Genomic DNA, 121,896 nt, shown 5'->3' with positions numbered 1-121,896 from the left:
TTGCCTGGTGAAATTCTGGGAAGTTAAAAACTTGTTGCCTTATGACATTTTGGGCGGCCTTGAGAGTATTTGCTCAACTATGGATTATAAACCAAAGTGCAAGAGGTGGCACAGGAGAGATAGATGTATTATATTCTCTTCCGCGATTCCTCTCATATCTTTGGTTCTTTATGTATTTATCTTTTATCACTGAAAACATGTTAATACAGACCTGGTCTTTTTCAAGTTGCCTAAATAGAAATGTACTTTAAGTAACCTCTGAAGGAAGCGTGCACATGTAAATACAAAAATTATTACTACGCAAGAAAATAAATAAAACAACTTCCAATTAGTCAGCTTTCAAATAAATGCAGGCACCGTTGTATCATTCATTGCTACATGACGCTGTTTGCATCGTGGGGCGAGTCCATCAGTTCGTATCAGTTACGGCGTTGGCAGAAGCAGCATCTAGCCACGCCCCTCATTCGGAGCAAACCTCCTCCCCGCCGATCACGAGCGAATAAACAGCAAGAAAGCGCGAGTTCGGAAAGCGAATCAGGAGAAGGCTCCATTACCGTCGAGTGGGGAAGCATCGTGGACTGGAGTGACAGGCCCGGACAATAGAGCAATTGCGAAGGGCTTTGGGCTTTGGCCGCGGGTGTTCTTGTCGACCCTAGAAAATTGTGAGTAAAAAGAAAAAAGCGTAAAGGGATGTTGCAAATGCTATTCTAGATGAAACCCGCCTTTTCCTGCACTGGAGTAAACGATCCTTTCTTTTCCTATTTTCCTCCTGTAAAACCTAATGATGTTTTGTATCGTACCAAGTCTAGCTAGTGTCTCCGACTCGTTTGGCCTCCACCGGCTTGATGCTCCTGTCCTCTTCTAGTAGAGCGCATCCCTCTGCCTCTCTCAGCGACCGATGCAAGACTCACCCTCTTCAGCTCTCCCACCCTCTGAATCGTCGCTGTCTCGCTTTCTCCTTCCTCGTGAACAGAGGTCTTCAGACTTGGCAACTTTTAAGATTTGTGGACTTCAACTCCCAGAATTCTATAGCCATCATAGCTGTCTGGAGAATCCTGGGAATTGAAGTCCACAAGTCTTAAAGTTGCCAAGTTTGGGGATCCCTGCTCAAAAGATCTTCCTGTTCGGTACTGTATGGTTAGATGGAGGGGGACAGGAAGGTTGGGGTTGCTGCTGTTAAATTGCATCGATGATCCAAATTAGTACTAAAGGGGGATAGCACAAAGTACCCCCTTTTCTTTGTCTCCTATGCAATTCTTACAGTTTTACAATGTGAAAGTAAACTAAAACCACCAAAAGTTTTGGATTTAGTTGACTGTTTTTCAATCTCACCAGTTTTAAAGACTGCGGAAACTTCCAAAATTCCTCTGTCAGCACAGAGAAATGCTGCTTCAAAGCATTGTAGTTTGAATTAAAACAGAAAAAGGTTGCTTTGCTTTGGCTTCTTGCTGTCTTACAATTACAGCTCTTCATTTATTACACAAACATGTGTAACTATGGCTGCTTTATTTTTATTTCTGCCACTGTTGCACATATTATTGGAATAGTCTCTAATCTATAGAGCAGCGAATGGTGTTATTCTGTTAAATGCGGGGTGGGGAGGATCATCAGAGGCAAAAAAGAAGTGCATAATGGCATTTTTCACTGCCATGAACTGCATAAATATATTTGCCGACAGTCACCAACTCCCCACCTAAAATCAAATGTATGTTAAAATATTGTATTTTAAAAAATATTTGCCTTAATTTGGTTAAAATAAGTTATTCTTTTGTTTTCTTATAGTAATAGGGAACAGAGTTGCAAAGGATGGCTGGGTAGAAATCTTATAAGTACAAATCAATCTTATTTATATCGGTATACTTTAAATTATAGTCCTTGCCTTAACACAATTTTTAGCGACTTGAAAGTTGTAAGAGCACTGAAAAAAATAACTTATGACAGGTCCTTATGAATACTGCAGCATTCACATGACCAGAATTTAGACATTTGGCAACCAACATGTACTTATGATAATTGCAGCATACTAAGGTTCTGGATTATCATTTGTGACCTTCCCAATATGCTTTCTGATAAGCAAAGTCAATGGGGCACATTGGATTTGCCTAGATGATTGACTTAACAACTACAGTGATTCATTTAATAACTGCAAAAAGGATTGTAAAATTGAGTTGTTAACAACTGCCATGCTTAGCAACAGAAATATTTGTCCCACCTGAGGTAACAAGTCAAAGACTACCTTGTAAATGGATGTTTTTCCTCACACTATTTGTATTTCTCATATTTTGATTTTATTTCTCCAGATTTTTGTTGAATATCTCCCATCCTTACGATGTTTGCAAAAGCAACCAAGACTTTTGTGAAGGAGGTTGACTGTGGAGGAGACTTAATCTCTGTGTCATCCCTGAATAACTTAGATAAATTACAGTTCTTGAACTTAGTCACAAAGAAAAAGAAAACATGGTGCTGGCAAAATCCAAAGTATCATCTCTCATCAGTTTCATTGAATGATCTGCTTTCTGAAGACATGCATGAACCTATAAAGCCAGGTAGAGTCACAGTTAAACACTGTTATGGGAGATAAGAAAAGTGCAAAGTCCTATGCATTATTGTACAGATGACCTGATTTATTAGTGTTGAACTTTGAAATAGTTATCATTTTTTCCCCAAAAGTTAGATACAGCAATATTATTTTATATGTCATTTTGTTTTTTTATTCGTTTTCTAGAAGTGGTTGGTTGCTGGTTTTTTTGGAAGTTTTTCTTTAAGTTTTTAAAATCCATTTTCAGTCAAAATGGTTCAGATTGATCTATTAGATAATAGTTTCAATTGTGAAACTCTACAGTTTTGTAGTTAAAAATGATGCAATTTAAAGTTATGTCATTTTATGGGATATGTGCTATTAAATTCCTTGCCTGCAATACTTAATAAGATCACTTACACAAGAATAAGTGCTAAAGTCTGATCATTCAGTGGATGCCTAAGTTTGTACTCAGAAAGCACTTTGACCATTCAGAATAGCAGTAATTAGTGATAACATTTTGTCTAACATTACTAAATTAATATTTGTTGACAATTTAAGAAATTGCTGCTTTTAATCAGATGGAAATAGATTATCTCAGATTTAAATTGAATTCAGGCATAATATCCTGAAAAGCCATTTGGTAATTTAGTAAAAAAAAACTTCTACAATTAATATTACCCGAACTTGCACATTTTTTACATCTTTTAATACTTGCACAATTATTCTTGTTTGGGGAGTGCATGTGGTACGTATGTATTTGATTGAATGAGCCCACGCTTTTTAACTTTGTAATTTGTTTAATTCCTTTTTATATTATATTGCTGTATTTTAAATTTTTGTAGGGGTGTGAGTGAGTGAGTGTTTGGGTGTGTAAGCGAGATTGGGATGGGAACCAGGTTCCCCCACACTGAGTGCTTCGCAGAGGTGTTGGGGGGATCTGGGCCTACTCCAATCTCAGGATGACTGATTCGAAGGGCCTGTCGGGAAATGCGGGGGCTATGGGGGTGGATGGAGGGACTACAGACACGGGAGTGGGCCGGAGCATTACGGTCTTAACAGGGAGGGGCAGATATGGCGGAGACTTTAGGGCTGGCCATTACCGGGGAAGGAGGGCTCACTACGTCACAGAGATCCTTCCTTCCGGCCCTATGAGTCCCACTCCAAGGCCAGATGGCGTGAGTAATCAGGACCCTGGTCTCAGGCTGCTGTCGCTAAATGCCAGGTCTGTAGTTCACAAGGCTCCCCTCGTCCAGGACCTAATTTTAGACGAGAGGGCAGACCTGGCATGTATTACTGAAACCTGGCTGGGCGTCCCCTTCACTGAAATGTGCCCAGAGGGTTTTCAGGTGCTTCATCAGCCGCGACCCTAGGGAAGGGGTGGGGGTGTGGCTATTGTTATCCAAGAGTCTCTAGTACCTCGTAGGATCCCTGCTCCGGAGCTTGTCGGGTGTGAGTCCTTGCTGGTGAAGTTGGACCTCAAGGGTCAAGTGGGCTTGCTGTTAACGTACCTGCCTCCCAACAGCGTTGCAGCAGCCCTCCCCTCGCTCCTCGAGTCAGTAGCCGAGCTGGCAATTGAGTTCCCCAGGCTTATGGTTCTGGGGGATTTCAATTTGCCTTCGCTCGGGGAACACTCTGAGGGAACGCAGGAGTTCATGGCTTCCATGACAGCCATGGGCTTGACCCAAGTAATTTGGGGCCCGACTCATTCGGCGGGTCACATGCTCGACCTCGTATTCCTCTCGGAGCAGTGGAGTTGTGATCTTGGTTTGAGGGGTAGTGAGATCTTACCCCTGTCATGGTCGGACCACTACCTATTGAGGCTTGACTTTCGGAGACCAAACCCCCACTGTAGGGAGGAGGAACCGATTAGGTGGTTCCACCCCAGGCGCCTTATGGACCCTTTGGGCTTTCAGACGGAACTTGGGGTTGTTCCTGATACCCTCGCTCGCAGTCTGGCGGAGACTCTGGTTGCTGCTGGAATTCAGCAGCGGCAGAGGCTCTTAACCAGATTGTGCCTTTACGGCCGATCCGAGGCAGTGGATCCAGGAGGGCCCCTTGGTTTACTGAGGAACTCTGGGAGATGAAGCACCGTAAGAGACGCCTAGAGCAACGATGGAGATCCAGTAAGTCTGAGTCAGACCGAGCGCTTTTAACATCCAGCATCAGAGTCTACCTCTGGGCAATTAGGACGACCAAAAGAACACACATTGCCTCTCTGATTGCTTCCGCTGAGTCGTGCCCAGCCGCCTTGTTCAGGATAACCCGTTCCCTCCTAAACAGGAGGGATACGGGCGACCCTTTGCAAGGCAGAGCTGAGGACTACGTCCAATTCCTCGCGGATAAAGTTGCTCGGCTTCGGACGGACCTGGACTCCAATTGCGCAGAACCAGCCGAGGCACCAGGGGAGAATCTGGATGGACATCACTGGATTGATTTTCAAGCTGTTACCCCTGAGGACGTGGACAAGGCCATGGGAGCCGTAAGTGCCTCCACATGTGTGCTGGACCCGTGCCCCTCCTGGCTGGTTGCTAACAGCAGGGAGGTGACACGGGGCTGGATCCAGGCGGTTGTTACTGCCTCTCTTCGGGACGGGTTCTTTCCCCCCGCTTTAAAGGCGGCGGTGGTGAGACCCTCCTGAAGAAGCCATCTTTGCATCCAGCCGTTTTAAACTACTATCGTCCAGTCTCCAACCTCCCCTTCCTGGGGAAGGTTATTGAGAAAGTGGTGGCCTTTCAGCTCCGGCGGTCCTTGGAGGAAACCGATTATCTAGATCCCTTCCAGTCGGGATTTAGGCCTGGCTACAGCATGGAAACCGCTTTGGTCGCGCTGATCGATGATCTCTGGAGAGCCAGGGATGGAGGTCATGCCTCCATCCTAGTGCTCCTTGACCTCTCAGCGGCCTTTGATACCATCGACCATGGTATCCTTCTGCGACGACTGCGGGAGGTGGGGGTGGCAGGCACTTTTTTACGGTGGTTCTCGTCTTACCTCTCGGACAGGTCGCAGTCGGTGTTGGTTGGAGGGCAAAGATTGACCCCTAGGCCCCTGAACTATGGGGTGCCGCAGGGTTCGGTCCTCTCCCCCCCTCCTGTTTAATATCTACATGAAGCCGCTGGGTGAGATCATTCGACGGCACGGGATAAAATACCATCAATATGCGGACGATACACAGTTGTATCTGTCCGCCCCGTGCCAACTCAGTGAAGCGGTTGACGTGATGTGCCAGTGCCTCGAGGCTGTTAGGGTCTGGATGGGGGTTAACAAGCTTGTACTCAATCCGGATAAGACCCAGTGGCTGGTGTGTTTCCCTCCTACTAATTAGCCAAGTTTTCCATCTCTCAGGCTGGGGGGTCAAACAGTACGCCCCTCAGACAGGGTTCGCAATTTGGGAGTCCTGGACCCACAGCTGACTTTTGAACATCATTTGTCGGCTGTGACCAGGGGGGCATTTGCCCAGGTTCGCCTGGTGCGCCAGTTGCGTCCCTACCTGAACCGGGAGGCCCTCACAACAGTCACTCGTGCCCTTGTGACCTCTAGACTGGACTACTGCAACGTGCTCTACATGGGGCAGCCCTTGAAGAGCATTCGGAGACTTCAGCTTGTCCAGAATGCAGCCGCGCGAGTGATCGTGGGTGCACCTCGGTTCACCCACGTAACACCTATCCTCCGCGAGCTGCACTGGCTGCCTATTGGTCTTCGGATACGCTTCAAGGCGCTAGTTGTCACTTATAAAGCCCTTCATGGTATTGGACCTGGGTACTTGAGAGACCGCCTCCTGCCAATTACCTCCAATAGACCGATTAGATCCCACAGATTAGGCCTCCTCCGAATTCCATCCACCGGCCAATGCCGACTGGCGACTACCCGGAGGAGAGCCTTCTCTGTGGCTGCTCCAACCCTCTGGAACGAGCTCCCCGTGGAGATTCGAACCCTCACCACCCTCCAGGCCTTCCGCAAAGCCCTCAAAACCTGGCTATTCCAGCAGGCCTGGGGCTAAAGAGCTTCTGCCCCCCCTTCTCGAATGGTATGGTTGTTGTGTGCTTTTAAATTGTGTATTGTTTGTTTGTCTTTTATCCCCTGTTTGTACCTCCTTTCCCTTTACTGAGTTGTGAGCTGCCCTGAGTCCCCTTCGGGGAAAAGGGCGGCATATAAATGAAATAAATCCTAATCCTAATATAACTGAAGACAAATAATTTTTCTTTAAGAAAATTGCTTATACTTGGTATTTTAGGATAGCAAATTTGTGGCCTGACACGCCCCCAAACCAGTTCTCCGGTATCTTCAGCCATTGCCAGCATGGTTCTGCATATGCATAGAGCAATTTTTAGTCAAATGCGCATGCACATGCAACACACGCACACAGTAAACTAGTACTAACCAATTCAGGAAGCCACCCCTGGTTCCAGCACACTGGCCAGCTGGTCTTCACATGTGCAGCACCAGAAACCAAAAGACCAGGTAGCCAGTGCACATGCGCATGCTGGAAACAGAAGAGCAGCCACCTGGCGCACCAAAAACCAGAAGAGCAGCAGCTCGCATGTCCAGAGAGATGCCTCTATGTGCCACTTCCAGAACGCATGCCATAGGTTTGCCATCACGGTTGTACTGATTATATTGTAATTACAATATAATCAGCTTTGGAGATATTTTGAGCATGAAACATCTGGAACGTTAAGAAATAAGGAACTAAAAGTTGCAGATGGTAGGAGATATCAGATGAGCGCATTGAAATGTGCCAACCACAAGATGGCACTGGGAAATGAGGAACTAAATGTAACAAGTGTCTGAGAGCTTCAAATGTACACGGGTGTATGTGGAGACTGACTGTCAGTAAGACAGAACAAGGAAGTAAGTTGTGAAATGCGTGCAGAAAAGTATAAAAGAAGGTCTTGAGAAGAGTTCAGGGCCACTGGCCGTAGCTAATCCTTGCTGGACTCAGCTATGTCATTGGACCTTATTGCAATAAGTTGTTAATGTAAGTATTGGTATGTTGGCTATTCATGTTCCAAATTGCTCATGAAACAAAATACTTCTGGTCTTAAAGTAAGATTTATTGCTTGTGGTTCCCCTTTGTTTTTTTATTGGGATATTTTTATGACACCATGATCATGTAATCAAAATCTGGATGCTTGACAACTGGTTCATATTTAAGACAATTGCAGTGTCCTAGGGTCATTTCATCATCTTTTGTGACCTTCTGTCAAGCAAAGTCAATGAGGAAGCCAGTTTCACTTAACAAACGTGTTACTAACAACTTCAGTGATTCACTTAACTGCTACATATGTTATGGCCGGAAGTGGGGGCATTATTGGTTTTTGTTTTTTTTAGAATATTTATTTTATTTATACTGTGTTTTAATTGTTTGTAAGCTGGCTAGAGTCACTGAGCAAGTAGGCAGCTATATACATTTTCTAAATAAACAAATAAACTGTGGCAAGAAAGGTTATAAAATGGGCCAAAATTCATTTAGCAACTATCCGGTCTAGCAACAGAAATTTTGAGTTTAATTGTGATCATAAGTCAAGGACTATCTATAGTCTACAAATCATTTCCTATTCATATTCCAGAAGATGATGGATCATTCCTGCAATGATCAGTTAGATATATTCCAGGAGTAAATCTCAGAACACCGGAATCTTTTTTTATTTTCTATGTAGCCTGCCTTTTTGTTCTGGTGAACAAACAATGCAGCTAATAAGATTAAAAAATAAAAATAGGACATGGAAAGTTAAAATATACATATGTGCACCATCTATTTGCCAATAAGCATAGCTTTGATATGATGCCTCAAGATATGAATATATATCGCCTTGAGGAGCCACCAGTCTCTCTGCCCTGACTGACTTTTTATAGTAAAAACATAGGTATTTGGAATTACATCAAAGAAATGTCGCTTTTTAACATCATCTTAGTTTCCCTATTTTGTTCTTGTTGAGAAACAGGGTTTCTTCCCCCAAAAAAGGACAAAAGAATTCAAAGAGCAGGTATTGTTCCATGAGAGTGAAAAATTAAAGGAGGATAGAAAGTTGCATATGGTGAATCAGGGCTCTGTAAATGTATACATACAGTGTAGTAATTTTATAATTGGGCAACCCATTCTCAAAAACTGGTTTATTATGATGTATCAGTAACAGCAAAAGTAGAATTCAGAGAAGCCATGAATGATTTACTATAGCTTCTGCGACTCAGTCTATTTCAAACATGTCAGGACAACAGTTCTTGAAAGTTTGCTTTGTTTTATTGATTCTTAGGATTCAATTGATTAGCCTTTTAAGTTGTAGAAGAAAATGAATATGAAAGAAACCTCTTAGAATTAAGAATTAGCTTGAGAGTATAGGATTGCATATTATCCCAACACAACTGTGAGACCCCCAAGAAATTTAGAATAGGAAATGTCTGTTCCGTGCTAGTCTTTCAAATATATGATTGGTTCAATTTCGTCTTAAGTTTTTCATTGGCTAAAAGTTATTACTTCAGTGTGCTTTGGGGCATGATTGACTTTAATATCCAGCAAGATTTGTATCAAGTTGTTTTATTTCCTGTATCCTTAATTTTGTGCTTCATTCACTGTATTGTCCATAGTCCATCAGAACTAGGGGTCGACTGTGGGATGGTATAAATAAATAAATAGGCAGATAGACAAAGCATGGCAATACTTTTATTTTGTGACTATTTCATTTTCCCAGTGGATAGACAGAATAACTTCTGGTGGAATTCAGAGATTTGTTACTTAAAATGACTGCTATTTTTCTTTAAATGTCACATATGTATGCATGCATTTCTAAGACCCAAATCCTTTCAAATTATTGAAGACTTATAGCATTCAGATCCATATATTCTAAGGAGGGGAACTTTGGACACCCAAGCAGCATTGGTAAACTCTACTAACAAGGCCCACTGGTTCAAAGAAACTGCATTTATTTTAATATCATGTGAAGAACCATAGATTCTCCATCTTTATTCATTGGATTATAAACATTTTTAAATACAGGGAGCAGTATAAAACAATGACTAAGTAAGTCAATATGTTTTGTTATGAATAGTTTTTTATATTTTTAAAAATAATTTATGTTGTGCTCCAGTTTAATGTTCTGTAATTTGGATATTTTACTTTCCCCCTCAGTTATTGTAGAGTCTGACTTTGTGAAGTATGAAGGCAAGTTTGAAGACTGCATCAGAGGAAGCATTGATACGTCATTAGGAAGAATTAATTTAGGAACTGGAGCAAGGGATGTTGTAGAAAGTCTGTCCTCTTTTGGAAATCTTAAAAAGCAAGAACTTGACTTGCACAAGCTTATGAAAGATGTGAAGGGAAGGTACATATTTATTTATTTACTAAAGAGAGAATTATTTATCAATTTGTTATAGGAAAACAATATTAAGTCCATCTATTAAACAGAAACTTTTTTTCCATAGAAATTTTAATGTATTTTTTTCTCCTTTAGGACAATAAATCTACAGACTTCGTTGTTGGAACAAATGCTTGAAAGAAAGAATGATGTCCTTTGTATCCTTATAGAAAAAATATTGACGACTCAGAAATGTTTAATATCTGAACATATTCAAAAAGAGGAAAAACTTGCTGGAATGGTGGGAATAAGTACAAAAATTATAAAGGTATTAATGCATAAGGAAGAATAGTGATGGACTATTACAGCATTCTATCACATTTTTCCATATCACCCCCCCCTGCAAGATGTATATAGCCTTTGTGCCCTTTAAATTCCCCTTCTGAAAAAGTTAAAATTTCAACCCTGTCCACTTCAGCCTTGTATTACATTGCTGACCATATCCCCGTGTCTTTTGAAGCCTTTAAAAAAAAGAAAAAGAAAACAAGTGCATTTATTTGTCACAAGCACAAATAAACTTGTTTGCATTAAGTTGAAATATTAATGTTTCTGTTCAAAAATGAATGTTCTATGCAGTTTGAAGATTGTTTGCTACTAAATCTATTTGCTATTAAATGTTAGAATGAATAAAAAATTGTAGGATTTATAAGGTTTATAAGATTTATATTCAGATCAAAGTGTGATGCCCTTAACACATCCTCACTATAGTTTTAAATGAAAGTTACAAAGTGCTGGATAAAACTAAAGATAATTGAATCCTTTGCTCCAATTCTGTCAGCTGTAGAAAAGTTCACAAGAAGTTAATTATAGAAATACTCATTCCAGCTGAAAGTCACCATAAGTGTATTTGTAGAGATCCATTTGTATTAAGGAGAATCCCTTGTAGTAGACCTGTCTTTTGTGAATTAAAAACCCACCTAGTTCTCAAAGGCAAACTTAAGAAAACACATTTTAGAGCTGTCTAATTTTAAAACAACTTCTAAAATATTTAGTTATGCAGAGCTTGGTGCTCTCTGAGTTTGATGGTTTGCTTCCTGATGTTTCCTAATCAACTTTAACATTATCAGTACCTAGATTGGTAATGAAACATCTGCTCAGAGAAGACCAAGGACTCCAATATCAAGATATATATATATTCTCATTTATGTATGTTTAATTTTATCTAACAGGTAACTCTTGGTGCCATAACTCTCTCCACACACTTGTTGTTCTGTCTCCCCCCCTCCACCCCGCCACCTATTTTATCCTTGCAGCCATCCTGTTAAGGATTTGGGCTGAGAGATCTTAAATGTATCAACTCTGGGCATTTTTTGTTTCATTTTTTGGTTTTAACTCACTTAAAAGTAATTGAAAAATCATTTTTAAATTCTACAAAATGACTTCTTGTCATCCTTTCATGTTTAAATTAATGCATTTTGGAATTAATTTGCACAAATTAACCAACAATTAAATATCTCTCTAGGTATCAGTGAAGGAAAATGGAAATATGATCAAGAACTCTAATGTGGTATTAGAAATCCCTGCTCCAACAGCAATTGCTTATGGTGTAATAGAATTGTATATAAAACGTGACGGTCAATTTGGTAAGTAATATGGACACCTTCCTTTTCCTCAGGGCAGCATAAAAGTGCAATCTCATCCTGATGAGCATGCTTTTTATTAGACTTAGATCATCAGCAGAGGTTCTATTGTCCTAATATTTCATTTTAAATTCAGTTTTATGCATACCATAGATCAGTACGTAATTGGTGATCATTTAAAGGGAAGGCTTACGGATATTTTGAATCAGTATTACAGTCAGAAACTGAGTATAATACATGAGAAGATGTAGGTGAGGTTAAACCAAGGCATTCAAGCATTTTATTTGGTTGCAAATTAAAAGAAGGCCTACTTATGTGATCAACTTCCCCTAACAATGGAACAATGGAATGCTTTTGTTTGTTTGTTTGTGTGTGTTTGTCTGTCGGTCTATTTATTTATCATATAGCATACAATGTCAGGGAAATCTACACATGCTAAACATACAAGGCATGTCCTGAAAATCTAGATTGCTAGTTCACTGCATCCTTTTTTAGTATATACTCTTATCTCAGCACATAAAAAGTTTAAAATATGTATATCACATGATATTACTGAGAACAGGCAATGTTGTTAAAAAAAATTAAGTGAAGGCATACTGCCCAAAACTATGCCCACACCATATTTAAAGGTAAGGATGGTTGCACATTATTTTTCCCTTCTTTACAGTGCTGCTATTTCTTTTCTAATTTCTGTTTGTCGGATTTTAATATTGGGGCATCTTATCTTTGAAACCTTATATATCAACATCTCTGCTTTGCAGGACTAATCCTAATTTAGGCAGAGTAAGACAGGCATTTCAGATTAGGGAGAAGTTTATGAATAATATCTCTGGATCATCAGCATTTGTTCACAAAACCTTTGGCCATTCTTTTGCTTGTATAATAAATATCTGTGATTCTTGTAGCCTGTTTTGCATCTTCTAAAGTCAGGGATGGGAGTCTACCAGTTCAGACCAGTTCGGGGGTGCGATCACCGAACCAGTTGTTAAACTGGTAGGATCCCACCACTGCCTAAACTAGTCTGGAACTTCCATGTAGAATCAAGGACACTATTATTTCCAATGGAATGAGGCTACTTTTTATTTTTTGGGACATACACAAATATCTTGAAAATGTTTGCTATGTTTCCACTGCATGAAATGATCACTGTGTTCTACTCTGTAGTGGAAGGATTTTCTCATCTATGGAGATTCTAAACATTCTTACCCATTTCTCCAGTGAACATCCAAATAATTGTGCCTAAAATAGCAGGCTTACAATGTGCTAAGAGTTCTATTGAGATTCGGTGAAGTTAGGAGGCAGCCTTTTTTTTTCCAAATAATTTGTATACAACTGGAATAAAAGCTAACACAAACTATAAAAATATAAGAATAAAAAAAGAAAAAAGTATAAAAAAATAGGTTGTCCTTTCATTACAATAACTTTCGCAATGTATTACATCTATACAATACAATACAATAGCAGAGTTGGAAGGGACCAACCCCCGGCCTAGACAGGAAACCCTATACCGTTTCAGGCAGATGGCTATCCAACATCTTCTTAAAGACTTGCAGTGTTGGGGCATTCATAACTTCTGGAGGCAAGCTGTTCCACTGATTAATTGTTCTAACTGTCAGGAAATTTCTTCTCAGTTCTAAGTTGCTTCTCTCCTTGATTAGTTTCCATCCATTGCTTCTTGTTCTATCCTCACATGCCTTGGAGAATAGTTTGACTCCGTCTTCTTTGTGGCAACCCCTGAGATATTGGAACACTGCTATCATGTCTCCCCTAGTCCTTCTTTTCATTAAACTAGACATACCCAGTTCCTGCAACCGTTCTTCATATGTTTTAGTCTCCAATCCCCTAATCATCTTTGTTGCTCTTCTCTGCACTCTTTCTAGAGTCTCTTTTCTACATCGTGGCGACCAAAACTGAATGCAGTATTCCAAGTGTGGTCTTACCAAGGCATTATAAAGTGATATTAACACTTCACGTAATCTTGATTCTATCCCTCTGTTTATGTAACCTAGAACTGTGTTGGCTTTTTTGGCAGCTGTTGCACACTGCTGGCTCATATTTAAATGGTTGTCCACTAGGAATCCAAGATCCCTCTCACAGTTACTACTGTTGAGCAAGGTGCCACCTATACTGTACCTGTGCATTTCGTTTTTCTTGCCTAAATGTAGAACCTTACTCTTTTCACCATTGAATTTCATTTTATTAGATAGTGCCCAATTTTCAAGTTTGTCAAGATCCTTCTGTATCTTAAATCTGTTTTTTGGAGCGTTGGCTATTCCTGCCAGCTTGGTGTCATCTGCAAATTTGAAGAGCTCCCCATTTATTCCCTCATCCAAATCATTGATTAAGATGTTGTACCTAAGGTACAACAGTTACAGCCATTGATGGTACGATGACTCAGTAGGTTAATACGCTGCCTTATCAGTTAACAGCCTGGGTTCAAGACCCAAGTGCCAAGGTGAGCTTCCATTTTACTCACCTCAGCTCTTGCAAACCAAGCAGTTCAAAAGCATGCAAATATGAGTAGATAAATATGTACTGCTTCGGTGGAAAAGGTTATTGTATTCCATATTTTAGTATTGGCCACATGATGATGGAAGCGTTTCTCAGACAATTCAGCTCTCCCTTGGCTGAGAATCTGATATGAACACTTCCCCTTGAGTGAGATATGATAGGATATACCTTTAAATCCTTAGAGTACAACATATATTTTCTTCACTTCTTATCTCATCTCTTAAGTAAAAATAAAATCCAAAAGTCTCATCTTTCATTTCTTATCAGCAAAAATCCAGTTGCCATATCTCTGGTGCTCTCTGAGTTTGCTTGTTTTCTTGCAAATGTTTCATTACACTAAGTACTATCATGTTCCCCTGAAAATGACAGGGTCTTATTTTCTTTTCACCCCCGAAATAAGCACTTGGCCTTATTTTGGGGGAGGTCTTATTATTTTTGATGTGCAGGAGGCGGCGAGCATGGTCATCTCATGGCTGCTGCTGTGTTGCAAAATTTTTGGGGAGGGCTTACTTTAGCGCATGTGCTCAGAAGCCCAATTGGGCTTATTATCCAAGGAGGTCTTATTTTGGGGAAAACTGGGTACTTATAATGAAACATTTGCAAGAAAACAAGCATGCTCAGCACCAAGGACCTCTTGTTTCAACCTTGAGCTACAAATATTCTCCTTTATTGGTATCTCTATTTGTGCATTTCTTTTAAGTAATGAAACATCATTTTATTTGTGTGTCCAATACTTGTTTTTCAGCATTTTTCTCATTGCTTATCACAATTATCTCCAAATTAAGGTCAAACTTATCTAAATAGCTTGTTTTTCTTTTGCAACTTCCTTAATACTCCATTTATCTATCAGATAATTTTGAAGACCATTTTTAAAAAAAAAAAGAAAAACCCACTTTAAAAATCACTGTTAGAGTGTTTTGCCTCATTCTTTGTTTAATTATATAAGTTGTAATGAGTTACCAGTTACACTGTAATAAGTTTTTTTTTCCTTGTTCAGTTGTTGATTTTCTAATTTGATGTCCCTAATCTGATACCAGGGTAAATGCTGTCTCTAAATCTTTGATAAATACCTAAAGTAGCATGCTAGAATAATATTCTTGGCATATAGCTATATCATTGCTATTTACATTTTAAATTTCTTTTTACAGTTTGAGTAGTAAAACGTTTTCTCAACAATCATAGTTAAAACTCTCATGCTTTCCTGGATTGTCTTTTTACATTTGGAATTCATATATTTTTCAAATGTGTATCTTGGCTTACTTTTTATTGCTTCTTTGGAATATCAGTGTTCTCTCTTGTTTATTAGTCACACGGGCTATATTGTCCTTTGAATGCTTAAAATATTTCTGTAAATCAGAGACCATATAGCCTTTTGACTTAAAACTCAAAACATAGTGTGTTGTTGCCAGTTAATACTACAGATGTACAATAATATAAATAGGTTAAAGAGAGAGGTAAGGAAAGAAGATGATTTATTCTTGGGGAATGTCACACAGGGGTTAAAACATTTGTGACATCATCACAATTGTGATAAGTCATGCTAGGGTTTTTTTTTTTTTAATCTGCATTAATGTTTCTGGAAATGAAGATTTTGAATGAGGATGCTTTTACAGAGTTGAAAGTTACAAATTCAATTGCATTGTGTTGCTTCCTCTTAAAGCTACTTTACCAGTACATCTCCTTCACTGATGCAGTATTCAGGAGGAGGGTTCATGCATGTATTCATTGAGTACTTATGTTTATATTCTGATCATGAATTTGCAATGATACACTGATGACCTTAACATTTCTTTACTGAATACTTCTCTCATCCATTCTAAAGTAGCTGTTTGCATTTAATTCAAGCTTTGAAAGAGTCTTGAGAACATGGTGTAACGAAGGACAGAAACGTTTCTATTTCATTGTGAAGTACATTATGTGTATAAATAAATAACTTTGGAACTAATTTCCCAAACGTATGGTGGACTTTTCCTTATTGTGAACTCTAGACCAGTGATGGCGAACATTTTTTGGCTCACGTGCCAAAAGCGGGGGGAGCGGAGGGGGGCTGTGCGCGGGCGAGCCACATCCATAATACTTTGCGCATAACTCCAGTGTGCATGCGCACATGACCCCAGTGCGCATGACCAGCGCTCCCCCCCCCCGCATTTTTGGTGTGCTTTTTTCGCCCTCCCCAGGCTCCAGAGGCACGAAAAACCAGCCCTATGGGCAAATTGGAAGTTCAGGAACGGACTTCCGGTTTGTTCGTAGGGCCAGTTTTAGCCCTCCGGGCCTCAGGGAAGCCTCCTGAAAGCCCCTGAACTTTCCGGAGGGCTAAAACCGGCCCTATGAGCAAACCTCAAAAGAAGGCCGAAGTCAGCTGGCTTCACGTGCCCTGACAAATGTCTCCGCATGCCACTTGTGGCACACATGTCATAGGTTCGTCATCACAGCTCTAGACTCTTATCTACCAGTGAAAACAGACTGGTGGTAATCACAAAGAACATTGTTATTCTTAATAAATAGGTGGTTTCTGATTTGTTATGCCTAAACATTTTATGAATGGGCAAGATCTTAATACAAAATGGTTTAATGCTAATCAGAATACTAAGAAATAATTTATTTGCTGTTATTCATATTATGGGATGGAGTGGGAGCTTAAATCAAAAGTTACCTGAAAATAAGACAACCAAACTGTTCCTTTTGTAGAATTGTGCCTCCTTCATGACCAACAAGGTGGTTTTGAAAGGGGGGCTATAGAAGGGCCATCTTATCATTCTTCGGCCTTCAAAGAGGCTTGCTGCCCTCATCTTTTTGATGTTGTGGATAATGAGAAATTGTCTGGACCTGACAGCCCTATTCCAAGTAATACTTCACTTAACATTCTAAGCAAAGGTAGGTCTAGAAAATTGTTCACATTTCCTGTTCATTATATTAACTTAAACCAAAATTAATTTCAGCTCAATGTGTGGCTTCAAGGATCCCAGAAACATGGTTCTAAAATTGAATCCATGTGTGTAAAGACAATTCATGTCTTTATTATTATTGCATCATAAATAGTTGGGATTAATTCCTCCCAAAAGGCACTATATCACCAGTTGTAAACTGTAAAGAGGTACAATATTTACAAGTGATGGAAATTTTTTATTATTTAAACAACATTCTGAGTTTCCTCTCCTGTCTTCCCATGCTGTCTTTATTATCCCTCTTACTATGCATGTACATCTCTTTAAGTGTTTGAACTGATAGGTAGTAAAAATACCAATAATCTAACTTTCAGTTGCTGCTTTCCATACTTACTCCAGGCTGTCCCAGGCTGATCAGTAGCATGTTTTATCCTCATTTTAAAATTTATTAATTTTAAAACAAATTACATGTGGAATTAACTATAGATATAGATCATAGAAAACTAATGCAATGCTAATATATTTATAATATATATTTTACTTGTGAATGAACCTTGTTCTCTGCCTCCAGAACCAAAGATAGCTAATTTTATATGTAACAGTAATGGGAGGGAAGGATTTGGTTTGTGTTTGTGGGTTTGTGTTTGGTTTGTGTTTGGTTTGTGGGTTAGTATTCAGATTTATCTAAGGAACCTATACATGGAACATTTTGAAACCAACGCCTTAGATAAATCTGAGCACAAACCCAATCTCTGGCTTAGATATATAGATGACACTTTCGTAATTTGGCCATATCCCTCGATGTTCGATGTCATATCCCTCTTCACCCAAGTGCCTATTAAAGAAGCCTTGACAGCTATCCAAAACAAATACAAGCCCCCTCCCGAAGCACATCCTAAATCTGACCAACCATTGCCTAACCAACACATACTTAATCCACAATGGACAAAGATTCAAACAGATAGAAGGAGCACCTATGGGATCACCCCTTTCACCCGTCATCGCAAACCTATACATGGAATACTTTGAAACCAATGCCTTAGATAAATCTGAACACAAACCCAAACTTTGGCTTAGATATGCAGATGACACTTTTGTAATTTGGCTACACGGGAAAGAAAAACTGGACAACTTCCTCACACATCTCAACAGCCTACACCCCAAAATACAATTTACTATGGAAATAGAACAAACAACCAACTTCCCTTTCTGGACATCCTAATCTACAAAAAACTCAATGGCTCCCTAGGACACACCATCTACCAGAAAAAAACACACACCAACCACTACTTAAATACACAATCCCATCACCACCCTTTACAGATCAACTCCGTAGCCAAGACCCTCATCTCCAGAACCAAATGCCTAGCTGACAAAGACCACGTGAAAACTGAATTACACACAATCACAAACATATTAATTTCCAATGGATTCCAAAAAAACACAATTACCAACCTAATCCAAAGGGAAACACCCCCCAAGAACCGAGACACAGAACAGGACAACAGCATCGCCCCTTCTCCCTTACATCAAAGGCACCACAGATAAAATCAGCAAAATTCTCCACAAACACAATATCAAGACAGCCTTCAACACTGACCAAAAAATAGCCAACATCTTAAGAAACCCCAAAGACAAGATCCAACTAGAAAACCAAGGAGTCTATAAAATACCATGCAAAATCTGCTCAGCCACATACATTGGACAAACGAACAGGAGAATAAATGCACGCATTGCAGAACACAAGAACGCAGTAAGAAAAAAAGAAAAAACTTCCTCCCTTTTCCAGCACCTTAAAGCAACAGGACATGAAATTGATTTTGAAGGAACCAAATTAATTTCCAAAACTGGACACTTCAACAAGAGAATAATTATGAAAGCTATCGAAATAGAGAAATACCTCCACAACATGAATAAACGTGATGATACCTCCCGCCTACCAGACATCTAGAAACCAGGCCTAGTCAACAAACGTGTCCCAGCCACAAAAAACGACACAGGACCCAGAACAACACAGGACCCCATCACCAATCACCCTCACCAAACATCAATTCCATAAACCAATCAAGATGTGACAACACAGCCAACCAATCCGTTTAAAGCAAGAAAGCCAACATTCCACACACACACACACTTATATTTATAGAAAAACAGCAGCTCCAATCACGCTTTGGTCACACAAGCACGAAGCCAAAGACACCAGCCTGAAGATGACGAGCGTGACCTCGTCGAAAAGTCACCAAGATACTGTCAATCTTACACGGGAAAAGACCCAGACCTGCATACCTATATATATTAGATTTTTTTTTTATTTTTTTTTACAACCCCCGGTATGCCCAAATATGGGAGGAAGATCACTACTTCCATTCTCTGTCCTTCGGCTCGTCACAAGAGACCATCCAGGCAGAAACCCAATATTTTTACTGTTGTCTTTTTGTTTACAAATTTGCCCAAGATTTGTAAACAAAAAGACAAATTGTTTACAAATTTGTGCACAAATACAACTATATATATATAATATATAACCCTATGTTCGATTCCCAACATAGGGTATGGCTAGCTGATGAGAGCTAAATAGCTTGAAATAGATCTATACTAGTCTCCCTTTATTTATTTATCAGCATAAATATAACATATATATACATACATACATACATACATACATACATATATATACACACACACACACATATATACACACACACACACACACACACACATACATACATACATACATTCTCTCTTTTATCCTTCTGTAGCAAAAGATACATTCTTTATCCTAAAACAAGATAATAATTGTTTGTGAAGCCATTTTCAGCACTTAAATGATGTGACTAGTGCAATACACAAAAAAGGTGGTAAATTCAAAAACATTTGTTGGATTTTGTACTAAACAATAAACTTAATACAACAGGGTTTAATTTTAGATTTATATAATAAGGAATCATAAATTCTCTTTAAATTTATAGACATGAAAATATGTTGGCAGTGCAATTTTAAAGCACGATGCTTATTTCTAGAGCAGGGGTTCCCAACCTTTTTTGTACCCCGCAGCCCTAGAATGCTTCTGATATATTCTCTCACCCCTTACAAAAGTAAATAATTATATACCTATAATTATCCATATACACTGTAATTTTGAAACTTTGCATCCCCTGGAACATCGCCTCGTACCCCTAGTTGGGAACCTCTATTCTAGAGTATTATACTTTGCATACTTTCTCAAAATAACTTCTTTTCATATAGACCACTCTGCAGACTATTCCAAATAATAATGTTTACAACTGCATGAATGTGCAGTTTTTTTAATTAACTGCTTCAAGACGGACAAGTAGTACTGGCCTTATAATTGGGATCACAAACTTTGTTGAGTGAAGTCACCATTAAGTGAGATGTCATATGACATCTCAGCAACTCTCATTTAAGTACAATCCAAGTACTCCCTGTTGTAATAATTGAGTGGATAGAATCCAAGGCTAGGGAATGCAGGCATGCCTCAGGAGGGTGAGGGAGATGTAATGAAAATGTAAGGTAAGGTAAATTACAGCTGTTAACAATGGTTTACTAACTAAACCAAGATTGATTGGGTTCATGTGATATGCTGGTCAAACAAGCCATTTTATTTCTTTGCACATGGCAACATTCAAACTACTATAGAAATGTATTTCATTTGAATTCTGATTTTCTCTGTTAATACTATGTATATGCAAATTTCCTCTGATGAAATCATAGGATGTATTTTTGAAATTTGAGTCAGGATCAAAATGATCAGTTTTGATCATAAAAAAGCAAATGTGTATGATGTGTTACACTTCCAACATGCATGTTCACACAAACAGACACACACACAAACACACATCTTTTAAATGAAATTATATACGTTACATTCAGAATTGTTAGGATTAGCTTCCCTAACTTGATTCTACTTAATGATTAAATATGCATGTATAATACATTTTCAGATGTTCTCCAATTAAAGAGCCAGTTCCAACCGTTTATGAATTTATCAGAAGAAAAGCAGAGATCTTTATACCAAATGGTCTGTGACCTTTTGCTTCATGAAGAAAAAGTGATGCAACTAGAAAATGTGGTAATTTACATGCAATTTTCCTCTTTTTTAAAGCTTGTTCTTTATAAAGAAAGGGATGTAGTTTTGATTGCTCTAATAACATGTATGTTTCTAATTATATATTTCTAATTATTTTAGTAATTGTTACCATCAAATCAGTGTTATTTTGGTGATTAATAGATGCATAGTCTCTAGGATGATCTATCTTTAATCTGATCCAGTATTCCCAATATTGTTAGACCTGAATACATCCACATTACTGTTAGTCATCCTGTTTTTTCCCCCCCCTCCCCTGCACTTCTTAGCATTATAGAGTTAAAGTTTAAAAGAGTCAGGTTTTCACACGATATGAAATCAATAGAATTTTTATTAGTCTTGACTGATTTGTGCATCATTATTTTCTGGATCACAGCAAGTAGCATCACCTACCAATTTTGAATGATCTCATAACAAGCTAAGCAGAGTTGCTTAACATTGCTTAACATTTGGATAGGAAACAAAATAATGTCCAAGGTTTCAAGGTACATTGAGAAGTTTTTTTTTTTTTTAATGCAGTGAAAAACCATTTCCATATTGTTGTGAAAGAAACATAATAGAGCTGTCGACGCAATTGGAAGTCAAACTTGGTCTGATTAACTTTATTCTGAGTATGATTAAATTTGCCCACTGTGTCTGTTCCCTTTTTATTTTGTTTTTGCAGCTGGACAGTATATGTTCTGAGGGGAGTCCAGGAAACATAGCAATGGAGGAATTGAAGTCATTAGAGAAACCGTATATAGAAGAATTTCTACAGCTTGTGGGTATAGATTTACAGAGCAAACAACAGGTTCACAATAAGGAGCTTTTCCTAGCTGCTCATTTCCTCCTCAGTGCTCTGGCAGGTACAAAAGAATAAATAAGCGAGTGGTTTTCTTCTAAAAATGATTTTTTGTTCAGAGCAGGTAGGGTTTTCCGTTTCAGATTTAAACACTTTGTAAATTTAGTTTGTGAATATAGAGGAAATTCTTGGTGCATAAAGTATAAAGGAATGGAGAACTAAATGTATGGTACTTGGATGTCAACCCTTCAAGGTAGACCTGATTAATGGTAAAGGTTTCCCCGCACATATGTGCTAGTCGTTTCCGGCTCTAGGGACGTACTTGTCTCCGTTTCTAATCCGAACAGACAGTGCTGTTTGAAGACGTCTCCGTGGTCATGTGGCTGAAATGACTAAACGCCGAAGGCGCACAGAGTTCTGTTATCTTCCCACCAAAGTGGTCCCTATTTTCCTACTTGCATTTCTACGTGCTTTTGAACTGCTAGGTTATCAGACGCTGCTGTCAGGGTTCCAAATAACATCCAAAAGTAAATCATAGGCAAAGAATTCCTCAAAGTTCCAAATTATTAAGAGAGCCATGTGGGCACATCTGGGAAAACCCTAATCTGAAAGCTTCCAGGTTTTCCCACCCAGTTGAAAGTTCAAGATCCTGCCCCTACACTCACAAGTCCATCATATGGTCCAATCTTCCACTGCCACGCTAGCAGCTTCAACCCATGCAATTGCAGCCAGGTGCAGAGACAAAGGATGACCTTGGCTTTCTAGAAATAATTTTATTATGGCCACATATTACCCAACTCCATATAATCCCCCCTCCCATTTTTCCTCAAAGAAAAATGCAGAGTAAAATAATAGAAACTGTGGCAGGTTTGAAGTCCAAAAGAAAAGATGGCTGCAGGCCTGACAGCTGGGACAAGTAACAAGCTCACATCATTATGCGGCGCTAGAGATTCAAACTGCTGAACTGCCGGCCTTTCTGATCAACAAGCTCAGCATCTTAGCCACTGAGCCAACATGTCCCTCTTAGCTACCTGATTAGGAAATCAGAATTAAAGTTTATTGAGATAAGCTATAATAATAACTTGTAAATCTGACTGTTTCTCCCCTTCTTCTTATGCCTCTTGTGAATAAGGGAGAAGTCATTCTGTCTTTCTAATATTTCCACAGACTTAAGGAATGCTTCTGTCCTCTTCACAGTATTTACATAAGGGTTTCCAAAAATTTGCTTCAAGGTCACCTCCCTAGCTTTCAGCATAGAAATTATTTAACCTCAACTGCCTTTAAATGATGGCTTTTTCATTTGAATTCACATGGTGAATATTACTCATCTTGTGTGCTAAATTTATTTACTGCTACTAAGAAAGAAACAAGAAAGGTTCAAGCTTTTATGTCAGTGGTATAAATTACAGCGCTTTGGAGTCTGTCTTAAAAGTAATAATTTAGAAAGAAATTGAACTAAACAAAGGAAAAGAATGCTGACTAGAATTGTCTACCTATTAATTAAATATTTTAATAACCTCAGGTAATCAAGTCTTAGATCATTAATTTCCATTTGAAATTCAGTATCTCTAAACAAAAAGGCTGTTTTTAAACAAAATTAATCTTTTTTACATTTTACATTACATTTCCTAGATATCTTTGTCACTTATCCTAGTTTTACAGATACTTAGTATTTAATTTATGTTTTCTGATAACATACTAAGATCATATTTATCATTTCTTCACTCTGTGTTCAGATCACTGACTCCTGATTCAGTGATAAAATAAAGACTCTATGTTTGGATCTTTTTAGAGTCTTAGAACTAATCACCTTTCCACCATTACAGAAACCCTCACTTTTTCCAAGAATGACATTCATATATTTTCAAAGATTCTGTTATTATATTTGTCACCTATGTAAGATTTAACGCCACAGACTTTACATTGCAATGCTTTACTTTAAATCCTACTTAGAGCCCCAGTTTATTAGCACTGTTTGTGAATCATTGCTCTAATCAGTCTTCGATGTCATGGAGGTATTTTGGGAGAAACACTTTCTCAGTGTTGAAGTATTGATCTTCTTGTGGACCCATGAAGTTCTTTGAAATAAAACTGAATTTTTTATAATCTCAGATTATTTTTGTTGTTAAACAGGGATTTTTAATTTCATATTTTTCCCTTTGGTATGGTTAATTACATTGTTATCTTGATCCTATCATGCATTAAGTTTCTGTCACTTATTCTTTTGCCTATCTATCTTATTGCTCATCCAGTGGGTGCTCCTACAGAATCACTCAGTATTGGGTCGTGAAAAAATATTTCTCTAATTTTTCCTTAAAGCCATCTGAAGGTTCTTTTTTTGATCCTCTGTTATCCTCTTACCTGTTTTTGGAGTCTTCATCATTTATTTGTTTTTCATTAGTGTCTGTATCATCATTCAACCAAGTTCTATACATATCTCCAGCAAGCCTTTCACTTCATCTAAAAGCCTATATGCTGTTGAGCTTGAACACCTTGTATAATTCAATATATCCAGGCTCTTCTTCATACCATAAACACTCTGCACTGGTACATTTAACTTATGACTGGTTGCCTCATTTGAGGAACTTACCTGAGGGATACTAAAACCCAGATTCAAATTTCCTACAATTGTGTGACTGTAGTTCATGTATCAATGACCAACTGATATTGATGGCTGTTAGCAGCATCCTCCACTTAATCAGATTTTATTACTGTGATGTTGAAAATTGATATTTACTCTCAGTTTTCAGCAAAATTCGCTCATGCTGAACCACAGGTTTGCTTGACAACTGTGGGGTTTGCCTTCTTAACCCCACAAAATTAATAAAATCAGGTCAGTCACATCATCTTGCTTTTTAACCATCATGAGTTATGTCTTTATAGTCATACAGGTGAAACTCGAAAAATTAGAATATCGTGCAAAAGTTTATTTATTCCAGTAATGCAACTTAAAAGGTGAAACTAATATATGAGATAAAGACTCATTACATGCAAAGCAAGATAGTTCAAGCTGTGGTTTGTCTTAATTGTGATGATTATGATTTACAGCTCATGAAAATCCCAAATCCACAATCTCAGAAAATTAGAATATTGTGAAAAGGTGCAATATTCTAGGCTCAAAATGTCCCACACTAATCAGCTAATTAAGCCATAACACTTGCAAAGAGTTCCTGAGCCTTTAAATAGTCTCTCAGTCTGGTTCAGTAGGAATCACAATCATGGGAAAGACTGCTGACTAACAGTTGTGCAGAAAACCATCATTGACAACATAAGGAGGGAAAGCCTCAAAAGGTAATTGCAAAAGAAGTTGGATGTTTCCAAAGTGCTGTATCAAAGCATATTAATAGAAAGTTATGTAGAAGGGAAAAGTGTGGAAGGAAAAGGTGCACAACCAGCAGGGATGACCGCAGCCTGGAGAGGATTGTCAGGAAAAGTCCATTCAAAAGTGTTGGGGACTTTCACAAGGAGTGGACTGAGGCTGGAATCAGTGCATCAAGAGCCACCATACACAGATGGATCTTGGACATGGGCTTCAAATGTCGTATTCCTCTTGTCAAGCCGCTCCTGAACAACAAACAACATCAGAAGCGTCTTATCTGAGCTAAAGAAAAACAGACCTAGTCTGTTGCTCAGTGGTCCAAAGTCTTCATTTCTGATGAGAGCAACTTTTGCATCTCATTTGGAAACCAAGGACCCAGAGTATGGAGGAAGAATGGAGAGGCACCCACTGCAAGATGCTTGAAGTCCAGTATAAAGTTTCCACAGTCTGTATTGATTTGGAGAGCCACGTCATCTGCGGGGGATGGTCCACTGTGCTTCATTAAGTCCAGGGTCAACGCAGCTGTCTACCAGGGATTTTGGAGCACTTCATGCTTCCTTCCGCAGACGAGTTTTATGGGGATGCTGACTTCATTTTCCAGCAGGACTTTGCACTTGCCCACACTGCCAAAAGCACCAAAACCTGGTTCAATGACTGTGGGATTACTGTGCTTGATTGGCCAGCAAACTCGCCTGACCTGAACCCCATAGAGAATCTATGGGGCATTTCCAAGAGAAAGATGAGACATGAGATCGAACAATGCAGAAGAGCTGAAGGCTGCTATTGAAGCATCCTGGTCTTCCAAAACATCTCAGCAGTGCCACAGGCTGATAGCTTCCATGCTATGCCGCATTGAGGCAGTAATTGCTCAAGGGGCCCAAACTAAGTACTGAGTACATATGCATGCTTATACTTTTCAGAGGTCTGATATTGTTCTATGTCCAATTCTTGTTTTATTGATTGCATGTAATATTCTAATTTTCTAAGATTGTGGATTTGGGGTTTTCATGAGCTGCAAGCCATAATCATCACAATTATGACAAATCACAGTTTGAACTATCTTGTTTTGCCTGTAATGAGTCTATCATATATTAGTTTCATCTTTTAAGTTGCATTACTGAAATAAATGAACTTTTGCATGATATTCTAATTTTTCGAGTTTCACTTGTAACTCAAGAATACCTGTATTCTTTATCAGTAATGCTATCTATCCATTTAACAGATATGAAATCTTTATTTTTGAGAAAAAATAGAAAATCTTTTATTTTCTATTCTATTTATGTTTTTTGAATATATGCTGAAGTTGTCTCAGTTTTCATTTCTAACTGAATCATATCTTACAACGTGCTTAGAGATGCAATTTTGAAGTAGTCAGATTCCATTTGTCAAACCTTTTAAATGCAGGAATGAATTTTAGATTGTCTGAATAATAGTAATTTAAAGGCAAGATTCAATTGTGAAGTACACACAATGTTCTTTTCAGCATGGCAATATACATTCTCAAGACATTCTCTTTTAGGAACAACATAAATTGTTCTGTTTTGACTGATTCTAGATTCTATGTGGACTTGGAGAACATACTGCCCTACTTTTTGAGTTATTCAGAAAGATTTCAGAGGCCTATGACTCAGTGCTCAGCAGGAATGATTCTTTTATATTTTTAAAAGTTTTTGTTTTTCTTTTATTTCCTTTCTTCAGAACTGTCAAGTTATTCTCTATGTCTGCTGATAGCCTGCTGTGACCTCCAGCTTGTCCCTACCCTGTGTTTCTTGGTAAGTCCTGTAAATTTAAGTTGGAAATGTGTTAAAATAGCATAAGTTCTAGCAGCTGGTTCTCAGTAGTACTTATTCATGGCATATCTCTTCCAGCCCTTACAGAATATATATTCCATTCATTTTAAGAAATTAGCTAGCACTAAATGGAAATTGTATTTTAATGTCATACACATTATCCTTCAAGGCAATTCACAGCAGGAAAGATAAGAAAAATTAGAACAAAACTGAATAAAAAGCAATCACTGATTTTATAAGCATTTTGTCATAATTATGGTACTTGAAGTAATAATCTGATATCTGAAAAACACTGTCAACATTTGGTCTGTTTCTTATACTAAAAAAAAATACACATTTTTCCAAATCACAGGGTTTTTTTGAATTCAGATTGTTTATTACTACAGATTATCTCAGATTATCTAAATCTTAATAAAACCTACAGAATACAACTATAATAGAAAACTTAATAAATAATGCATAGAAACTTCAACATTCCATTAAATAAGTCAATAGGAATTAACAATTATTTAATAAAAGTATTTATTGTAACTAGATTTTTTGTTCATTTGTTGCTATCATCTGCACTTTTACTCCTCCATTCTAGTTTATCTTGTGGCCATAGTAATTCCATTCTCTTATCAGAAATAGATTGAGATCTTTTGTACACTATTTTGTACAATATTTGTAGTTTGTCCCCTTCAAATGTGCTCCTTTAGTTCCTACTTATCTACCACTCCCTTTTGAAATAGATGGGAAAACAATAAAGGGGAGGGGCAGATATAGTTCTGACCTGCTTAGATAAAACCAGTTTCGATTGCAAGAAGCGATGACAATATCTTGCATGCTGACTATTGGCAGGAATTTGTTCAGCAACATTTTGATGTAGATAAGGTTTTGTGTCAACTTTTGGAAGTGTGAATGGTTATTTCTGCTTTTGCTTGCCCATTTGTAATGCTTTATTGTTAATGGGTGGTATTGCTATAATTGTGGTCGTGAGCTGTGAACAGCAGAATCACAGGGCAAGAAGTGATAGTTTGATAGAATTACTCCTTTGAAACCAGAGGACCAGCTGAGTAATGATCTGATTCAAAGCGCTGTGTAATGTTTCAAAGTGCTGCACAGATAGAATGGCTTTTCTATTGCTTCTGGGAGACTACAGATAAAAAAAACAATGTGCTGAGATATGAGGTACAATGATATTACGATGGTCTCTCTGTCAGTAACCTAAGTAGCCAATTGTCTACAAGACTTCTTTTGGAGATCCAAGCCTTGTATTGTTTTCATTCATTTCTATTTGCTGTACAGGATCTTAACATTGATCTGCCTTGTGTTAATGGAATGTTCTATCCTACCTATCCAATTTTGAGGGTAACACAACTTTTAGGCAAAACTTAAAATTTATATAGTTGTGACAGAATTTGAGTTCTCAATAATGATTAAGGTGATGCTTTGCTTGCTAAAACATTAAGTGTTTTTAAGAACAGGATTTATAATACTGTTGTAATATACATCTTATAATATACAGTGGGGCAAAAAAGTATTTAGTCAGCCACCAATTGTGCAAGTTCTCCCACTTAAAAAGATGAGAGAGGCCTGTAATTGACATCATAGGTACACCTCAACTATGGGAGACAAAATGAGAAAACAAATCCAGACAATCACATTTGGAAAGAATTTTTTTGCAAATTATGGTGGAAAATAAGTACCGTATACACTCGAGTATAGGCCGACCCGAATATAAGCCGAGGCACCTAATTTTACCACAAAAAAACTGGAAAAGTTATTGACTCGAGTATAAGCCTAGGGTGGGAAATGCAGCAGCTACCGATAAATTTCAAAAATAAAAATAGATACCAATAATGCCATTGCCCATTGAATAACATATACAGCCTGCCTGTGCCCATTAAATATACAGTAGCCATTGTAAAAATTTGCTCTGCATAACAAATTATTATCACACAATACTGGTGTATTCAATGAAATACTTCACTCACCTCATGATGCTGATGTCCCGCTGTGATGATGATGTCCCGCCTCCTATGACACACGGCACAGTGATTCCTATCATTGGATCACTGTACCAGAGGAGGTGGGACATCGCTATGTGGCTGCTTGCCATAACAAGGAGGAGGTGGGACATCGTTGCAGAGCGGCAGGAGGGGGAGGAAGGGGAATCGTAAGATAGCCCTGCATTACATTAGAACGTGAGGAGGGGGGATGGTGCGGTGCACGCTGCACGGCAAACTGACACAGAGGGAGGGGAAACTCAGGGGCGCTGGGCCATTCACGAGCGTCACCCAGCAGCATGGCCCCGCCCCTTTTTCTCCTCCATTTCGGGCAAATTTTTCACTGACTCGAGTATAAGCCGAGGCGGCTTTTTTCAGCTCAAAAAGTGGGCTGAAAAACTAGGCTTATACTTGAGTATATACAGTATTTGGTCACCTACAAACAAGCAAGATTTCTGGCTCTCACAGACCTGTAACTTCTTCTTTAAGAGGCTCCTCTGTCCTCCACTCATTACCTGTATTAAGGGCACCTGTTTGAACTTGTTAGCAGTATAAAAGACACCTGTCCACAACCTCAAACAGTCACACTCCAAACTCCACTATGGTGAAGACCAAAGAGCTTTCGAAGGACACCAGAAACAAAATTATAGACCTTCACCAGGCTGGGACGACTGTATCTGCAATAGGCAAGCAGTTTGGTATGAAGAAATCAACTGCAGGAGCAATAATTAGAAAATGGAAGACATACAAGGCCACTGATAATCTCCCTTGATCTTGGGCTCCACGTAAGATCTCATCCCGTGGGGTCAAAATGATCACAAAAACGGTGAGCAAAAATCCCAGAACCACCTGAGGGGACCTAGTGAATGACCTGCAGAGAGCTGGGACCAACGTAACAAAGGCTATCATCACTACGCCACCAGGGAGTCAGATCCTGCAGTGTCAGACGTGTCCCCCTGCTTAAGCCAGTACATGTCCTGGCCCATCTGAAATTTGCTAGAGAGCACTTGGATGATCCAGAAGAGGATTGGGAGAATGTCATATGGTCAGATGAAACCAAAGTAGAACTGTTTGATAGAAACACAACTCGTCGTGTTTGGAGGAGAGAGAATGCTGAGGTGCATCCAAGGAACACCATACCTACTGTGAAGCACGGGGATGGCAACATCATGCTTTGGGGCTGTTTCTCTGCAAAGGGACCAGGATGACCGATCCGTGTACAGGAAAGAATGAATGGGGCCATGTATCGTGAGATTTGGAGTGCAAACCTCCTACCATCAACAAGGGCATTGAAGATGAAACATGGCTGGGTCTTTCAGCATGACAATGATCCCAAACACACCGCCTGGGCAATGAAGGAGTGACTTCGTAAGAAGCATTTCAAGGTCCTGGAGTGGCCTAGCCAGTCTCCAGATCTCAACCCCATAGAAAACCTTTGGAGGGAGTTGAAAGTCAGTGTTGCCCAGCGACAGCCCCAAAACATCACTGCTCTAGAGGAGATCTGCATGGAGGAATGGGCCAACATACCAGCAACAGTGTGTGCCAATCTTGTGAAGACTTACAGAAAACATTTGACCTCTGTCATTGCCAACAAAGGATATATAACAAAGTATTGAGATGAACTTTTGATATTGACCAAATACTTATTTTCCACCATAATTTGCAAAAAAATTCTTTCCAAATCAGACAATATGATTGTCTGGATTTGTTTTCTCATTTTGTCTCTCATAGTTGAGGTCTACCCATGAAGTCAATTACAGGCCTCTCTCATCTTTTTAAGTGGGAGAACTTGCACAATTGGTGGCTGACTAAATACTTTTTTGCCCCACTGTAAATACTGGTATATGTAGTATACTATTCTGTGGCATTGGGTCTTATTGTATTAGCCTCTATCAACATGCAGAATTCCCAGCTCAATCAGAGTGAATTGTAACACTGATAAAGGGGCCCTACTTGGAAGGAATCAAGCTTGTCAACTAGTAATGGCAATCTTACTCGCACCCCAGATAACTTGGCAATCAGATGCAGCAAACATCACAAAGATATGTCTATGGTCATTTCTCAATATCATTACCATACCAAGCCTGGACACTCACAGAAAGCAAGACAGAAAAATAAGTACTTGCTTCTTTAGCTGTTTATGAACTTTTTAAAGACCCTGGACATTTTTAGCATTGTTTCAATGCTTTACTAGAGATACTAGTTGAGACACCAGGCTTTTTGCTAGACAATTTGGAAACTAATGGACTGTTCCTCTATTTCAAAACCCTTAGAGATACCTAGCTGATCCATGGAAGGATTGTTCTCTAGTTCTGTATTCCATTTGATATCATGCTGCCGAAAATGAATCACCTTCAGGCATTTAGTTAACCTTGGGCATTTCCTCCTAAATAGAACCACAAAGCAGGTTCATTCTCAAATCATGCCACTTCAGATCTCAAATCTGAACAGAATCAGGATTTGTGCTGATTTGTGCAGCCCTCAAATATGCAGGTGCAACATACTTAACAATAGATATGCTGTTCCTTTTCACAATAAATTGGAAAAGGAACGTGAAATAGAAATCCAAAGACATTTAAAGCCTGAGATAAAGAAAAGGACAAAGGGTTAAATTAATTGAGAGTTTCGAGATCATTAGTAGTACTTTACATTTTCCCAATCTACCCTGAGAGATTGCTAGGAATTGTAATTTATGAAATGCTGCACAGATGGTGTCACTATTGAAGAGACTGTTGCACAGAGCTTTGGCTGGAATAACAGATGAGTATTTTTATTTATTTCATTTCATTTATATCCAGCATTTCTTCCAATGAACTACCCTCATTTTGATTCTGACAAAAACCTTTAGGTCATCAGCAAAGTTGCCCAAAATGGGTATTTGGATTTGGCCTTGCAATCTAATATAGCATACTTTGACCATCACATTGCATTGATCCCCTAATTTGTTGCATTATTAAGAATGTGCAAAAACTACGGTTCCTGAATCTCTGAAGATTAATTTCTGGAAAACTGTTAGGCACTTTCAATGACCAAATTGATTTAATTTGAAATAAAATTCCAGTGTTTTCCAGATGTTCCATTCCCAGATTAGTTAGCTTCACATATTAAAAAATTGTCTTTTTTGCCATTATTTAAAAATTGTACTATTGTGGAAATGCTTTTAATCAATGTCTTTCTGTCTTTGAGCAGCCTAATATGACCTCAGAAGATGGTACAGTGACACTTGCAGACCCTATACTGGCTTCACTTGCTGACCCAGGAAAGTTTCGGATAGCACAAAGGCTATTCACTTTATCAAACATTAACCTTGAAATGATGGAATCTTCTATCAAAGCTACAACCATGAAAAAATCCAGCTTTTCCCCAGTCGTTCTATATATAGCATTGAATGGCCTCCATGCATTAGGCTGTGAAAAAGACAAGAACTGATGAAGCTGTTTCAATAGTTTAATACTACAAGTATCTCTGTTTAATGCCTCTTAATTATGAACCCACTAGACTTGTCTCCATGCAATTGGAATAGCTGCCGATGGGCTATGTTATTGGAGCAAGGCAAATGCTGAAATTAATTATATGAATGAAAAGATGCAAAGATAAAAAAGAAACCCACGCAGGGATACTTGGCGAGATGTTTGATTCTCCTGTATTATTTTAAAGTTTAGAAAGATTACGTGTCCTCACTTTTCAGCCATTTATTCAGCAACCATTCAAAGTTACAACTGCAGAAAAAAGTAATTTTATGGTTCATTTACCACCATTCACAACCTTCACAGCATCCCTCAGCCATATGAATGCCATTACAGCTAGTATGTACTGTCTTGGACCAGACCTGTGATTTTTCTTCTTCTTTCATATATCCCTCACCCCTTGGAGAGAGAGATTTCAACAAAGCAAGTTGTTTGCTGTTCTACATATTATGGTCATATTGGCAGTAGGAAAGGAGAAATTGCCTGCAAAAATTGCTTGGTTTTTTTTCTTCCCATCCCACCCACATGTGAGTGGAGGGTTTGGAGAAACGGATTTCAAGAGAATGGCTCCAGTCCTAGTTTGTAACACAGTTGCATTGCTTTTGATGCATACAAGATAGCGAGGTCCATTTAGCAATGGCTTCATTTAGCACTGGACTTGCCAGTGAAGAATTCCTTGTACTAGTTATTGTGCTTCAGTACTAATCTTATTTTCCTTATAAACTAGAACAGCGGCTCTAATCTTTTGGGCACCAGGGATCTGTTCTATGGAGGGAGGTTTTTCCGCGAACTGGAGGGAGATGGTTTTGCATGTTGCCTGCATCCCAGGGCCCAGTGCTGGTCCACAGGTTGGGGACCCCTGAATTAGAGTGTACAACAGAGTGTATTCAAAACTGAGCAAAGACCATCATGTAGCAGGAGAATAATTGAAAGGACCATTTAAGCAATCAACATTAAAAAAAACAACAGCACAGGAATAAAGTTCAAGCATGATCTGAAATGTTGGGACTTTCCTTTGGAGCCATTATTAGATTAGAGCCAAATGTCACAAAAGATGTAGCACGTTTCCATGTGTTTTTCTTTATGGTGTGGTAGAGAAGCTGGGAATGGCAGCATCCATTTTGAGAATCATATTTTTAATCTTTCTAGTTATAAAGGAATTTTTATTTACCCTATTTGATTCATGTGAAGTGTACCAAAATTCCAGGTCTCAGAGCTTCTTGTTTTAGATTGAGGAGTAGCGGGGGGGATGTATGTTAAGGAGTGAAATGTAATCTTTGTGAATCTGTATTCACAAAAGTATATAAAACCCACTCAATTCCATATGGCTTCAACCAGTGGAAGTTAACAGATTTTGGATATTATCTTCACGACACTTATTAAATGCTATTATAAGGTATATGGAATGTTTTTTTCAGCATTTTAATTAGGATATGCAGTGTAAAAATAGGATGACTTGTTATTTCATATTGATAAGTTTTTATATATCATTCAATATAAAATTATAACATCTATTGCAAGGAAGGCCTACTGTATTGCCTCTTTCCTGCTTCCTTTTCTGATGCCTGTTCTGTGCAGTAAAAATGCAATTCATAAGAGATCACACTGAATTTTCAAATATTAGATTTTATTTCATATATACAAAAATAACTTTCTTAGTAGTTTTCAGGATTTCACAGTTTTATACATTTCAACAATGATAAACAACTTAAATGGGGAAACATTAGTTCATTAAAAAAAAGTTTAACTGAATAGCACACATTTGTCCTATGAAATTTCACCAAAATTTTTATGATTCTTTTTTAGAACTTCTTAATCTGATCTATGTGGCAATTTTGTTGTGATTTACAGCGTGGAAAGACATTAAAATTTCCTATCCCATTTAAATCTTCTATTGTTCTATGTGTGTTAATATTAGTACACATTTGAAAAAAGTTACCGTTTAATAGAAATGTTAAGAGTTGAAGCAATAAAAATTATACTGCATAAGTCTAACAGAAGTCATTTTTTAAAAATGTACCTAATGATTTTCTATCATCTAATCTTAGAAACACAAAATAGCTACATATAATAATTCACAAAGAAATGTAGATCTCGATACAATACACATTTGAAGAAATGATATGACAGTGCATCCAAGATATATTATTTTAATAGTTTCCAAGTTAAAACATCTTTCTCTAGCTAACACATTACATTTTTTAAAAAAAGAGTATAACTACCATATATGCACCTGAACCCCTAATCAGATGTTTTTCTTACCTCATGTTGGGGCACAACTAACATCAATTGTTGTAAGACTGGACATGATTTTCAGCTATCGTACTTGAACATTAGGAAAATATTCGATCTTATAAATGGACAATTCGTGTAATAGCAAGAAGCCTCAAAAAATTCAGTTATGTCGAGAAAGCCCGTATAAGGCATGGACATTGAAAGAAAAAAGATAAACAAGCAATCTGAGATAAAGGTATTCCTCAACTTACCACAATAATTGAACCTGAAATTACCATTATTAGTCATGATGGATTTTAAATACATCATCACTAGTCCATGCCCAGTTTTAGGACCTTTTACAATAGTTGTTAAGTAAACTCATTGTCCATAAATGAGTGCTTTTTTCTGGCAGTCAGAAGTAAACATCAGTTCCCCCAAAAATGTAAATTGCAGTCACATGACTGCAGGATACTGCAAATGCTTATTTATTGAACAATTATTCAGTATCCAGAGTATGATCATGTGACTGTCCAGGGGGTGGTCATCAGAACTTCAAATCCAGGTAATGTCCCTTTTTGTGGGGGGTGGGTTTTGTAACTTTCAACAGTTGCTAAGTGACTGGTTGTAAATTGAGGATTATCTATGTAATGAAATAGATACATAAGAGGCATTATAAGAGACTCATTAGTTTGTTGCCTGAGATTTTGGTTTTTTTCTCATGGAAGTTGCCGTTTTAATATTCTAGAAAAAGGATTATCCAGTACATATTTCTAGTCACGATGAACTTTAATGGAAAACCAATCCAAAGCAATTTGCATCATAAACAAAAATATTTCAATATGACATGATAAACGCAGCTCTTGAGATAGCTGCTTTGTTTTCTCTGAAAGTTTCCAAGGTTTATGATGGGAACTCCTGCCAAATGAACCAAGACAAGACAGCAAAATAGTAATAATGTGCAATTGATTTAAACTATATTTGATTCTCAGCAGATAAAAAAATACTCAAGAACATGAATTGAATGAATTTCAAATATTCCAAAAAAAAGTTCTACATTTTATATGTTTATTCAAAAAGTGCATACCTAACTAATATCCTTTCTATCAGTATCATATACAGATTTGAACAAGATAGTTTGCATTCAAAATTCTACATCTTTCTCAAAAACAGCAGTTGCTACTGATTCTACAAATTGCTGAAACAATACCTCATCGTTTTTAAGAACCCAAAGCTTGAGAACTTATTATTATTGATAGATTTACCAAATCTTGTGTAGATATCTTGCCGCCTCTTCTGCAACTCGGTTTGGAATGGGCTATGGCCCGGTAAGTGGACTGCAGCCTGGGGGTTGGGGACTCTTGGTTTAAAACATCCCTTAGCTTCTGTTATTCTCTTTCTTTAGCTCTTGCTCTAAAGTTTTTTTTATATAATTTTCCTTGATGATGACAACTGTCTTTCTGAAACTAGCAGCTTTTCGTTGAATATTCAGTTATTGGCTATATAATAGCATTTTTACATTAGAAACTAAAATTAGCTTTGATTTAGGTCTGATTCAGCATGATTCATATAATTCTGCATTTTATTATAAATTTAAAATAAATGAAAAGCTTATATAAACATATAACAACTATATATTCCTGGAACTTTGTAGTCCCCATGAATTCAGTATGACCAATTGCAGTTTAGGTATAATTTTAAAGTTATCATAATGTACAAACTATATAAATTTATGGAAAATTATTTTTTTTAAAAAAAAAAACTAAAATACAATTAAGGACTGCCGTAATGGGTAAGTAATGTTTTAATAACTGTCATGCACTTTTATTGATTTTTTTCATTCCATAATTTTTGGTAAAACTATAGCACAGAACAATGAATAGTATTTACTGATCCATGTTAGTTTAGGCCTTTGCATAAACTATTGTTTTCTACTATTATTACATAGGCATACCTATACACTTAGCATATATATTTCAATATATATTTACTTTGGTACAGATAATTATGTACCCTAATATCAGCAAGCAATATTGTCATACCATTTCACATACACATGTTAAGCAAAGACGCATTTTCCATTTTTATACTGAACTTATACATGGAATCGCCCTTACATGATTTCTCATTTACTCTATTAATGAAGGAAGGATAAATATACTTTATCCTTTGAGGAAAGTGGTATAACATTTCTGGTATATTCTAGATTTATTATCCACAGGAATTTGCAATCTATCAGTTCAGATCATTGACAGGAACTCTGCAGTTGCAGACAAAGAGGCCAAGAACTGAAATTAGACACTTAAAATGTTCTGCCTCCAATTTACACTTTCCCAATTAATCCATTCTGCACCTCATTTACTAAATTTAGCATCATAGTACTGTCCTTAGAAGCATTTTGCCTGTTACATACGTCTCCATTGCTGCCATTCAGTGGGAGGATAAATGCATGGGTCTCTATTCAAAGTTTTATTTATTCATACAGCCATTCAGCAAAATCAGTAAATGGCCTATATCACGTGCAGCAATATTCTGCCATTGAGATAGAGGTGTATTTTATATCAAATGCAGTAATTCTTATGCATGGCAGCAAACTAACTCTTCCTGTTACATTCAGGACCTGTGGTTTAAATTTCCACATTAATGCCAAGAGTGAATTTTGTGATGAGCAGTTCTTCCAAGATGATATAAGAGTACCAGAACAAAAAGTCTTGTCCAGAGAAAATATAAAATGTTTTTTGACCAATTCCCTACTGTTAACAATTTCTTTAGAAAGCCATTAAGGCAAATACTGATATTCTGTTCTTCCTCCTTCCTGCTTTTGACAGCACTGAGCTTCTGAGCCTTAAAACCAAAATCACTTGCATTCCTTTAATCACTTGCTAAACTCTCCTTGAACTAAGGCCAATTGGAAAAACCTTCTGCTTTCCAACAGGAGTGGATAATACAGATCAATGGCTAGAAACAAAATAAGACAGGAGTAGATTGAGTATTCTGCTTGAGAACATTTTATTTTTTTTTAAAAAAGATGGTTCAGGTAGAATCTGAACAGAATCACGGCTACTTAAAATGCAGCCCAAACTCTCATCTAGCAAAGAGCAGTAGCAACAAACCAACTGGAATGCTATATAATGTAATATTAGAAAACAAAGGAATGAGAAACAGTTATTTGACTTGAGGATTCAATAATGCCTTCTACTCAATCTCCAAACAGCATTATATTCAGTAAAAGTATAGTCATTTTTTCACTTTATCCCACCATAACCTTACAATGACGTTGAAATTACAGAGTAAAATGTCATTTTGGGTACTGGAATTTCCCTCCTCCCCCCAGACCTAGGTATACATATTTTTAAATATTTAACATCAGCCTATCTACAGAATTAATGCAACAGAAATAAATGTCTGTATAATATTTCATATTGTTAGAAGCTAATTTCTAAATACCAATAGCAATTAAGACACATATGCAATTATTTGCATAACATTTACAAAATATACTTAAGTCTTTAAAAAAATACCACAAAGGGTTTTTTAAATCTACAATACCTTTTTGGTATCAACATTTCTCTATATAAACTAAAAATTATTGAAACCCTGTTTCCTTGTGCATCTTAAAAGCCAAAATACTTAAAAGCTAGCTTGTACTGTCTTGGCCCTTTCCAATATTTTTTTCATTGTTGGCATCTTGTGTATGATACTTTGGTATTGAAAATAAGTTCTGTAATCCTAGTGACCAAACTCATATGCAAAATAAAATGGGGGGATGATAACTACCTCAGGTCCTCTGTGTGTTAGCAATGGATGGCTCTATTTATAACAGCAGGCATAATATAAAATATGATCATCAGATTATTTCCTCTTAGTAAAGCAATAGCACAGACTTATATACTGCTTCACAGTGCTTTAAAGCTTTCTCTAAACGGTTTACAGAGTTACCATATTGCCCCCAACAATCTGAGCCCTCATTTTATCCACCTTGGAAGGATGGAAGGCTGAATCAGCCTTGAGCCTGGTAAAATTTGATCTGCCAAACTGCTGGCAGCCGGTGAGCAGCAGAAGTAGCCTGGAGTACTGCACTCTAACCACTGCGCCAGTATGGCTCATCCATATCTACATCCCCTCAATAGAATATCAGAAATGTATTTATGAAATCAGTAAATATGACCCTAACATGATTAACTAACTAAGGGAAGAGTTATTGGCTAACACTATAAAACATGAGTGTGAAACAAAAATAAATTATTTGATAAATAACACTGAATTTTAGCATCTGACAATAATTTTAGTTTCACACTCTATTTGGTGAATAAAGCCATGTAACACAAAGGATCAGCTCAAAGCCCCATCACATCACGTTTTTATAACACACAAAATCACTCATAAATACTCTGATATAAACTAAAAGCCAGTCGTTATAGAACGATATACAAATACAGAGCGAGGTCATAATAAAAAAGCAGATTTTGTTCCTCTAAGCTATGAGTTTTCCACAACTAAGAACATACATTCTACATGCTGAGCTCTTCACTAAGACTGTAGCATGAGGTTCTTTCAGGATACTTCACCATTACCTCAAACACAATGAATTTACATTACGAGAATTATTTGAAAAATACTTACTGAATGGGTTGAAATGTTGGCTTTTTAAAAGGGTCTCTTAGGGAAAGTTCAAGATATTGCTTTTACATTTATGTAAAAAGAGAATCTACATAAAAGTCTACAGTACATCTGTCTAAGACAAAACAGCTGCAAAACATGAATAAACATTAAGCAAATATGCTTCAGTAACATGGCTCAGTGCTGGTTGCTTTATTAAAAGTTCTGCTTATGTCAAGATGATATGCTTATTAGAACAAGGATTATATCTAAATAATAAAAACTAATCAGATGAAACATTTGATTTAAAACAGAGTTTTACAAAAACCTTTTCAAGTATTTTTCTCCTTATCACAGTGAAAATGTAAGATCAAATGTATAAATGAATGACTGGAAAGTTCTTTAGATGAATAAAGGCAAAGTAGTAAATCAAAACATTTATAAAAATGCTTCAACGCATTTCCTTCATGTGATATGAATAAAAAGGTTATTTGTAAAAAGTTAGAAAAATTAAAATAAATTACATATTAAGTACACTTTCCCTTCAACATTTTGTATAAAATTTTTTGACTAGCATACTATTATTTTAATATACATAAAATAAAAACATATTGGGTCCTGCCAAGGATCTGGCACCACTGTACAATATTTTTTTAGTATAGTGTTTGTTTCAACATTACATGACGTTGTTTCATCTTTAAAAGAACTCAGTATACCCAGCTAATTGGGACCCACTGTGATTCCATTCTCAATTTCTCTGTAGCAGTTTGCAACTTCTCAAAAGCTTTGTCTAGGTTGTCATTCACAATAATCAGATCAAAGTAGTGACTATAAGCTCTCTGGATCCGTGCACTCTCATCAACAGTTTTCTTCAAATCGGTATCCTATTAAAATATTGACAAATATTAAAAATAAAACAATACTATAAAAAGCAAGTGACTAGAGTCAGATTTAAATCTGAGACTCTGCATTTAAAAAAATCTTTAGAGATCAACAAGACCAGTTTTTTAAATAGAAAAAAATATTTAAAATTAATTCCTAAAAATATGATGATACAGGAATCTGTGAAAGTGCAAACAGCTATTTAGATACAACAGATGTAGTTACGTTACAGTATAGCTTTAGGATTTTCATAGCTATGCACAACTCTTTAAACATGCACATAATTTGCATACTTTGAAATCTTACTTTAGATTTCTGTTTCAATATTATTTTATTACAATACTGGATTTCATCAGAAAAAATTCAAAGTATTTTAATTAATAACAAAACAGCTACATTTTGTGCTAGATCAAGCTGTATGGACCATATTAACCACTTACTTAAATGAACAGACTTGTCAATGAATATTTTCCTGGGCATTTTAATATGCAGGTGTTTATTTATAAAGCTGTATCAGCTGAGAATTAAGGTGTCATAAAGACCATCTTCTGTGACACTGATTTATCTAGCTATTTTGCCTGATAGTTTACGCATGAAATTATTTTTCACTTTCTTTCTTAGAGCTTCACACACGTTAGGCTAAATTTAGATTTAATTATATTCAGAATTATATTTGATATTTGAAATTATTCTTACTAGCTCTTTATCAATCCCATTGTCTTCCATATTCTAACACAATCTGAATCCAAACTATTATTTTAATGCATGCTATTCTGGCAATTTTAAATGGATAAATATAGCATCATATATTTAAATACAGGAGCTATGTCATAAGCAACAGATAACAACACATATTTACAGTATCTAGAAGTGTACCCCACTTTTCAATTAAGAAACTAGATTAGGAATGTTATTTGAATTAAAAGAACTTCTTGCTCATAATATATTTTAAAACTGTATTGAGAGACATCAAGTACATTCTTTGCCTCACATCAACAAACTACTTAGTTTACCAAGTTTTCTGGAACAGATGAGGCAGTTATAACAAAATGAAATAAAAATCTGCAATAATCTATGCCTAAACAGTTTAGTAAAAGTCCAAGAACTACAAATGGCCAATAGAAAGAGGGAACAGAGTCTGAAGATGACCTATACTATATTAAGTGTAGCTTTAATAATACTGATAAAATAAACTAGATTACTCACATATATTTTTTAAAAAATGATAATTTTCCTTACTGTTAGAAGCTTGGTTGTAATTCCTGCATCAACCACAGCTTTGTGCATTGCACGGAGTGTTTCAAGTTCTGGAGCAGCAATAAAAACTACATAGGGCATAAACTCTGATGTCCGCAACACTTTAAGTGCCTAGAAAGAAAATAATTAAGTTATGCATTCAATTTTTTGGATAATAGGTAGCGTCAGTGTAAACACAGAGGATAATATGAATTTTTCACTACTTAATAGACAACGTGCTTCAGTCCTTTCAAACGATGCCATCTATTAGGACACAGGAACTATGCTTTTTCTGTCACTGCATTCAGCCTCTTAAATTACATGCCACAGGAGATCCATGTGACTCTGCTGCCTTGACGATGTTCTGGAAGCCTTTACAAACATGGCAGTTCTCCCAGGATATTAGTGGTGGACTTAGTAATGGTGGTGAGATACAGAATATGGTTCTCAGGATGTGTCAGAAATTTTCTCTGGAATGTTTTCGTAAACCGTAAATTGCTCAAAATTATAGTTAAGTCTAAATCTATATTTCAATTCAGTTATATACTTCTCAAAATGATAGCACCTAATGACAACACATGGTGTATTTATCAGGTTACAGTTACCATATTCTAGTTACATTTCAAGTATTTCTGCACACATTTTAGTAGTGAAAATAGCATTAGAAATATTTCAGTGTTCATTTCATTTTTTTTAAAAAAGCAAAATAAATAAATGCAAATATAAATGACTTGCCACACCACATGCTGAAGAATTAAGTGAGTTCTAGTCTTGCCTTGGGTATAAAGGCAACTGGGTGACTTTGGGCCACTCACTTACTCTCCATCTTGGAAAGGAAGCAATGATAAGCCATTTCTGAAATCTTGCCAGAAAAAAAATGTAGGAACCTGTCCAGGAAGTCACCAGGAGTCAACACTCATTGATAGGCATCCATTCCCCTCCCCAACAAAGCCTCCTTTTGGAATGGAATTTACACTAAACCAATAATTTGCATAAACTAATTTGGGTTCAGAGCCATATCAAATTTTGTAGGATATTTAAAGTCAGACTGGGGGAAGGGAACAACTCCCAAAACTGAGTGAAGGCAGGGCAGGATTAAATTCATATTAATTCCCCTCCCTTCTCCAACCTTTTAATTATTGTATTGAGTTCTTTTCAAATTTTCTACTATAGGTATAAGCATACAGTTACCAAGCAAAGAAGCTTCCCTCCCACTGCCATTGACCTAATCTCCAGAGATTAAGAGAACTAGTTTGGTCTCATGATTAAAGTACTGGACTAAGAATGGGTGGGGGATTTCTTGTCCTGCCCTTGAGTCAACCTCCCTAAGCTGTAGATAAGAATGGTGAATCCCTTCTGAAAGGTTGCTAAGAAAATTACATGACTTCTTCATGTAGTAACCTGAAGTCAACCTCAAACAATAAAAGAAATAAGTGGCTTATTCTTTATCCATCTACTGCTTCTACAGCCACAATCTCCACCTTTTGGAGACAGTAGCAAATATTGGCTAAAAAAGAAGATGGAAAAAAGTGCAGTAATGGTAGGGAATGTAAGCTCAAGAACAAACATTATGAAGCTATAAATGCTATTCCAGATGGCCTTTGGCTCAACTTTATAAGCCACTTTGCAATTCTACACATACAGTGAGGTTATGGGAACATTCATTTCAAATATGTAAGTTCTAGCTCTCCTTTAGCGACAATTGGGAAATCCACAACTTGCAAATTTCTTCAGGTAGGCATGAGTGAATTTTTTTAAAGACTATTTCTTCACATGTAGAGACTTGGTGGGGGGGGTTTAAGAGTCAGAATGGCCACTTAAATCTTGTGAAAATGACTTTTAAAACATGCTAAAATAGGAAAAGGACCAATACTGCTTTTTCTGGCCATCATTTGCAACAACAAGGGCAGATGTGGTCCCCATGTCCTGTTGAAAGCCTAGCCCTCTTGTGAAATCTGCTCACTACTCAAATTAATGTAATTACAGAAAATCCAACTCTTACAAGAGTTTCTCCAACTTGATCAGATGCAAAATTTTCCCACTGATACTTGGCTATTAAAGTATTAAACTAGCATACCTGTGGATTCACATCCAAGATACATGTTCTTCCAGTCTGAACCACTTCAATAATAGAATCTATTTTTGTACCATAAAGATTTCCTTCATATTCCCCGTGTTCTAAATATCTTCCTGCTTTAATATCTGCCTCCATTTCATTTCGTGACACAAACCGGTATGCTTGTCCATCTTTCTCATCATCCCTCGATTTCCGTGATGTAACTAAATAAATTGACATACGAGCAAAACAACAATATACAAAAGATACAGCCAGGTGTGCTTTTATGTAAGAACTTTCTTACACAAAGATCTGAATACAATAGATTTCCTGTACTAGTAGAAAGGCTCTTCAACCCAAGAATAGTGTCCTATTATAGCTCACAAAATAATTCAGGTTCAGGAAATAGCAATAGCACTTACTTATGTATCACTTTACAGCCCTCTCTAATCAGTTAAGAGACGGCCTATTGCCCCCCAACAATCTGGGTCCTCATTTTACCAACCTCAGATGGAGGAAGGCTGAGTCAACCTTGAACTGGGGAGACTCAAGCTGCCAAACAACAGGCAGCCAGCAGGCAGCAGAAGTAGCCTGCACTACTGCATTCTAACCACTGTGCCACCATGGCTCATATAATATTTCAACCTTGAGGTATAAACCTGAGAGAAGGATTGGGGGCTGCAGGAGGTCACATAAAAGCTCCAGAAATTAGGCTTTTAGTCTGCAGAGCTATTTTAATTTGCATTTTTATTTTCATTGTGAGTTCACGCAGTTTCTGCCACTCTCCCATCTGCATCTGAAAAAAACAAGTATTTTACCAACTATTTATAATTAAAATGTTTAAATGAACTTGCATACAAATAATTTAAATTCCACTCTGTAGAATTCCTTATGTAATGCATCCCAAAGAGTGGTTGGAAGTACTTATAATAGGGCTTATTCCCAAGTGAATATGTTTTGAAGCACAACTGCCATGTTTGCTGATACTATTTTACTGTCAAATATGTAAAACATGCCAATATTAGAAAAAATGAACTAGTTACACAACTTCACATGCATTTATTCATATTTTAACTTGTACAGGTAATCCTCGAGTTACAGATGTAATGGAGCCTGGCAATTATATTTGAAAACCAAGGATTTGTTGGAGTAAATCACGTAAAGTGAACGTGAAAACTTCCTGCTTTCAGCCATGCATTCACTAATTGAATGTGCTGATCGTTAAGTGTGCATGGTAGATACCTCATCACTACACAATTGCTTCCTCACTATCCTACCATGCCAGACTGTTCCCTTGCAACCTCTCTGATTTTAGTTCAGCATCTGATTGGTTTGCAAATGCTTTTCACGCATCGAGAATGTAATGTTCTGGGGGTTGTGATCTCTCATGACTTCAAGCATCCATTCTCTACAAAAGCGGATGGGTGCCTGAAGTCGTGTGATATCATGGCCCCCAGAATCTTTCACTGTCAGTGTGAAAAGCATTTGCAAGCCAATTGATTGCTGGAAGCAAAATCGCCCTGCTCTCAAAGGAACAGTGAGGAGACAGATCTTTGCAAGGTAGGATGGGGGAAAAGTAATTGTGGGGAACTGTGAGGTGAAATAGGCAGGGTAAATGTTGCAGTATCTCTGTGATCGTTTGTAAGGGTGAACGCTGCTGTGATATTACAACATTCTTAGTTTCAGGACTGTGTTGTAAATACTTGGGAGGGTTGTTGTGTAACTTTGAACGGTCACTAAGTGAACTGTCATACCTCAAGGATTACCTGTAGTTTCCAACCAATACGATCCTGAGCTTTCTTTTGCCAATTGAGCCCCCAATATTTGTTGATGTTGTCACATATTGGTTAGAAACATGTGGAAGATAGTCTATCCTGCAATGGATAGACAATAGCTAAGATGATGATGATGATGAAGAAGAAGAAGAAGATTTTTTAATTTGTCATTACACTACCTCATTTCATAATGTCTGTCTGAGATTAAGGTTATCAGGAATCAAAATAGTTTAGTGAATCTATGTAAAATAAGCAAACAAACAAGAGTGTTATAAAAACTTACATGGGACTGTGGTTCCAAATTTTGTGGGATTCAGTACAATAAATCTGTTTTTCAGACTTCTTCGGCCAACTCCTTGGGCCCCTATTAAGACTAGTGTTTTTCTTTGAAATGGAGGCATTTTTGCTACTTCCTCATATATTTGAATTTCATGTCGATCAAATTCTAGATGCAACAGAACATGTTAAAATCAAGGCAATGCGAACAATATAAATTTCACAATTCTATGGATTTAATCCGCCAATCAGCCATGAAGCTCATTGGTTGACTTTGAGACAGTTATTCTTAACCCAATCAATTTGTGATTTCTTGAATCTCAGTTGGGAGGCTGTCCAAAGGGTTGGGTGAGCCACTAGGATTAGAGCCTCTGACACCCCTATTACGTGACATCATTTGAGAAGGCATCTACAATGCATTTACCCTATTTAATAGGATGGACAAATTACTTCAAGAAGAGGCAGGTAAGCTAACCAAGCAAGGTTTTCAAAGTGATATCCATTTTTATTATTTCCAGCATTGAAGGTAGTGTGTGTATGTATGTATGTATGTATGTATGTATGTATGTATTTTCAGGAGGGGGTCAGTATCCAATCTGGCCACTGAAAGCCATGGCAGAAAGCCCTCTGTAATAAGTGGATAGGACTTGGCCATTACAGTTGATTTAATGTAAATTTAAGTTTAATTAAAATTAATTACACATTACTAATATTAGAGACATTACAAATTATGATTTGATAATTTTGGGACACCACTGGGTGAAAGGTCTTATAGCCTGGTCCTTCAGATTCTACCTCTGATTTCATACAATAGTTTTCAAATGATGAATATACTATGAATATAGATAGATCAACAGAATAACATTGCTAATTATATGAATGATGTAATATACAACAGCTGCAGCTTGTCACAAGGAGTAAAATATGTTTTCCTGTAATAGGATTTCTGCTATTGCATGGCTATTTTTTTTTTTTTAAATAGTGCTGTACAGGAGCCCATTGTTCCCAATTACTTCTGGGAAATGTAGATATAATTTGTAACATAGGACTCCTAAATTATTTAATACAGTAGTAAAAAAAATCATTAATGTGCCCCATTTCACTTTAATATTAAATTGCTAAACATGACAAGCTAAATTATCTGTGAGTTCAAGGATAATTTGAATTATAAAATAAATTAGCAAAACAGTGTAAATATACATTTTTACACCATAACAAGGGATATCAAATTGCCTACATGTAGGAAAACTCAGAAAAGATCAGTTTCATTTGGAATCACTTCCTAGATTTGTATGTATAGCCACTGGAGACACAGATAGTCCCTGATATATGACCATAAGTATGATTGTATACCATATTAGTTGTTGTATGGTCAGCCTGTGAACACACCCAATTTTACTATCTTTTTTGCAGTAGTTATTAAACTAAATAAATATAAATAACTTTCTAAATATTCTTGCCAAGTTATTTTTATGTATTCTAGTATGTAATGCTGAAATTTACAAACCTGCATTTCTAGTTGTGAGATACATCATTTTTTTCTTCTTTTTACTATTTATTGTCCCACAGAAAGGACCTAAAAACAAATGAGATATTTTTGAAATTACAATTCGTTATGTTGGTTTGGAACAAAGTCTTAATGTACTCCATTGAAAGCCATATCACCCTAACTGCTTGTAACTGCTAAATTTGTTTATATAACTATAATAAATTGTTTAGACTTATGGTTATAATACTCCCTATTTAATTTTATCTAAGTACCAGCAGATGGCAGAAAAGATTCAGGAATCAGAAAGAAAGCAAATTATTTTGATTACTAATTTGTAATTATGGACAATAATGTATTCCATTATTAACAATCCATGGAATTTGAAGAATGTACATAATCAAAATGATATTTTTGAGTTCCTTACTTGAATTTTCCCAGTCCCGTCTAACAAATGCTTTCCTCTTTTCTTCTAAGAACTGGCTAGGAATAAGTCCTGCACTTCCTCCTTCTTTGACATGGCTGGCCTGAATTAAAATTAAGTATGAAGCAAAATTGATTTTTACATTATATGTTGTAATGTAAATTATAAGTTGTAAAGTCAGACACAGTTTTACAACTAACTACAATAAAGTTGTAATGTAGCCAAAAGCAATTTAATGTTCAGATTTATTCATTTAAACAAGTTGGATGCAAAGCACTGTAACACACTAGTAGACAAGAGAGATCTGAAACATGTTTAAGTATGAGAACAGTTGACCATTCCAAAAAAATTTCCACCCACCTTTCAACAACCAAAACCTATTTTTCAGTAAATATACTAAGTGAAGGCCTAAAGCAGTACATATTAAAAATGCATTTTTTTAAAAAAAAAACCCATTTCCTCCCTTTACTTTTATTAAACAATTGAATGAACAGATATGAACTTTAATTCAGAATTTCTTATGTTCCAAAGACTTGAACAAAGTCTTTAGATACCAAGGTGCATAGCAAGCCAAAATAATACTAAAATGTCATAACACATCTTCTGTCATTTGAGCCCTAATTCCTGGCCATCTATGCTTAAAAATAAGATTACATAATGCAGATCACTTAAGTAATATAGACCAATCGATTTGTAAAAAAACAAATATATCCTAAGGAAGCAGATTTATCTTGATTATATCTAACAATATAAGCAGAAATAAAAAGTAGCAATATCCCCTTTCTAAATGCTTAGATGAATTCTATTCAATTCCCCCCCCCCCATTTGTATTCCTCCTGAAATACCAAGACTGATAATCCATCCCATAGCAACAACCCAAGGCTAGCTGTTTTGGAATGCAATGGACAAAAAAATTAGGAATGTGCCCTTTAGTGTGTGTGTGTGTGCGTGCTTGTGTTTGTGTGTGTCTGTCCGTCCGCACGCACAGACACACAAAGAAGCCCATCCCAAAAGCATAAAGGCTTTTTTATTCACACATTTCATAAAGGCTACTAATATCCATGTATTTCTGTAACAATTTAATAAGTACCGTATTTTTTGGAGTATAAGACACACCCTTTTTCCTCAAAAAAGAGGCTGAAAATCTTGGTGCGTCTTATACACTGAATACAGCATTTTTTTGTCTCGTGAAGCCCCGCCCCCTCCATTAAAATGGCGGTGCATACCCTTATGGAAGCTTTCAGAGAGCTCCTGGGGGCTGGGGAGGGCAGAAATGAGCAAAAAATGGGCCATTTTTGCCCCCCCCAGCCTCCAGCAGCACTGTATCAGCCTCCATAAGGCATAAAAATGTGCATGCAATTTTTTTGACAAAAATGGGCCATTTTCTGCTTGTTTGGGCCCCCCCACCCCCCAGGAACACTCTGCAAGCCCCAGGCTATTCATGCCTCTCTTTTTAAAAAAAAAAATGGGCCCGTTTTCATGATGTTTGCAGAGTCCAAAATCTTTTTTTTTTTCCTTTTGGAAAGCTCTCTTAGTGATTGATGAGAATTACATTGATCAAGTACTGTGCCAGCAGAAACAAAGTCTTAGGTGCTGCAGATTGTCAGCTATTTCCTTCTCCAGCACATGGATAAATATACCTGGAAACATCTTCCTACCTATCTATTCTCTCTCTGTCCCTACCTATCTACCACATTTTTCAAAATATAATACGCACCGGGGTATAAGACACACCAAGATTTTGAAGAGGTAATTTTTTTAAAAAAGTCCCACCCCCAGCTCCCAGGAACACTCTGCAGGCATCCCAAACCATCTGCATGCTCCATTTTTTTGTGAAAAATGGGGCATGCAGAGCGCTGCCAGGCTCCAGGATTACGGCGCTCCTATATTCCGAAGTTTCCTTTTCATCCTGCACTTCTTCCATTAACCAAAATCCCAACGATGCAAATAGTAATTTTCCAAAGAGAAAGTGGAGATCGAGGGTCAGGAAAAGTCTTTGTGCAGAGGAGATTGGTTTTCTTCCTTTGCGCCACCTCCCCCCCAGTCTCTCCGGATCTGTTATGCAGTGCTTATTGCTACTGCTGCTATCGCGCCCAGCCACCGTATCTCTTTGGTGCATGACAAATCGTGTGTGTGTGTGTGTGTCGGATCTGTCATGCAGCAAAAAGATATGGTAGCTGGGCACAATAGCAATAAGCAGATCCAGAGAGATTGGGGAGGTGGGGGGTGGAGGAAGGAAAGGGAAGAGGAACAATCTCTCTATGAAGGCTTTTATCAGAACACTAGATTGGGAAGTTAAAAACTTGGAATGGGATATAATCAAGCTTGATTCAAAGGCTTTGGCTCTTGATATCATGCTGCCACATGAAAATGCTATTACCATGATCTCTGCCTCCTGGAACCTCCCGAGAAGGGGCAGGTAAAGCAGGTGCTGCAGAGATTGGGTACAATCAAGCTTGAATCAAGCTTGATTGTACCCCATTCCAGGTATTTAACTTCCCAATCTAGTGTTCTGATAAAAGTCTTCCTAGAGAAATTGTTCCTCGTCCTTTCCTCCACGCACCCTCTGCCCCAATCTCTCTGGACCAAACCCTTTGAATCAAGCTTAATTGTACCCCATTTTAGGTTTTTAACTTCCCAATCTCCTGAGAAATCTACCATCTCTGAGGCATCTTTTGTTTGCAGGAGGAGGAGGAGGAGGAGGGTGGCTTAAAGCAGCGCCTCCTTAAATCAAAGCCTTTGAGTAACTGGTAAAGAAAGGCGTGCCTTTCGGGCGGCAGTTTTTGTCAGGTTCCAAGCTCGGCTTTCTTTCTCTGTTACTCAAAGTCTTTGGTATACTCTGCCATCACTCTCCTCCTCCTCCTGTAAGTGAAAGGTGCCTCAGGATTTGCCGGGCAACTCAGGGGAGACAATGGCCACAATGACTTCACTCCCCAGCAATGTGAGGAGCCGCTGCCACCACCGCCACTGCCTGAGCCCTCCTGGGAGCCTAGCCAAGCGGGAGCCCTGAAAGTGAAACATCTCTCCTTTCTAGCCATCACAATCTCTGCAGCGCCCGCTTCACCTGCCCCTTTTTCAGACGACCTAGGCTGCTATATTCGGAGTATAAGACCCACCCAGATTTTCACCCTCTTTTTTGGAGTAAAAAGGTATGTCTTATACACCTATCCTCCGCGAGCTGCACTGGTTACCGATCAGTCTCCGGATACGCTTCAAGGTGCTAGTCGTAACTTATAAAGCCCTTCATGGTATTGGATCTGGGTACTTGAGAGACTGCCTGCTGCCAATTACCTCCCACAGACCCATTAGATCTCACAGGGTTGGCCTCCTCCGGGTTCCATCTACTAGCCAATGCCATCTGGCTACTACCCGGGGGAGGGCCTTCTCTGTGGCAGCTCCGGCCCTTTGGAATGAACTCCCCGCAGGGATTCGGACCCTCACCTCTCTCTCCAGGCCTTCCGAAAAGCTGTCAAAACCTGGCTTTGCCGGCAGGCCTGGGGGTGATGAGTTCCCTTCCCGCTCGACATGTATGGTTGTGCGATTGTTGCTTATTTTTATTATTTGTATTTCATTTTGATGTTCCCCTTTCCCTTTTTGGATTGTTCGCCACCCTGAGTCTTCCCGGAGAAGGGCGGCATATAAATAATAAATTCCATTCCATTCCATTCCAAAAATACGGTATTGTATTTCTCTCTCCCCTCCTCTATTCCTCTAGCTACCAACCTGCCTACTCACTCTCTCTCCCTACCTACCTTCTGTATTTCTCTCTCTCCCTCTACCTACTTATCTCCTTTTTTTAAAAAATTGCCTCTTCAAAATCTTGGTGCGTCTTATACTCTGAAAAATATGTTATACTACAGTATATCTGTGTGCTGATTTGTATAATTTGGTCATTCTAACTTAGCACAGAATTGCACATGATCTCAACAAGTCTGTATTACTTTTTACAGACAGAATTATAATTTGACCACATAGAAGGGATAGCCTAAGGATCTACTCTACTTTCATGAAACAGTTCTGAATTTCTGTCTGTTTTTTTTTTCTTTTTTCATTCCTTCCTTCAAGATCCTGCAGTTTTCTTGGGAAGCTTTTTCAGAAGTGGTTTGCCTTTGCTTTCTTCCTAGGGCTGAGAATAAGTGACTGGCCCAAGATCACCCAGCTGACTTTGTTCTTAGGATAAAATTAGAACTGATTTCTTAACTACTATACCAAACTAGCTCTCTTGCCTGAAATTATATTTAACAGTAATTCCTCACAGGTTACAAAATAGCATTTAAAAAAATAAATAAATGCAGAATGTATATAGAAGAAGACTGGATTAATGCATTGAAAATTTGTATTACATTTAACAATCTCTAACCTGCCACCAGTTTGGGTCTTCTCGATTTACAATCTGAAGAATTTCTCCCTTGGAAAATTTAAGACCGGCTTCTTTGCATGGAATGAGATTATCATTGAAGGGATTATAATCAAAGTGACACTTCACAAATACCTGAAACATAATTTTAAAAATAGTTTAAGAACAACCATTCTAACAGACTTACAAATGCTCATCAATTTTGTCACTTGCTTAAGATTTTAATCATTTTTTTTCTTTGTTTCAGCAAAATGAAGGGTCCAGAGGACAATTGTGAAAGATGATTAAGTTTCTGGTAAAGATTCAAGCTGTACAAATCCCTTGAAATCCATTATTACAGTTATTGTATGGTCATTTATGTTATAATTTGTGTTTTACTGATCCCAATTATTTTTAGATGTCTTTATTCTCAGAATGCAGTCAAGTGAGCTGAAGTGAAACCAATATTTTAATTAAGAGTCCAAACTTGCATAGAAGATTCTGCCATCTGCCACAGAAGAAAACTCTGTCCCAATGCAATAGATTGAAAGGTTACAATTGATTAATGTTGTAACAAAGTGACTTGCCTTTACATTAAATAATCATTTCCATGATTACTAAAACAATGAAACAATTCTTTTTAATACAATTTTAAAGATATTTTACACATAGTTTAATGTTTGTTCAAAGTTAATTTATTTTATTCCACATCTTACAGTCAGTCGTCTTTTAGAAACAGTGTTTTGAATAAAACATGACTAAAAAGCAGTGAATACATGGATACTACAGAAAGTTCCAACACACAAATTCTTACAATGTAATATTTTTCAAATATTGCATCAAAACATTTTAGGTTTATTCAGCAAATCATAGTTCTGAAAAGACAAAATTACTTTTTATGTAGTGAGATTGGACTAGGCTACAACTCAGTCAACCACTCAGTATTGGCTTCCCAAAAATTTATTATTACTGCTTAAGCATAAATATTTTTTTGCATATAAGATTTTAACATAAAATCTTATGGAAAACTGACACCTGAGATATAGAAGAAACATAATAAACAACAGTATTATACTCAAAGGCCTGAGAATGGTTAATACATGAGCTATAATTATGGAAGACTTTGCAACAATAGCTGCCTCATTTTCACTGCTGCTGCACAATATTTTGCTACCATTTGAATAATGGAAGATGTAGCATCTGAAAATAACATAGAAATTGCCAATTCACCCAGATATTGTTGAAGAAAAGATAGAATGAATATATATATATATATATATATATATATATATATATATATATATATATATATATATATATATATATATATATATATATATATATGAGACACATCTGTAAATGTCACAGCAATATATGTTGGGCTACTTCAATATCCCTTGTTCCATAACGGCAGACATGTTTCTCTAATGGGTTTTAAGAGTATATTCTCTGTAGAAATACTAAAGGGATTATATTATACACCTAGCTCAGAAACTACCTTACCATAATTTGGGAAATGTCACTACAGGCAGGCTAATTAGCCACTCCCAAGCAACTCTTATGACAACCCAGTGCTGTTTTTTGAAAATTAAAGTATTTGTCTGAATTTCAATTTTTCTAAAGGAAATATTTGTCATATGCCAATTTCTCCCATTTCCCCAACAAGATTATTCAGGTTTAGTGGAAAGTTTTCAGTTGTTATTAATGGGTAAGATCCTAAGGAAAAGAAATGGAGTTAAGTAGTAATTTAGTCTTAATCACCATGCCTTAATCTCAAATTCGCTTCTAGGTTAGGCTTCTAACCTAAGGTAGACATCAACAATTTATCTGGGTGTAGTAAGTATAGTCCTTAAACATTTAGTCTGGGCTATCTCAAGAATATTTTTCTTACCATAGAGCCCCAGGTGGGCATTTTAGCCTGGAAAAATTTCAAAATATCTCAAACTAAACTATCTCCTTTAATGAAGAAAAATCATATGATGGCTGTTACAGATCTTCAAATCATTAGACAGATGTAATCATGATGGGCCATCCTATTTCCCTTACAATAGAAAACAACTTCCAAATATTTAAAAATACTGGCAGCTGAGAACTCCCAACTAACAGATAATTTACAATTATTAATACATTTCCATAAACACTATTATATGAGAAAAATGTCTTAAATGTAAGAGTTTGAAAAAATGCTCTTAAAATTTGTAATATTCATAAAAACACTGTTTTCATAAATATTCTGAAACATCTCTGACATTTTATATATTCAAATCTGACTAAAGGATGATAAATAAGAACCATATACACCTGAGTAACCTAAAAATTCAACTTGAGCACAGACTTGGGAACAGATCTTTTCCATAATCCGGAGACTGCCTATATGAGCTTTTCTAAAGTTTCCCTTTATACTTCATCTGATAGAAGGAATCATTCTTCTGTGGTCCAACAGCAGAGTGGGAAATAAGGACTGCATTATCTGCATTTAGCAGTATTGATATCTGCAGCCTGCAAGTTTAAGTGCATGGCTATCTGATTTGTTCACAATTTCAATTACAGAGTTGATGAACTAATTAAACAGGGCAAGGACTAAAATACATCTCTGATGCATTCTATGTTGCATTCATATTTCATTAGAGAGTAGCTCTTGATTATTATACACCTTACAGCATTGATACACAATGAGATACAAGCTGGAGGAACTGCCTGCCCATGGTGTGTTCTTGAGCTTATCCCATTGAATTGACCTACTATGGAATCAAAAGTGACTAAAGTCGAAATATTATGGATATAAGGATGGATTTAAATTATTCATATATTTCTGAATAAACTGTCATAGTACCAGAATAGGGACAACAGTTCATTATCCATTCTTAAAATCACCCTATTTATCCCCTATGATTCCTTCTATGAATCTGTCCATGACTCATATTCATTGTTTAGATGACAATTGGTCTACAGTTAGCTAGATCATCCCACTTACCCTTCTTATAGAGAAGAACCATTAATGGTAGCCCCAAAATCTTAGAAATGTGCCTGGTTTGGTTGACACACACACACACACACACACACACACACACACACACACACACACACAAACACACCCATACAGAGATGACAGTAAAGGCACTAACCATTTGCAGTTATATTTGATCACTTCAGGCAAAATATAGTCATTGACCCCATCATTTAACCACAGAGTAATAGGGTGTTCTTTCCAGACATAAAATTCTAAGCCAAGAACTTACAGAAGAAAACAAGTAAAAATAAGATGTGTGGTTCATGTGCCATTTGTACATAGGGGCAGAAAGAAATAAAAACCAATAAAGTATAATGTATAATTTTATTCTCAAGGAATTGACCGAACATCCTGTTTTTAAGAATTTACTAAAATTATTGCATTAATTTTGTTGCCCAGAAATTAACATCTTCATTTTCATCTTCAATAGTGAGTCAGCTTGGTGTAGGTGATTAAGGTGCTCACCTAGAAACTAGGTGACTGTGAATTCTAGAGCTCACTTAATCATGGAACCCAGTTGGATGACTTTGGACTAGTCTTAGCCCAACCCACATCATAGAGTGGTGTTGTAGAGGGAAAATAAGTAAGAACATTAAATTTGTTTTCTGCCTTGAGTTGGCCAAAAATATTTTAAAAGGGGAATACAAATCTAATAATAATAATAGATATTAACATGCACCTTTTTATATACTTGAGTTGTAGTCTGCTGCAGCTTTATAATGCTTGCATTCTGAATGAAATTCCTGTAACTACAGTGCATTTACATATATATTTTAAGTGGCTCTTAGCAAAATATTAACTGCAGACAGCTGTCACCTTTAAATATGACTATAGCTGGATTAATTAACATATTTGATTAGACCTAGGAAAGAAAACAAAGTAACATTCACTATATAGCTTCAAATCAAGGATAGTACTACTAACCTGTTGGGGAACAATATTATCTTTGTAGCTAGGAAGAATCTTCAGAGTGACACTACCACTAATACTCTTCAGGAGTTCTTGCAATTCTTTTGGATTGTTTCCAACTTCATGACCATTAACCTCTTTAATGATATCACCTACATGTAGGAGACCTTGTCGGTCTATCATTCCTCCATGAAGGATTCTTGCAATCACCAGGTCATTATTCTCCACCCTAAATGTCACACCCTAAATGAACATTTGAAGGGCATCAGAGTTTATCTCTGAAACATTTATACCCATTTCAGAACTAGAATCTTAACACTGTGATTTCTTTTTAGTTGACATCACATAAGAACTCTTAAAACTTGTACACTGTTATGATCCTGAAATCCAAAAGCAAAAGAGGATTTCATACAAGGAATTAACTTATAAACATGGATTTTTCACATTTTCAATTTACTGAACACAATTATTTTAAACTTTATCTAACTTATTAACAAATTTATTCATCTACTCTATTTACTAGCTGAAGAACATGTATAGAGATATGAAAGCAAATCTTTAGCATTTCTTCTCCCTGGAGTATATCATTGTTTTCAATGAACTTGATTATTCTTCTTTCATATGCACTCACACACTAAAAGCTTGCAGTCTCACAAAAGCATTGGACTGCCTTAATATATAAAAACAGATATTTAAAAAATTATGCCTCTCTCACTACATGTTTATATTTTAGTGTCTATTCAAGAAGTATTTTGCCATCTTATAATTTTAATTAAAGAAACAACACAGATTATGCAAGTCTGTCAAATACATTTCATATTGAAAAGGGAAAGGGGAAGTCATACTTACCAAAGGCTCCCCTGCTCTTTTATGAATACCAAGTATACGAATAGCATCTACTGGTACTATCTGATTGTTCACTGAAGCATTATTTATTTCTGGGCTAGAAGGAGGAGATTCATAACACTTTGATGCCACAATATCATGCGCTTCTAAGAGTGACTGTAAATAGAGAATGGATGAGATGATTCATTTAATACATTTTTTACAGCTATAATTGACCAATAGTTACACCGAATAATTTGAAGGCCATTTCATCGCAATCCAGAATGGTCCTACAATATTAATAGGGCAACTTCTCAATTTTATAAACAGCAACTACAATATATGATAAACTCTATTCATCATACAGAGAATTTTTGTACAGATTGCTCATTCTAGCATCTTTTCTTCAGTGCAAAACAACAAATGTGATCCAGTTCAGAAGAAAAGCTAAATTATGCTCTAATCTGAATTAAATTAAATAGAAATTGTAATTAAAATTATTAATCAATCAAAATATATTTACACTCCAAGACCAAAAGCTTCTGAAGTTATATCAACTTCAGTCTAACATTAAGACAATCATTTTTAGATCTAGACCATAAAGTCTTGTCTTTAAAAAAAACTACCTATTTTCATGTTTTATAGCAATTAAACAAAAATATATTTAATTGTTAAGACTAGAAAATATACCAGTGATGGCGAACCTATGACACGCGTGTCAGTGCTGACACACGTAGCCATTTGGGGTGACACGCACAGGATTTCATGCGATTCATCCTCGGCTCCTGCACGGCCGCTGAGGATGAAAGAATCTGTGCTGGAGGAACGGGGGGGCGGGACGTGTGATCTCCCCCGCCCACACTCACTTACTGTATCGCCGCCGCCCCTTTCTGAGCGCAGGGGCTGCTGGTAAGGCGTGCGTTCCGTGCGCACACACGTCATCAGCACGGCGAGGGAGGACCCGCAGGAGAGGAGCGCGGGAACAGTGCGCGCCTCTCTCCAGTCAGGCCGGCACAGGGAGTCTACTCCTGGGACTGTCGGTTATGACCGCACCACACTTATCTCAGTTCACGGCAGGGCTGTGGAGTCTGCTGCTTCCAGCTCCACGTCCTCATCAACATGCCGCTCCGGCCCGCCCCCGCTATGAATATTCATATTCTTCGCCCTAGCGTCACTAGGAATATTCATAGCAGGGGCGGGCTGGAGCGGCATGTTGATGAGGACGTGGAGCTGGAAGCAGCCGACTCCACAGCCCTGGTTCACGGCACCCCAAACAAGTTCAATAATATCAAGGGCAACATACGAAATCGACTGATGAACAAAGAAGTTACTAAGCAGGTATGTTAAATAATTTGTTTTTGGTTTATTAAATACAATTATATATTGCAATTATACTTTTTGTAGTTTAAACTATAAATTGCGCAAAATTATGTTTTTGTCGAAGTGACACACAACGCGAGTTATGCTCGATTTTTTGCCGATTTTTGACACACCACGCCAAAAAGGTTGCCCATCACTGAAATATACTTACCAGAAAGTGTGGCTCCTTTAGTATACCAACTAATTCGGCAATATTTTCATCTTTATTTATTAATGGACTGATGTCTTCAAGAATCTCATTGACCAGCTCCAGATTGTTATCACTCACAGCCTCAAGTTTGGAATCCTCTAATCGTTCATGAGCCTATGAAAATTAGAGTAAGTCATACTAACAAGAAAAGGGTTTTTGATTTACCATTGATTTTACAATATTTACTAGGTATTTTGATAACAACTCAGCTAGATCAATTATATTGTACTTTCTGCAAATTGTTTTTTCATGCAGTGCAATTTAGGATTTTTATCTTTGTTGCAGGATCCTTGAAAAAACAGCACTTCTGTTAAATAAAGCATGCAAACATACTTTTCTGAATTTTTTGTTTCTGTTCCTAGTAACTGAAGTAAAATAATAAGGTTAATACACAGCCTTTTGGAAATAGTAAGGCACAATTATGCTTCAGATTCTGGTAGAGATTCTCACCACAGGTAATGTTATAAAGACTAAATATCTTACAAAATAAAATGTTTCATTGAAATATATGTATCAGTATAAAATGGGTGTATGCTGAAAGGTGACGTTCTTAGGGTAACCAAGTTAGCAAATTAGAATCATTATTATTTTACATCTGCTTCCTTATGGTGTCTATTTTTACCATAGAAGTCTGGTTTTATTTTTGTTTTAAAAATGGATAGGGACACCAGTTCCTAAGCCTTGAAGCATTACTTCAAGGCTGAAAACTCAATGCAAAGTAAATGAGACCAAGGAAGTATAAATCATACATACTGTATCCAAATTAGCAAAAGCAAAAGGATTTTTTCCCCAAAAGTTTATCTTCAGCTGAACCGCAATTGAGAACACAATAATGAATATCCACATTTATTTTTTTCCCATCTGATATCTAGAAAGACGGGGGCAACTAAATTCAGGTCATCCTTTCATCAGGTCAGGGTAGACAGCTCTTGATTTACAACCACAATTAGGAACAAAATTCACTACATAGCAATCATCAAGTGAGTCATGCCCAATTTTATTATCTTTTTACTGCATTATTAACTTGTTAAGTCTGGCTTCCCCCATTGACTTTGCTCGTTGGAGCCAGCTGGGAAGATTGCAACCGGCAGGCTCATGATCTCAGGATGCTGCAATGAATGAAAATGCATGTATGTTAGTTAGTTAGTTAGTTAGTTAGTTAGTTAGTTAGTTAGTTAGTTAGTTAGTTAGTTTATTGGTCTTGTATGCCGCCCACTCCCGAAGGACTCCGGGGGGCTTATAATAAATAGGGGAAGGGGATAAATAGACAAAACAACAATTTAAAATACACAACATTCATAGTTACCGTGGGGCTGGATACTTCAACAGCCCCCCGGCCTGCCGGAGCAGCCAGGACTTAGTGGCTTTGCGGAGGGCCGGGAGAGTAGTAAGGGTCTGGATCTCCACGGGGAGCTCATTCCAGAGGGCTGGAGCTGCAATGGAGGGTCACCAGCCGACATTGGCTGAGAGATGGAATCTGGAGAAGGCCTAGTCTGTGCGATCTGATCGGTCTTTGGGAGGTAATTGGCAGGAGGCAGTCTCTCAGGTACCCAGGTCCGATGCCATGTAGGGCTTTATAAGTAACGACTAGCACCTTGAAGCGAGTCCGGAGACTAATGGGTAGCCAGTGCAGCTTGCGGAGGATAGATGTAATGTGGGTGTACCTAGGTGCACCCACAATCGCTCGCGCGGCTATGTTCTGGACTAGCTGAAGTCTTCGAACACTCTTCAAGGGCAGCCCTATGTAGAGCGCATTACAGTAATCCAGTCTTGAGGTCACGAGGGTGTGAGTGACTATCTGAAGGGCCTCCCGGTCCAGGTAGGGTCACAATTGGTCCACCAGGCCTGGGCAAAGGTCCTCCTGGTCACAGCCGACAAATGGTATTCTAAAGTCAGCTGTGGATCCAGGAGGACTCCCAAATTGCGAACCCTCTCCAAGGGGCGTATAATTTCACCCCCCAGCCTGAGAGATGGAATAATTGGCCAATCTTTGGGAGGAAACATCAATAGCCACTCGGTCTTGTCGGGATTGAGTGCAAGCTTGTTCATACCCATCTAGACCCTGACAGCCTCCAGGCACTGGCACATCACTTCTACCGCTTCACTGAGTTGGCACGGGGCGGACAGATACAACTGCATATTGTCCGCGTATTGGTGGTACTTAATCCCGTGCCGGCATATGATCTCACCCAGCGGCTTCATATAGATGTTAAATAGGAGTGGGGACATGACCCCATAATTGGGGCACCCCATAATTGAGGGACCTTGGGGTCGACCTCTGCCCTCCGACTAACACCGACTGCGACCTGTCCGAGAGGTAGGAGAACCACCAAAGTATGGTGCCTCCCACTCCCACCTCCCGCAACCATCGCAGAAGGATACCATGGTCAATGGTATCGAAGGCCGCTGAGAGGTCAAGGAGCATAAGGATAGAGGGGTGACCCCAATCCCTGGCTCACCAGAGATCATCAGTCAGCGTGACCAAAGCAGTTTCCGTGCTGTAACCAGGCCTGAAACCCGACTGAAAGGAATCCAGATAATCGGTTTCATCCAAGGACCGTCGGAGTTGAAAGGCCACCACTTTCTCAACAATCTTCCCTACAAAGGGCAGGTTGGAGACTGGACGATAGTTACTCAAAATGGCTGGGTCCAAAGAAGGTTTCTTCAGGAGGGGTCTCACCACCGCATCCTTTAGGAGGAGCGGGAAAATTCCCTCCCGGAGAGAGGTGTTAACTATCATCTGGATCCAGCCACGTGTCACCTCCCTGCTGGTCGAGACCAGCCAGGAGGGGCACAGGTCCAGTATACAAGTGGAGGCACTCAACGCTCCCATGGCCCTGTCCACTTCCTCAGAAGAGACAAGTTGAAATTCGATCCATGAAATGCGCTCAAGACCTTCCCCCGGTACCTCGGCTGGTACCGTGCAATTGGAGTCCAGCTCTGTCCGAATCCGAGCGACTTTATCCATTAGAAACTGAACAAATTCCTCATCTCTACCTTGTAAAGGTCATCCGCATCCCTCCCTTTCAAGAGGGAGCGGGTTATTCTAATGCCAGTTGCCAAGCAACCAAATTTTGATCATGTGACTTTAGGGACATTTTGAGAGGTGTAAAGTCACATTTTTCAGCTGCACTGTAACTTTGAATAGTTGTTAAATGAATATTTTAAGCTGAAGATTATATAAATAATAATTCCCCTTTTGGAGAAGAAACTGCCATTCATCTATTAAGTGTGTACAGGTAGTCCTCAACTTACAACAGTTGAATTAGTGACTATTTAAAGTTACAACGGCATTAAAAAAGTGACTGATGACCATTTTTCACACTTATGACTGTTGCAGCACCTCTATAGTCATGTGATTTACATTTGGCTGTATGGAAACTGATTCATATTTATGGCGGTAAAGGTATCCCCAAGTCAAGTGATCCCCTTTTGCAACCTTTTGACGAACAAAGTCAATGGAGAAACTAGATTCACTTAATAATTTGTTACTAATTTAACAACTGAAATGATTCATTTAATAAATGTGGCAAGATAAGTTGTAAAATGGGGCAAAACTCACTTAACAAATTTCTCACTTAGCAACATAAATTTTGGGCTCAATTGTGGTCATACATTGAATACTGAAGAAACACAATATTGAAACTTCAAATTATAACTCACCATGCACATAAACATCTACTCTTCTTTTATCTTTTCACATGCTATTTTTGATACAACAAATTAATGAATTTAATTAATGAATTTTTACTGAAATCTAAAAGATGAAGTTAAGAATCGTGGTGGTAGAGTGGTTAGAATGTAGTACAGCAGGCTAAATCTGCTGACTGCTGGCTGCCAGCAGTTTGGCAGTTTGATTCTCACGGTTGGCTCAGCCTTTCATCCTTCCAAGGACCCAGATTGTTGGGAACAAAAGACTGACTCTGTAAACCACTTAGGGAGGGCTGTAAAGAACTGTGAAGCAATACATGTCTAAAGGTAGGCTCTCTTCATCTTTTTAATCTAAAAATATTTAGTACACTCCCCCACACCCCTCACATTGTTACAATTAAATATTTTTTTCTTCTGAATTAAAGCAGTGCACTCTTGGGGTGTTCTAGGGTCCCCAACAGTGTACCCTTTTCTCGAAAACTATTTCATAATCAATTTTCCTCATGTGATACATCAGGGATTTCCAAGGGGCTAGTTAGTGTACCTGAGAAGATGAAGTCACCATTTGGAAATTAACTGACATAAATAAATATTTCATACCTTAGCAAGTGATTTTACAATAGGATTCTCCATAATCCCTTTCAAGAAAATAAGGTCTATTTCTTCAGCTCCTGATGATGAGGGTAAATCAGTAAGATTATCCAAAACTTGCTGCATTGCTACTGAAAAGAAACACAGATAAAATACTTCAGACTTATTATAGTAAATATATAAATAATTAAAACAATTAATAAAAGTGACCAGCCACTTAAAAGGCCAAGCACCAATTATTTTCTCCTTTAATGGTGGTTTGGAGAGATTTTAACAACTAACAAAAACAGTAAGAAACCTTTTGGTCACTTTAAAGCTAACAAATTTACAAGTAGTTTTGGCTTAACGATTGTGCTGTTTAGCAGCCAAACTTATGATGCCCCTGAAAAAAAAACTTTATAACCAGTCTTCTCATGACCACGGCAGTGATTTTTATATGGAATGACTGCATTGCTTAGTAATGGAATTGCTGATTCCATTCTAGTTGTTAAGCAAGGACAAGCTGTATTTGGGATAAATATTTGAGCATTCATAAAACTGGAACTGGGTGATGGCTTTTCATCCGTTTCTTTACCTACTTTTGAGAGAAAAACATCAGTGTGGTAACTTCCCTAGAGGATGGAAAAGACTGTAGAAAGGTGGAGTTAATCCTGTCAGTTTCCATTCATTGCCTATTAGACAAAGCTAAATACACATCAGACAGTTATGAATTAGTTAAGCATGTAGAACAGGCCTATTAAACTGGCAGCTACATCACATGCAGGCCACGCCTATCCTGTCTCCGCAAAAGCAAAAAACATTGCAATACATCACAATTCGGCCCATGACGCAATCGAGTTTGAGAGTTTGTGATGTAGAAGGACATAATCCTTTAAAAGTGCCAATTAATGCATAGCAACCTATGTGTCCATTTATAAACCACTATTTATTGAACAGTAAAGTAAATGGCCTACATTAGGGTGTAGATCTATATGCTGAGATAAGATTCCATACTTCCATTACTCAACTCAGTTTCTAATTTCAACTTTACTGATTTAATTGTAATTACTGTAACATAAGTGGAGGGAACGCTTGTAAACTACAGGTAGTCTGGCTTTGTTTAATGACTGTTTCGAGATAATAGTTGCCTCAGAAAAGGTGCTTTACAACCCATAAAGTACTTCTAGCCATCGCAAAATGTTGCATCCTCCTCCCATGGTCACATGACTGCATTATGGAAACTGACCGACATTTTTTTTGCCATTTCTAGTGTGTTTTGCCAAAAAAAAAACCCACCCTTTCAGGAAAATAGGTTCGCACTTACAATCTTGTGATTCACTTAACAACCATGTGATTTAGATTCATGACATCTTGATTCTCTTAATGATTGCCATAAAACAGCCATAAAATTGGATCTGATTCTCAATTTACGACCATCACCACTTAATAATTGAAATTCCAGTCCCCATTGCTGTCATGAGTGGAGGACTACCTATCACATTAATTTTATTCTTCAAGGGTATTTAATTTTGTATGTATGTGTAAGTGCAATAAAACAACTTGCATATAAAAAGTGCTTGTGTAAAAACAGGTCAAGCCAAAAGCACTGGACCAGAATGGTAGTTACTGATCCTCAATAGTGATTTAATGTGCATTAATGTGCTTGCATTAATTTTTAACAATGATTAATAATTATGACATCACTGGAAACAAAACACAGTAATTGAGTACAGCAGACATCCTAGGCTTGCTTTCTATAGTGAACAGAAGCAATCATAGGAAAAAATAATTACCGTTTTTAAAAGAAAAATCACATCAAACAGGAAACAACGAGATTGTTAAAAATAAAAGTTTCTACAATATTGCCCATAAGGAGTACTTCAAAACAGAACTTCAAGCGCTCATGAACCACTACACATTATCTTCACAATAGTTTTCACTAAATAACACTAACACCTACGTTCTTAATATGTCCTCGCTTGAAAGGGGAAAAATATTTTCTGGAAAAATATTACTAAGTAGAAAATTTTAACTATGTGGTACCATTCTTAAAATAAACATGTATCATACAATGAAAGCTTTTTAAAAACGTTGCTATAACCACACATTCCCATCTCCTTCTAGCAAACAAGTTCTCTTTGAAAAGTTTGTGTAGGAGGCTAATGACAGTTACATTATGCTTTCAGGAATTCTGACAGCATTTTTTCTTTAGTTGATAAGCCAAGATTGTTGTCAACCATACTCAAATTTCAGGAACATAATGCACTTTTATTAATAAAAAATGAGGAGTAGCAGTTGTGTAGGTAGATAGTAGCAAGAAATTCAAGTTCATTATCTAGATTAAAGTCAATAAATTGCATAAGAACTGTTTTAATAGTTGGGGGCAAACTTACTTCAAAAAGATGGATGCAAAATATTTCTCACATTTACTTGTACAATATCTAAATTTATACACAACTCTGAGGTAACAAAATAATGTACAAAACAGCTTCCTAAAGTTTACTATCCTGGATGTCAAATGCTGCAAACTTGGGAAAAGAAATTCAATACCCAGAATACAGTTTTTATTTGTAACAAGCAAAATATTATCTGCGTGTATTAATCTAAAAAACACAAAAAAAGCTGCAGCAAGTGATTAACACCACAATTATATAGATGATCACAGACAGTGGAAAATATATCCCCCAAAACTAACATTTTTTCATAATCTGCTTCTATGCAGATGTATTTGGATACAGTAGGATTCATATTATGTGGATAGACAGGAAATTATGCGATTCAATCCTTCTGGAAAGCATAAGGTTGGGAAAAGAAATCAATTCTTTACAGTAAAGTTCTGTTCAACTTTGGGAACTTTAAAAAGAACGTTGGTTCTTACCTGAACATTCCTTTTCTGTAGAATTGAGGGAGGGGCTACGAGTGCGTATTCTCAAAGCCTGATTGGTCCAAAGTCTGAGGGAAATTTCTTTTAATATCCTCCTTTCCCTGTTGGTTTCTAGTTTCCTCGAGGTCGAATTATGAATGACAAAGGCTGAAAAACAGAACACAGAGACCACCCGACTGCTAATCATCCCTCCTGACTAGTTACAACTAATGCTGAACTAAGTGGGGGGATGTAGCTCCTCCCTCAATTCTACAGAAAAGAAACTTTCAGGTAAGGACCAACATTCTTTTTCAGTATAATTGAGGGAAGGGCTACACGTGGGACATACCCAAGCTCCATCCCAGGGAGGGATATTCAAGACCGAGGGGAGGGGCAGTCATCACCTGCTGGAGAATCCTGTGCCCAAAGGATACCTCCACAGATACAAAAGTATCCAGATGATAGTGTCGGATAAAGGATGTCAGGGACAACCAGGTGGCCACCTGGCAAATGTCCTCGAATGGGGCTCTTGTGGCCCACGCTGCCATAGTAGTGGTGCTCTGCATGGATTGAGCCATGATCCCCTTGGGTGGAGTCTGGCCTGGGGACTCAGGTAGTGAATATGGCTTGCCGTAACCACCTGCCAATTGTGGCAGATGAGACCCTGGCCCCCAGGGAACCAGGCAAAAAGGAAATGAAGAGGGCCTCAGACCTGCGGATAGCTGACATGCGCCTGAGATAGATGCACAAAGTGCAGCGAATGTCTAATCGGTGCCAAAGGTGTTCCCTCTCGTGGGAAGGAGCTGGACAAAAATTAGGGAGAATGACTTCCTGCACTCAGTGGAAGGGGGAATTGACCTCTGGGAGGAAGGTGGGGTCCAGGCGCAGGACCACTCTATCCTGATGGAATTGGCATAGATTTTCTTTGGATGACAGGGCCCCCAGCTCAGAAATGTGCCGGGCGGATGTCACAGTGACTAGGAATGCTACCTTCAGGGATAGGAACCTGAGATGGACCATCCACAATGGTTCAAAGGGAGTCCCTGTCAAAACCCTTAGAACTAGAACAAGAGCCGAGGTGGCGCAGTGGTTAAATGCAGCACTGCAGGCTACTTCAGCTGACTGCAGTTCTGCAGTTCAGCTGTTCAAATCTCACCGGCTCAGGGTTGACTCAGTCTTCCATCCTTCCGAGGTGGGTAAAATGAGGACCCGGATTGTTGTTGGGGGCAATATGCTGACTCTGTAAACCGCTTAGAGAGGGCTGAAAGCCCTATGAAGCGGTATATAAGTCTAACTGCTATTGCTATTGCTAGGTCCCATGTGGGAAACTATGGACTGGAGCTGTAGCCACTGGGGCTCCAGGTGGATTAGGACCCCCTGGCAGAAGGTGATCTCCTCCAGAGGAATCCTCCACAGGGGAGAGATGGAGAGCTGAACAAGGTCGGCAAACCAAGGCCATCTGGGCCAATGAGGAGCTACTAGAATGATGTATGCTCTCTCAACTACTATCTTTCTCAGAGTCCCCGGGATGAGTGGAAGAGGGGGAAAGGCATAAAGTAGCCCCAGCGGCCATCTACTCATGAGGGCATCTGTTCCTTCCGCGCTTCAAGCCGGGAAGTGAGAAAAGAATCTTGGATGTTGAATGTTCACTGGGGCTGCAAATAAGTCCACCAGGGCGTGCCAAATCGGTGACAGATCTTTTGGAATAGTTCCGGCTGGAGCTGCCACTTGCCGTGGTCGACTATCGTGCGGCTTAGTCAGTTGGCCTGGTGGTTGGCCGTGCCCAAGATGTGCTCTAACACACTGATGCGAAGTGTCTCTCCACTCAGGATCCGAGTTTCAGGGCCTCCAGCCATAGGCTCCTGGAGTGCATGCCCCCCTGATGGTTTATGTGGGCTTTGTGCCAACGTTGTCCATCAAGAGGAGCACGTGCCGGCCAGCAATCGAGTCCTTAAAGTGTCAGAGGCTAGGCAAGCTGTTTTTAGCCCTAGCCAGTTTATGTTGTGGTGCAGGCCTGAGATCGTCCATCGACCCTGCACCAACTTGGAGTCCATCAGGGCTCGCCAACTAAACAAGCTCACATCTGTTGTGATCGTAACTCAGTCCTGCTCCCAGAACTCGGATCCGCATCGCAGGGCTGGAGGCAGCCACTACCTCAGGGACAGACGTACTTCCACTGGCAGAGGAATTGTCTTTAAGGAGTTGCTCATTCATTTGCATTAGTATGGGATGAGAGCCCATTGAAGAGTCCTGGAATGTAGGTGTGCCCAGGGCACTATTCCTATGCATGATACCATCTTGCCTAAGAGGTGGGCCAATGTGAGGATGGAAACTGAATGACTTGCGCGTACTTGATGCGCCAGCGATTGAAGACTGGTGAGAAGTTCCGAGGAAAGATGGACCAGTCCCACTTCTGAGTCTATCACTGCCCACAGATGAAGGATTCAAGCTGCAGGCAAGATATGACTTTTGGGGAAGTTGACGGAGAATCCCAGGGACTGCAGTGTATGGATGGTAGATGGAGGTCGTGAATCGCCTGTGCATGTGAATGGGCCTGTATGAATACGTCCTCGTGATAGCATTGGAGTCTCACCAGGGTGGATTTTAGGTGAGCCGCCAATGCTGCCAGGACCTTCGTGAATGTGCATGAGGCTGAGGCTAGGCTGAAGGGAAGGGCACAGTACTGGTAGGGGGGTCTGTTGTGGGAGAATCTTAGATATCTGTGATGGACTTGCAGAATTGGGATGTGGACATAGGCTCCGTTAGATCCATGGATGCTAGATAGTTTCCCCTGCCTGATACCCTGGAGGATAGATCTGTAGACCACGTGGGAATTGAGGCGTTTAAGGTCCAGAATTGTCCTCCATCCCCCCGAACTCTTTGGAACAACAAACAGGTTGGAGTAGTTACCCAACCTGTGTTCTGCCTTCGGAACCGGCTCCATCGCCCGAATGTCCAGCAAATGCTGGATGGCAAAAGTCATGAGGCGGCTCTGGGTCCCGAGATGGGAAAAAGTTCCTGAAGAACGTTGGGGACAGAGAGAGAAACTCCAAGCACAGGCTGTTCCTGACGGTCAACTTGACCCAGGCGTCTGATGTTATCTGGTCCCACTGATCCGTGAACTGCTCCAGGTGGCCGCCTATGGGGAGACTCGGATTGGAGTCATTTCCCCTTGTGGAAGGGATGCCCCCCCCATCCCTCATGAAATGGCCGCCTGGACTGGCCCTGGTACCCATGTCTTGGTAAAAGGGCCATTGAGCCTGTCTGTCGGATCTATAGGAAAAATACCTATGCTGTTGGTAGTCTAACTTGGGTGCCCTGTAAGGAGGCCTGCAGTAAGAAGTCAGGCAAGTGTCTGGTTTTTTAGCATTAGAAGGTAGGACCTTCTTCTTGTCTTTGTTCTCTATGAGAATCAGGTCTGGAGATTCACCAAAGAGATTAGTGCCTGTATGGACAATACAGATGGACAATAAGTCCAAATGGAACGTGGCTGCTGCCACGTTCCATTTGGACTTATTGTCCATCTGCCAACTGCGCAGCCAAAGGAGACATCTGGAAGTCACCAAGGTAGATATGGCTTGTGACGCGTATTTAACAGAATCCAAGGTGGCATCCACAGAAAACTGTGTGGCTGCAATGATCTTCACGATGTCTTGCAGAAGATGCTCGTCCTGGACAAGAATGCATTCCTGCAACTGGCACAACCACATGACAGCTGTGCGGTTGAAGTAGGAGGCCACTACAGCAGATTTAATCGCTCAAGCGGAAGTGTTAAAGTTCTTATGTAATGTAAGTTCCTCTCGCCTGTCTTCCAGTTTCAATTTGTCGGCTGCATCCCCTGACACTACAGAGGAAGAAGCAACTAGGGCAGCTAGTGGTGTGTCTACAGCAGTAATTGCAGGGCCTGGAAGAAGGTCTGCTCCATGTTGTAGAATCAGCGATCATTGCTCCCAGGGTTGGGAAGGTGGAAGGGCAGGCCCACTGGTTCTTGACCACCTCTAGGAACATAGTAGTGGTGGTGAATATCACCAAGTTTGGATCCCTTGGCTGGGAAACCGCAGGGTCTCCTGTCCCAATCTTAGTGGTCTTTCTGGCCTTGTGTAAAAGAGTTTTAAACATGGATAAAGAGAAAAGACCAGGAAAGCCAGATGTTCAGGGGAAATGGTGTCCTGGTCCTCTGAGAACCCCATATCCTGTTGGGCCTCTTCCCCTAAAATGGAACCCTCGCTAACCACTGATGGGGAAGGAGGCCTGGAACTCTCCTGCTTGCAGGTACTGGAGGAGGATTGTCTAGTCTGGTGATCCACATGAGGCCTAACCTCACCTTGGGGCATGCCGTAGCTATGCCTTTGGTAATGGCTGAAGAAATAAGCCTCTTGATATTCTCGGGGAGAAGTTCTAGGTCATCCTTAGATGGTCCTGTGAAGAGTGGAACCTGGGGACCAAGGCCTAATGGTGGAAAGAAATCCCGAGAAGAGCCCTCCAAGGGGTTGTCCCTGACTGCCCTTGGAGGGGACGGTCTAACCTCCTGCCTAATCTGCCTATGTGGCCCAGCAGGAGAAACTGAGGGAGAAGAAGGGCTGAAGTCTCTAGGAGGGAAACCAGACTGGTGAGAACCAGGCCTAAAAGGTGACCTAGATCTATTAGGCCTGCTGGGGGAACTGGGCCTGGTGGCTTGGGCCTGCTTCTCCACCCTGGCAATTTGTTTCTCCAGGGCTTGCTGCAGCCTTTGCTCATCCCTAACCATGGCTCTGGAGGGGCATTGTGCAGCCAGAGGCTTAGAGGATGCTGTCCTCATCCTAGGCCTGTCCATCACCCCCTCCAGTGACTCGCCATGGGTCTCCATGGAGGCCTCCGCTGTTTCGGTCCTTGCAGCCAACATCACACACTCACATGTTGCCTCAGAGTCAATCTGGGCCAATGGGGATGCCTGCTGGTGTAGCGGCCCTGCGGGTGCTGATTTCAACTGCCAAGAACTGTCCCAATGCCTGCTGCCCTCGATTAGTGGCCGCGATGCAGGTCTGACACTCTGGAAAATGGCCGCCTCCACGTGTGCAGAGAAAAGGAGACTCTCCTCACCTCCAAACAGCCACGATTCGTCTTTTCAAGCCACGGCTTGGCTTTGAAGTTGCAGACTGCTGCGCCGCTTCTCTGCTGTTTCCAGGACTGTGCAGCCACTCCCATGGAGCTGCCTGAAGGGAACCTGTCGCCCCTGCTTGGCCAGGGACTGGAAAGAGCTCCTTAGGCCCCGAGGTAGGAGGGAATTGCTGGAGCGGCTCTCCTACCCTGATCTGAGATGGATGACCCAGTCTCTGAGGGTTGCAGCTCAATCAAATTTAGAATTTTAGAAGTAGAAGCCAATTAATTGAATTTGAACAAGTATAATTTTCTAATACTTTTCCTCTAAGGGAACCAAAGCCAGTGCTTGGACCAAAGACTGAGAGGAAACTGGGAACCAACAGGGAAAGGAGGATATTAAAAGAAATTTCCCTCAGTCTTTGGACCAATCAGGCTTTGAGAATACCACGCATAACCCCTCCCTCAATTTTACTGGAAAATGGGTGAAATTCAAGTTCCAGAAATTGTCAACTTATGCTGGTTGGGGAATTCTGGGTCCATACATCTTTAAGTTCCTGAAATTGATAAGGGTATTCTAGGGTAATAGCAGTGGCTCAGTGGCTAGGACTCTGAGCTTGTCGATCAGAAAGGTCAACAGTTCAGCTGTTCAAATCCCTAGCACCCTGTAATGGGGTGAGCTCCCGTTACTTTCCCAGCTTCTGCCAACCTAGCCGAAGCATATAAAAATGCAAGTAGAAAAATAGGAACCATCTTTGGTGGGAAAGTAACAGCGTTCTGTGCACCTTTGGCATTTAGTCATGCCAACCTCATGACCACGGAGACGTCTTCGGACAGTACTGGCTCTTCGGCTTTGAAACCTTTAGGGTAATATCACTGTAATGGCTATAAACTAGAATTCACCGTTTCTTTCCAAAGTTCACTTAAAGCAATAAACTTTATTTCCATAACTCAGCCGAATAGGGAATAGATTTATTTTTAGAATAAACAAATAGATAATCAAGCCACAATATTTAAACTATTGGTGTTCTCCAGCCTTTGCTTAAATACATCCAGTGATGAGAGAAATCCACCCTCTATATTTAACCAAGGGACATTTCAGTAGCTGCCTTCTTGTTATTTTAAACCAGCTTTATTTAAAACTAGCTTTACCTACACTAAGAGAACAAAATTATTCTTGACCTTTTTCTATGTAATCATTATTTCAAGATATTTAAGAGTGCCATGGTATTTACAGGTAGTCCTCGACTTACGACCACAATTGTGTTTGCTCAATTCGTGTTGTTTAGCAAGGCAGTTGTTAAGTGAGTTTTGCTCCATTTTACAATCTTTCTTGTTAAGTGAATCAGTTAAGTGAACCTGGCTTCCCCATTGATTTTCTTGTCAGAAGGTTGCAATAGATCAGGGGTGTCAAAGTTCCAATGACACATTGTCATGTGACATATTGCAACTTTTCCCCCTTCACTAAAATGAGGGTGAGGGTGGCCAGCATATGATGCATCCGAACCACAGGCGGCGAGTTCGACACCCTTGCAGGTGATCACATGACTGTGGGACAGTGCAAGCGTGAACCAGTTGCCAAGCCTCTGAATTTTGGTCACATGACCATGGGGATGCTGCAACAGCTGTAGGTGTGAAAAACAGTCATAAATCACTTTTTTCAGTGCTGTTGTAACTTCAAATGGTCACCGAATGAATGGTTGGAACACAAGCACAACCTGTATTTATTTATGGTTCTACATTTAAATAGTTTTAAAATAATTTATGAAATGTTTGCAAGAAAACAATCAAGCTCAGAGAGACAAAGGATCCATTTATTTATTTATTTATTTTAATCCTGCCTATATTATTTTGTTCAAGGCAGTGAAAATACCCAACACAATTTAACCCTGAGTTGAAGATGGGTCCGGAACTCATAGTATCGGTTTTCTAGTCTGGTGCCTTAACTAGACCAAACTGATTATTCCCACTGTTTCCTTTCTCAAGGTTAAATATTCCTAGTGCCTTCAATTTTTCTTTTGCCCTTTTCTGTTCAACTTTACCTAAATCCTTTCCCAAAACTAAAACCAATGTTTGATAACAAGAATACCACTGTGGAACAACCAGTATTATTTCCATCATATTTAGTTTGTGATGAACTACAATTCCATGATCCTTTTAATATGTCCCACTACAAAATAATATATCATGTATCCCATCTCTGCATTTATCTTCAGTATGATTTTCATTTCTCCATACTAAATTTAATGGTTACTTTTAGTCCATTTTTCAAAAAATATTAAAATTGTTTTGGATTTTATTTCTGGTTTTTGAAGTGTTATACAACTTTATATCCTTTATAAATCCAATAACCATTCCCTTCACCTCTTCATGAATAAAAATGTTGAAGAACAAGGATTCAGAAAACGACCATTGGTCTTACCTGAAGGATCCTTCTCTGCACACTGCGGGAGAGTCCAAGCTGTGCGTTATTTCAGTCTGGTTGCCCTGGAACTGAGGAAAAGACTTTTCCTTGGCCACGCCTGGAGGCATGCCTAATCCCCAGAAATTTGAGACACTTTGGCCATGGAGATGCAGCTGAAGACAACCGTAGAATGGAATCGTGTTGACACGACGATCCATAACCCCGGACAGACCAGGGTGGGTTGGACTCTCCCGCAGTGTGCAGAGAAGGACCCTTCAGGTAAGACCAATGGTCGTTCTCCTGCACACTGCTTAGAGAGTCCAAGCTGTGGGACATACCCAAATTAATGTCCATCTGGGCGGGCAGAATCAGAGTCACGGGGTACGACAGAAGAAGTCACTGCCTGCAGCACCCACCTGCCAAAGGCTGCCTCAGCCGAAGCAAACGTGTCTAGCTTATAGTGTCTATTGAACGGAGATGGTGTAGACCACGCGGCTGCCCTGTAGATCTCCTCGATCGGAGCTTGCGTGGCCCAAGCTGCAGAAGTCGCCGCACTGCGTGTCGAGTGAGCCATTATTCAAAGGGGCACCGCTCTCGACTGTAGTTCGTACGCAGATGCGATACAGGCTCTGAGCCATCTGCCAATCGTGGACGAAGAGACCTTCTTTCCCAGAGATCCGGGCTGGAAGGATATAAATAGAGCCTCGGACTTCCGGAAATCGGAGGTGCGATGGATGTAGATTTTCAGTGCTCGTCGCACGTCAAGTTTGTGCCACTTGTGCTCGCTTGGATGGGAAGGACGTGGGCAAAAGTTCGGCAAGACAACCTCCTGCGCCCTGTGGTACCAGGAGTTGATCTTGGTGAGAAAGGTCGGATCAAGCCGCAAAACGACCCTGTCGGAATGGATGACGCACAAGTCCTGGCGCATAGACAGAGCCGCCAGCTCCGAGATCCGACGGGCGGAGGTGATGGCGATAAGAAAGGAAGTCTTTAGTGAAAGGTGCTTGAGAGAGGCCGTCTGGAGAGGCTCAAATGGTGGCCCAGTGAGGGCCTGTTTCACCACATAAAGTTGCCATGTCAGATAACGGTGGACCGTGGGAGGCCGGATGTTAGCGGCATCCTGGGAACCTTGTTGAGAGGACGAGAAGGGTCGCCGGCCCAAACAGTAGACAAAGCCGCCACCTGGCGATGAAGCATGGCCAGAGCGAGGCCCCTCCCAAGGCCCCCCTGTAGAAAGTCCAGCACCCTTGCCACTGGAGCAGTGACACGGTCGAGTCCTGAGTCCTGAGTCCTCACATCACTGGGCAAAGGTAGCCCAAGTGGAGTCGTAAATTCTAGTCGTCGATGGACGCCGAGCCGCTTGAATGGTGTGGACGATGTCGTCTGACAAACCCTCAGCCCTTAGCAGGTCCCACTCAAGTGCCAAACAGTCAGCTGCAGCCACTGGGACTCCGGATGGACAATGGCCCCTTGGCTGAGGGAGACCTGTTCTGGGGGAATCCACCATGGTGGGGACACCGACAGGCTGACCAAGTCGGCGAACCACGACCTCCGGAGCCAATGGGGCGCCACGAGTAGCACTTCTGCCTCCTCTTCTATGATCTTGAATAGAAGATGGGGAAGAAGTGGAAGGGGAGGAAACACATAGAGGAGGCCGCGAGGCCAGTTGCAGTGAAGAGCATCCATTCCTTCTGCTCCCGGATAATGGAAGCGGGAGAAGAAGTACGGAAGGTGCGTGTTGGCTTTTGTCGCAAACACATCTACCAGCGGAAGACCAAATCTGTGGGACAGTTGTTGAAACAGAGCAGGATTCAGCTGCCATTCCGCGGAGTCGATGGTGGTCCTGCTCAGCCAGTCCGCCTGGGTGTTGTCCACGCTGGAGATGTGGTCGGAGCGGATCGATTCCAGGTGCCGCTCCGCCCAGAGTCCCAAGGCTTCCGCTTCTGCCATCAGTCTTTTCAACTTGGTGCCGCCCTGGCAGTTGATGTGCACCTTGGTGGCGACGTTGTCCATCATCAATAGGACATGACGGTGACGTATGTGACAGTGGAAATGACGGAGGGCCTCACAGCTCGCAGCTCCAGAAGGTTGATGCTGCAACGCGACTCCGCCGTGGACCACCTGCCTTGGACCACGAGATGATCCATGTGCGCTCCCCAACCTGCGAGACTGGCATCGGTGATGATGACCAGTCGGTTGGGCTCCTTGAACAGGTGTCCCTTGGTCAGAGCTGGAGATGTCCACCACCGGAGGGACCTCTTGACCGACTGAGGTACTGGAATCAGTCTTGGTGAGTTGTTCCTGTTGGCCCTCTGATGAGGTAGGAGCAGCCACTGCAGGGCTCTGGAGTGGAGACGTGCCCTTTCTCGGCCTTTCTGTCCTCCGCCTTGAGACCTTCAGACAGGTCTGCAGGCAGGGAGGTATTAGAAGTAAGGGCCGTAATGGGAGGATCTACGGCCGGAAGAACCAAGAGATCTTCCAGGGCAGGCTCCATTGTATATAGTTTCCTGTCCACCCCGCTAGTGAGGACAAGGTGGCTGGCTGAACCCACTGACGCTGGATAAGGTCCAGGAACAACCCCGGAACGGGAACCAACTCTTGCTGGGAAGTTGGGGCGTCAAACATGACCGCATTCAGGTTTATTGGCGCCGAATCAGTCTGAGTTGGAGTGGGCTTTGGCTTAATGCCTACCATGGTGGTGGTCTTTACTTTGCCGAGGACCGACTTAAACAAGCTGGGCTTGAATAGGCCGGAGAAAGAAGGAGTGTTTGGGGAGAGGTCCTCATCCTCGGACAGACCCTGCTCTATGGGATCCGCTGCCTCCAAGGCCGAGGCCTCGCTAACAACGGAGGATTCCAGGGATGGATGGCTGTCAAATCCCTTCTGGGAAGTGGCTGGACAAAGGAATCCCCAGAGGGAGTCTCCTTAGCCGCCTGGCGACGGGCCTTTTCAAATTGCTTGTCAAGTGCCCGTTGGCGCCTTGCAGCGTCCCTAGCTTCAGCAGCAGATGGAGTTCTGAGGGCAGGGGTCTGGGAGGGAGCCCTGTCTCCACTAGCCCCCCCCCGCCCAAAGATAAAGAAGGAACCTGATCCAGGCCCTGGGAGGGTCCCGGTCTACTGGACAGAGGTCCTGATTTATCCATGCCAAGATTGCACAAGCAAGCAAACGCAGGCCGAATAAGGGAGAGCTGCAGTAGATGGTAGGCTGCTCTGTAACAAAGGACAAGAGAGTTTGTCATTAATCAGGACACATGCAAATGCAAAACATAACATAATAGATAACAGAAGTCAGAAGGTGCCTGAACTGGAGGTTTCTTGTCATCAGGCCTATAGTCAGTGATAGACTGGCCTAGCAGGGATGAGGGGAGGTTTGGGCCTTTGAGAAAGGCTAGGATTACAATAGGCCTCCCAAGGCCGGGCGATGGCCTTTGATTAGACCAAGGCGCCAGCTCCGCTCGTCCAGGAATGGCGAAAAATGCACGTTGACAGAGGAGAGGCAAAGGCCAGAGGGCCCCACCCCTTGCTGGCCTACTGCCTCTCAGCGGTCCCTGCTGTAGCATGGCTGCGCGGCCTGCAGCTGGGCCTAAACAGCATAATTTGTGCCTAAAATGGCCACCGCACCATGAGGGAATTGAAAAGGCCATGTGGGGATCACCCTAGCCTTTGGGCGATCGTGCGCGCGCCTCCGCGGCAGTTCCTATGAGCGAGGGGCTTGAAAAAGCGAAGAAAACTCGCAAGAAAACAATAAAATGGAATCACGAGGGGAAAACAGGCTCCTGGAGCCTTCCTGCCGCCACTCGCGCCGTTTTAAAGGTGCGGCAAGCCTCCGAGATCGGCCTGAGGAGATCGAAGAGGGAGGCCCTTCCCCCAGCCAAACCGCTTACCTCCTGCCTCCTGGAGGCTTGAAGACAACTGAGAGTGATAGTAGAATAAGAGAGAAGGCAAGAATGCCTAAGAGGAAAGATAAACTCAGTAGGAAAAGTCAGAAGAATTAAAGAGAGTCCAACCAAAGCACTATTTCAGCCGGAGCTCCCAAAAACAGCTTCCAAACGGGCCAAACTGAGGAAAATTTCTGGGGATTAGGCACTCCTGGAGGCGTGGCCAAGGAAAAGTCTTTTCCTCAGTTCCAGGGCAACCAGACTGAAATAACCCACAGCAGTGTGCAGGAGAATAGCTTTGTTTCTATTTGGAAACCATTTTTGGATATATTTTTTTGCATGAGAAAGATACAGATGAAAGTTTGATTTTGGAATGATTAGATTTGTTATGTTGGGTATATTTATTCTTATTAGACTTATATTCTTTAAACCTATACTTTAAATTTATTTTTAAACTTAAGAGTAAGGGGTTTCTTATTATATATATTTTAATGTTATTTTGATTTATTAATTTGTATTTGTTACATGATGTTTTTATGTTTTCGTTTCAACTTAGAATAAAAGGTACTATATATTTGTGTCTGTCCTGAAGAAAATCAGTAGTCAATTCCTCACTTTTTTTCTTGTCACTTTTTCCATAGCCCCTTTTTCATTCCTTCCCCACAAATTTTTCCTGTTCTGTTATTTTATATTTAATTTAATACAATTGTTCAAAAACAAAAGAATGATTTAAGACCGAACCATCTACTGGTATATATTTATAGTTACTTTTTGCATTATGACAATTGTTCATTAAATGTGACTATCAGTAATAAGACTCTACATTGGGACTTAATAATCAGATTTTTGGCCCACCTAATCTGGTAATGTCAACCCAGGCAACAGCTCTGCTCCTCTTTTATCTGGAGATACCAGGGAGTGAATCTGTAAATGAAGGATGATTCTAAAATCAAATCATGTTTTTGCTTGTAACAGATTTTACTATTGGTCCAATCCTAATCCAAATACACCAATGGTGGGTTCCGGATCCCATTGCAACCGGTATGGTTGTAACAGGGCCTGGTACCCTCCAAATGAAGGCAGGCACAGTGTGCGCATGCATCTTACCTTCCAGTGATGCCTCTGCAAGCCTCCACGACGCTCCAATAGCTCGGCGGAGTGTTGTGCAGGCGCTGTACATGCCATACACATGTGCAGAAGCGCCGAAGGCTTTAAAGACAGGTAAAGAGCGCGGGCGGGAAAATTTGCAAAATACCAGGTTTTAACTTCAGCCACACCATAGTTTCTCCACTACTCAGTGTGAACTATCCAAATAACATCAACATGTCTCTTTGAATTCTATGGAAGAGTTTGAAACTTTATTTTTGCTAAGTGTTACAGCTGAGGTCGAGAAGGCTAGAATTCCTGTGGTTATTTCGGCTTCCTCTGTTTTGTATAACTAAGAGTCTGGTTCAAAAGTCATTATGAGTTTTTGCCTTGGAGGAATCATTCCTTAATTGTCATTTTATGTTACAAAACAATATTATGACCATAGTCCTAACTTTGTTTAAACAAGGCACACTCCCCTTGTTTGAAATGCAGACTTATTGTAATAATATGCGGAAGGACCTTGAGAGACTGGGTAAAGAAACATTGCCACAGGAATGGTTAGATAAGAGATGGCATAGGTGCTGGGGATGGGGTTTGCTTGACTTGCAAGATTGATGTCAGCCTCATAGGATTAACTAGATAGGAAACACAACCAGATGAGCTAATTCTACTTCATTGTAAACAAAAACTTTCAAGTCTGAGTACAATTCTTCCATGCCCATCTCCTTTACAACCCAACCTTTGTCCTAAGAGTGACTTCTGAGCCTCTTACACCACCCAGTTGTGGGCTAAGCTGTCTGTTATCTGACCACTTCCTTGGCAATGTCTCTTTGCCCAGTCTCCCAAGGTCCTTCTTCATACATACCACTATAGTTATGTACTATCCTAAACCATTATGTTAAATCCTTCATTCATTTTTTTCTTTAAATAATGCTCTATTATAAATCTCTATGTGTGTGTATATATATTTGCGATATAAATAATTACCAGTTATTTCCAACTAGAAATAAAAATAATTTCAATCCGATGCCACTAAGAAACTAGAACATACCATACTAACAATCAACAATTATTTCTCTACAAAAGAAAAATAAGAACCCCTTAAAAAGCTAATTTTTGGAATTCAACAAAATCCTTCTGAATTCAGCAAATTCTTCTTGAGTGGAGCAAAATTCCATGTTATTTTTCTTGACACTAATATGGAAATTGTTTACCACTGCTTTTCTCAATGTTTTTTCTATTGTAAGTCTAGCCTATTGCTTCTGGTATTTCCTGTGGCTTCCCATGAGTTTTTCAGTTATGAGCCATATTCAACTAGGTTTCATGGAATGTAAATAATCTTATTAATTTAACATCCACTAAACTTGACAAATGTACTTCAATGTAATAATCAGTATAATCAGCTTCCAAGACATTGTAGCAATGAATTTGATAAAACGTGGTTGATATGTGGAACTTTTAAAATATGAAATTTTAAAAAACATGTTGAGGATATTTGTATTTTCTTTCCATCTTGGTAAACAACAAATATGGGTATTTCTCATTTAGTGAGTGGCTCATTTAGCAGCCACTTGCAGGTACAATAAGAATGAAAAACTAACTTGTGACTAGCCCTCACATTTGCTACCTTTGCAAGTCTATAAAGTAGAGGAAATCTAAAGCAAGCTCATAAGTACTGTACAATCACAGTTTTACTTAGCAAATGCTTTGCTTAACAACCAAGCTGCCATTCCCAATTGTGGTCACTAAAAAAGGTGTACCTGTAAGACTATCCACTCTAGATATGTCTAATTTTTTTCAATCCTGCCAATTATTGGCCTTGACAACATATTCCAAAAATTAAACCAACAGTCAAATAATCACCCTGGTTTGGGATCTTGGGGAAAAAGTCACTTTTCTTGAGAAAGGCAACCAAATACATTAGATTTAATGAATACTGTATGTTTAATGCTTTTAAAATAATTATTATATAATGGCTTTAGAAAATGACTGGTTTATATTTCTACTGTTGCTGGATTTTTGCATGCTATCCAGAGTGAATTTCCATGATATGGACAGTTATATAAATTTGATTAATAAATACTTTTCATATAATGGCTTTAGATAATGATTGTTTTATACTTCTACTTTTTTATTTGATTATTGTATGCTGCCCTGAGTCACTTTTCACAAGATGGGTTCAAATACAAATTTGATTAATAAACAAATTAATAAATAGTAATAAGTTCAATACATCTTTAGACTATGATATGAATTCATAGTTCAATGTAGGTTTCAATATCAATTTGATTAGTCCTGCTTTATGCATGAAATCCATCTGGGTATCCTTGGGCCAGACACTTTCTCTTAGCCCAACTCATACCACAGTTTCTTCCCATTCTTCAGTGCCTCCAAACCTAGTCTCAATAGAATGGTCTGGCCTGTTTTGTTGATATGATGTTAACATCATGAAAGCAAGGTGATGGATTTCCATAAACCAACATGACCCATATCTTTGGCCTTGGCCTTTCAGAATGTCCAGGTAGAATAGTCCTGGCCATCTGGAAATCCACCCGCTAGGAGGATTCACTAATTATTTAAATAAATAAAAAATAGCACTTTTATAGCAGGTATTATATACTGTATATACTCGAGTATAAGCCTAGTTTTTCAGCCCACTTTTTGGGCTGAAAAAAGCCGCCTCGGCTTATACTCGAGTCAGTGAAAATTTTGCCCAAAATGGAGGAGAAAAGGGGGCGGGGACATGCCGCTGGGTGACACTCATGAATGGCCCAGTGCCCCTGTGAGTTTCCCCTCCCTCTGTGTCAGTTTGCCCCGCAGCGCGCACCGCACCATCCCCCCTCCTCACGTTCTAATGTAATGCAGGGCTGTCTTACGATTCCCCTTCCTCCCCCTCCTGCCGCTCTGCAACGATGTCCCACCTCCTCCTTGTTATGGCAAGCAGCCACATAGCGATGTCCCACCTCCTCTGGTACAGTGATCCAATGATAGGAATCACTGTGCCGTGTGTCATAGGAGGCGGGACATCGCTCCCGCGGCTGCACGGGACATCATCATCACAGCGGGACATCAGCATCATGAGGTGAGTGAAGTATTTCATTGAATACACCGCTAGTTTACTGTTTTTCTTTGAAATAAATATTCAAAAACATTATTGGTATCTATTTTTATTTTTGAAATTTACCGGTAGCTGCTGCATTTCCCACCCTAGGCTTATACTCGAGTCAATAACTTTTCCAGTTTTTTGTGGTAAAATTAGGTGCCTCGGCTTATATTCGGGTCGGCCTATACTCGAGTATATACGGTATCTAGGAATACAGTTAGCAACCATAAATGGGATTGGTAACTCAGCCACTAAACATTACTCAATTGCTAAGTAGAAAAGCATATGACTGTGACAGGCTTATGACCATACTTGTCCTTCGGCCATTAAGTTGGTAAGCAAAAAACCTACATGTTTAAGACTTATGATTTTACTACTCTTGCCTTCCCTATTAACTCTGAATGTTGTAAGTCAGTTGCAAAGCATACCAATGGTGATATTTTGACTGCAAGTCACTGCAACTGCTGAACATACGAGGATTGGTCACAAAGGTTTCAAAGTTAACTAGTTATAATTCTAATGCAGCCTAATCATTTAGTTTATATTTGTCCACATTCAATTTCAAATAAGTATCCCACAAGAGGGGTGTCAAACTCCTGGCCATAGATCAGATGTGTCATGCACTAGCTATGCCCACCCCCATTTTAACAAAGGGGGAAAAGTCACAATATGTCATGTGATGACGTGACGATGAGAGTTTGACACCCCTGTCCTACAATAATGGAAAAATGTTTAGTGTTCAGTCACATGCATAACTCCCTTGAAGGGAAGACTTTGGAATCATAGCTAAGAATCTGCTGTAATTATGACATCTTTTACCTCCTAAGGTATTACAGAAAACTTGCAGAAGGTGGGATGAAATCTTGTAATTCAACAAAAACTGTTACTATACTTTAGAAAATATGACACAGAAAAAGTAACCTTTTGTAGGATTATTACTCATATACCACCTGTACTGTGATTCTAATTATGTAAGTGTAGTCATCCAAGTACACTTACTAAGTCTCCTGTTAACACAGCATTCTCGCCCTAAATGGGCAATTTTGTTTTTATTCTGTCGCGAAGCCTGAGAATTACTCCTAGGTCAAAATTCCCTCTAGGCTTCAATCTATTTTAGGACATGTTATGATCACCCATTACATTAAAAAACTAAAGCCTCAAGCCACTCAACCAGGAAATCATATGAATATGCCTATAATAGAAAGGTAAATTGACTTCATGATTCAAGTTACAAAAAAGGTTTTATAAATTAAGATATTTTTTTCAGTGAACAACAGCAACTTTCCATAGTTTGATGCTTTTTCTTTTTTTCTGAAAGATATTTACCAAATCTAGGACTTTTTGACTAAAAGAAGAATATTACTACTTTTGTAAACCCATGTAGTATGTTGCATAGAATTTTGTGTAAATATATCAGCTTCTAGAAAATATAACCTGTAGTTTTTAAAATTTGAAAATATTCCAAATAATTCTGACGTGTTAAATCATAATGTAACTGATTTCTGTGCAAACAAGTCTACCAGGCAATAATCAGGAAATCATGTTTTAAAAATCATAGTTTAAAGTTACCTATAAAAGTTTCCTTAAGGCTTTTTGAAGACTTCCAGCATTATTGATGAAGCTTTTTCTATCTAAACCTCATATTTATACATCTGTCTGTGGAGGTGTAAGATTTTATGGTTAGAATTCATTCAAGGGCAGCACTTATCAGTCTATATAATTATATGGGGATAAAAAAAGTATTCTTTACCAAACTGCTGTGAAAGGACATCTTCTGTATAACTTCCTTAGAAAGAGGTTTGTATATTTAATTTGGACTGCTCAAAATGCATATTCAAATACACCTTATTTGGCATATTCACAATCTAAAAAACATTTAAAATCCAAGCTTATATTAAAAATTTTTCAAAGGGCTACCCAATAAAAACTTGCTGTCTATTTCAAAATTGTTATTTTCCCAATGTAATTTCCATTATTTTATATCTGATATCCCTCCGTTCTGCTTTAGAGCCCATTGTTTTAAGTTGGGCTCCAAGAACACATTGAAGTGTTGATACAATGCAATTCTTGGTGAGCTCAGTTGTTTGCTTGCAGTCTTTTCATTTCAACTCGGAGCTACAAATATTCTCCCTTATTGAGACTTTTCATTACCCAACTGAGTGGAATAATCAGTGTAAGCAGCTGTGCATCTAATTATATGGTTAGGTGTGCAATATATATAAGCTGCCCTTAAACTGTAACTTAATATGTCATAATTTGCAGCATCCTCTTTTGTGCTAATTGAAAACATTTATCTCAATTCAATAGTATTTACAAGATTTCTTAAACATCCATACCTGAAATTCTACTAGAAGCCCTGAGACTCACAATAATTGGATTTCTGAGAAGATAATTCAGGGTGAGATTTTTGAAAAAGCTGTTCATCATCCAGGATAAGTCCAACTGTACAGTTTAATTTCTAGCTAAACTTACATTACTGTTAATCAGGAAAACTATATAAACATGGAATTACAGTTAGAGAATGAAATGGTCCTGCTTTCTATCAAAAGCTTCATCAATGCTAAGTCCTACTTACGTCATATAATTATATAGCTTAAGACCTCTGAAACAGCAGAGTTTCAAAAATCATGTAACTGCAGTTTTCAGATAAATGGCCCCAAAAGCTTTTAACTACTAGTTCAGAAGACAATGATATGTCAAATCCCAACAACTGTAGACAAGAATATAGAAAACTAATCTCTCCAATTTTTTTTCTTAAAAGTTCAGACATGCAAAAAAGCACACCTTAAAATGGAGATAACACTCTTTAAAGTTTCAAGAGATTACTAGTTAATGGAAAAATAAAATAGAAATATCTTTTAAAAAATAAGGTCTTCACTATGTTTATAAATCCAAATTCTTTTAAACAAATGACTTTGCTGACTACTTTGAAAACTGAAAATTGATTCTAAGATAACTATGAACAGTTAGATACCAAGACAAATATTTTTAGAAACAGTTAGATACCAAGACAAATATTTTCTCAATCTTAGCTGCATCAGTTCATTTTGCAAATCTTGAAATAAGTGGCAAGTTTTAAAATTTGAACTCCAAATCCCAGCAGTTGACATTTTTCTTTTTTCCTTTTAGTAAAAAAGCACAAAGTACACAATGATGTGTAAACTCTTATTAAAAATTCTAAGGTTTATTTTATTCATTCTACACATTTAATCCTGTTCAAATTCACGTAAGTGAACAGGACTTATTTTTTTGAACTCAAATAGAACCATATTCTTTACTTTCTCCAAACTTGAAAAAATATCTGCATTTATTGGGGGAGAAGTAAGGGCTGAAATATAGATTTTAGTAATTCAGAATTCTGGAATTTAATGGCAGCTGTGCATCTAATTATACAGATTACGTGCACAACCTATATAAACTGCCCTTCAACCACGTCTTACTATGCCACATAGTTGTAATAATAAAACTATTATCGAAGATCAATTAATAACACTCTGTACTGTGTTAATAAAAAAGGATTTTTTTAAAAAAAATCTCGTCTCTCTTTTAAATTATTTACAGCCATAATTTCTAATACTTACATTTGCAATTCTACTAGAAGCTCCAAGACTCACTTTTCGTAATAGCATTTAGGCTTAGGACATAAAATCATTCATTATATAAGACATAATTCTATTTCAAGCTTTCTTTTTAATTTAATCATTTGCTTAATTAATCATCTGACAATTCATATTTCATCACCCTTAGTTAAGGTTGTAGCCCCAAGGGTACTTTTTCAAGAGGCAACCGGACTTTCTGGGTTTTTTTCTTTGAAAACGTTTCATTTCTCATCCAAGAAGCTTCTTCAACTCTGACTGGATAGTGGGGAATGGAAGGATTTACACTCCTTGCAGACAGCTGATCATTTGCATTCTTTTAGTGAGTCGCTAAGGTCACCTGGAGGTTTATGTGTGTCATCAGGGTCACCTGAGTAGTGCAAATGGGTGTGGACCCTTCTTGGAACTGTTGAAAGTACTGTGTTGTAGATTGGGGATAGATGATATCATATCCCACCAGCTCTGTTGAGAGAAGGCTGTTTAATTTTGACATAGATGGCCTCTTTGACTTCTCTTTCAAACCAGCGGTCCTCTTTGTCCAAAATGTGGATATTGCTATCTTCAAATGAGTGGCCTGTTCCTTTTAAATGCAGTGGACTGTTGAATCCAGTCCTGATGTGTTTGTGCTCCTATGTTGCCATACGCTTACAATGAAAAAACTTGATCTTAACTACAGATACCTAACTCAAGACCACAACTAAGTATCTACCATTTAAAATATGTTATATTCCTAATCTAGCAATACGTGGGATCACTGAGCTATTGTTTTGGTGAAATACTTTGGAAAGAGGTTAAAGGAACAAAGGGATGGGGCGAGCAGAGGGCAGGTTCTTTCCATCCCAGTTCCTGTATGACCATGTGATGATGCCTATGCAAGAGTATTTTGATGCAGCTCAGTTCAAGCTTAGAGAAATTAGATATGATGGAATGTGCACCTGGAGTTGGCAGTGGGGGAGGGAGTTTGGCAACACATAACTTTCCTGGAGTGGTGGTGGTCCAAATTGAAAGACAGCACAGCCCTGAGCTGGATGAGACAGTGGGGAAAAGGTTCCCTAGAATCTCTCAAGATGTACCTAGTGGGCTAGAGCTAGAAGGTTATAGATGCTGTTTGCAAAGGTTCTGTCCATTAGGTGTAAGCAAATAAAGCAGGGTGGATTTAATTTAAATCAAGTTGATTTAAATCATTATTTAAATCACTAGTAAAAAGATTTGATTTAAATCAACTTGATTCAAGTCATAATTTTTAAAGAGCAACTGTCATCTCTATCCGGCAGGGGCTTCTCCTCTGACCCGCTGTTGACTCACTAACAGTTCCATTCATTTTAATGGGTCAACTGGTGATGCGGCAGTGACACAACAAGGTGAGGAACATAGCAGGCAGCAGAGGAGTGGATGCCCGCCAACAGGTGCTGCCATGATGAATCTGAAATGGCAGGTGCTCTCTAATATTATATTTATAAGCTGCTTAGAAGGTTTCACTTTTATTTTTGTTGCTTGCCCTTCCTCCTCACACTTAAGAGCCTGGTGGTACAGATGCATTTCTCTTCAAAAAATCATACAGTTTGTAGTGTACATATATTTGCAAAACAATGGAATAAAGGAATATTCCTGAACTTTGTTTTATGATTTATCTCATTGTTACTGTGGATTTGTGTGAATGCATCAATGTAGTGCATGTTATCTCAGCTTGTATTCATTGAATTTACCAAAAATGTAAATATTGCAGAATATACAGCCTTATGCTACATAATTAAGTTCCATTTCATGCTGAATAAACTAAATTTATCTTAATCTTTAGATGTTTAATCCAAAAGCATTTTATTTAAAATAAATTTAATAAAAATAAGAAACTCCAATTTAAAATTTAAAAATCCATTTTTAATTTTTTAAAAAATCAGCTATTTTTATCTACCCTGAAATAAAAGATTGGACTTGAATGAATTTTGCTGCTTTTTACTTGGATCTGATGTTATCTATACTTTAAAATAGTGGATGTAGCTGAAGCCCCAATCATTTGAATGGCAATACAGAATTTCATTTCCATGTTGATAGGCAGATGGGGATAATGTGCAGGATAGCAGCTGTGAGTAGCATGCAAAAATAAGGAGGCAAAATAGTCCACAATTGGAAGAATGGAAGCATACACTAGTATATGACTACGAAACATACAATGAATCAACAGATTAACCTGTTTTCCATCAAAGGGAATAACGAAACAGTCATAATGTTTACTGATCCACACATCCTTATATTGCACATAAGAAAATCTAAAGTTGCTATTACAACTTTATCATCATGTCATCATATTATTTTTGGAGGGAAACTACATGCATTTATTCTTTCTCTGCTTCGTAGAAATAACTTTTTATAAAAAATGTAGGTTGTATCAAAGGTAATAATGAGGAAGAAAATAGAAATGGAATAGGAGCCATACTATGAATCATTGCAGCTTTTTCAATCTCCTTTAGTCTGTTTTGCAAATACTTACCAAAGCAGTTCATGAATGCTACTTTGCTCTGTAGCAGACACAGAAAATAATGAAAGGGAGAATTTGTGCAAAATAATACTCCCAGACTTACCACTGGATGTGAAAATCCATCCAAAGATTGCTAAGTACATAAACCTGAAAATTGGTAAAATTATTTCAATCAGCAAAATAGAAGGAAGAATGTAACTGTTATTTGTATTTTATTTTCCATTCCACCAAATGACAACGTAGTTTCTTAATTATTAATAAATAATGCACTGATCACATCTATTCCCATGTTCTGAAAACCACTAGCCACATTTGTGTTTTATGAATGCACTGTCATCAAATAAATTTGGAGAGGTTTACTTATTTATCCTATTTATATGGCCACTTATCTCAAAAAGTAACTTTGGGTAGTGAACAGTTAAAATGTAATAAAAACAATTGTACACATTACAAAATTTAAAATACAGGGTAGCCAACAATGTGAACACAAATCACTAGTATAACTAAAAAGTGGGTCTCTATATACCCTAAGGACTCAAGCCCTGGACACAAAGCACCACCTGCCAATTTCCAATTGTTTGTTTTAAATCAACACTGTTCATTGGAAATTCCCCCATGTTATTCCCATAGAGTTCATGCACTTAACTCTGCTCCCTTAACTCTGCCTGCTCTTCTCCTACATCAACATTTTCTATATAACAATAGAATATATTTTATTCCCTTAACAAGCTTTGAGAAATCTTTGTTTTGCTCAATTAAACATTGAATAACCAATTTGCTGCTGAAACTTTGCTACAATCTTTTGTAGGAAAAGTTATCTCAGATAAATTGTTCCTTGCAATCATTTATTGTTTCTATTCCCTATGTACAGAACAAATCACGGTTTGGTAGTTTTTTTCCAAGCCAACCATGCAAAATTATCAGACAATATTCTTATAAACACAACTACTAAGTAATACGGATTATCTACTTTATCTTGACTAGGATAGCTATACAATTGCTTTAAATTAAATGCAGGCAATCTAACCCTAGACTTGTATAGATAGTTTATAGGCAAACAAATGAAAACAGATGCAGAGTGTCCTCAACTTATGACTGCTACAGTTGGGACCAGAATTTTCATTGGTAAGCAAGGCAGTTAAGGGTGTTGTATCTATTTTACAACCTTTTTAATTATGATTAAGTGAATCACTGCAGTTATTAAGTGAATCCCATGTTTGTTAAGTGAATTCAGCTTCCTCTAGTTACTTTGGTTATGGGAAACAGCTGGGAAGATTACAAATGGTGATCACATGACTTCACATACCTCCATATACTTACGAATACTTCTTCCTTCCAAAATTAGTTATTTGGGAAATTTATAAACAAGACACAATGGAAATTACTCATTTTCATAATTCTTTTTATCTTTAAATTGATGTTTGACAGACAAAAATGTTAAACCAACACTTAATCTAAGGATTTTCTCTTAAATGTGCCCATTTGATATTCTGTTGAAACACATCATGAATGTTTGCAATTAAATATATTTAGAATTGGTACAAATTTATAACGAGGCTACTTTTAAATAAATTATAAAATTATCATATCAATTAATTTTACCAACACTGGAACTTACTGCAACATCTTCAAGATCCATATACTTTATTAATATAGTTCTTTATGTTAGCATATCTGCACAAAATTCACAAATGTGAAGTAATTAGACTAAGTAGTATATTTTAAAAATGTTGTAAACCTGAAACATAGTACCAAATACATACAGTGGTATGTTGGAACTCAATTGCTTTGAAACTCATTGAATTTGGTACTCATTTTTTTATACAAAATTTTTATCCCAATAATCATCATTTGTTTGGTATTCAACACACAACCTAGAACATATTGGTGTCAGCTGCCTTGTGACTTACTACATTATTCCTTATTGGACAAATTTGTCTAATATTGTTTTTTATACACATTGCACTCTAAGACTCAATTAGCAATGAGTACCTAGAGACCACTGTACTATATAACTGTAGGTTTGTAGAAGAATAGCACTAATAAAAGTACTACAGCAGCATTATTTGTACTTACAATGCCAACATGCAGATCTCTAGATGTTGATAATCTTCAATTAACTATCATTCATGCAGCAACTGCTACAATCTTGAACAAGGAGACTTATCTTTGAAATTATGGCTGTCACAGTGTCCCCACAGTCACATGATCACTATTTGGGGCTTAACAACTGGCTCACAATTACAAGGGTTGCAGCATTTCACAATTACCATTTGCTGCTAAAAAGAGATTGGACAACCATTTATGTGAAATGGTTTAGGGTTTCCTGCCAGAGCAGGGGGTTGGACTAGAAGACCTCCCAAGTCCTTTCAAACTCTATTATTCTGTTATTTGTCACTATTTGTAACCTTCATTATTAGGTTCAACAAATAAAATCAATGGGGAAGCCGGAAGAAGATTACATGTGGCAATCATGTGATGTTGCCCCTAATAACCACATGGTAGATTAGACATACAATATTGTACTTTATGACCGTGTTGCTTAGCAACCGGGTTCCTCCTCCCAATTACCATTGCTCACCGAGGATTACCTATACAAAGATGTCACTCTTTGCTCACATTCATTTCTGTAAGCGCTACATTGCTTCACAGTTGTAGTCAATTTCTTTTCTTTTTTAAAGTATAAATGTGAATATTGGGTAATTTTGGGGAGACAGAGATGTGTTTTACATCAAATGTCTCTTTCTATACCATGACACATTGATATTTTTTGTTGTTGTTACTCCCTTCAACTTAAGTGTGGACTCTTGACGGCTGCCTGTGCTGGTCCTTGCAGTTTTTTTTGGCAATAATAATAATAATAATAATAATAATAATAATAAGAAGAAGAAGAAGAAGAAGAAGAAGAAGAAGAAGAAGAAGAAGAAGAAAAAGTCCAGTTGCCATATCTCAAGCTACATACAACTGTAACTGGATGACTGAAAATCTTCATCAACATTTTCTTAGCAAAGTTCTTCAGTGGTTTGTCATTGCCTCCTTTCTAGGACTCTTCTCCCTGTAAAGACTAATGCAGAGTGCTGGGGAAAACAAGCTTTTGATCCTATCACCAATATAGTCCCACTATCCTCAACTTTTTATTAATAAAAGATATCATGAGATGATAAAACAATACTGGTATTAAAATCTGGGGAAATCATGTTGAAGTAGGTTTTCTCCTCAATGATTCTCACTTAGTAATGTATGGGCAATTGATGAGCCAGATGACATCAAGAAGGGGATCAGAGAAGCAACTCCCTTTTTCTCTCCGCTCCTTTCTGATAGCAACTCATGAAAGGGTCTCAAAAGAAATACCATATTTCTCTATTTATAAATTACAGCATATACAGGACAGAATTACAATGTAAAAGCAGACATGAAATTAGATGTATATATCGAGGAAAGCCAAGGAGGCTAAAATAGTGGGTGAGATAAGGTAGGCAACCCTGTGCCCCTTTTAATACGCCTGCAATAGATATCTAAAAGGAGCATGGATTTTATCACCAGGTTGTACCACCATTTCTATGTTGCTGGCCCTTCCCTCAGATGTATCTGTGCAAGGCAAATCAAGGCCACAGAAACTGAGAACAAGAATTGATGTATCTACAGGTATTCCTGGTTTTACAAACACAATTGGAATCAAAATTTCCACTGCTAAGTCAGGTAATTGTTAAGTGAGTCACACTCAATTTTACAACCATTTACCATGGTTGTTAAGCAAATTACCACAATTGTCAAGTGAATTACATGGTTATTAAGCAATTCCAGCTTCCCACATTGACTTTATCGGAAGCTGGCTGGGAAGGTTGCACATGATGATCACATGACACAAGGACATTGCAACCATCCTAAATACATGCCAGTTGCCAAGCACCTGGGTTTTGACTATGGGAATGCAGTAATGGTTCTAAATACAAGGGGCAGTCTTGAATATTTTTTCCAGTGCGTTTGTACATTTGAATTATTACTAAGCAAATGGTTGTAAGTTTAGTGTTTATTTGTTTAGTTTGATATTTGGTGATGTCATGAAAGCAAGCATGCAATTTTACGACACAAGTAGATTATCATTACCTTTCAGAAATTCTTACAGCTTCAGAATCTAATCTGTATCTTGGAATTTACTGATGATTTCCCATCAAAATATTAACCAGATCCCAGACATTTAACTTTTTAAAATCAGGAATGGCTTATGGAATAATTGTAAGTGACTTCCATACAGTTGTCAAGAAAATTATTTGAATATGTATACACTATCCCATATATTCATAGACAACATTTTCTCTTCTTCTTATAATTCTTGCTTATTTATTTGGTAGCAACCAACAGCTGCATATTAATAATGTGCTGGGAACTATTCATTTGTGCAACAATTTAATACTTATCCAAATATAACAGTGGATTCTGAACATTAGCTATAATTATATGATGGGAATTCTACATATAACTGGCTTCTTAATGAAATTGAGCCATTTTCTATTTGTCCTTTCATGGTCACAGTACTGAAGAACAGATACTTTCTATTTTATAAAGATTCAAAAAAAAAAGTTCCCCAAAACCCCAGACCTTAAAATAGTGTTAAATCTCTTGCATAATTGCATATCCAACACTGCAGTCCATTGGCAAAAGTTCCAACACATTTATTAGAGTCATTAGGGCTAACAAGCAAGACATCACTATTTCTTCCACATAGTCATTTCTTTCATTGAAAAGAAAGAGGACATTAATGAAAACACCAATCAACATATTATCAATACAGGACCAAAAAACTCTCTTCATTTTTTGTAAAACACATAAGAATTTTTGGCATCTAAATTTTTTACAATTGCAAATGAATGCACACAACCAAGTCAATTCCTTCAAAGTTCCATCAATCTTTATGCTAAGTACTGTACCTACTAAAACCATTCTTAATCCAAGGTACAATTCTAATTGAAAATCCATACATACTAAAATTTCAAATAATTTGATAGTCAATTAGGTACCAAAATATTGTAATATGAATACAAAGAATAACATAATAAAGTATTATGTTATCTCCACTATGATTCAAGGAACAAAATCTTTTGGTTGTAAAGAGTTCACCTAAATGGATAATTTTGAAAAGCCCACAAGTTGTAAACAAGAGAGATGAAAAATGAACAGATGGCTGCAGCATGTACTGAATATTCTAGAGTTTCTCTCATTAACATGCTTTTTTTTTTTGAGATTTTGAACGTACCAAATTCAAATTTTGATCCTGTCTGTAGTACTCAGATATGATTATAGTTGTTGAAAAAGGGTTTTAACTGAGGAATTTTCACAGAGAAATTGCTAAATAATAGCTTGTCTTTTAAAATAACTTATAACATGCACCCAAGCCAGGAGTCAAGGTAGAAACATTATGACAGTCATCCCTGCAAGACACTTGCAATTCACATACAGTGTTACTAGAATTTACTTGTCTTCCTCTACTGATACAACGTAGTCCAAAGGTCTATTTATAGTTGCCCAAGGCCCCTCTCTTCCCAAAGTCAAATAAAATGAACTTTAATTGATGGATGAAACCCTGTACTGCAGAATTGATTACAAACTCAGCAGTAGCAGCAGGCAAATTCCTGGTGAAAGAAAAAGGGTGTTGATGATACTAGCAGATTACTACCACTTGCTCTGTCATGAGTTAAAGATTATCCTATATACACTCTGTCCCCACAACAATAATTGAAACAATGCCCCTCCTTCAGCAATAGCAGTGACCAGTTGGCTGGCAGCCATAAAGTACAGTCCATTCTATTCAGGACTGACCCCTACTAACAACAAATGACACTCAGCCAGTCTTTCATTCACATGTTGAGTTTCAGTAAACTCTTTCAATTATTCTGATGCAGACCTTTCTAGAGATTGAATCCAAAATAAAGAGATACCCTTGACAGTTTTGTAACAATGGACCTGAATGCACCTAAAAAATCATAATGCCAAAGAACATCGTGTGATTCCTTGTTCGTTTAGCTTCTAGCAGTCCAAATGGCTATTTTACCAGCATGGGTGAAGCGCGACAGTACGTTTTCCCTGCATTTGGCAGACTTCAACACTTACCTATCTTCTCCCCCAGAAAATCGCCCTTCCCGCGGCCAATCCTTGCGCTTGTCCTGCCTCCCGCCCTCCCAGCTCCAAATGTAGTGAAGTGACAGCACCACAGTGGCAATTACAACCCACCCAGCTCTTCAGTCAGCTCCGCCACCTTTCCCCCCCTTACTCAACTGAATGCGGATTGCAGCTACAGGCAACAGGGAAAGGGAGCGGGAGAGAGAAACCAGAATGTGTGTTTTTCATCTGAAATGGCAAGACGAACCCCCTATTTTGGGGAGAGCGCGCGCAATAATCGCTGAAGGAAAGGGGAGGAGGGTGATCTGTCCGCGCACCGCCCCTAAATTTTGCGAAAAGAGGCGGGGAGAAAGAAGAATAATCCCGCAGAGGTCGAGGAGATAATCCCGAGCGGGAAACAAAGATTATCCCCCATGGGAGATAATCCGGGGCAAGAAAAAAAGACAGCCCAGAGTTGGGAGGAGAAGGGACACGGAAGAGGTGGGGAAAGCGGCAAAACGCCCCATTACGAGCCACGAGTAAAATACCTGCACGAGCCTTAATCCCCTACCATAAAACGCCCAAAGAGGCCGCCACCAGTTTCGCTCCGAGGCAAGCTAAAGCGAGAGTCACGGGGTAGGCTCCTCGCCGGGAACCAGTTCCTGTCCCACAAGAGCTTTGCCCGCTTCTTCTCCGCCCTCTTCCATACACAGAGGCTCGGCATTCACACAGGGTGCGCCACGACAGGACCTTATGCCCCCCCTTCCTGCGCACCCCCGCGTAAGGAGAAAAAAAGGGGGGACTCGCCTGCCCCAAAAGCCTCTCTCCAGAGCTACGAAGGTGGGCAGTTACCGGTGGGTTGACTCGCTGGGCTCGCTGACTGGTCTCGCCTCTCCTTTCGCTCGCACGCGCACCCACAGCCTCGTTCTCTTCAGTGGACGCTGCCGCCGCTCCGCCTCAGCCCCATCTAATGACCTGAAACTCCCGGCAGCGCGCCCCCGCAACCGTCTCTGCCCGTCGAGAGGCGCACACGGTAGAAACGGGTACCCGCCGGCCGGGCTCTTTTGCGCGCGCAGCAGTCCGTCCTACTGTTGCTGCTGCCGAGGCAAAGAGCGCGCGAAAGAGCTTCTCCAGTCTAGTTGATCGGGCGGGAGCGCGCGAAGCAAGCCCCTCCCCCTTTAACTCTTTCGCTGCCTTCTGACTGGGCTTGCGGTTGGTCCCACCTTTCTGGCCTGGGGACGCCAGTTTCGCCATTCATGCCAAGGCAAAGAAAAGGGAACTCGCATGTGCTTTTGTCTTTTGTCCCGGATATCTTCTATTGCCTGCATTCTTCGGGCTGGAATGTAACGAGGATGAAAACCAGGCGATGTCAAGGCCATAAATGAATGCGTGTCAACATTGGGCAAATCAGGGTGCAGAATTAAAGATGCAATACTATTCGCACTTATTCTGAAATAAGCCCGATTAAATTGACGAATGCTTACTCTGGGCAGGCGTGTTTAGGCGTGTTGTTATCTAAATAAGGAAGTAACCCCATTGGAAGACTAGGTTTATTTATTTTTTTACTTTCAAAGGTAGATATTATTCAGAACACGGCTCGGATTGAAAATAGTTTGAAATAAATCGGAATGAATTCAGAATTAATCCCTCCCTCCCCCCCACACACACACACATACTCACTTCCTTTCTGAACTAAAAACTTTTGTTTTTGAGGGTTGAAGTTTTTTTTAAACATCCCAATCTCACATACATTAGCTGCATTTGGCAGTAAATTAACATAAATTTACCTGTAGTGGTTTACATGTCATTCAGAATGCTTGGGTTGATTATTTCAGAAATTTACAATTTCAAGAGTAGGACTCCCAAAAAATTGTTTTGGATCAGAGAGTGTATTTAAGAACACAGTTAAATTGGAAAAAGGTGATGTGATTTATTTGCACATTTCAGGTTGATTCTCGGGATGGGTGAGTTTGTAGATGGAGAACCTCTAAGCTCTTCAAAGATGAGGTGAAGTAAGAATTTATAACATGGAAATAGCAACACACTTTTAAAAATCTTAATATAGTTATATACTCCTACTACTTGTTTATTGAAAAGCTCTTACATGTTTTGACTAAGTAAAGTCTATTTGTGTTGCTCACAGAATGTAACATTTTTCTCCATCCTGTTCATTTCTATTTTCTGAATGGGATTTCCACTAAAACAGAGAAGTTAATCTTATATTTAGCTATTGGTTATGAAAAAGACTGGTCCTTTTTGCAGGTTTTAAAAAATATTTCTAGATTTCTTTTTTTAATATTCTCAATAATGAAATAACTAATAAAGTTAATAGGTGCCATCCTTACAGTATATTCTCATAAATTCAAAACCAGTATAGTAAGATATACACCTGAGGAAAAAATGGACAAAAATATATAGGCCTTCCTGATTTTCTTAAGGCTTGTAATGATTACACACAAAATGGCAATCTATTTCAGAGTCACGAGGCCCTTTTTTCTTAGTCATAAGAGTAAGAGCAAGCTGATAATAAAACAGGTGCTACTTCAAGTAATTTGATAAGTAGTTTAGCATATCCAACAAAAGCTATATACTTGTGGCATCACATACATTTTCTATAGTACCCAAGTTCAGGTGGTTTGCTTATTTTTTTTTACTACCAGCTCAGGCGCGCTCCCGTGTGCGCTTGTGCGTGCACAACTCTTATGTGCATGTGTAGAAGCATCCAGGTGGGTGGGCGGAGCAGCAACCCACCTCTGCCCCAGTTTAAAGGAAAGACTCAGCTACCCGTTTTAAAAGTCTATACTTAATCAGTATATTGCACATGGGTTCAGTGGTGCTTGTCCACAATGTGTACACAAGATAAGACTCTTGAGGAATAGAATGATAGAGTAAATATAGTGCACTGTTTAAAACAACTTATTAGTATTGTGTCCTAGAGTTGTTACTGATAGTATTGTGGTGATTCCGCTATAGTAACAATCACTAGTTTGACATTGTAAGTCATATAACAATATATAAATTATGTTGGTATCTTAAAAGAGCATTTCCTTTAACATTATCCAGCATTCTGGTTTGATTTATTTATTTACTTATTTGTTTGATTTACATCTCACTTGTTTTCCCAGGAGTTCAAGGAAGCTTACATTGGAATCTTCCTTTATTTCCATAGCCATACTAACAGCCTGGAAAAGTAATCACCGAATGAATCTCCATGATTGAAGATACACTTGAAACTAGGTGTCTCCAGGCTTAATCCACTACCTTACCACCTTGGTTTCCATATAATCAGGGTGGTATTCACTTACTTTCCCTACCGGTTCACATAACAGCACTTGGCTGTCCATGCATGCGCTTTGATCGTGCATGGCTTGCACACATATGTGTGGCTTGAAAATGTGCCTAAATAGGACGGCATAGGACCGAGGTGAGCCCACCTTCAATTTTCACTACTGGTTTGGGCATACCAGTCCAAACCAACTGAATACCACCTATGCATATAATACAGCCTTTTAGTTAACAAAATAAATAAAATTATTAGTTAACAAAATACTTAATAAAAGACAAGGTTCATAGTAAATTCTGGATGGCCTTCTTTTTCTGATTAGAAAAATCTGGTTTTTCACCCAGATCTTTGATGAGGAAAAATAAGACTCCTCACTTTATTCAAAATTATTTCCCCCCTGATAGTTTATTGTAATTCCTTTGTTTCTTGTAAGCTGCCCAAAGTCACTGAAGAGTTAGGTGGCACAAAAGTTAATGTATTAACTATAGTTTGTTGCATCGTCAGCCAGATATTTAGATTGAATTTGGCATTTTTGTGTACCTATCAAGTCCTTCTCAAGGACCTGGGATAGGCAATATAGACACAAAGCCAGCCAGATATTTAAACTGGATTTGGAATTTTGTCTTCCAATTGAATATTTCCCAAGAACATGGAATAAGCAGATGTCTTTTACTAATGTTAAAAGTCACAGGATGTAACCTGTTCCATATTGTCTTTTACAATTGACTGGTGGTGATAATATATTTGTTCTTAAGGCTTGAGCTTATGAAGCCAAAATTAGCCTCTCTTTCTGATTATTCAATTTTTCTGCTGTTAGTCATGGCCAGGTATTGTTATCTAAGTTGTGTGCTGGTTTTTTTAAAAACGTATTTGCCTTATACATTCCTTGCCTTGTCTCTTTTCTTTTCCTCATTTGATCTTTTTTATAGGCCACTTTGGTCTATTTGGTATTTAGTAAGCTTCATGGTGTAGTGACTTCAGTAATTCTTCTTTACTGTCCTTAGGTATTCTTCCAATGCCTTTATTTTCTTCTTTAACAGTCTGGTGTAGTTGTAACATTCTATGCCTGCCTACATTCTTCGGTAAGTAGAGTATGCCAACATAGTTATATGGATGAAGGGCATGATTCATTGTCATTAGTTTTCTGATCTTCCTATTCAGGGCTTTCAATTCTGCTTGAGTCCAGTATGTTAGCTATCTGTATCATAGTTGGCATTCCTCAGATGTTTATTGCTTTGATGGTATTTCCTCTCTGTGTTTGGACTTCACTCTCATGATGTAGCCTTGACTTCAGTGTGCTTTGGTAATAATATCTTATTATTACAATGGGGTTAGCATATCAAAAGTACAAAAAAGTCCTTATCACTACTTTTCTCTATACAATCATCCAGCTGTTTTCTGAATATTTTCAGCCCAGATATAGTAGCTTATCTTCAGACCTTTTTGTGGTACAGTTTTTTGTGTTATAAAGATGTTGTCAGGCTGGGAAGCTATTTTTTTATAGTGGCCTCAAGCCTGCAACATATTCTACTGTGGGAAACTGGGAGGGGGGAATTGTATGGAGCATTGGAACTTTGTAGTCAAAATAATATTCCTCAAGGTCATCTTACTGCAGGACCTGGAAGGGGATCACTGGGAGGAGTCTTCTTTTGGGACAGTGACTGATTGGACAATGTTGGTGCTGGGGCAGTTGAACTTTCAACTGGGTGAGGAAAACCTGGAACCTTTCAGATTCGGGTTTTTCCAGATGTGCTAAGATGGCTCTTCTAATAAATTGGAACTTTGAGGAATCTCTAGCCTCAGATTTTTATTTTATTGAGGATGCTATTTGGAACCCTGACAGATGTTCTTGATTGCTTATAATGAAATGTGGGGGTAGTAGACTACAGCTGCAATATCTTGTGATTAATTGTTCATTAAAATGGTTAATGAATACTTGAAAAAAGATAAAGCCGCCTATATATTTTTCTATTCTTCGTATCTCTGTCAAACCTGATTTTTCATAATTTTTGTAATTTTTCCATATTTCCTGCTTCACACCAAATACTTTCCAGGAAGTTGTAAAGTTCTCAGTCAATAGGTTTGATTCTGATATTTTTTTGTTTATGCATCCGTATTAGGTGAGATGTAATATAGATGAATAAGGTTTCAATGCACTTAGGATAGAGACTCTGTCTAACATTAGACAGACAAGTTCAGGATTCAGAAAACAGCTTGCCCTGCCTTTCAAAGCCAGAATTGGGTGTATAGCCAGGAAATGCTTTTGGATATATGATTTATCAGTAAGACACAGGGTGGCTACTGTTGTCAGTGTTTTCCCCAGTTTTAGATGGTAGAAAAGTGATACCAAGCTGGTCCAGCACCCGCCATAATGGAACTAATCCCAAAACCTATTATTGCTAACACCAACTTCTCCCCATTTAATAGTAGCTGTACATTATAAGCAGAAAGTTTGGGTTCAGGGAGTCATACCTATAACTATATTTTCTGAATGTCTTTGCTCCATTAGAAATAATGGCCTTTTCCCATACAAAACCATCCATCAATAAACACATAGAGATAAATGTACATGCTATTTAAAAGGCACAACCAAAAGTTTAGTGAGGAAGGAAACAACCTTCAACACATGCCCTCCAGCACCCAACACTCAGAGAAGCAGGAAATAGCACTAGATAAACAATGAGGAAGGAAACCTAATCAAAGCATCATCAAGGAGGAAGCCATACACCACCAAGATTTGCAGGGCAAGCTCATATATATAAACAGCCACCAAAACTCACTTTTCCCTTGCACTTATGATGTTACCTGTTGGGCAAGTAAGCTGCCAACCACAGAGAACACCAAAAACCCAACAGAAAGGGAAAACAGTGTCTTAAGAAAATTGGTCTAGAATTACAGGTGGGAAAATGCTCATAATACTATCATTGGGATGTATATAGATAGTCTTCAACTTAGCAATGAAGGGGAGGGGGCACCAAAGATACTTACAATGGTTGTTAGGTTGACTCAGCCTTCCATCCTTCCGAGGTGGGTAAAATGAGAACCTAGATTGTTGGGGGCAATATGCTGTAAATCACTTAGAGAGGGCTGTAAGAGCACTATGAAGTGGTATATAAGTCTAAGTGTTACTGCTACAATGTGGATTCAAAACTCTGCCCCCTCTGCCCACCCACCATTATTTAATTGCATTTTGTGTGTTGGGCAACTGTCCTGTAGCACTCCATGGTCACATGATCACAATTCACAAGACTTTTTGCTGAAAACCAGCATTTACTTCTGGTTTTTGGCTAAAATTACTATTGCAGACAATGGGTTCACTTAACAATCAATTTGCTTTACAGTCATGTGTTCACTTAATGATTGCCAGAAAAGTATCATAAAACTGGGCCAGTCATGTGGGTGCTTTGACATGATCATCATGACATAAGATAGAAATTCCAGGCTCTATAAAGTTATAAGTTGAGGAGTATTTGCATACCCATACTTTGTATGTTTGCATACCCACTATTCTTCTACTCTCAGATATATTTTATCAGTTTAAAATATATTAACATCAATTTTAAACAACCGAAAAATCAGATGCCTTCAGTAATCTAATAGACTCTAATAGAGAACTCTACTTATTAATAAGATTTAAACGATCTGAAGAGAAACCAGAGTAATATACTCTTTTGCTGATTAAGGGATTCCAGAACTACTTTTGCACCTTTAATTACTTACTTGAGACCTAAACATTTCATATCTTTGATCTTGGCCCAGGGACAATGAAGTCAGCACAAGATCATCATTGTCTATCCTTTAATACCAGGAATTGGTGATCTGCAACATACTTATGAATCTTAATCTCCATTTTGCAAAGCAAACAGGGAAAAACCCCACCTCAAAGCACCCTCTGGATTATGTTGCCCAAATTTGGTAGCAAAACCACTTACTGTCAAACAGCTGATTATACTGATTTTCATTTTTACTTCTTTCCTCCCAAATGCATAATACAGTAAGCACATAAGCCACCACAAAGTGTAATGTACCCATTTTGTATTTTAAACCACCCATTAACTTCATAACAGAAAAAAGAAAGAGACAATAAATATTACACTCCTGCCAATGACAAAATTGCACCAGCAGAAACAAGATAAAGTATTTCTGTGAACATTTTCTTGCTCTAATTTATGTTCGCCATTTTATTAGGAAGCAGCTCCTATTCTTTACCATTCCAGTCTTTAGTAATGCAACAGTCATGAGTTTATTATGACCCTTTCCCTTTTAGCATTAAACCTACAATGGGTCACACAGTTTATGGATTGTAATTGCAGACCATGTATAATCGACAGACTGGATTTTATTATAGATTTTAGTTGTTATTTATTATTTTATACTAGAATTTTTAATTGTATATTTACTGAGTTTTATTTTGTTCTGGTCTCTGGTCTAAGGCGGTAATAAATTGAAAGCGTTTATTATAACCATTGTTTTCCAATAACATTATGTTTGATTTGTATGCTGCATTTATTTTGAGAATTGTGTGTATTGCATGCAATACAGATATGAGAAGCAAACATGATATCTGGCATATGAGGTCCTCTCAGTTAAGAATGCTATCTTGCAGGACCTCGGAAACATGCCTTATTTATTGTTCACGCAAGCCCTCGGGGGTAATAGAAATGCAGAATTCCATATGGTTCCAACCCTGTGGTGTTTTATTCAAACCTTAAAGATCAGTTTCACCAACAAGCCCTGGAGCAGCAGGACTGTGACCCATTCCCTTCCAGATGTTTTACAGCATATGGTTTTATAGTTAGTCATGTTGTTTTCCCCTATGTGTCTTTGCTAAATTTATTGTGTTTATTTATTCATTTGTCATTTGACTTCATCTTATTTATTTTCTAGAGTGGCAAATGAAACTGGGGTGTTGTAATTGTTTGATTAAATTAAAAATAACTCTATAAAGCTTAATGTACATACTCCATATATTAAACCACTGAGTGAGAAGTCTAATAAAACCCTCACTCTAAAATATAACTTTAAATATTAAGAAAATAACTAAAAATGTAGACTTTTTGTGATTTTCATTAAAATTACTTAATAGTAAGAGAATTTTGAGAGAGGACACCAAGCTAGAGAAGTCCCTGGTAGTGCATGTCCTCAGGCAGAGACAGGACAGAGCCCTTTGCTTGGAATGCTTTGGTTTATAATCCGGCACTAAAATGGGGGTTGGATTTATTCGTATAAATAAAAGAACTCCTTCAGCTCTCTACTTTGACACAGGTAGTCCTCAATTTAAAAACCATTCATTTAGCAACTATTCAAAGTTATAGCCCATTCAATTAATTTTGGTTGTTTCCCAGAATCATGTGTGCAGATGGGCAACTATAGGAACCTAATAAAATGAGTATTTCAGATTTCTAATATGTGCTGACATATATTTATGACAGTTGCAGCATCCTGGATCATATGAGCGCCATTTGCAACCTTCCCAGCCAACTTCCAAAGGGCATGTCAATGGGGGAAACCAGCTTCCCTTAATGATCTCATGATTCACTTAACAGCTACAGTATTCACTTAATTATGGCAAGGAAAGTCATAAAATTGAGCATCACTTACTTAACAACCACTTTGCTTAGCATCAGAAATTATGATCCCAGTGGCTGAAAGTTTAGAACTACTTTTAATGGCAGTTTGCAAAGATCCCACAGCCAATCAGATATTTTCTACATCTGTAAACTCAATAAAATAAAAATGTGTGAGTATGGTAACCCTGGTGGGAAACCTTTATTTATATACTGAAGATATTACAATTAAGGTCAAATATTTAATGGCATTCACGACAAACAATGTAGGTCACATCTGGCAAAACCCAGCTGGAAGTTTTACTGCATAAGATTCAATGACATCAAGCAATTATAATTTCTAAATCAATATGGCTTAAAGGGTTTCAATAGCTATGCCATTTATAGTTCATATATGCTGCAAGGGACGTTTAAACAGCAGACGCTCAAAGAATGTTTAGCTTCCCTTCATCAGTTGTTATTCATATGTTCTTCTACTTCTCTGTCTTTAAAAAGTGCTCTTTCCCCCAGTTTGAATGGTTTCTTGATGTAATTTCAATTTATTTTAACAACTGCAGAGTCACATTTAAACCTTTGGGTTAAAAAAATGAAAGGTAAATTGTGAAAAAAAATATTTTTTTCTTAAAGAAGTAATAAAAAATAAAAGATAAAAGCTACAAAATAGGTTAGAAATCATGTTTTTGAAAACCACAGTTACCCTAATGCCTTCAAAAGGGAAGAGAAAGTTGGCTTTTAAAAAAGGAAAATAAATTAAAGTGGCTTTTAACTGTGTGATTCATCCATGCCTATGTCAAGCATTTTTAAAATTCTCATTAGAAATGTTTCTTTAATTAAAGAATTAAATGCCTTTTAAAGTTTTGACAAATGAGCAATTGGGAGCTAACAACAGCGCCCCAATAAAAGCATTCCAAAAGCTAAATTGGGGTTTGCTTTTATAATAGCTCATAGTTTTCTACTTCAATTATTTCACAGTAATTGACAGTAAATATATATCTTCAGAAAATACAAATTTTTCTTGGAGCTATAAGAATCTATACATTAATACCAAGATTATGCAGATGTGCATGTGCATGTCTATAAGGAAAAAGCATTTAGTATTTTTAATTTAAAACTCAAATTTAACCAAATATCCCCAAAAATCTATAATACATTCATATTTTAGCATTCCAATGCAACCTGCCTTAAATGCAAATTGACTCATGAGTTCATGTTATTTTTAAAATCTAATAATTAATGAAGACAGAGAAATGAAATGATATGAGTTGTTCTTTATTACTTTGAAGAACATCCTTAAGCTTTGCCCTTCAGTTATTCAGTTCAATTGTTCAGAGGATTGAACTCATTTTTAATAAACAAGGAATCCTAAAGGATAAGAGTTTAATGTGTATAGTAAAGCAGACAAATATATACCATTTGAAAGGATCAGGACAAATATAATAACAATTGGAAATCAAAGATGTTTTCAATACTTCCATCAGCATGGACTTCTCTTAATAAATAATGGTTCTTGATTTATGAGGAATTAAATAAGTCCTGTCACATTTTAACTCGTGAATAAACTCTTGGTGCATTGTCAACAAAGTCCATATGGAATAGTTCCACTGTAGAAAACTTTTATTTTCATTTTCTAAACATCCCAACCATGTGTCTAAAAGAATTTGTCTGAAGTGTATTTGCCACATTGATGACATGTTCTTTACAGAAGTTGCTGAATGTGATTTCTAAAAATTACTATTCTTTCTTATTTTGGGAACTGGCTTAACCAAGTTCCACTTTGCATTGATTGCCTCAAAAACTAATGATGATGTGGAATAAGATAATCCAATATTTAAATGTCTGCAACTTCTGACATAATCACAACAGTAATTATATCGCTTCGGTTAGTGCAGTTTTCGCTAAAGAAAAGGCTTAATGTGACTCAATGCATGTTACTGAATGCAAAAAAGGAGTCATTTAGTCTCAAATAGGTGCCTTATCTGTATTCTACTTTGCCTCTGAAAAATTCCTTGAACTGATCAATAGTAATACAGGTAGACTTTGACTTACAATCATTCATTCAGCAACTCTTCCACCATCTTTCAAAATTAAATTGCTGTACTTATATATATATTTTCTGTTTCAAAGTTTTTAACTAACTAACTAATTAATTAATTAAATTAATTAAATAAATATTTAATGGCATCAAATGAAGGGAGTTACAACCAATGCCTGAAGTTACAACCGATGCAGGGCAAAAAATTGTAGCTGCTCTGAAATGGTATCTACTTCCAGAATGGTGTCATATGGCCTCCTTTCTTTATAGAGAGGCCAAAGTGAAGTTTGGTCATGAATGTGGTTTGAGACACCTGCGAAGCAGAGTGGCTGCTCTACCAAAATGATAGCTGTTAGATATTCCCCCCCGACAGAGGTTTCCACCAAGGTTCTCTGTTCCTTTGGGAACAGAGGTTTAATCCCATTGGTCAAAAGGTCTTGACAGATCCCTTTAAAAGGGGATGCTGTCAGACCCTTCTTCAGCTGGATGTTTACTTGACTTGCAATAAAGAGCTGTTGTTACTGGAGCCTTTGTGTGCCTTCCTTTACCTGATCTAACACTGGTGATGAGGATGGGATCAGAAGACAACTAGACAAACAAAAAGAGCAAACGTGATCCTGCAAGTACATCCAGCCCAGAGTATCCTGTGCGGCATTGAGCAAGCCATTGCTGAATGAGGAAAGGGAATCAAGATGGCTATGCACGCCCCACCAACTCCGTATGATCCAGCCACTGAGCACTGGGAATCATATATGCTACGATTTGAGTGTTTCCTCGAAGTGAATTATCTCATGGGCGTTCCAGAAGCCCATAAAAAGAACATGTTCCTCAGTTATTGTGGCCGGAAAGTGTTCAAAATGGTGAAAAACCTCTCAGAACCAACCCCGCTCCAAGCAGTGTCCTGGTCTGCATTACAAAAAATGCTGAAGACCCACTACACACCCAAACCGTCCAAATACATTCGCCGGCACAAATTTAACATCCAAAATCAGATGGAGGGCAAATCTATCAATGAGTATGTGGCGGCACTCTGGAAAGCAGCAGCTTACTGCAAATTCTGAGACCTGGAGGAGCTGATTCTGGATCGCATAATTTGCAGTGTGCGAGATATTACTCTGCAGAGGAGGCTACTCGCTAAATCCAACCTCTCTCTGCAGATCGCACTAGATGAGGCTAGGGCATCCGAATCAGCTGCCAAATTGACGGAAACCTTACAGTGTCAGAGTGCACCTCAGGACACATGGAAAAGTACCCATGTGCATCACGAGACTATTGAGCCTGAGAACTCCGAAAGCAAGGAGAAAGACATCTACCGCATGCCCAGTAGACGCATAAAGCCAATTAGGCTAAAGCCCCGATTAGGCTAAAACCTAGGAGAGTACTTTTCGCTCTTCGTCCTAAAATTGACAAAGAAATTGATAAACTTGTGAGCCAGTCAATCACACATGCTGGGAGATGCCAATTGTGACACCTGTCAAATCTGTTGGGTCTGTTCGCATCTGCACAGACTATAAGTGCACAATTAATAAAGCGTTACAACAAAGCACCTACCCTGTACCCATTGTACAGCACCTACTACATTCGCTTGGCCCAGGAAAAATCTTTGCAAAATTAGACATGGCACAGGCATACCAACAATTGCCAGTAGATGGTGTTACCGCAGAGGCCCAAACCCTTGTGACGCACAGGGTTGCATTCAAATGCCACCGCCTGCAATTTGGAGTTAATATCGCCCCTGGACTGTTCCAAAGCATCATGGAACGACTTTTGCAAGGGATTCCAGGAGCTGTCCCCTATTTCGACAGCATCTTGGTATCAGCTGCAAATGAGGCTGAACTTTTAAAACGCATACAGTTTTGGCCAGAATTAGAGACAAAGGTCTCCGCCTCAAAAAAGAAAAATGTTAGATTAATGTGCCATAGGTCGAATTCCTAGGGTACCTGATCGATGGGTATGGAATCCACCCAACCTCACAAAAAATTAAAGCTATTAAGGATGCCCCCACACCTCACAATCAGACGGAGCTGCAGGCATTCATCGGGCTCCTTAATTTCTACAACGTCTTTTTCAAACAGAAAGTCACCGTTGCTGAACCATTACATCACCTCCTAACCAAGAACGCGAAATGGCTCTGGGGCAAAGCTGAGACCGCCGCATTTGCTGCAGTAAAATGATTTTTATCAGCAGATTCGTTCCTAGTACAATACAGCCAGACCCTGCCATTGGTGTTGACCTGTGATGCCTCTCCTTTTGACATTGGCGCTGTCCTTAGCTACCGCATGCCCAATGGAACCGAAGCCCCCATTGCATTTTACTCCAGGACATTGTCCGCCGTGGAGCAGAACTACAGCCAATTGGACCATGAGGCTTTGGCTGCAGTGGCTGGAGTAAAAAGGTTCCACAAATATCTCTACAGCTGCGACTTTGAACTGGTTTCGGACCACAAGCCATAGTTGGGCTTACTGGCTGGGGATTGTCCCACCCCAGTATCAGTATCCCCCCACATGACCAGGTGGACTATTTTCCTGGCTGCCTACTCCTAACCGCCTCATTCACTGACCTGACACCACTTTAGGGCACGTGGATGCCTTGAGCCTCTGCCCATTGCCCAAAGTCCTCACCGACCCCACCCCCGAGATGTTGGTCCTCCTCATTGACTGCCTGGAAACTAGACCCATCTCATCTAGTGACGTTGCATGCCACTCTGCCAGGGACCCCAAAATAAAGTAAATTTTGAACTCCGTGTGGAGGGGGTGGCCCAAGGGGCCTGTTGATTTCAAAATGTATTTTGCTAAACATGATTAACTGTCAGTAATTAACGGGTGTTTGCTGTGGGGGGACCGGGTAATTATTCCTAACCAACTGCACACTGCAGTAGTAGAAGCATTACATGTAGGGCATCCTGGAATTGTCAGGATGAAGGCGCTGGCAAGGAGTTACGTTTGGTGGCCTAACACAAACAGGGAGATTGAAGAATGGGTGGCCACATGCACACCCTGTCAGGAGTCCAGACCAGCTCTCCCAGAGGCACCCGCTAAGGAGTGGGAGTGACTACAAGCACCATGGTCCAGGGTGCACATTGACTTTGCTGGACCAGTTCATGGCCAAACATTCTTCATAGTTGTGGATGCTTACTCAAAATGGTTAGAAGTAGTCCTGATGACTTCCGCTACAGTGGTATCAGTCATCAAGGTACTATGGAGACTCTTCTCTACTCACGTCCTGCCCAATGTCTTGGTCTCGATAACAGGCCCCAATTTACCACTATGCCATTGAGACCTTCCTAGCATCTCAAGGAATCAGGTATGCCCTGGTCACGTCATTCTATCCGACCTCCAATAGTCAGGCAGAGAGAATGGTAAGATCTGCAAAAGAGGCCCTCACTAGGATGGGCCCAGGCAAACATCACTATTTACTGATCCAACACATCACACCCAGTGCTACCACTGGGAGAAGCCCCTCTGAGCTTCTCATGGGCCACTGTCTAAGGTCTCACTTAGACCGGCTACATCCAAATTATTCCACCTCAACACCCCCTGACTCCACAAGCAAGGTTTGAGCTTTTGCCATAGGAAATTCGGTACACACCCACAACTACACTGGGGGAACACTGTGGATTCCTGCCACAGTAATTGGAATTACCAGTCCTTGATCATATACAGTAGAGCTCGAGGACAGTAGAAATTGCAGAAGGCATATTGACCAACTCCGCAACCACATGTCCAACTCCACGCTTAGGCAAGCAACAGTAACTCCTGCACAAACTAGTCAAAATCACGCAAAACAAAATAACAGTCCTTCTAGGTCCAACTCAAACCCGAGAATATCGGAAGACTTATCTAACTTTGATGCAGGCCCGCAGTGAGCTCCAGCAAGTTAACTCCAGAAGCTCCAGCCACGGCCTGTGAAAAGTTCCAGGAGTTTCCATCAGAAAGAGCTGTGGAACAAACAAGTCCGTCTGACTTGTCCGAAGGAACCATCAACACTGAACTGCGCAGGTCAGGCAGAGCCATGCAAAAGCCCGCCTACCTGCATGACTATGTCACCGATTAGATTGCTCCATACTAGAGGGGAGGCGTGTTAGATATTCTCCCCCCACTGACAGAGGTTTCCACCAAGGTCCTCTGTTCCAGCAGGAACAGAGGTTTAATCCCATTGGTCAAAAGGTATGACAGATCCCTTTAAAAGGGGATGCTGCCAGACCCTTCTTCAGCCGGATGTTTACTTTACTTGCAATAAAGAGCTGTTGTTACTGGAGCCTTTGTGTGCCTTCCTTTACCCGATCTAACAATAGCTCTCCATCATGGTGGTTGGAGAGGAAGGTATGGGACTTAGTGAAATGGGAAGCAAGCCCAAGACTTGTGGATACCTATTGGGGCAGGAACAAGCCATGTGGTAGCTAAGGAAGTACTGCAGAACAGGCCTGGGCATGTGCTAGGCCTGCCAGGGCCTCTCTTACCCCTGAGGCAGCCCATGCTCTGTTTAATTATCACAAAGGGAAGAGCAGGGATTAGAAAATTGTAATTGAAAACTGATTTGTTAATTGGTAGGAAAAAACAGTGCATAAATAATTGAAGGATATGGAAGGAAAAGCTGATAAAAACCCACATGGTTAAAATCAGGAGGGTTAAAGAAAGACATTGGAGACTTTATTTTAGTGACTCAAGAATAAATTTTGCTGACTGATTGCATGAAAGTAAAAATTCATCACGTAACGAAGAACATTAAATGTCGCCTTTGTAGTTAAAAGTATGAAACAATTGACCAGTTGATCAGTGGCTACTACAAATATTCAGAATCTGACTATAAACAGTGTCATGACCAAGTTGTCAAAATTATTCAATGGAAACTGCCAGAGGTTTGGAGTTAAATGTGGGAAGAGGCTAGGCTGCATTAACAGGGTGATAGAAATCAAGATCACATGAATTATTAGTACCACTTTATGATGCCCTGATAAGAACACACTGGGAATATTGCATCCAGTTTGGTTGCCATGATATAAAGAAGATTTGAGATTCTAGAAAGAGTGCTGAGAAGAGCAAGAAAGATGATTAAGGGACTTGGGGCTAAATCATATGAAAAATGATTGCAGGAATTGGATCTAGTTTAATGAGAAGTACTGGGGGAGGGCATGATAACAATCTTCCAATATCTGTCACAAAGAAGAAGAGGCCAACTTATTCTTCAAAAATTCTGAAGGCAGAACAATAAATGAAAACTAATCAAGGAGAGAGTCTACCTACAAATAAGGAGAAATTTCCTGACAGAACAATTCATTAGTGGATCAGCTTGCCTCCAAAAGTTGTGCTCTGTTCACTGGGGATTTTTTTTATTTTATTTTAAACAAGCAAACACAGACAAACATAAAACCATCTTCCAGTTAAATACGGTGTGTCGATTGGTTACAAAACTTTTGTGCTTCCTCACATAGTCTTCACTTACAATTTATATAGAATCTCATATTATCAATCTGATATATATGTATACAATTATTATCATTGTTAAACATTTATTTGATAACTTATTACTTCCTTTTATGTGAGATATTCTAAATTCGGAATAAATTTATATTATGGCATTTCATTACATCATCCTAAAACCATCAAGTAGTAGTACATCTTTATATTATATTCTGTATAAAATTGTTTATCTTTGGTTACAAAAATTTTGTGCATTCTCTCCATAGTCCTCACTTACAATTTATATAAAATCTAGTATATATGTATACATTATTATCATTGTTAATAATTTATTTGACTATAACTATTATTACTTCATTTTATGCATAATATTCTAAATTTAAATAAATTTAAATTATTTTTTATTATAGCATTTCATTACATCATCCTGTATCCATCCAATAATAGTACAATTGTTTATGTCTTGCCATTTGTAGTATTTGTGTTCTAATTGCTTTCTTGGTAGATCTTATATGGACTTCTCTTGGCAACTTGTTTTTCACTGCATATCTTGTAAAGACTTGAAACACCTTGTCTGTTTCTTCCATCATCTTCCCTTTGGTTATTACCGATGCTTCTGCCAGAATTTCTATCATTATTTCTGCCAAATTTTCTCCCTTTTCTTCTTCTATATTCTGGAATCTGAGGTAAAATTTTGATCTGTTGATCTCCCATTCCAATATTCCACTCTTTGTCTTTTTCAACCACACTCAATCTGCTGTCAATATCTCCAATTTTCTTCTCTTTGTTCATCTTTTTCTTCAATTTTTTGAAATCTGTCCTCATATTTTATCATCGTTTGGTGGATATTCTCAATTTTTCATCTGTTTTTCCTGTTCTTTGTTCAATACTCTCTGTTCTCTTTTCAATGATCTCTGTTCTTATATTTTTTGAATTTCTTGCATAATCATCTGCAATGTCCCTTCCTTTTCTTTTTCCTGCTGCCACATCATCTATATTGATCTTTTCCTCCAGATAGTAAACACTGCCACTGTATAGAATCCAAGGCTTTTTTGTTAAGTACAAAACAAAGTTAACAGTTCTCTTTCCAAGTTCACTGCAATGTTCTTTATTTCAATTCCAAGCTTTCTTTTCACTCCAGTCCAACTACTGATAGTACCCCAGAGGAGCACCTGTATAAACAATTCATGCTCATCCCACTATCATTTTCAATAAACAAGTTCAGACTCCTTGAAATGTAACACCAGCTCTTACTTTGCACAAGATTATCAAATGCTCAAATAAAGAAAAGAAAAACAATGTTTCCAAGCCTCTAAGTGGCAATGTTACTTCTTTTCCTCTACTTTTATTTCCCTCTTTATATTACAAACTTAAGGAAAAAAAGAGAAAAAATTAAAAGAAAATGCAATAGAGCATTGAAAAAAGTAAAAGAAAGTCTTAAATAATAAGTATTTAAAAAAAAGAAAAATAAGAGAGAGAGAAAACTATTCCAGTTTAAAAAATAAGTAGCATTTGTAAAAATTCCAGCAATAAAAGAATTAAAGAAAAATAACACCCTAAGTTTGACTGAGGCTTAATCTCGCTGCTTGACCTCTTCTGTCTTCAATTTTAACTTTACTTTTGATCTTTTAGGGTGTTCTCTCAACTAATAATAAAAATTATCTCACCAATTTGACACACTTTCTCTCCAGCTTTCCTGCCATTCTGGAGCTGTCCCAACTTTCAGCAGCTTTAATGACTGCTTCTCAGTTGCCGGAAAAAAAGGGCTTCTCCTGGATCTACCAGAGACTTTGCGATGCCCCTGGGACCAGCAGGATGTGCCCTTCTCTATCACCATCTCTATGGGATGGTTTAGATCCAAAAGGACTGTCCAGCAGCAGAGATATCGACAGCAATCTTGGAGCTTCAAAATCACACGTTGTATAGTTGTGACGTCTGCTCCACCTCTCACTGGGGATTTTTAAGAAGAGATTGGGCAATCATTTGTCTAAAATAGTATAAAATCTCCTGTTTGAGCAGGTGGTTAGAATAGAAGATCTCCAAGGTCCCTTCCAACTCTGTTTTCTGTTATCTGTTCTGTTAAGAACCACTGAGAAAGTTTTGAAAATGAGTGAGATAAGATTTTATGGGACATTAAATCCAGAGAGACAGGCACCATAACATGCCTGATATAATAGTAATTAAAAAGAAGCAAGTCTGTTCATTGATGTTGCTATATTGGGTGATGCTAATATTCAAGAAAAGCAATCCAAAAAACAAACAAACCCCTGACACACCAGGATTTAGAGATTGAAGCTGAACACTGAGACAATGGTGTTATACCAATTGTGATTGGAGCCCTTGGAGTAATACTCCCTCAATATCTGAAAATACAGAATCTATTGGACCTGAATAGTTAGGCTTATGCAAATAGATAATTAATACACACTATTTGCAAGGCTGGAGTTGTGAATCTTGTGTAGAAAAAATGCATGTTAATAGGCCATTTAGGTATATTAATTTCATCATAGCTAAATTAATATTCTGCAAAATAGGAGCTATGCTGGGACCATCTATAGAGTAAATCAAGTGATATCAAAAGCTCTATTAGAAGTTAGCATTTTTTATGGCTTCCAAGGGCAATGGGGCATGACCAATCATAGAAAATCATCCCAAGAGGAGAAAACTGAAGATTATACTTTGATTTTCAGTTCTGGGGAAGGAAGGAAGGAAGTTCTTTAACAGAAAATAAGTATGCTAAATCTTATTGCCTAACATCTTGTTCCCAATGCCAAAAAAGTACCCCAGCAAAAGTCTAGGTGCTGCCAAATTTATATGATGTAATTTTCATCAAAATGGGATTGGAGCATCACATTGTTGTTCTATCATCATAAGAACTATTGTTAATTATAGACTTCAAGCAGTATTCCACAATGACTCAAAAATGTCAGAGTATAATATATTTGCAAGTCTGAACTAACATTTGTTTTATGTTTCATGCATATTTTATTATGTACATTTCTTCAAGTATGTTTGTATTTCTTAACCAGTTGCTATTCAATGTAAAATATGTCTGTAATGAAATTGTTTTCATCCATGACTTAATTTAATTATGGATTAGAGTGGAGAACTGGCCTGCATCACTGAAACATGATGCAGAGGTCTGCCATCTTTCAAAGGTCAGCCTAGCCAAAGGATACCAAGAGGACTATGATGGTGTGATACAGCAACTATCCATGAGCTTCTACCAGTATCTATAGGCCCTACTCTGCAGAGACTCTGTTTTTGTAGCATATATATTCCTCTCTATGCTGCACATTGGCATCCTGTCAGGTTGCCAATGTGCAAGGGATAGGAGTGAAATTTTTCAGTATCATAGGTTTGGGACCTCAATATGCCTTTCCTTAATGAGAGGTATGGAGTTCCCAAGAATTCATGGCCACTCTGACAACAATAGACCTACTTGAATTATTGAGCACCTCCACACACTTTGGCTGGTGAGGTGAGAATCACATATTGGATCTAGTATCTTATGGAGGATACAATGTAATTTAACAGTGAACATGTTGCATTGATCTTAGCCTGGCTATGGTCAGATTACATTTTCATAGCTGTGGAGTTCCATTGGGCATATACACCTCTTTAGCAAGGAAGAATCTACTAGAATTAGATTATTCTGTCCTAGGTGCCTACTGGATCTCATGGGCTGTCAGAGAGAATTCAGGGAGATTTTCAAGGATTCATGGTCAGTTCATGTGAGACCATAGCCTCCTGCTGAAACAGGAGGGCAGCTGTGGCTTTGGAGCGACTGGCACAGTAGCAGCCTCTCCCCTATTTCAGAATCTGTATAGTTTTTTTTTCATTCTCTGAAGTATTTAGGAAGGCGAAGCAGCAGCCAAGAGATGCTTAAAGGGCTATTATAGAAAAACTCATTTCAAATGGTCCTTCAAAATGGTCCTTGTTACATGCTCACATTTGAACCTACCCAGGGATCATATAGTAAATGAAATAAACATTCTGCTGATTTTATTATTTGGCTGATGGAATATCACCAGCCAAGAAGTGACCCATTCCATCTTACAGATGGAGAATAATCAAGAATACCTGAAGGGCTACTTTAAAGAATTCTTGTAGCAGTTGGGCAGATAAAGCCATCCAGATCTGAGCCAACTTGGATTCTAGCTGTTCATTATTAGTGCAAATGACTTCTATATAATGTGAAGTTATCTGGGATTAGTTTGAGTCTGTAAGTCTCAAAGAAGTAAATAGTACTTTCTATAATAGGTAATATCCTAGAGTATTCTACTCTTCAGCTACATCCTGGGATCTTGTGGCTAGCTTAGGATTTCCAAACAGGGCAGAAGGTTAGATCTAACCAATAGTAAATGTTTCTTTTGGTAAAGGAGTGTTTCCATTGGGTCTGAAAGAATCCTGCTCAAGAGGCCATAACATGATCCAAATTTGAACAAATTTAGACCAGTTTCTAACTCTCCATTTTTGGTGAGGATATAAGTGAAAATGGATATAGTACAACATCATTTTTGAAATATAATTTTATTGAAAAGTTTTTAAAATAATATAATTTTAAAAGTATTAAATATAAGATTAAAAATTAATTCAAGCTAAAATAGAAAAAAGGGGGGGAAAGAAAGTTAAAATAGAAAGCTAAAGTGCAAAAAGAAAGGAAATAAAAAATATATAAAGAAGTAGCTTCTGATCTTCTTTACAGCACATAAACAAAATTATATCTTTATCACTTACTTTAGTTACATTGTATATTCACATATATTGATATCAACTTGAGCTCAGTTTATCATACATTTTTTCACTTGTTCTATTTCAAATTTCAATAAAAATTATACATTTTAGCAATATGTTGATCATTTGTACACAATTTAGAATATTGTCAGTCTTACAGTATTCAATACCACAAGTTCTTTTGTTTACTTTTAATCTTTCTGATAAAAGTGACAAATAGGGAAACCATTGCCAGCTATGTCCTTCTGCCATAATTTTATTTTATGTTCCCTTTGACAGAATTCTAATATCTCACAGTATGTAACAAAAATCTATTCAAAGTTTGTATCTTTCAAAACCTTAAGTAGGCAGTTCAAATGGTCACAGATGGGGAGCAAATTCAAAGGATTCCAGAAGAAGCAGATTGTGTGGAGTTATGATAATCAGGTTTTTGCGTGTAAACTGTATTGGTTTTATTTGTTGATGACTTTTTGAATGACAGTGTCAGGAAAGTGCAACCTTTCTTGTCATCCTTGACTTCTCAGTGGCTTTTGCTGTCATCAACTATGGCAGACTTTTGGACCAGCTCTGAGTGAGACAGTGTTCTTTGGTGGTGGTTTTTTCTAAGGGGATCAGTCATATAAGTGTAAGGGATTAAATGGCAGTCTGACCAAAGACTGCCATTCTGTGGAATGTCCAATGCTCTCCATTCTTCTCACTTGTTTTTAACATCTACATAAAACAGTTGGAAAATACCATCTGTTTCAGGTACCAATAGTATCCTGATGATGCCAAGCTATATATCTTAGTCTTTTGCCAAAGAAGCAATGTAATAAAAATGCTAATATGAACCTGGAGTTGTTAGTGCCTAAGTGAGGAGGAATAGAGAAGGGCTGTCACACTTCCAGCCCTCGGGCCAGATTCATCATGCACTGGTTACGCCCATGCCCAATTTAACAAAGGGGGGGGGGCAGTCCCGATACATCATGTGATGCTGCCATAATGATGTGACATTCCTGGAATAGAACGAAACTGAATCTCTTTCTACTCTGATTTAGGATTGTGAGCCAAATAATTCCAGAGTAGCACCATTTTTGGCCCTGAATGCAGTTCTGCTTCCCCACCTGTCAACAATTTGTAGTTCTCCCAGCTTCAGCTCAAGGAGAAAATGGCATCTGTGGCCAGAATGTTTTTTCCACATTTACATGGAGGAGAGAATCAACCTAGAACTAAGGAGACATTTCCTGACAGAAAAATTATCCAGTGGAACGACTTGCCTCCAGAAGTTGTAAATGCTCCAACCCTGTAAGTTTTAAATGAGAGATTGGACAACCATTTGTTTGAAATGATAAAGGGTCTCCTGCCTCAGCAGGGGGTTGGACTAGAAGACCTTTAAGTTCCCTTCCAACTCTGTATTCTGTTTTGTTCATGAACACCCTGTGTGCCAGTTGCAGCTGTTCCTGCATCAGGAAGTCCTACTTATTTTCCTTACATCTATCTTTAAACAATAAGAGATGTCCTCCATCCTTCTTCTCCGAGGACAAAGATGGTTTTAGAAAAGATGTTAATTTGCATTGGAGAAGGAGAAAGCTTTAAAGATTTTTCACTAGCAGTGATGAATGATAATTTTTGAACTATAGGACCTCACTTAATCTTGAGCCTTTCTTTTTCAAGGACAGCCCAAAAATGATAATTTAATACAGATTCAAGGAATCCCAAGATAGTAAATATATATCACAAAATCTAGTGTCTTAGAATCCACTAAACTGTATAAGTGAGCGACTCAGTATACTGTACCATGTAATGGTTTGTTTAAATCATATTTCTGACTTAACGAGCTGTATGACCTCAGCCACAAAAAGGATTTCCAATTCAAGTGTGAAAGCCTTGCAAACACCCCAACCACCTGCTAGAGCTTGTTGAATGTATTACCTCAGCATCTCAGCTGGTAATCCTATATAGCCTGTGCTAGTAAAATAAGTAACACTCTGTCACAATTAAACTGGCAAGAGCCAAGCCTGACTTCTATTTGCTTCCTCCTCGTTTGCCATATCCAGCATCACTACATATAAACATTGGGAATAAAGAGTATGTTAACTTTTTTAAAAATTAAGTTTCAATTTTTTTTTAAAAAAAGTCAGATATCTAACTCCTATTGAGACTAAGAGCACAAGAGAAATGAAAGCACTCTTCTGTGCAATATTTTATTTGCAGTCATTTGTGCAAATAAATAGCCCATTTCTTGTGCTCTGTAACAGGCAAGTTGGAATTCACATAAATATAGCTTTTCTACAGTAACTACCTTTCTGTAAAAATAAAAACTAAGAGGGAGGTTTGAAACGATAAACAATGAACAAGACCTAATTTTGCACAAAAGCCAATAAGAAGCCTCTACATTACAGTATTTGCTCACCAATGGTTAGTTTAATTAAAGATGTTGCTGATACTCTATCTACATTAGAAGGATCCAGTAATAGGACACTATACCAACTCCAACCATGCACAGCACTGCACCAACACTAAACTGAAGATCAGCAGACCTAACAACATCCTCAGGAAATTAATGAGCTCTACTTGGGGTGCCGAACCAAGGGTCTTTAAAACAACAGCTCTGGCCTTTTGCTACTCAGCAGGCAAATATGTCTGCCCAGTCTGGTATAAATCAGCACATGTTGAGAAAATACATGTTGCTCTGAATGAAGCTAGCATAATTATTACCGGATGCTTTAAACCTACCCCTGTAAATAAGATCTACCACCTAGCTGGCATTGCCCCACCTGCAGTTCACAGAGAAGCAGCAGCATACAGAGACAGACTGAAAGCATCTATGTCTAAACAACACCTTCTCTATCGCCTACAATCAGTTCATCAGAGATTAAAACCCAGGAAAAAATTTTTTTTAGGTTATTGGAAGACATTGAAAAATTTGCTTTCCAGAGGGGACCTCTGGAAAGCAACAAAAAACCAACAGTGGATGGAACCAATGGAGGTGGTTCCTTGGATCTGAAGAAAGCTGGAAAGTATGGAAATCATTGAATAGACTGCACAAGGATACAACAAGATCCAGAGACACCTGAACAAATGAACAACTGCCGTTTCCACTCACACAAACACACACACACACACACACACACATGCAAACACACACACACACACACACACACACACCCTTTGTGTCCTGGTCAAGTATATACTTGAGATCTTATGGCAGCCTCTTCTTCTTCTTGTGCCATATCAGTCATCAGATGTTGGCGATCATGTTGGTGATCCTATTTTTATCAACAGCCGCATGAAAAAGTGCTGTTGAATTTTGTCCAAACCAGTGCCTTAATTTTTGAAGCCATGATGTTCTTCTGCTTGGACCTCATTTGCCTTCAATCTTTCTTTGGAGGATTAAGTGAAATATGCCATATTTTTCTGGGTGTTGCATCACATGACATGGCTGCATGACAGAATGCAATTAATGTTGCTGGTTTCTGGACAAAATTTGTTTAACTTGTTCATACTTTAATCTTGTATTTTACATTTTATGTTATATAGCATGCCTTATTTTAATTGTGATGCTTTTGACACGACTAAACAAACAAGCCATGAATGGTCGAACTGAATATAAGGAGAAAATAAAGCTACCTAATACCAAAGCAGCTCATTGCTCCAACTTGCTCAATATTGCTTTATCCAACTTACAGGGGGGCTATCATAATTTGGACAGAAAATATCCCTGTCTGCAAAATTAAGTGTTCAAATTTTTGCCTGCAAAATATAGTTAAGATCTTTCTTCATTATGTCATGTTTTACTTGAGCTAAAGCTCTCAGTTGAGTTAAAGCTATCAAACCTATAACCATCAAGGTCCTCAACACTACTGCTCAAAGTTATTGATAACTAGGGTAAAACTATATGGAATTCTCCTAAGGGTTTAAACAAAATTGACTTGTTTTTGACAAACTCCTATATTTCAATTTGGGAAAAGATTTGCCTCTACAATATTTCAAAGATCTCTTCCTATTTTTAAAAAATCTTTTAATCATTTCTATGAGCACAATTTTCAGTGCAACAGGCCTGAGGCCAGGCCTCATAATAGCTCACAAAGAGCAATTGATAGCCCTGATTATATTTCATCAGCTTCAGGAGGGCAGTGGTGATTTAGGTGGCTTTGCCTGGTCATGTGCTGAGAGTTATTTGAACCAGAAGATAATACAAATGCTGGAGGAAACTAGGATTTGGAGATTTCTTTGGGAGGAGGACTTTGAGCTTTATTTGTGTCATAGCTTATATATTTCCCATATGAAATGACATCCCATATATCTTCTGAGTGATCTTTGGCCTGGATACAAATTTAACCAAATGTACGGTGCCCAGTGAAAATCTTTTATTATACTGTTATCAAGTAGCAGAATTAGGAAATGGGAGGTCTAATAAACTGACTTTTAGACCCCAAAAAGTAAGGAACTTTAATACTGTATATTTCACTCATTATATATATGAAAGTTACATATTAGAGGGTTTCTTTAAAAAAATAAATCCATTAAGCTGTATAACCCTGGTCCCTTATCAACAGATTCATTTTTTTAAAGAATAAGAGATTATTACAGCTGTTATGGGTTTAGGTTACTTCTTTCAATTTATTTGTTTCTCTTTAAGAATCTGTCACTACAATTAAATCCAAGGACGTAGAGAAAACTCCTACCATGGAGTTTTCCAGTCAAACAGAAGACTGAATTCTTCTGATTAATTTATTTTGTTCAATATTAACATTATTCATTGTTAATTCCTGGAGAATGCCTGGACAAGTCCTTACAGTTTTCTTGGCAAGATTTGAGAAGGAGTTTGTCATTTCCTCCTTTCTAGGGCTTGACAACAGTGACTGACCCAAAGTCACCCACATGGCTTTGTACTTAAGGCTGAAATAGAACTCACACTCTCCCAGTTTCTGGCTTAGTACCTTAAACCACTACACCAAACTGACTCAAAATTATGGTCTTAGTATAAGATTAATAGAGCAGAAAATTCCATTGTGTATACTGATCCCTTACCTTGATGCTGGAGGTACAGTTTGTAAATTGGAATATTAACTTAGATTATTGAATTTGCCCTAACATTGCTAACTGGGCCAAAAAACAACAACAAATAATGGTTGACATGATTTCAGATTAGTCCATGTTGGCTAATTTTATAATTATCACCCCTGCACTGGAGTTGATCAAAATAATAGTAAATAAATTGTAAATAAATAAAAGTTATTTACAGGAGCCAAGGTGGCGCAGTGGTTAAAAGCAGCACTGCAGGCTACTGCTAGATCAGCAGGTCAGCGGTTCAAATCTCACCGGCTCAGGGTTGACTCAGCCTTCCATCCTTCCGAGGTGGGTAAAATGAGGACCCAGATTGTTGGGGGCAATATGCTGACTCTCTGTAAACCGCTTAGAGAGGCCTGAAAGGCCTATGAAGCGGTATATAAGTCTACTGCTATTGCTATAAAAGTATATCACTTGTTGATATGAACTCTTATTATCTGCCCAGTTAGCAGTTCGAAAGCCTAACAATGTAAATAAATAGGTACCCTTTCCCTAGGGAGATGACAGCATTCCATATGCCTTGACATGTAATCATGCTGGCCATATGGAGCATCTTTGGACAGCGCTAGCTCCCTCAGCCAGGAAACAAAGATGAGCAACCTCCTCCTAGAATTCAATGCAAGTAGACAAGGGAAATCTTGAACTCAGATTTTTGCTCCTCTGCCCTAAAAGGAAGTCTAAAAATGAATGTATGCATTATAATATATGCAGGCAGTCATTGATTTAGAACCATTCATTTAATAACATTCAAAGTTACAATGGCACTGAAAAAAGTGACTTATGATCAGCTTCCATACTTACGACCATTGTAGCATCTCTATGGTCATATGATCAAATTTTGGGTTCTTGGCAACTGGTATGTATTTATGACAGTTGCACTCTTGGGATCATGCGATCACCATTTGTAACCTACCCAACCAGCTTCCAACAAGCAAAGTCAGTGAGGGAAGCCAGATTCTCTTAACGACCATATGATTCATTTAAGAACAGTAATTCACTTAACAAATGAGATCAAAAATGGTCGTAACATTGGACAAAACTCACATAACAACTGCCTTGCTTAGCAATGGAGATTTGGACTTTATTATGGTATAAGTCAAGGACTACCTGTACCTGAAATTAAATTATATTAAATACATGGATAAATCTTTGCTTTAGGCTTAAAGTAAATGAAATATCTTAATGCAAGGAGAGACTTTTCCTGATGGCAAAATCCAGTCTTTGACTTAAATTATGAGGTTCTTGCTTAATTTCAAAAATTTGTTGGCAAGCAATCAGCCCAGACTCTGGCAAAATTGACCTGTGATCTTCCCTTCAAAGATTGCTGCATGAAGAAAAAGAGGAAAGAAGGGAAAGGTTCTAGAGTAAAACAAAAAGAAAAAAGTCTACCATATATTTTGTAATGGAGCAAGAGGTACAATTGACCTGTCATTGCCAAATGATGCCCATGATTCTACAACTCATGGAAATTACTTAATTCATGTCATTTGTGTAATGATACACCAGTCATTACCAAATGATGCCAATTATTTGCATCCCGCAGCTCATGGTAATTACTTAATGCATGTCATTTGTGTAATGACATTATAATGTGTGATGTTATTGTTGCTTCTACAGATAACTCACTGACCATCCCACATTTGGCTCTTTGCAGAATTTTCTCTGCTAATTGTACACAGTATAACAATATGCATTTTTTAATGAAAGAGAAGATGTCACCCACTTGTAATTTAACAATTCCTCTTCATCTGCTTTTAAAATACGATAGATTTATCTATCCATCATGTCCTATCTCTGGAAATTATATTTATTATATTATTATATTTCATTATATGCTGTCTGTCAGTTGGCTGTTTTACAAGTAAAGGCAGGGCAGACATTTATAAATAAAATTTGCTAAACAGTGAAATAATTGGTGCTCAGAGCTGTTAAAACACCCAAAGATGTAGCAGGCCTACAGTGCAAGTGCTGACACTTCAGGTGTGGGTTTCAACCGGTACAGTCGTACCAGATGGTGAAATTTAGCATGGCTTCCCGTACCTGTTGGTCAGGAGGCCCCATACAGGAACGCTCCCCCCCCTAGTTTGTTCTTTCACTCACCCCCCTCCCATCCTCACCATTATGCCGAAAAGTTCCCAGAAGAAGAAAACTGGTGAGTGGCTGGGTGGGAGGATGTGAGGGAAGAGGCAGAGGGGCTGCTAGAAGACTGTGTGTGTATGCACACTTCCAGCCCCTCTGCCTCTTCCTGGATTCACTCAGACATTTTTAAAACTCATAGCCTGTGCACAGCACACACTCTTCCAGCCCCTCTGCCTCTTCACTCTTCCTGGATTCACTCAGACATTTTAAAAAGAGCAGAAGAGTGTGTGCATGTGCACAGGCTATGAGTTTTTAAAACGTCTGAGTGAATCCAGGAAGAGGAAAGAGGCAGAGTGGTTGGAACAGTGGTGGATTGCAGACAGTATGCTCCAGTACAGGCATACCGGAGCCTGCCAGGAGCACCAGATACTGTTCCGGTTCGGTGCTCCGGAAGGCCCACCCGCCCACCAAAGCTCCTTATCGATCTTTTAAGGCTTCCATGCACGATGCATACAGTGCCCGTACGACACTCTGCTGAGCAGCTGGACCGTTGCAGAGGCTCGAGGAAAGAGTAAGGTACATGTGCACGCTACACTCGTGTGCGCACATGCTGCACACATCCATGTGGATGACGGCAGGTACCGGTTGGAATGGGATCTGGAACCCACCACTGGGCTGGAAGTGTGTATGTGTGCACAGGCTGTGAGTTTTTAAAATTTCGTATGAATCCAGAAAGAGGGAGGAGGCAGAGGGGCTGGAAGTGTGTGTGTAAGGTGGTCACTAATGTTGAAGACTGGCGAGGACAGCCATATTTCCTCTGTAAGTAGTTGTTTTATTGTTTTGCATACTTATTTTATTCTTTTTAAGTAGTAAGTGCACAAAATAATAAATTTCATTTTTTTATATCTTCTTGTAAGTCATTCTTTGCTATAAAGAATTCAGTGACACTTCCACTCAGTCATACGACTGCCAAGCTACTCCCACACGGTCACATGATCACCAAGTCACTCCTACAAAACAGGCCACACCAC

The 121,896-nt window shown here is 38.7% G+C and overlaps 2 protein-coding genes across 7 annotated transcripts; one reads left to right on the top strand and one right to left on the bottom strand.

Annotated features, from left to right (window-relative positions):
* The first annotated feature begins 563 nt into the window (after positions 1 to 563).
* GSDME (gasdermin E) lies at positions 564 to 38,324 on the top strand. The gene is made up of 10 exons (XM_032237712.1): positions 564 to 662; positions 2,301 to 2,546; positions 9,645 to 9,837; positions 9,967 to 10,138; positions 11,333 to 11,453; positions 16,650 to 16,835; positions 20,809 to 20,936; positions 21,616 to 21,796; positions 26,750 to 26,823; positions 32,019 to 38,324. The coding sequence occupies exons 2-10, from the start codon at positions 2,330 to 2,332 to the stop codon at positions 32,256 to 32,258; spliced, it is 1,512 nt and encodes a 503-aa protein (XP_032093603.1). The 5' UTR covers positions 564 to 662; positions 2,301 to 2,329; the 3' UTR covers positions 32,259 to 38,324.
* A 495-nt stretch (positions 38,325 to 38,819) lies between these two features.
* On the bottom strand, positions 38,820 to 94,190 carry MPP6 (membrane palmitoylated protein 6). Of its 6 annotated transcripts, none has more exons than XM_032236853.1 (12): positions 93,503 to 94,190; positions 62,146 to 62,264; positions 57,856 to 58,008; positions 56,349 to 56,501; positions 55,515 to 55,742; positions 51,605 to 51,736; positions 47,248 to 47,347; positions 46,842 to 46,910; positions 45,342 to 45,503; positions 43,305 to 43,507; positions 41,231 to 41,359; positions 38,820 to 39,993 (listed from the first exon to the last, which is right to left on the bottom strand). In XM_032236853.1, the coding sequence occupies exons 2-12, from the start codon at positions 62,260 to 62,262 to the stop codon at positions 39,817 to 39,819; spliced, it is 1,623 nt and encodes a 540-aa protein (XP_032092744.1). In that variant the 5' UTR covers positions 62,263 to 62,264; positions 93,503 to 94,190; the 3' UTR covers positions 38,820 to 39,816. The 6 variants fall into 6 exon arrangements, with proteins under 6 accessions (XP_032092744.1, XP_032092745.1, XP_032092742.1 ...); XM_032236854.1 differs by having other exon boundaries at positions 93,548 to 94,190; XM_032236851.1 differs by having other exon boundaries at positions 62,146 to 62,267; positions 93,548 to 94,189.
* Between the last annotated feature and the right edge of the window lie 27,706 nt (positions 94,191 to 121,896).

This window comes from Thamnophis elegans, chromosome Z (assembly GCF_009769535.1).
Source record: "Thamnophis elegans isolate rThaEle1 chromosome Z, rThaEle1.pri, whole genome shotgun sequence".
NCBI lineage: Eukaryota > Metazoa > Chordata > Lepidosauria > Squamata > Colubridae > Thamnophis > Thamnophis elegans.
This window is presented reverse-complemented; position numbering and strand designations above follow the sequence as displayed.

What these genes read in the sequence shown, in the direction of transcription:
- GSDME (XM_032237712.1), top strand. Translation starts at nt 2,330, where the DNA reads ATGTTTGCAAAAGCAACCAAGACTTTTGTGAAGGAGGTTGACTGTGGA. An exon ending in ATGAAAGATGTGAAGGGAAG is followed by an intron (nt 9,838 to 9,966) that starts GTACATATTTAT and finishes TTTCTCCTTTAG; the next exon opens with GACAATAAATCTACAGACTT. An exon ending in TCCCTACCCTGTGTTTCTTG is followed by an intron (nt 26,824 to 32,018) that starts GTAAGTCCTGTA and finishes GTCTTTGAGCAG; the next exon opens with CCTAATATGACCTCAGAAGA.
- MPP6 (XM_032236853.1), bottom strand. Translation starts at nt 62,262, where the DNA reads ATGCAGCAAGTTTTGGATAATCTTACTGATTTACCCTCATCATCAGGA. An exon ending in AAAGAGCAGGGGAGCCTTTG is followed by an intron (nt 55,743 to 56,348) that starts GTAAGTATGACT and finishes ATGTTCATTTAG; the next exon opens with GGTGTGACATTTAGGGTGGA. An exon ending in TCTCACAACTAGAAATGCAG is followed by an intron (nt 45,504 to 46,841) that starts GTTTGTAAATTT and finishes TGTTGCATCTAG; the next exon opens with AATTTGATCGACATGAAATT.